The following is a 144,179-nucleotide window of genomic DNA, read 5'->3' on the forward strand; positions in this document are numbered from 1 at the left end:
GGGCAAGGTATGGCGGTGGGATAAATGTAAATGAATGTAAGCACAGTAGCATTGTTGGAAGACGGAGGAGTAGGCCTACTGTAGGTTGTCCTATCAGTGATGTAGCAGTAGGTTTAGCATGTGATGTAACCATGGAGCTGGTGAATGGTTGATCAGGGCTACAGGAGAGGAGGAACGGGCCTCAGCTCTTACAGCTGGTCTATTACCCTCACCCTGGCAACGTTGCAAATCAAATCAAATCAAAATCAAATCAAATTGTATTTGTCACATACACATGGTTAGCAGATGTTAATGCGAGTGTAGCGAAATGCTTGTGCTTCTAGTTCCGACAATGCAGTAATAACGAGCAAGTAATCTAACTAACAATTCCAAAAAAAACTACTGTCATACACAGTGTAAGGGGATAAAGAATATGTACATAAGGATATATGAATGAGTGATGGTACAGAGCAGCATAGGCAAGATACAGTAGATGATATCGAGTACAGTATATACATATGAGATAAGTATGTAAACCAAGTGGCATAGTTAAAGTGGCTAGTGATACATGTATTACATAAGGATGCAGTCGATGATATAGAGTACAGTATCAACGTATGCATATGAGATGAACAATGTAGGGTAAGTAACATTATATAAGGTAGCATTGTTTAAAGTGGCTAGTGATATATTTACATCATTTCCCATCAATTCCCATGATTAAAGTGGCTGGAGTAGAGTCAGTGTCATTGACAGTGTGTTGGCAGTAGCCACTCAATGTTAGTGGTGGCTGTTTAACAGTCTGATGGCCTTGAGATAGAAGCTGTTTTTCAGTCTCTCGGTCCCAGCTTTGATGCACCTGTACTGACCTCGCCTTCTGGATGGCAGCGGGGTGAACAGGCAGTGGCTCGGGTGGTTGATGTCCTTGATGATCTTTATGGCCTTCCTGTAGCATCGGGTGGTGTAGGTGTCCTGGAGGGCAGGTAGTTTGCCCCCAGTGATGCGTTGTGCAGACCTCACTACCCTCTGGAGAGCCTTACGGTTGAGGGCGGTGCAGTTGCCATACCAGGCGGTGATACAGCCCGCCAGGATGCTCTCGATTGTGCATCTGTAGAAGTTTGATACAGAATGTAAGAGTGTGTGTAGTGTGTTCTTGTGCATGTGCAAGTGAACTGTGAAAGACTGATCTCTAGGGCTGTGGTTTGTATTTTGAAACAGAAAGGATTGCACACTGTACTCTCCCATACCACTAATTGGAACTACAATGTGCAAAATAGTGTAAACCTCTTCAACAAGTACCTATGTGTAATATGATGTGCATATGACGTTTTTGACAACAGTTAAATATAGTTTATATTTTAACTCAACGTCTGCCATAAATCTTACCTAACTCATGTTCTTTTCTCTCATATTTTCTCAATTCTTAACCTGTTGCTAGTTTTGAAACCAATCTGAAGCCATTGCGTCCCAGCTGAGAGCCATTGCTGTGTCTGAATGCTTTGTCAGTAAGCAGATGTTCCTTTGTTCGGCTCCGCAGCGCTTCACAGTATAAAGTTGCATCAGTTGTAGTCGGGACACTTGCTGCATCTTTTGAATCTCGTCCCATTGAAGATCTCCCTCCCCCTGCATACCCTCAAGCTACTCAGAGGGGTATTAACCCCTCCCCCACCCCCTTTAATCCCCTGCAGACCCCATAGTTGTCACAGAGGCTCTGTTTGGTTCTCTCCCTGTTCTTTGTCCCTTATGAAGCGACAGCCAAACCCTCACTAATCAGTTTCTCTCTCCACCCCACCACCACCATGCAAACAATGGCTAATTACCACACGGATGGAAATAGAGAAAGAAGGGGGGGCTACAGTAGATGGACAGACTGGAGAGACAGCAATATAAACATATGTTTCCCATGCCAATACTACCCTTTGAATTGCAATTTAATTGAGAGAACAAGTGGGTGAGCCCATGTGGAATACCAGATTTTGAACATAAAGCATTTAGATCATTGTGCTCCCAGTCTCTGTCTGTCCTGCCTCCATGGACAACAGTCACCAGTCTCTGTCTGTCCTGCCTCCATGGACAACAGTCACCAGTCTCTGTCTGTCCTGCCTCCATGGACAACAGTCACCAGTCTTTTCTTCTAACAGCAGCTGAATGTGTTTGGTGCTGTAGAATCAGCCTGACCACTACAGCAGTAACATTACAGCACATCGCCTGGTTATGTAATAATCAATGCCCTCCTTTCACCTCTCTGTCTGTCAGAGAGTTGCAGACTGCATAGGTTGTGGTTCTAGCTCTGGGAAGTGGGAACAAAGAAGCAGCTCACGCTTCCTGATTTTGTATAGGGCCCCTTTCGAGGCAAAACGTGTAGGGAATGGCTGGACTGTGGTCTCTGCTTTGAGGGCCTTCTCTCTCCTGATTGTGGTGGTGTCTCTGGACTAGTCTGTGTTCCATAGAATGGCCTCTCTGAAAGTGGATTTTCAACACTTTTTGAGTCTGAGTCCACTGTTAATACATGGCTATATAAACATGGAAAAGGTGCATGTTTGTGTGTGTATGGAGGGGGCGGGGTCAATGGATGAATAGACAGACCTGGGCAGTTATTTTGGAGATTGATTACCGTTAAGATAGTAATTTGGCTCCTACCCTCAGAGATGTGTGTGTGTCTCTATTCTACCCTCTTTGTTCTTCCCCTACACTCATGCCTGCTTAGTCCCCGCCCATCTACTGCTATGACATAGCATTATCTCTCTATCCATCTCGCGCCAAAACAGGGAGGGTGTGGGGCCAGGGCTGTAAAAGCTATCTCTTTCTCTTCCCCTTCCTCCTAGGTGCTTGCTTCTGGCATGTTGCCAGGGCAACCCGGTGGAAGCAGGTAGAGTAGTAGTAGATACGCTCATTTTTAGGTTCAGCCACTGCAGTTCTCTCTCTCTCTCTCTCTCTCTCTCTCTCTCTCTCTTCAATTCAATTAAAAGGGCTTTATTGGCATGGGAAACATATGTTTACATGTCTCTGTCTCTCTCGCTCTCTCTCTCTCACACCAGCATTTCCCGCCACAACAGGGGGAGGAGCTTCCTGCTGTAGGTATTAAGAAGACTTGCTTTCAACTGCCTCCTCATCCCGTTAACCCCTACACCACCAGAGGGCTGTGAGCTTGTTTAGAGATCACAAAGACTAGGCTTGACTCTAAAATAGATACTCTCCTGTAGCCTATCGGACACAGTGGATAGGGTTTCTCACTCTCTAGCTTCAGAAAACCAGTAAAAACTATGACAGATCATCATCCCTCTGAAAATCCTAATTTTATATGGGCATAATGAATCATAAGGAATTTGTCTTGGAGCCACATTATTAAAAATGTTATAATGTTTTCAAGGTCTCAAAATTAATGTGTCATGATTCAAATTTAGGACAACAGAGCCAAAATTCTGTATTTTTCAGTTCTTACTGCTACATGATACACTAAAAGGCTGTAAATCATTTATATGGCACCGTCGTTTGCAGAAGACACCAGAAAGCATTGCATGTGATGTAATCATATGTAATTCTAAACCATAAATTCGCAGGTTAAAGTCATTTTAGATGTACTTCTTGAAAATTCCCCTATTGTTCTTTCACATCCTGTGTTTCTGGACATTTTGTAATAAATTATCCCAAACTGGGGAAAGGAATTTGACTTGTACAATGCTGCCCTCTAGCGGGGATAATAATAATAAAACGTGAATGTCTCCCCAAAAAAAGAGTCCTGTATTAAGTCTTGTTTTAAATCATTAAAGTTGCTACAGGGGCACACAAACACCATGAACTATGTCAAACAGGCTGTAAAAAAATAAGCTTTGCTAATAAAGTTCCCCCTCTCTGAAATGAAATACTCTATTGAATTTTTTGAAAGCTACAGAGGAGTTAAAAGCCCATTTATGCTTGATCCGAAAATGTGTTCGGAGGCTCCATATGGAGGGTGTGACGCCATTACGGAGCCTCTGGGGGCATGCAGAGGTCAAACTGAGCGCTGTACGGAGCTATGACCTCCCAAATTTTGTAACAATGCGGAGGGCTCTATATAGCTCTGCATTGACATGATTGGTTGATGGTAGGTAGGTGCTGGAGGTCTTGTATAAACACAAACTCATTTCCTTGACAACTTCCTTCACAACAAGTATGAATGCCCTGACTTCTGCAGAGGCAGTATCACCTTAAATGGTACACGGCCAATGCAGACGACAGATTGACCATGCAGCGCCATGGCGCCTAGCCTAACGAATGTGCTCGTATACTCCCTTAAAAGACAGTCGCTTAAAAAAAATGAGAGAACAGGGCAATAGTACTGTTTGTTCATTTTGAGACGCTGTAGCCAGTATAAACTTCCTCAAAATTGTCATAATGAATCTACACTGAACAAAAGTATTTATGCAACATGTAAAGTGTTGGTCTCATGTTTCATGAGCTGAAATAAAAACTCAAGAGTATTTCTGTATTTATTTTGAGTATTTCTGTTTTTAATAACGCCTTTTTGTGGGGAAAAACGTATTCTAATTGGCTGGGCCTGGCTCCAAGGTGGGTGGGCCTATACCCTCCAAGGCCCACCCATGGCTGCACCCCTGATCAGTCATGTGAGATCCATAGAGTAGGGCCTAATGAATTTATTTAAATGTACCGATTTCCTTATATGAACTGTAACTCAGTAAAATCTTTGAAATTGTTGCGTTTACATTTTTGTTCAGTATACGATAACTCAAGAAGTCTATAATTCACTTTTATGTTTTTTTTTGCCAAGGAGATCTTAGTCTTACATCTGACTAAGATGTTTGGTGCAGTATTTCTCAATGAAAACTAGTCATCGTTGAATGACAACAAAGATTTTATTGAAGAATCCCTAATGTGGCTCGGAACACCTGGTGTTGTTGTTATTCTGGATGGCCAGATAGCTAGCAACAATGACAAGACGCTGCCATGTGGGGAATAGTAAGTGTCTCGTTTCAGACCAGTTTATCTTGTTCTTGATACCATGTCTGTTTTGAGGTGTTTTGACTGTCACCTTATGCAAATATGGCTCAAATTCACTAGCTAGCAAACCAACAACAGTAAAAATGTATTTGAGAGACAACAAGTGCTCATTGTGCAAATGTATTTATATTTCAATAAACATTGGAGATAAATATTGTTTACATGTTGTCAACAATCTAAGCCAGCCCCATAGTTGCGCACATGTCGGTTTTGTTGCTACGCACCCAACCTGTCTATTAGTCATAATTACATTTGGTTTAATGTTATGGTAATATTCCTGAACATAATGGCTAGGATCTGTATTATGTCCATTGTCCTTATAGTAATTTATTAAATGACAAGACCAAAAACTATAATATTTAGAATTCAAAGAGCATAACATTTTTATTAAATGGTAAGCAGATACTTTTTGCAATGAAGGAATTATGTCAAGTTTCTCATTTGTTCAACACAAATTAGATCAAAAGCTCTAATTATTCTATAGTGGTCCTATCCTTTTCAATGCCACAAATGCTTTCCAACAGGATTGTAAACTCCACCCCAGCCTGTAAATGTCTGAGTTGATCAACAAAGTGCCCTCTGTGTCTATTCCCCAGACAGCCTGGAGGTGATGGTCACAGCTCACAGCAGGTCATATTATCCTGCTACTGCTCACACAGAAAGGATAGAAAATGTAACAAACGTTGCATATTGTATAGATTAGATTTGTAATTTGCCATGGGGAAATGTGTGTTTTTGGCAACCCATTTCAATGATTTATGTACCAGAGTATGTTAGGTAACCATCTCTGATACATCTCATTTAACAGAAACACATGAATAAGATGTAAATGCATCTGGTAACCCATTTATCAATTTGTGTCTTGATTAAGCCTTTTACAGGATGTCTGTGTAATATCTATTCCAGTCACAAGTAACAGATTTTACAGTAACTGCTTCTGTTAGGGTAAAACCATATAACCAAGGCGGATATGATTTTCCATGCGTGATCTTCAAAGTGAAAGCGACACCTATATCTTATTTTCCTGGGGCGTCTGCCTCTGTAACGTCGTTTATCAGGCTAAATACGGAGCATGGAACACGGCAGCCAATCAGCTTCCAACTTGAGGGGTCCCATGGTTGCTAAGCAATTGCTGCTGTACTGTAATTCTATCAGATGAGAGAGCTGCAGGGGCTCGGAAGAAAGGCAATAAGAAATCATCATAAAACCCAGAGGGGACCAATGATCCAGTGGCACCATTTCCCCGCCCATTAAAAAGTGAAAAGGACAATGCTACTAAGCACCCAAGGGGAGTAGCCCCTGTGTGAGGGCTGGGCAACCATGGGTAAATAAACTGCCTGTCTCGAACCTAACAATCACAATTAGCTACATTTAAAGTGGAGAACAAGCCTCCGCTTTGGTGATTTCTGAGGGTTGTAGCCATTTACACTCGTACCCGTATACGACTTGAAAATGGCAGATTTGGGTACTGATAAACGCATACATTGGAACGCAATGGCAATAGGCCTAAAGTAACATGTTCAGAGGCGTCATGCACATCTCAGTCTGTATTGTGGGGGAGTTTGCCAAATGTTCATCCATGTTCAAAGTTTTATATGTATCTGTTAGCCTACCTATCAATTCGTTAACTGAATGTACTGTATCTCCTGTCATGTGGCAATTATCATTGACATTTACACCAAATAAGAAACCAGTTCCTTCGTTTTTAAAACGTTTGTTATAAAATATAAGGGCTACTAGATAAGGCTTTCATAATGCATTTAGAAGAGGGTCCATCTGTTAGTTATCATGTCTGTAATGACACTAGCAGCCTACAGTCAGTCACCCATTGCGCTTAATTATCGAAGACAGACACACTCATGACTTAATATGCGCATGCCTGGGGGTGATGCGGGGAGTTGTTTTAAGCAGCCTAACCGGTCAAATCAACGACTAAAATGACCAAATATTTATCCATGTCCAATATTTTTAATTCCTAGTAGAATATAACATTACGTCATAAAAGTGTAGTCTGACAAAATGCCGTCCTGAATGGTCTGAGACAAACGCATTGTGACAACCTCAAACTGGTCGAAAAGGATCTGAATAATATTTAGTCCAACTGTTGAAATATCGCAGACAGGGACCAGCAACCCCACAGATACATCTCACCTTCCTAATTTCGGAGAGGACAATGCGTCGAAACGATACCGCTCCCACTACACGCAAGGTGCAGGGAGGGATCTTCTTAGTAAGTGAATTATTAATATTTTTATCTCGAAAGTCATCCAACACTTTAGGAGATTGTAGTAGCCTAACCAGGTTCCCATCCACAGTTTTTATGTGAGTAAAGTCAACCGAGGTAAAGACGGTTTCAAGTTGTATATTCGCGCTTTCAAACCACTTGAGCCATAGACTCGAAATTATAGTGTCATGATGTTGGAAAAATTGCGCACAACATTGCACAGGTCTTATTTTCACGATTTGGAGATGAATTCGCTTTCCAAAGCTAATAAACGTGGAAGTGTCATAGCATTTTGTATTCCTAGTTGAATTAGTTATGGAGCATAAAACAAAGTACAAACTTTTTTAAACATTTGAATTTCAATAGCTCCTTGTTCATGTGACCTACTGGACTCAAACATGGTTCAGAATGTCCACTCAGTGGGCCTACACATTGCACATCCTTTAGTTTGTCCATTTTCATTTCACTTGATTTTACATGAATTTTTCAGAATTTAGAACTTCAATAGCTCCTTGTTCATGTGACCTACTGGACTCAAACAAACTACAGAATGTCCACAGACTACCCATCTATATTGCACACGCTAGTGAGGTAGGCTGCAGTGGGTTTGCTGGTCAATACATATACTGAACAGGGATGGAGAGTGAGCTACTGAGGTAGGCTGCAGTGGGTTTGCTGGTCAATACATATACTGAACAGGGATGGAGAGTGAGCTACTGAGGTAGGCTGCAGTGGGTTTGCTGGTCAATACATATACTGAACAGGGATGGAGAGTGAGCTACTGAGGTAGGCTGCAGTGGGTTTGCTGGTCAATACATATACTGAACAGGGATGGAGAGTGAGCTACTGAGGTAGGCTGCAGTGGGTTTGCTGGTCAATACATATACTGAACATGTAACGACAGTAATGGTGGCCAGTAAATCCATGAATAAAAATGTAATTTTGACAAATTAAACAGAAATTGTAGACCTTTAATCTTTTCCAACATGTCAACAGACACTTTACTTCAAATAAGTACAAAACATTTGTGTTAATTTTCTCTCTTTATCCCTGGTTTATGTACATTTCAGAGCCTCTTCAGTGTGGATAGGGTATATTGTAGATGGAGTATAGCATACATTTTCAACAACAGACAGCACTTCCAGTTTGTGTTCATCACTCTTTTGTCTTCATTCCTAGGCACAGCACATGGAACCACCGTTGGCATGAAAAACATTCAATCTAAAACAAAACAAAGCATAACACGTTGTAAATAATATCAAATATCAATGCAGTATAACGAATTAGCCATCCCTTGTGTTATATAATAAATTGTCTTACATGCCGTCACTGTTGTCAAAAGATTATAAACATTATAAATGAAGTTACTAACCCAGTCAGTCTTTGGGCCACATCCAGGTTCTTTATCAGTGGCACACATAAAGCAGCTTTGTTGAACTCTGAAATCATAGGCATGAACTGAACATATGGCTGTCCCACACAACTACATAAACATAAAGAATTTACATTTACTTTGAATTAAAAGTCATTACATACCAGACATTTTTAGGATATCCTCAGCCATTTCTTTTCGCAGTTGCTCCATGTGTTTTTGTGATGTTTCTATATCAGTTTGGGAGGGGATGTTGGAGAAGTTCTGTTGAGCTTCCTTGGCCATCTACACCAAAAAATAAAATAGAGTTTTTGACCTGATTGTCATATAACTGCTAACCATTCATTATTGAAAATTATCAAAAACTATCAAACCTGCATTACAAAGACCGTGCAGCTGAAAGTGTCCTGCTGCATGATGGGAGTTATTTCCCCTCCTTTCCACTTTATGTCCACCCAGTCGTCTTTTCCATGGCAGGATCTTCTCATTTTGAAGTATTCTCTTTTTTATGTAAACATAATGGAATTCTGATTAGTTTTAGGCAAATGAATACACAGGCCAAAATTGAATGCTGTTTTCCTTATCACTATAATCTAGTAGAGGTCATTTCCTGCATGCCCCATTCTACACACAACCTAAATTATAGGCACTGAACCATTTACAGGAGAATAATAAAAGTAGCAGATAGGATCCAACCCTATCACAGAGTGAATAAATGTAGAGTGTTTGTAGACTTTAAGAAAAAAAATATTAAGTGACAGTTTCATCAGTACGTGCTTAAAGAAAGTCATCACAAAGATGACAGGGCCCATTAAGTCTATGTCAATAGAGAATGAATTGTAAGCACCAAAGTGTGTTGAAGTGTGTTTGTCAAAATAATATCTGAAAATGTCAGTTGTTGAACATAATACTTATATTTGCAATAGCAATTTATGATATATGCAGTTGATGAAGGCATTTTTCAGCTATGATTTTACCACTCAGAATCCAGAATAGATTTGACAATGGGGCCAGCACAGGATAGCCCTTACAACAATCTACTTTTGTTCTTCTTGACTTATTATCTGATAAACTGTTACTGTGTGTCAAGAAAAGAGCCCCAGTTAGGGGTTAGTAAAAAAAGGCTGCTTTAGATTAAACACTATTGCCCTGTGTCCCTGTTCATAGGGGCATGAGAGACTAGTCAGTGGTAGAATTGAGTTGGCACTTTATTGGCCCCAACACCCACAGACCCACAAGGTTGGGGTTAGTCATGGACAGCATTTAGTAAACAAAATGCATTGACGCATTGTGTCTTCTAACTGTCCAAGAATAGGATCCAAAGTGTTCGGAAATATTTGTTCCAATAAATACAAAGGAGGATGTCTCTCCTCATACCTCTGGCACTTTAGTCAGACTGCCAGACTGTGTAAAAACTTTATGATGGGGCCGGCAACGGAGTTCCCATTGACTAAGCCCCACAGAGCCAATCAGGAGAGAATACATACAGGTCAAGGGTGCCAATTGAAAGTCGAGGTGTGTGTCTGCCTTTTGGATTACTCTCTCTTTACAGAGAAGAACCCATGTGGTTCAAGTCAAGAGCTACCCATCCCCTTTCAGTCTGCTCTGCGCATGTCTGAAAGTGACAGAGAGCCAGCAGCAAAGAGAGTTTTTCACAGTATGTATTACAATTATGTATGTATGTAAAATGCTTTGAAAAATTAATGTAAAAACGTGTGAGATGAAAATGGACAAACTAAAGTGTGTGCAATACATAGTCGTGTAGATAATCATTATATCATCTAAACCGCTGGGAAATGTCTTTTCCATAACCAAAAATAATTCTGCTGTTTGAAGCTGGTGTAAAAATCCGAAAGTAAAAGACACAAAAAAAACTTAAGAACTGGGAAGCATAGAAGTAGCTTGCCTAGAACATATCCACAGCTTCTTAGTCTTGCTTTCAGTGAGAATGACATATCTAACACACATTTCTATGTGCATTTGGTCTGGTCGCACAAAAAGTTACATATTGCAGCTTTAAATGTGGTATTATACTCTGGTTTGAACCCTATACAGGTACTCAAGGGGTTAACAAGTGGCAGCTCTGCTTCATGTGTTATCAATCTGGCTGTGGAAATGTAGTCATGTCAAACAGTCACCTTGGCTCTTATCACACAGCTCTCTCACTGTGACTAGTCTGAAACCCGTGGTGCGCAACCGACCAGCATTTTAAAGTGGAACCTACTCATGTAATGAGTTTGTTAAGGTGCTCTTCAAGGCAGTTTTCTGCTAGCCTGGTCCCAGATCTGTTTGGACTTTTGCCTACTCCATTGTCAAGCCAAATCAATCTGTCAAAAGTTGCTTGGTCACGTCACTTAATACAAACTGCAATTTCAACCACAACACGTATACGCTTTGATTTAAACATCAAAATACAAGTGCTTGCCTAGCTAACATCTCAATATTTCATGTTGTTGTTAAAAATGTAATTCTAAATTGAGGTTCCAGATGTTGTCATGGAATTATTCAATTTTATATTCAGCAGCTGATCAGTGACCTTGCACAATATTCAGATGCATATTGAATTGTTGAGATTCACAGAAAGGCCCAACTGTTTTTGAATGTCAATTCCATAACAGACTGAAACCCAGGCTAGATTTCTGCAGTTATGTTTAAAATAAAATTGCTCTCTCCAGCCCACCACCCTAGCCTTAGCCAGTGATTAAGATACGCTTACATGATATGCAAATACAATAGGTTCTATCTTCGTAAAAATAGTTGGTTCAATCACTGAGGTAGAGCATCTCCTTTGCTGTAAAATATGATCCAATTGAAACTGAGCAAGCCAATTGACAAAGCGAACAAATGTGATTAGACTGCCAAGTACTTTTCCTCCCCCTAATTCCAAGGATGTCCCTTAGTTTATCCTCACAGGTTCCATATTGCTCATAGGAGATGCCTTTTAATCAGCTGGTGTACAGTATTTCACTTTGACACTGTAGCTATAAAACAAGTAGAACTATGGACACCAGTATACCTTCTGTCTCACTCTGGCGCCACAGTACCCTGTTCCTGTCTGGGGGCTGGGGGCCACTTAACCTATTTACGCTCCAACTCCATCATCACTACTAAAGAGTCACTGTCTCCGACTGTAGTGGACTGATCCACAGAGTTTCTGGGCGATTCCACACCAGGAAGGCCCAAAACAATTTTTGGTATCTCAGGTTGTTCTGGCATAGAAACTTAATTGGGAGGAAGGATGTTTGATATGCTTTTTACATTTGAATCACAAACCATTTCTGAGAAAATCATAATGAACATGGCCATTTTAGGCCCCTTTTAGAACTATACATGCATCCGGTAAGACCCTATGTTCCGTGAAGCGTACATGATACAGACAACATTTGGTCACTATACTCCTTATAGTGTGCTCTAAATATAGAGTATTCCTGAAAGTACCCTTTTTGATTTGGACATTTTTTGGAACCATATACTTTTCCAGAGAGGGCGCTCTGCTACTTACTTTTGAAGATGTGAACCATTTTATTCATAGAAATTGACATTATAAGTCATTAACCAATTACATTCATCAAATCACCAGCAGTTCCCTTTGAATCCATTTTCCCATTCACTATGTTGGTGGTGCTCCTAAAATGTATCATAACTTCCAAAGTAGCAGAGCACCCACTCTGGAAATGTGATGTACTTGTAGAGTATATTATTTAAAAGAGGGGTTCCCAAACTTTAAAAAAAGTTTTTGTCACAAAACGGCCTGTGGGAAGTGACAAAGAGCTCTTATAGGACCAGTGCACAAATAATAATATAATAATAATAATAAATCATTTTGCTCTTTATTTAGCCATCTTACATATAAAACTTTATTTGTTCATAAAAAATGGTGAATAACTCACCACAGGTTAATGAGAAGGGTGTGCTTGAAAGGATGGATGCACATAATTCTGCAATGTTGGGTTGTATTGGAGAGAGTCTGTCTTAAATAATTTTACAGACACAGTCTGTGCCTGTATTTAGTTTTCATACTAGTGAGGGCCGAGAATCCACTCTCACATAGGTATGTGGTTGCAAAGGGCATCAGTGTCTTAACAGCGCGATTTGCCAAGGCAAGAAACTGAACGCAGCCCTATCCAGAAATCTAGCATTGGCTTCTGACTAAATTCAATTTTCACAGAACTGCTTGTTGCAATTTCAATGAGGCTCTCTTGTTCAGATATCAGTAAGTGGACTGGAGGCAGGGCATGAAAGGGATAACGAATCCAGTTGTTTGTGTTGTCCGTTTCGGGAAAGTACCTGATAAATTGCGCACCCAGCTCACTCAGGTGCTTCACTGTATCACATAATGACATTGTCTGTAAGCTTGAGTTAATTTGCACACAAAAAATCATAATGATGGAAAGACCTGTGTGTTGTCCTTGTTAATGCAGACAGAAAAGAGTTCCAACTTCTTAAGCATAGCCTCAATTTTGTCCCGCACATTGAATATAGTTGCGGAGAGTCCCTGTAATCCTAGATTCAGGTGAGAAAAAAACATCACCCAGATAGGTCAGTCGTGTGAGAAACTCGTCATCATGCAATCGGTCAGACAAGTGAAAATTATGGTCAGTAATTTAAAAAATGTGTCAATACCTTGCCCCTTGTAAAAGCGTTACATGGTCGCTGCCCATATCATTGCATAATGCAGAAAATACACAAGAGTTCAGGGGCCATGCTTTATAACAAAGTTAACCATTTTCACTGTAGTGTCCAAAACGTCTTTCAAGCTGTCAGGCATTCCCTTGGCAGCAAGAGCCTCTCAGTGGATGTTGCAGCGTACCCAAGTGGCGTCGGGAGCAACTGCTTGCACGCGTGTTACCACTCCACTATGTCTCCCTAACGGACATATACCAGGAGCTGTGCCAGGCCCGCCACGTCTGTTGACTCATCCAGCTGTAACACATATAATTCACTGGCTTGTATGCGAAGCAGTAATTGTTTCAAAACATCTCTTGACATGTCACTGATGCATTGTGAAACAGTGTTGTTTGATGGAGGCATTGTCTGTATAGTTTTTAAGGCCTTTACCCCCAGCATTGTCCCAGCCATTTTCACGGCAGCAGGAACAAATCAAATCAAAATTATTTATAAAGCTTCTTACATCAGCTGATATCTCAAAGTGCTGTACAGAAACCCAGCCTAAAACCCCAAACAGCAAGCAATGCAGGTGTAGAAGCACGGTGGCTAGGAAAAACTCCCTAGAAAGGCCAGAACCTAGGAAGAAACCTAGAGAGGAACCAGGCTATGAGGGGTGGCCAGTCCTCTTCTGGCTGTGCCGTGTGGAGATTACAACAGAACATGGCCAAGATGTTCAAATGTTCATAGATGACCAGCAGGGTCAAATAATTATAATCACAGTAGTTGTCGAGGGTGCAACAGGTCAACACCTCAGGAGTAAATGTCAGTTGGCTTTTCATAGCCAATTTGCCAATCTTGGTGTTCTCTGGCAAATGCCAAACGTCCTGCACGGTGTTGGGCTGTAAGCACAACCCCCACCTGTGGACGTCGGGCCCTCATACCACCCTCATGGAGTCTGTTTCTTTCAAATGAGCAGACACATGCACATTTGTGGCCTGCTGGTCATTTTGCAGGGCTCTGGCAGTGCTCCTCCTGCTCCTCCTTGCACAAAAGCGGAGGTAGCGGTCCTGCTGCTGGGTTGTTGCCCTCCTACGGCCTCCTCCACGTCTCCTGATGTACTGGCCTGTCTCCTGGTAGCGCCTCCATGCTCTGGACACTACGCTGACAGACACAGCGAACCTTCTTGCCACAGCTCGCATTGATGTGCCATCCTGGATGAGCTGCACTACCTGAGCCACTTGCGTAGGTTGTAGACTCCGTCTCATGCTACCACTAGAGTGAAAGCACCATCAGCATTCAAAAGTGACCAAAACATCAGCCAGGAAGCATAGGAACTGAGAGGTTCTCTGTGGTTATCACCTGCAGAACCACTCCTTTATTGGGGGTGTCTTGCTAATTGCCTATAATTTCCACCTGTTGTCTATTCCATTTGCACAACAGCATGTGAAATGTATTGTCAATCAGTGTTGCTTCCTAAGTGGACAGTTTGATTTCACAGAAGTGTGATTGACTTGGAGTTACATTGTGTTAAGTGTTCCCTTTTTATTTTTTTGAGCAGTGTATGATAATTTTTTTAGTCAAGATTCTAGCAGCCGTGTTTAGCACTAACTGAAGTTTATTTAGTGATTTATCCAGGTAGCCGGAAAGTAGAGCATTGCAGTAGTCTAACCTAGAAGTGACAAAAGCATGGATGAATTTTTCTGCATCATTTTTGGACAGAAAGTTTCTGATTTTTGTAAAGTTACGTAGATGGAAAAAAGCTGTCATTGAAACAGTCTTGATATGTTCGTCAAAACAGAGATCAGGGTCCAGAGTAACGCCGAGGTCCTTCACAATTTTATTTGAGACGACTGTGCAACCATCAAGATGAATTGTCAGATTCAACAGAAGATCTCTTTGTTTCTTGGGACCTAGAACAAGCATCTCTTGTCTGAGTTTAAAAGTAGAAAACTTGCAGCCATCCACTTCCTTATGTCTGAAACACAGGCTTCCAGCGAGGGCAATTTTGGGGCTTCACCATGTTTCATTGAAATGTACAGCTGTGTGTCATCCGCATAGCAGTGAAAGTTAACATTATGTTTCCGAATGACATCACCAAGAGGTAAAATATATGGTGAAAACAATAGTGGTCCTAAAACAGAACCTTGAGGAACACAGAAATTTACAGTTGATTTGTCAGAGGACAAGCCATCCACGGAGACAAACTGATATCTTTCCGACAGATCAGATCTAAACCAGGCCAGAACTTGACCATGTAGACCAATTTGGGTTTCCAATCTCTCCAAAAGAATTTGGTGATCGATGGTATCAAAAGCAGCACTAATGTCTAGGAGCACGAGGACAGATGCAGAGCCTCGGTCTAAGGCCATTAATGTTAAGCCTCCCCCCTACTTTTTCGAAAATTCTGTTAAAAATCGCGCAACATTTTGGCGTCCTGCTACTCAGGCCAGGAATATAGTATATGCATATGATTAGTATGTGTGGATAGAAAACACTCAGACGTTTCCAAAACTGTTTAAATCATGGCTGTGACTATAACAGAACGTCTGTTTCATCGAAAAGCGCAGGAAAATCTGATCACTGGAGATGGAAAAAAATATCCATGCGCCACTTCAACCCATTGTTAAAGGTGAACCGTATTAAATGAGGCCGAGGTTGCAGTACCTACAGCTTCCACAGGATGTATAGAGTCTTCTCATTTGATTCTGATTTGATTCTTGGTAGATCCGACCAAAGGGAACCGATTCCCTCCGACCACCAACTTGATGCATTGTCTCTGTGTTTTTCCGGACATTTTTTCCACACGACCAGCTATCGAATTTACATCGCCTCCTGATGATTTTTATAGCTTATTAACGTGTAGTAATACCTAAAGTTGCATTAGAAAGGTATTTCGAAGTGTTTTGTGAAAGTTTATCGTCGACTTTTTAACTTTTAAAAATGACGTTACGTTATGAAACGCTATTTTTTCCGTTTATCACACAGTCTTCATAGATCGATATCTAGGCTATATATGGACCGATTTAATCCAAAAAAAAGACCCAGTATTGATTATGGGACATCAAGGTGTGCCAAGAAAGAAGATGGTCAAAGGTAATGAATGTTTTATATTTTATTGTGCGGTTTGTGTAGCGCTGACTATGCTAATTCTTTTGTTTACATCCCCTACGGGTCTTTTGGGGTGTTGCATGCTATCAGATAATAGCTTCTCATGCTTTCGCCGAAAAGCATTTTAAAAATCTGACTCGGTGCCTAGATTCACAACGAGTGTAGCTTTATTTCAATACCAAGCATGTGTATTTTAATGAACGTTTGCGTTTTAACTAATACTATTAGCGTTTAGCGTAGCGCATTTGCATTTCCAGAGCTCTAGTTGGGACGTCTGCGTCTCAAGTAGGATCAAGAGGTTAAAAGGTAATTTACCACCTTCACAAATGCAGTCTCAGTGCTATGATGGGGTCTAAAACCAGACTGAAGCATTTCGTATACATTGTTTGTCTTCAGGAAGGCAGTGAGTTGCTGCGCAACAGCTTTTTCTAAAAGTTTTGAGAGGAATGGGAGATTCGATATAGGCCGATAGTTTTTTATATTTTCTGGGTCAAGGTTTGGCTTTTTCAAGAGAGGCTTTTTTACTGCCACTTTTAGTGAGTTTGGTACACATCCGGTGGATAGAGAGACGTTTATTATGTTCAACATAGGAGGGCCAAGCACAGAAATCAGCTCTTTCAGTAGTTTAGTTGGAGTAGGGTCCAGTACACAGCTTGAAGGTTTATAGAGGCCATGATTGTTTTCATCATTGTGTCAAGAGATATAGTACTAAAACACTTGAGTGTCTCCCTTGATCCTAGGTCCTGGCAGAGTTGTGCAGACTCAGGACAACTGAGCTTTGGAGGAATACACAGATTTAAAGAGGAGTCTGTAATTTGCTTTCTAATGATCATGATCTTTTCCTCAAAGAAGTTCATGAATTTATCACTGCTGAAGTGAAAGCCATCCTCTCTTGGGGAATGCTGCTTTCTAGTTAGCTTTGCGACAGTATCAAAAAGACATTTTGGATTGTTCTTATTTTCCTCAATTAAGTTGGAAAAATAGGATGATCGAGCAAGCTTTCCAAGCTAGTCGGAAGACTTCCAGTTTGGTGTGGCGCCATTTCCGTTCCATCTTTCTGGAAGCTTGCTTCAGAGCTCGGGTATTTTCCATATTAATTCCTCCACAATAGTATTGGGCTTGCCTGTCCTAGCCACTCGGTAGTTCACCATATACATGTAAGACGTTTCTAGCCCCTTCTTATTAATGATATCTGTTGCTTTTATACATGTCTTACTACACGAAAGTCGTCTTTATTCTCGCTCAAAAAACTGCCGTGGTTTATTTTTCAAATGGTCATGTTTCATTTCTAAATGTGAATCACATTTTTGTTTTGGTGTACCCCCGACGGCATTGCGTGTACCCCTGAGGGTGTACGTACCCCAGTTTGGGAATACCTGGTTTAAATCAATGTCCCAAAAATGTACAAAATCAAGGTTACTTTTGAGATATTTATACATTTGCGAAAAATTGTATTTCAGAATCTAGACATATGTTAGAGCGCACTATAAAGGAGTATAATGACACCAATATGTTGTCTGTATCATGTACGGTTCACGGATCATATGGTCTTACAGGAGGCACGTGTTGGTCTAAAAATGTGCCTAAAATTGCCACTTTCATCATGATTAGATATGTAACCTTCTCACCAGGCTCGAACTTGACTCTCATGATATTAACTTACGTTGAGTATCTCAACAGCATGGGATGTTAGGTGAGAAGGATATCTCCAATAAGAATCCCTATTGTATACTATCTAGGGTGATGACAAATAGGGTATTACCTTCAGATGGAATGATTAAGGTTTTTGTTATTGTATACGGATATACTTTCCCATGCATTAAATTAAATTGAAACAGGAAATGACTCCACCAAGGCAACATACATAAGGTTCAAAATGTGTATTATTACATTTTCAAAGCACCACATCAAAAAAAAAAAATAATAATAAACCCCAATGAGTCATGCACAACCCATGTCCAAATTATTTCAAGCTTGCTTAACCCCAGTTGGCGCGCGTTGGAGCTAAAAAAAATGACGACACACAAAGTCCCGAAGCACCCCACCGTTGTGGTTACTCACTACTCGTAGATATTCCCTCAGTGTAGTATGGCAGTTCCTGGCAGATTCCCTCACAAGATCCACAGCAAGCACAGCTATCAATGCAGACAGTACTCTTTAGCAGTAACCGATATCCCATGGGAACATGAACTCGTTAATCTTTCCCAAGCAATTCTCTCTCGGTTTCACACGATGCTAGGCTAAGCTCAAGGCTGTCAAATACCTCCACGATGAGACGGTAGCTTCAGTCTTTACTAAGTCTTTCTTAACAAAATTATAAGAATTATAAGAATTATTATAAAAATTATAAGAACTCTCTTATAAAATAAAATAGGTATTTCCCATCAAAACTCGGTTGATGGGTTTTGTTCTATTTTCATCATCTTCTGTTTCATTTTTCTTCACCAACGGTCAGAATGTAATGTCCATCCTTTTCTCAATGTCTCTGCCTCTCTTTTTTCCCCAGGCCTCCCATTAACCAGGTCAACTTTCCCATTGGCCACAGCTTAACAACCAACCTTATTGGTCAAACTTAAAAGTAAACCAACCTATTCACTTATACATTAAAGAAATATTTATTTTAAAGAAATGCATTAACCACATTACAATTCGGGAGCAATTCAATCCCCTTTTAAATATAATGCCAATTAATTATAACAAATAAACTCAGTGCTTGGTTCTAACAAGAATAAACTCAATACTTGGTTCTAACAAGGGTATGACATATATACAAAAAAAGCATACAAAACATACTTCCTCCCAATGAAGTTTATATGTGAGAATTGCCAGAACAATCTGAGATACCAAAAATATTTTTGCACTTTCCTGGCATTGAATCGCCCTTCCTACTTGTATTTCTGTATTTCTGTGTGCTAATGTGTGTGTTGTATTGTGTGTTCAGGTATTAAGCATTGTGTCCCCTCATCCAACAGCCAAAGCCTCAGAATGCCATCACCATTGCGGTGTCATCGCGTGTCCTCTTCAACATGGATAAGGAGCAGCAAATCTACGAACAGAAAGGCATGGAGGACTACCTCAAGTACCAGATAGAGCATGAGATGGAGCCCTTCGCCCCCGGCCCTGCTTTTCCTTTCGTTAAGGTCAGGGAAATAAAGACACACAGACAGACAGAAATACACCCAGAGCTTTGACATTGCCGACCATGTTCGTCAATGTGAATGATGTATGGTGAGAGCTTCTGTTTGACATGACCTCAGGCTCTGGAGGCAGTGAATACTCGGCTGAGGGAGCTGTACCCTGAGAGTGAGGAGCTCTTTGACGTTGTGCTCATGACCAACAGCCACGCACACGCCGGTCTCCGACTCATAAACACCATCAACCACCATCGTGAGTGCCTAATCACACACAGAGACACACACACCCATAAATACGTGCACACATGTACACAACCTGGCCATTGTGCTGTGAATGAGTACATCTTTCATTCAAATGTATTGTTATGCCCTGATAGTAGGTTGGGCTTAAGTGTACCAGGAGATGAGGGCTGTTCTGGTGCACTGATGATGAAGTTTCAGTTGATTTTTTCTTGCTCACAGATAAAACTGAAGAAGTGCAGAATTTTCATGGCTAATAATTAGGGATGCACCGGTATGACATTTTTGGCCGAAAAACAATACCGATAACTGATATAAAACATTATTTTTTAAGCATTCTAGTACAGTTAAAGAGTTTAATCAAACACACACACACACACGCTGACCAAAAAGGTATTTTGTTGGCATTTGCGTATGTCCCCATTCCCAGTAAAACATAATCAAAACCTATTTATTTCACTTGCTGTGCTGTTTCGTTGTTAATTTGTCCAGTTTCAACCAGGATTTCATCATACATGTCAAGCAGTGAAGTTTCAGCTCTGTCTGTCCGTGGCCTCTCTTCCTCAGTCCGCACTGTCACGGTGTCCGTTTCCCTCTTGTCCAGCTGTGTCTGTAACATTTCACCTAAACCCTGTTTCTTGTCTGCATCGAAGTAACACTCCTGGTACCTAGCATCGAGCATGGTGGTGACACAGTAAAGAGGCTCAGAGTGAATGCCACCGAATCACTTGTTCACAGCCTCTAGTAGAGTACTTTTGTAAGTTTTAACCCCACGGTCTGTGTCGGCAGTTTTGTTGAGCAGGCGTTTCAATGCCATGACAGAGGGTATCACGGCTGCTGCAGACGCAGTTGATGATCTTATTTCTCGAGTCAGTTGTTCGAATGGCGCTAGGAGTGTGTTCATGTTTCCAAGTTTCAAACATGTTCTCAAATGCCATTGAAATGGCAGCAGCGTTATGAGAACCAGCACTTTCTTGCAGTACGGTTTTCTTCAGGAGGAAATCCTCATCGTCCCACTGTGCTGTCAGACTCAGCATGCTCATGGGGCTGACATCGCTGGTCCAAATGTCAGTCATAAAGCTAATAGCAGTGACGCCCATAGCAAGTAGCTCATGGATATGTGTTTCAACAATACTGTTTTGGGCAACATCTGAAAAATAGTGCCTACTTGGTAGTGTGTACCGGAGCTCGAGGAGCTCGACCAGTTGGCGAAAGCCAACATAATCCTCGACAGAGAACAGTTGATTGTCAAGGGCAATAAATTACATTATCTTGGCGTTAATGGATTTCACCTTTGAGTTGTCTCGCTGAAATTTTCTTACTCTTTCAAATTATTGCTAAACTTGAACTTGTTTAGTTGTTGGAAGTGTGTGCTTAGTATTCTCAGCTTTTGTTCTGTGTAGCTCTGTATTTTTTGTGGCGTCATTACGTCATCTACCTTTATAGGTATGCACGTCATCTACCTACGTTATATAGGTATGCACGTCATCTACCTACGTTATATAGGTGTGCACGTCATCTACCTACGTTATATAGGTGTGCACGTCATCTACCTACGTTATATAGGTATGCACGACATCTACCTACATTATATAGGTATGCACGACATCTACCTACGTTATATAGGTATGCACGACATCTACCTATGTTATATAGGTATGCACGACATCTACCTACGTTATATAGGTATGCACGACATCTACCTACGTTATATAGGTATGCACGACATCTACCTACGTTATATAGGTATGCACGGCAGCTTTGACATCTGTTTTGCACATCGGCGTTAAACTAGACATCGGGCCAATGCCGATGTTGGTATTTTTAGCTAATATCGGCCGATTCCGATATGCTTACCGACTATATCATGCATCTCTACTAATAATGGCAAAACACTAATTTAAAATACATAATACGTGACATAAATAGAATACAGAACACTTGAAACATCACCGGACATTTTTCATGAAATGTTCAAATGTGATTGTAAAAATAAAATAATTTTTGGGGAAAACATTTAAGAACTAGTTATTATACAGTCTGATAGCAGTGGGTAGAGTGGCGTTTCACAGGTGGTTTGTGCAGGCTGTTATACAGGACAGTTTGTGGCTGTTTCTCAGGAGCCTGTTTGTGTTTCTCAGGAGCCTGTTTGTGCAGTTACCTATTTTTGGAGGGAGCAGGTTGTTCAATGCATGGTGTGCACTGTCTTTCACTAGGTGCACTGCAGCCTGCTCTCGCTGCTCTGCAGTGAAGGGAGCTGTGGTTGGACTGCTCCACCCCTGGAGATGATCCTCAAGGCCCTCCTCTGTACCCTGTCTAGTTGGGCCTGCTGCTTTTTACTGCATCCAACTAACAGCACTCCACCGTATCCCAGACAAGGCCTAACCAGTGTAGGGTATACTGTGACCAAATCTTCAGTGGGTAGGCCATTTCTGGCAAGAACAGTCAAAGTGCAGGGGTTTTGAGGCTTTCCTCACTGACTGCTAAACATGTGCGTCACTGAGGTTAGAGTCTAGATGAAAACCAAGATACTTGGTTGTTGTTACCACTGGTATTTTCTGTCCTACTATGATTAGTGGTGCAGGTTGTGGATGATCTCTAGAAAAACATATCCACATTTCCACAGACTTTTTCCCATTCAGGAGCATGTTGTTGGATGGGATCCACTCTTCCAGCTGCTTTGCCTTCAAGCCCATAGAAGTGTCCTCTTTGATGCTGGTTAATGGTATGGCTCAGGACAGCCCTACATCGTCTGCATATCCAGTGTCCAGAGTGTCACTGAAGACAACGTTTTTGATGGACATCTGAAGGAGAAACAGATATGGTGAAACCATGCCCCCTTGTGGTACACCAGAGGTGACCTCTGACTAAGGGCTAAATGTGCCATTTGCCATCACCCTCTGCCTTATTCTGGTGGTGTAGCTGTGGAGCCAGGCTAGTAACCTTGGATACAGTTCAATGTCAGACAGATGTTGCAGGAGCTTTGCGTGATCTACTCAATCAAAGGCTTTGGACATATCAGCTATTAACACCCTCACCATTGTTGGTTTTCTGGAATCTGTAGCTGCCAGCCAGGAGTGTGTGGCTTTCTCAAGGGTGGCAGTAGTGCTGGACTTTAGGAGATAGGCATACTGATTTGTGCCCTTTTTTATGATGAAGCTCTTCTGGATTTTTCCAAGGCATGAAGTTAGAGAGATCCGCCTCCAGTCACTCTTTGGACATGGGTTTGACAATTTAGGTGTGGGGACACACATTGTCAGTTTCCCAGGCAGCAGGAACAGCCCCCTGCCAGTAGGTGGTGTTAACTATGTGTGTGATGACAGGGGCTAGATCTTCTGCATGCTCTTTTAGTAGCCAGGCTGGAATGCTATCAGGCCCACCCGCTGTACGTGGGCTGATCTGGTCAGAGCTTGCTTTATCTAACCAATAGATAAACAGCTCAACCTGCCTTGTAGGTATGCGCAGGGGGAAGATGGCAAGACGCTTTTCCACGCCTCAGCAAAGAAGCCATTTAAAACATCAGCCACGTCGTCATCTTCAGTTCCCTCAACCTGTATTCTCACTCCTGATGTTTTCTTTCATCCCAGTCCTTTGTTAATGAAGTCCCACCATTCCTTAGGGTTTCTCTTCTTTAGGTCCTGGATTTTGTAGTAGTTTTTCTTTGCTTCCTTGATAAGCATTTGCAGTGTTTCTGTATTTTCTGCATTTCAATATTTCCCCCTCCATCTGTTGAAAATCTGTTTTACTGATGGCAGCCTTTATTTTTTTAGTCATCCAGGGCTTGTCCAGTGTTGTTGTTTTCTTATTGGCATGCATACATCAAGTGCAGTTTGAATGCAGGAGTTGAACGTCTACCCCTGTGCATTGATGATCACCACCTCGTATTTGGCAGACCAGTAAGTACTGGCCATACATCGTGCCAAGGCCTCCTGTCTGTTCTGGGTTACCAGACATCCTTTTTCCCCGCTGCACCTCGCTTCTCCCTCCTGATGTTGTGTTTGGGGAGAACAGCAGACATTTGTGATCACTAGATCCGACAGGAGCAAGTACAGTGGGGGTGTTGTAGTGATTCTTCATGATTTGTAATGATCAGATCTAGGATGGAGTCTACTCTGGTCTTGTCTTTGACCACTTGTTTCATGTCTGGATGGGAGTTTGTTAGCATCTTGATGGAGAGGTGATTAAAGTCCCCACACAGGATGAGACCCATTTCAGGATAGGACATGTGTTCTGCTGAAGTGTTTTCTCATTTGCCCATGGTGGATGTTAGAGTATTCCCACTACCAGAGTTGAAACTGAGCTGGGGAGTCGTTTAGGACGAAGCTGAAGCCACACACACTCAAACTCCTCTTTCTCTAGATCAGTTCTTATCTTTTCCTGCATACTGTGATTCACATACATAGCTACGCCCCCTCCTCTCATCCCTTCTCTGGACCTGTCATTTCTTCTATGAAAAAGAGAGTCATCTGGGATATTTTCGTGGACCCATGTTTCAGTGACACATCCCATGTCTGCATTTACTGATTGAAGTAGCAGTTCAAATGCATCCACTTTGCTTATCAATGATCTTGAATTAGAAACAAGCACATTCAGAGTCTCTGGGGTATTTCTGGACGTATTTGTGACATCACATAATTCAGTTAGATTCCAAAACGTTTGGCCAATCCAATGTTATCAGAACCATGCTTAATATGTTAAAAGAGCAGGAAAAGTATGCATTGCACCAAAAACACAACTATAAAATACAAACATTTCAAACATTGTAACACATGTTACTCTTGAACAGATGATGGTGCTCTGGGTGCTCCACACAGCTGATCGTTCCCATTTCCACACAGACTGTAAGAGCCAGTGTCCCTCAGAACACACGTCAGCTTAAAACTTCACAAAAATAACTTTAGCTGTTTGGGTTTTGTCCAAATACATCATCATGATGATGTGACTGGTGACACTTCAAGGTTACTTTCTAAATGTAATCTGTTACAGTTACTAGCTACCTGTAACGTAACTTTTGGATTATCAGAATGTATATGGATTTGGATTACCCAAATCTAATTACTTTCAGTGACTTTTAGATTACTTTCCCTTTAGGAGGCGCAGATTAGTATCTGGCACATCTACACGGCCATAAAATCTGATTTTAAACCTAACCTTAACCACACTGCTAACCCTAATGCCTAACCCTATCCTTGAATTAAGACTAAAAAGCTCATTTATGTTTTCATACATTTTTACAATATAGCAAATTTAGACTTTGCAGCTGGCCCATCTATCAGAAATTGCACAGTTCTGCCTCAAGGATAAGACTCATCCCAATAAACATCAACCTGCTTAAAACTTCTTACGGCTAGGGGGTACTATTTTCACGTCCGGATGAAAAGTGTGCCCAAACTAAACTGCCTGCTACTCAGGCCCAGAAGCTAGGATATGTATATAATTGGTAGAAACACTCTAAAGTTTCTAAAACTGTTAAAATTATGTCTGTGAGTATAACAGAACTTATTTGACAGGCGAAACCCTGAGGACAAACCATCCAGGATTTATTTTTGAGGTCACTCTTTTCAATGGGTTTTCTATGTGGATCTAGATTGCTAAGGCACTTGCTTGCAGTTCCTATCGCTTCCACTAGATGTCAACAGTCTTTAGAAATTGGTTGATGTTTTTCCTTTGAGAAATGAAGAAGTAGGGCTGTTCAGAACGAGGGTCGAGTCTAGTGTACTGTTGTGGTTGGGGGCGTGCGACCTGAAAGCTCGCTCCACTTTGTCTTCGTCCGGTATTGAACACAGTTCATCCCGTCTTAAATTGTATTGATTATTTACATTTAAACATATCTAAAGTTGGATTAGGAAAGTTTTTTGAAATGTTTGGATCAAGTTTACTTTGTAGTCATGTTGCGCGAGTTGGAACCGGTGTTTATCTTGATCTATCGCGCCAAATAAATGGACATTTTGGAGATATTACGACAGAATTTATCAAACAAAAGGACCATTTGTGATGTTTAATGGACATATTGGAGTGCCAACAGAAGAAGATCTTCAAAGGTAAGGCACGAATTCTATCGTTATTTCTGACTTTTGTGTCGCGCCTGGTGGGTTGAAATGTGATTTTCATGTGTTTGTTTGATGGGGTGCTGTCCTCAGATAATAGCATGGTTTGCGTTTGCGGTAAAGCCTTTTTGAAATCTGACACTGTGGCTGGATTAACAAGAAGTTCATCTTTAAACCAATGTATAACACTTGTATGATTTATTATTATGACTATTTCTGTTTTTGAATTTGGCGCACTGCTATTTCACTGGGTGTTGTCATATTGCCGCGCAAAGGGATCACTAAGAAGTTTTAAAAGGCATTAGAATAAGACAATAATGAAAATTACCAATTGAATGACATCTATTGCAGGATAAATCTATGTTACAGTTGACATAGTTGGCCATAAATGGATGCTGCGCTTTACTTTATGGGTTGGTTAAGTAGGCTTCTTCTAACCCATTGCTTTCCACTACAGATAATAATATGATTAGGCTATATCTTTATATTTAAAAAAGGAGTCTGTCAGATTTCCAGTCTTTCCAATTAATTTAATACTCCCTGATCTTCAAGAATAGGACTTGGAAATATGAAAATATAGTTTAGCCAGATTCGTTTTTGGGTTATGCTCAGGTAAAACAAAGTCTAATTATCCTAATCCGTTGTTGTTTTTTGTCATGATGGACTGATGGACTCACTACCAAAAATTGGTACTTGCATGTGAAAAACTAGATGGTAATTTTCTATTAAGAAAATAAAAGCCCCATTCATGGTCTTCATAAATTATACTAGATTTGGACCACAATACCACAGCGGAGTTTAAGAAGGGAGAAACTAAAACACATTTTTCACTTGCTGTCCACTGGCGCGTGGCGTATTCATTACTCCAATTCTGTTGCAAAATGTTTCTTAAACGGAAGCAAGCGGAACAATGGGGAGGGATCTACCTGAATTTGTCAAAAATAACCTCTTGTTTTTCTCTGTTTCCGTAATGAATACACCCTGAGGTGTATTCACCTGAGGTTCTGGGCCCTGGGGGTGGAGGGGTGTGGGTAATGGTGGGGTCAGTCCTCTCACCCCCTACCCTCACTAAAATACCCTGGCCAAGTGGAAACATCTGCTCTGCCTGAGCCCCTATCTCAGGCTCTTTCCTTCCATCAAACCTCAATCCAATTTTTTTCTCTCCCTACTCCTCTCTAGGGATTTTCTCTCTTTGTATCTCCCTAGCCGTTGGCAACTGTTATCTCATCCCCAGAGTGTATTCAGATATACAGCTGCTCAAACACAGCTCCATTGGCTCTCCTCAGACTCTGCTGGCACTGTTGGTATTGGGCTGCAGCTCATTGATTCAGTGCAACACTGAAGTTTTTATGATCGAACAATACAATCGCCACACTCCCTTTTTCTGGGAGTATAATCCATCTGGCCACAGCATGACGAATTTCTGATTTACAGCCAGAAACCATAACATTGACTCTATGCCCTTCTCTCTTTCCTCTGCAGAGCTCTTCATTGAGCGTTTCTGTATGACGGGTGGGAACAGTCCCATTGGGTACCTGAAGGCTTACCACACTAACCTGTACCTGTCTGCTGACCCCATGAAGGTCCGAGAAGCCCTGGAGGAGGGTAAGTGGACAGAGAGCATAGTCTTGTTAGTTACACTCTTAGAAAAAAGGTGCTATCTAGAACCTAAAAGGGTTCTTCAGCTGTTCCCATAGGAGAACCTTTTGAAGAACCCGTTTTGGTTCCAGATAGACCCATTTTGGGTTCCATGTAGAACCCTTTCCTCAGAGAGTTCTACATGAAACCCAAAAGGGTTATATCTGGAACCAAATAGGGTTCTCCTATGGGGACAGCCGAATAACCTTTTTCTCTAAGAATGTACTGTCAGTCTTATCGATGGACACGTAAGACAGTTATCTAGTTGTTTAATACAGCAAAAGAAGCTTACCTTGATCAAGTGATACTGAGTAATCTCCCACTGTCTGTCTCTCTCACTCTCTCTCCCTTTATCTCTGCCTCTCTATCTCTCTCTCTCAGGAATCGCAGCAGCCACCATGTTTAATCCACCAGAGAAGAGAACAGAAGTGTCAGAGACTCAGCTGCGGGTGGCATTCGATGGGGACGCAGTGCTCTTCTCTGACGAGTCAGAGCGCATCTTTAAGGCCCACGGACTGGACAAGTTCTTTGAGCATGAGAAGACACACGAAAACACGCTTCTTGATCATGTATGTCCACGTATCATTCTATAACACAATAGTTTGTAAATTGACAAAGCAATATCCCTCTGTACTTCATATGGATGAAGGAATCTAGTGCGGGCAGAAGAGGTTTGGTGTCTCTGTCGATTTTAAGTGACACATGTTCAGTGTTTGGGCTCATCGTGCAGCAACTCCCTCTCTCTCCTTCTCTCTTCCTCTCAGGGACCACTGAAAGGGTTCCTGGAGTCTCTGGGGAAGCTGCAAAAGAAGTTCTATGCCAAGGATCAGCGTCTGGACTGCCCCATCCGTACCTACCTGGTGACGGCACGCAGCGCAGCCAGCTCAGGCACCCGGGCCCTGAAGACACTGCGATCCTGGGGCCTGGAGACAGACGAGGCCCTCTTCCTTGCTGGGGCCCCTAAGGGGCCAATGCTGGAGAAGATCCGGCCTCACATATTCTTTGACGATCAGTTGTTCCATGTGGAGGGAGCTTCGCAGCTGGGGACCGTGGCAGCTCATGTGCCATATGGTGTGGCTCAGAAACTGCCCCAGCAGAAGCCTGCTAAGGAGAACACTAAAGACTTTAGCGCTGCCACCAAGTAGTCTGGATTTCACTCTCTTCCCTAACCCAAGGGACAATAAAACAGCATTGTGTATTTGAATGAGACAGTCCTTTTCAGTGCCCTCAGTTATCTGGGGAGAGAATCACATGACAATGGGAGAAGCATAGAGGGAGGTCATGCCATTTTCACCTGTGTCATGTGTCATCACAAGAGACAGTGCCAGTAGATGTAAAACAAAACGTCAAATATCGTATGCCCAAAAAGTGCTGCACATACATACCCAGATCTTGACCTACCAAGGTAAAAGAACTGGAATTGTATCTAATTAACTCTGTCAGACCAGGAAAAATATAATTTTACAGCAATTCCTCAAATAGAATCTGCACACAATTGCAAGGTCTATCGCCAGTCCTGCATGATGTAATAATGCTGTGAAATTGTGAACATTTTAATACCATTTTAGTGTTAGAAATGTTTAAAAATACATGTCTCTTTGCTAATAAGCTAATTTTTGTTTCATTTTAATTGAATACAATCACCGTAAGGTACTTAATTGTTACCCAGAAATGATTTAATATTTAGATGGAAACAGCTCCATAGCATTAACATTCTGAAAACCATCATTTACATCCAAAAATCCACCCAAATATAGACTATACAATAGTTGTGGAGTTTACAAATCTGTGAATTGTAGCAACATCATGATGAAACTCCAGAACCCCAAAATGTATAAATGCATTATCTCAGTCTATACAGATATTTGGCAATACAGTATTTGTAACATTGAGGGGGAGGGGTGATATTAAAAACCTACAGTAGACTGTACCTGTATCATTTCAGCATATCACATTTATCTTAGGTTGAAAACGGAATATGTATTGCATGTTATTGACGTCATTGTTTGTTCTATTATTTTGTTTCTAATCTAGGAAACCTTTATTTAGTACCTTTGGTGTACTTTTGTTTGCTCCTCATGCACGTTACTATATGTGCTGTATGGCTGCGTTTACAGACATCCCAATTCTGATCTATTTCCAATAATTGGTCTTTTGACCAAGATATTAGATATTTTTCAGAGCTGAAGACCAATTAGTGATAAAAAAGATCAGAACTGGGCAGCCTGTGTAAACATTTAGTGCAATCCTAGCTCCTTTGGATGTCCCTAGCCTAAACCCTAACCTTAACCATTCTAAATGTCCATTTAAATGGTGTAGGGACGTCCTAAGAATCCTGGATACCCTGTCTAAACGCAGCCTATGCAATGTTAACCTAAAGTGCAAAAATGGACAACCTCCTCTCACTTTATAAACATGGGCACTGAGCCATTCTGTAAAAACATGGCTTCTGTGAGGAGATGGCATAATGTGTAAATTATATGGCTTTTATATTTGTTTATTGACATTTATTCCATTCAATCATCCCATATCCTGTGTTATGATACTGGTGGTTTGTACGGTTGTGGCTATCAGTACAGCTTCATTTAGTCACATCAAGAAAAACTACAGTCTGTAGCCATGAACTACTACTGGTAGGGCCAGTCATGTATAGCCATAAGGGACATTTTGGTGACCTTATTTGACCTTTTCTGCTGCTTTTGAGACATGGTTCGATCCCTCTTTCGGGCATTACTTGTTGAGTAAATAAAACACAAAAAAATCATGATACAGTAACTATTGGTCACTCTATATGTTCCGGGCCTCTTCTGATGGCATTGAGGAGTACACCACACGAGTAACTGGCTTTATCAATAAGTGCATCGAGGACATCGTCCCCACAGTGCTATGTACATACCCCAACCAGAAGCCATGAATTACAGGCAATATTCGCACTGAGCTAAAGGGTAGAGCGGCCGCTTTCAAGGAGCGGGACTCTAACCCAGTAGCTTATAAGAAATCCCGCTATTCCCTCTGACGAACCATCAAACAGGCAAAGCGTCAATAAAGGACTAAGATCGAATAGTACTACACCGGCTCTGACGCTCGTCGGATGTGGCAGGGTTTGCAAACTATTACAGACTACAAAGGGAAGCACAGACGAGAGCTGCCCAGTGACACAAGCCTACCAGACAAGCTTCCCATTGACACAAGCCTACTAGACGAGCTAAATAACTTCTGTGCTCGCTTCGAGGCAAGTAACCCAAACATGCAGTACAGCTTCATTTAGTCACATCAAGAAAAACTGCAGTCTGTAGCCATGAACTACTACTGGTAGGGCCAGTCATGTATAGCCATAAGGGACATTTTGGTGACCTGCATGAGAGCATCAGCTGTTCCGGACGACTGTGTGATCATGCTCTCCTCAGCTGATGTAAGACCTTTAAACAGGTCCACATTCACAAGGCCGCAGAGCCAGATGTATTACCAGAACGTGTACTCTGAATATGCGCTGACCAACTGGCAAGTGTCTTCACTGACATTTTCAACCTCTCCCTGTCTGAGTCTGTAATACCAGCATGTTTCAAGCAGACCACCATAGTCCCTGTGCCTAAGAACACTAAGGTAACCTGCCTAAATGACTACCGACCCGTAGCACCTTTAGTTACCTTCACAATGACTACCGACCCGTAGTTACCTTCACGTCTGTAGCCATGAAATGCTTTGAAATGCTGGTCATGGCTCACATCAACACCATTATCCCAGAAACCCTAGACCCTCTTCAATTTGCATACCACCCCAACAGATCCACAGATGATACAATCTCTATTGCACTCCACACTGCCCTTTCAGACCTGGACAAAAGGAACACCTATGTGAGAATGCTAATCATTGACTACAGCTCAGCGTTCAACACCATAGTGCCCTCAAAGCTCATCACTAAGCCAAGGATCCTGGGACTAAACACCTCCCTCTGCAACTAGATCCTGGACTTCCTGACGGGCCGTCCCCAGGTGGTGAGGGTAGGTAGCAACACATCTGCCACGCTGACCCTCAATACTGGAGCTCCTAAGGGTTGCGTGCTCAGTCCCCTCCTGTACTCCCTATTCACCCACGACTGCATGGCCAGGCATTACTCCAACACCATCATTAAGTTTGCAGATGACACAACAGTGGTAGGCCTGATCACCGACAACAACGAGACAGCCTATAGGGAGGAAGTCAGAGACCTGGCCGGGTGGTGCCAGAATAACAACCTATCCCTCCACGTAACCAAGACTAAGGAGATTATTGTGGACTACAGGAAAAGGAGGACCGAGCACGCCCCCATTCTCATCGACGGGGCTGTAGTGGAGCAGGTTGAGAGCTTCAAGTTCCTTGGTGTCCACATCAACAACAAACTAGAATGGTCCAAACACACCAAGACAGTTGTGAAGAGGGCACGACAAAGCCTATTCCCCATCAGTAAACTAAAAAGATTTGGCATGGGTCCTGAGATCCTCAAAAGGTTCTACAGCTGCAACATCGAGAGCATCACTGCCTGGTATGGCAATTGCTCGGCCTCTGACCGCAAGGCACTACAGAGGGTAGTGCGTACGGCCCAGTACATCACTGGGGCTAAGCTGCCTGCCATCCAGGACCTCTACACCAGGCGGTGTCAGAGGAAGGCCCTAAAAATGATCAAAGACACCAGCCACCTCAGTCATAAACTGTTCTCTCTACTACCACATGGCAAGCGGTACCGGAGTGCCAAGTCTAGGACATAAAGGCTTCTCAACAGTTTTTACCCCCAAGCCATAAGACTCCTGAACAGGTAACTAAATGGCTATTTGGACTATTTGCATTGTGTGCCTCCCAAACCCTCTTTTTACGCTGCTGCTACTCTTTGTTTATCATATATGCATAGTCACTTTAACTATACAAATCAAATCAAATTTTATCTGTCACATACACATGGTTAGCAGATGTTAATGCGAGTGTAGCGAAATGCTTGTGCTTCTAGTTCCGACAATGCAGTAATAACCAACGAGTAATCTAGCTAACAATTCCAAAACTACTACCTTATACACACAAGTGTAAAGGGATTAAGAATATGTACATAAAGATATATGAATGAGTGATGGTACAGAGCGGCATAGGCAAGATGCAGTAGATGGTATCGAGTACAGTATATACATATGAGATGAGTATGTAAACAAAGTGGCATAGTTTAAAGTGGCTAGTGATACATGTATTACATAAAGATGCAGTAGATGATATAGAGTACAGTATATACGTATACATACGAGATAAATAATGTAGGGTATGTAAACATTATATTAAGTAGCATTGTTTAAAGTGGCTAGTGATATATTTTACATCAATTCCCATTATTAGAGTGGCTGGAGTTGAGTCAGTGTGTTGGCAGCAGCCACTCAATGTTAGTGGTGGCTGTTTAACAGTCTGATGGCCTTGAGATAGAAGCTGTTTTTCAGTCTCTCGGTCCCAGCTTTGATGCACCTGTACTGACCTCGCCTTCTGGATGATAGCGGGGTGAACAGGCAGTGGCTCGGGTGGTTGTTGTCCTTGATGATCTTTATGGCCTTCCTGTGACATCGGGTGGTGTAGGTGTCCTGGAGGACAGGTAGTTTGCCCCCGGTGATGCGTTGTGCAGACCTCACTACCCTCTGGAGAGCTTTACGGTTGTGGGCGGAGCAGTTGCCGTACCAGGCGGTGATACAGCCCGACAGGATGCTCTCGATTGTGCATCTGTAGAAGTTTGTGAGTGCTTTTGGTGACAAGCCGAATTTCTTCAGCCTCCTGAGGTTGAAGAGGCGCTGCTGCGCCTTCTTCACGATGCTGTCTGTGTGGGTGGACCAATTCAGTTTGTCTGTGATGTGTACGCCGAGGAACTTAAAACTTACTACCCTCTCCACTACTGTTCCATCGATGTACATTCATGTACATACTACCTCAATTGGGCCGACCAACCAGTACTCCCGCACATTGGCTAACCGGGCTATCTGCATTGTGTCCCACCACCCACCATCCGCCCACCCCTCTTTTACACTACTGCTCCTCTCTGTTCATCATATATGCGTAGTCACTTTAACCATATCTACATGTACATACTACCTCAATAAGCCTGACTAATCGTTGTCTGTATGTAGCCTCGCTAGTTCTATAGCCTCGCAACTGTATATAGCCTGTTTTTTTTACTGTTGTTTTATTTCTTTACCTACCCTGTTCACCTAATACCTTTTTTGCACTATTGTTTAGAGCCTGTAAATAAGCATTTCACTGTAAGGTCTACACATGTTGTATTCAGCACACGTGACAAAAAAAACTTTGATTTGACAATCCTCAAACAAAATGGAGCATACATAAAATAAACAATGTATTTACATTGGGTCTAATGTGTGTGTGAGAGGGAGGCATGTTTTTAAAAAGCACACAGAATTTCCTCAAACTATACAAATTAAGCAAGTCTTTTACAATATCAATAACACTTTGATTTGATAGATATTTAGAGTAATTATGTAGATATTGAGAATGGATATGTAGGAATAGATATCTCAAATCCTAAAATCAAATTGAGCAAACATAAAATAAACAAGTAAATACAACTCATTTACACTGGGGATAACGTGTGTGAGTGTGTATGACAGAGAGAGAGAGTGTGTGTTGTGTTTTATTTTTCCTTGTCAGCCACCCATCTCTGCTTTCTCAGAGATGAGTCTGTCAGGCACTGGGTGGAGTGCATGGCAGATCTGAAAGAGAGATGCACAAAGTGAGAGTATGTATACAGCTCAACAACATGTTTGTGTGCACATCTGTTGGTGTGAGGGAGCATATGCAACATAATTCTTGGAAATTACCTGTATCCATCTGGGTCTCCTCAATAGTATCTCCCTTCATGGCCAGTGTAGTAGGAACTGGTGCAGCCGGTAAATGAAATACCACAGCAGAGGACTGCTGTGACTGCAGCTGAACTGCTGGGGGTGGCAGATCTAAAAGAGAGAGGCACAATCTTCTTAACTGACAATAATCATACAACTAAACAGACTGAATGAGTGTAAGGCCTAGATTCAATCAGATCAAGAGTTAACCGGAGATAGCAGACACCTGCATAGCTGATGTTTTGGTGGTGTCTGAGGTGTAAGTGTATTGATCTGTCAAATCGGTAAGCAGCAGCTCTTGATCATTGTCACGTAAATACACCGTCCTACTCGCGTTACATGTTCAGAACTAGAAAGTGTAGGTTATATAGTAGAAATAACGACACTCAAATTCAAAATCATTAAACTAAATAATGAGGATTTCTATCAGCCTAATTGAGGTGTAGATTACATCTCAAATTCCAGTGTTCTAACTTGTAAACAGGGCTGCATGAGATTCCTATTAATGCGACTCCGTGCAGGCAATGGCAATGTCCTCTTTAGGTATAATGCCAGGAGACGCTTGTGAATTTGACAGCTCTAACACAGTTCCACCTCAGACACCGCCAAAACAACCGCTATGTGGATGTCGGCTAAAGCAGATGTGATTGAATAGAGCCCCAAGTGAGGGAGAGTGTGCATGGGTGTATACATGCATGTGATGATTACCTGTATCACCTGTCGTGGCTGGTGTAGCAGGTGCAGGGGCAGACGACTTCAGCTGTGAGGACTGTGGTTGAGCTAATAGGGATGTCAGATCTAAAAGAGAGAGTAACAATTTTCTTAAGTTAAAATAATTATACAACAAAACAGAATGAGTATACGTGTGTGATAATTACCTGGATCACATCACACTGCTTCAGGTCTACAAGCCTCTGGAAGTTCCAGCGTGCCACTCCAGGCCTGGAACAGCTTGGTTGAATCATTGTTACCGGTCACCCACTGAGCCTGGTTGGCAGATTTGAAAGATAGGCACAATATTACTTTAATGACAAAGCCTTGACTTCACACTAACCTAAACAGAACAGACTATGGGAGGCACACAGTAGTACATAGAGCCTTGACTACATGGAACTCTATTCCACATCAAGAAACTCATGCAAGCAGTAAAATTAGATTTTAAAAAATCAGATAAAAATACACCTTAAGGAACAGCGGGGACTGTGAAGGGAAACACAGGCATACACACAATATCATATGCACTGTACACACACGTACACATGGATTTTGTGTTGTAGATATGTGGTAGTAGTGTAGAGGCTTGAGGGCACACAATGTGTTGTGAATGTATTGTAATATTTTTCAAATTGTATAACTGACTTAATTTAGCTGGACCCGAGGAAGAGTAAGCTAATGGGGATCCATAATAAATACAATACAAAAAATGTGTTAAGTTTGTGTTTATCTGGCAACCACACAGCAGACTTCATTTTATTAATTTTTGTACCTTTATTTAATCTAAGCAAGTCAGTTCAGAACAAATTCTTATTTACAATGACGGCCTACACCGGCCAAACCCAGACAATGCTGGGTCAATTGCGCACCGCCCTATGGGACTCCCAATCCCAGCCAGTTGTGATACAGCCTAGAATTGAACCAGGGTGTCTGTAGTGACGCCTCAAGCACCGAGATACAGTACCTTAGACCGCTGCGCCACTCGGTGTTATTATGACTTAAAGTGTCAACCTGACCACATCCTTGAAGTAGGACATTCAGTGATTAGCTTCAGAAAAAATTACTATCAACAGTGTATAATAAAAAGGATATCAAATATTCAGATCTGGATTGACAAGTAGGCTAAATCATGTGAAGCTACAAACCTCTAGGGCTTAGTCTACACTCAAGTTAAATAAAGGATGCAAGGCATGAGCTCTAGGACCATGCCTCAGGACTACCTGGCCTGACGACTTCTGGCTTTCCAGTCCACCTGGTCGTGCTGCTGATCCAGTCTCTGCTGTTTCTGTCTGCAGCTATGGAACCCTTACCTGCTCTGGACTCACCGAAGGAATTACCTTGTCCCAGACATGCCGGTTGATCCTGTCTCTCTACGGGACCTACTGTCTCAACCTCTAAATGCTCAGCTATGAAGAGCCAACTGGCATTTACTCCTGAGGTGCTGAACTATTGCACCCTCTTTAACCACTGTGATTATTATTTGACACTGCTGGTCATCTATGAACGTTAAACGTCTTGAAGAACGATCTGGTCTAAATGGCTGTACTCTTTTATAATCTCAACCAGCACAACCAGAGGAGGTCTGGCCACCCATCAGAGCCTGGTTCCTCTCTAAGTTTCTTTATAGGTTCCTGCCTTTCTAGGGAGTTTTTCCTAGCCACTGTGCTTCTATGTCTGCATTGCTTGCGCTTTGGCGTTTTAGGCTGGGTGTCAGTATAAGAACTTTGTGGCAACTGCTGATGTAAAAGGGGCTTTATAAAATACATTTGATAGATTGCTTGTATATGCTGCTATTCATGTCAGTAACTAAATATGACATTGAGTTATCTTACATGTACCTTAAGCCAACACTTTTTCCTGGTCTTTCCTGGGCTTCAGGTTTTGGAATGAAGGGCCTAGAGAATTGTAATATTAACAATAATTAGTGTCCACATTTATGAATGAATGAAATTCAATTTGGGTTAGCTATGTATCTCATCTGATTGAGATGTGCTGATGATATACTGTATATTTCTATTTTCTTTAAAAAATCTGCCACCAAACCACACAATTCTATCTAGCGAGAGTGCACACAACCGTTACATTATTTTACCAAGTCAAAAAATAACCTCATTTTGTCAAGGGAGACCTGGAAAAGACAGAGCTCTCAAGTAAAAGGCATATCCATAGCAGCAGCTATGGTATGGATAAGGACAATAGCTGTGTTTGAATACTCATACTAACCGCAATATAGTATGCTAATTGGTCATAGTATGGATATAGTTAGTATGCCAAAAGTTCCCGGATGTCATACTAAATTTGCAAAAATATGAAATATACACTCATATACATTTCCGTACTTTAGGGACCATAATGCAATTCTTCAGAAGATGGGCGTGGCTTCACATTGCTTTCAGATTTGAAGAAAATGGCGGAAAATATGCAGCCGATGTACAAGAGCAGATACAAATGCATTGCTAATTATGACAAATGTTAAGAAAATGTTGAACAATGTAATGACTTTTCAAATAAATGACCTTAAATGACACGTTATGTAGCCTGACAATTTTTTAGCTATGCTGTCCTTACGAATCACATAGCATATCATTACAGCAGTAACATTATGTACCCGTATGTTAGTTGGCTACTTATACATCAAACTTGCCAGTATATTAACTATAGGCTAACCAACATTTATTGACTTGATTATTCCCGTCACTCTTAGCTAAATGGTATTGTCGTTGTGCGTTCTCAATGGACATTCGGGTACTTTCGTAAATTCACTCTGGCTATCTACTCCGATTTCAGAGCACTCTCCTCTGAGTGTACAAGAGCGCAGAATAATGAATTTATGAGCGCTAACACCCATTGAATATGGCATTTGTCAGCAAAAATACGTAATTAAATTGTTGCCAGCAGCAGTTATAGTCACCAACGCTCTAGATTACATGAAAACTGCCTGACCAGCTTTGCTATGGTGAGTAAAATGGTCAGAGTGGTTTCATTTGTGTCTGGAAGTAGCTAGCCAACGTTAGCTTGGGTACTGCTGTTGTATAGTCAGTGCGCTCAAATCGACCCTATTCCTCCGCCCAAGCATCCAGTGTGCGCTCTGAATTTACAAACGGATAATCTGACAACAGCACTCCTGCACTCCAGATTGAATTTAAGAACACACCCGAAGTCGTAAAAATGTCTATGTAACGAATGTGAAATGGCTAGCTAGTTAGCTAGCGGTGTTCGCGCTAAATAGCATTTCAATTGGTGACGTCACTTGCTCTGAGACCTTCAAGTAGTAGTTCCCCTTGCTCTGCAAGGGCTGTGGTTTTTGTGGAGGGATGGGTAACGATGCTTCGAGGGTGACTGTTGATGATGTGTGCAGAGGGTCCCTGGTTCACGCCCGGGTATGGGCGAGGGGACGGTCTAAAGTTATACTGTTATATTGGTGCCGTGACCCGGATCACAGTCACTAAAGTTATACGGTAACAGTCGGTGACAAAAGCCGCGGCCGGGAACTACTACTTCAAGGTCTCAGAGCAAGTGACGTCACCGATTGAAACGCTATTTAGTGCGAACACCGCTAACTAGCTAGCCATTTCACATCCGTTACATCTATCTAGTAATTTGTTATGCTAACTAGATAGCAAGAGGTTGCATAACAACAGCATCAACTTACAGTAGACAGGCGAACAGCTATAGTACGCTCAACTGAAAGGATACTGTTAGTTTACAGTATTCTAAAATGAACTAATAGTATGTAAACGGTAATGGAGCCTACAGTACACCACAACCACCTAACGGTGACGAACCCCAATCCGGACACATTTTAGGCAACCGCGGCATTCAAACTCCCGAGTGGCGCAGCGGTCTAATAAGGCACTGCATATCAGTGCAAGACGCGTCACAACAGTCCCCGGTTCGAATCCAGGCTGTATCACATCCGGCCGTGATTGGGAGTCCCATTGGGTCGTGCACAATTGTCCCAGTGTCGTCCGGGGTAGGCCATCATTGTAAATAAGAGTTTGTTCATAACTGACTTGCCTAGTTAAATAAAGGTTAAATACATTAATTTTAACGAGGCTGCAATGAAAACTAATGAGACTAACGTCTGTGTTGGCATCAAAATCCGAGGTGTGAACTAACTTTCTGTTTAGCGTTGATTGACATGGTAATCGACCAATAGTATTGGAGAAAAGTTGAAGGAAACTGACCCCTCTGAAGCTGTATTTTAACGTGTGACGTGTCACGGCGCGACTCATTCTGTGCGGTACAGCCTTTTTCCACCAGGAGCAGCGCGCCTCTCGCAGATTAAAAACAAAAAATTGTCAATGGTGAGTGTGAAGATAATTACTTGCGCCACCTTAACACTTGGAATTCGATATAAACCTTTAAATAGGTATGTAATGAGACATTAACTCTTTATAGTGTTTAAAAAACAAACATTTTAGAGGTTATAAAATGGACAAATCGGGTGAAAAAAGGCTGTTTCCCCGCATGTTAACCCACTGTCCCTAGGCCGTCATTGAAAATAGGAATGTGTTCTTAACTGACTTGCCTAGTTAAAGGTAAAATGACATCTCTCACTTTCACGCAGTAGCTTTCCGCTTCCCCACCCGACATTTTAAAAAAGACATTGCAGAGTTCCATTGCTATCTTCAATCATGTCGAGGCGGGCAGCATGAAGGTCTCGTCATTGATTTTGCTGGAAAGGGGAGAAATTGTGCTTTATAATGGTATTCATATTACAGTTGATCTGGAAGTATTAAAGCGCTAAAATAAGGTAAAGTGTACGGAATATAGCGATGTACAAAAGTTCGATGTTTAGTTAGCTTAGCTAGCTGCAAAGAAACAACCAATGAACTGATAACTAATTCATTGCCTCCCGACGTGGAGCCCAGTTTCGTAATATGACCATATTCCCGAGCAGCTTGCAGTAGTTTTGAAGTAATCACGAAAAAGCAGGCCTTATTTGAGTTTATTTCCCACCCTGCCAGCTCCTATTAGTTCCATAGATATTTTGTACAACGTCGACTTCCTACCTAATACATAGCGTCCTGTCAGCCTGACTAGTCACACTAGCCTCGAAGTCACTCGTTTTATCATTATCTCAGTATATTAATCATATTCCTATAGCTTTTTTATCATTCTTGTTGAAAATTCAGTTTATCCGTTCAGTTAGTGATTTTTGCAATTCGATTGTGTTCTGTGTCTTTTGTCTCTTAGCTAGCTATTAACGACCTAACTAGTAAGGTGGCTACCAATTAGCCAACGCCCTCCCTTACCAACCATGGCAGTGTTATACTTAGCGCGTCCAAGAGCTGCCAAATATAAGTGAGGGATGTACATCGTCTGGCCAAGACAAGTAGCAAAGCACTGAACTTCAAGTTGGAAAAAGGACTCAAACTTTGTCTCCAGTTACCTTTCCAACTATGAAGGTAAGTTGCCTATCAGACAAGGACGTTTATTCAAAGCTGTGATGTAGTTTAAGAAATGCCTTTTACAGTAGCTAGCTAACATTATGATTGCTCATTATTTTTATTCCAGTTTTGAACAGGGACAGAGTGACAGGAGAGGTCAGCATAAGGGCTTGCTGCGACAGGTCCATGAGGGAAAATGAGAAACCACACAGTTTGTGTAGGGTGACACAGTTCACCATAAGGAGACCCCACCATTCCCTTCACTGCCCCCGAATAGCTACAGACTGGAGAGCAACTTTTAAGGCTGCACATTTGTGTTCAGTGAAGACCATCTTCACATAGACTATTCAGGTGAGAGAATACATAGAGACCCAGTGGTGTTCTCACTAATTAGAGAGAAGGGTGACTGGTACTACTTGTGTACATGCAAAAGTTCTTAGGCAGGAAAGACTAAATAACAAGGGACAGGCTCCTTTATCTTTCAATGAATGAAAGAGAAACAAACCAACATCTGTCTGTGCAATTAATTAATCATTGAAAATAATTCAGTTAAATGTTTCTGTTCTCTTGTCACTGTAAATAAAAAAACTCTCTAACATTTTGTTTGGAGTATAACAGAGGTGTTTATTACCAATAAATGGACTACAGGGTGTTAGACAAAGTGGATGGTCAAAGCAAAAAAAGGAAAGATTCATTGCAATAGTAACTCCTTGGCCCATGCCTTCACAAGAGTCTCACACTGGTAGTTTTGTGAGAAGTCAAGCCACAACCCAGATTCAGTTGATGCTTCCCATCAGTGACACGAGGATCTCTTGGACATGGTTGTTATTCCACTGGAATAGCAAAGGTACTGCTCCCTTCAGATGTCGAAGCCCACTAGAAGGTATAATGAAATCTTAATTTCCTAACTTTCAATAAAGATGCCGCACCAACTAACGTTAACGTCGTTAGCACTAACGTTAACTAGGTACTGGTAGCTAACGTTTGCTAGCTAAAGAGACAAAAAGATAGAACACAATCAAATTACAAAAATCACTAACTGAATGGATAAACAGAATTTAACGAGTGATTAAAATAAGGTTATAGAAATTATGTTAATATACAGAGGTAATGATAAAACGAGTGACTTCGAGGTTAGTATGGCTACAATCAGGCTGACAACGCGATTGGGACAGGAAGCTATGTATCGGGTAGGAAGCTGAGCTGAAGTGGGCTTTGTTTCGTTGTGCAAAAGGTCAATTGAGCACCGTGGCACCAACTCGCCTTCCATTCTATAATTTTAGTTATTGCAGAAAAAACAGTATTACATACAAGAAGTATACAAACAGACAATGACAGCATATGCTAGGGGGTACAACAAATTACAGATTATACAAAGACCTTGAGGCACACATTGTTTTAACAACTTTCATATTAGAAGAATGTAGAATGGTCTTAATGTACTGCGTGAATTCCTTATAGAAAACAGAGTTTTTATAATGTTTACTGAATTTGTTGATGAATGACATTTTTCCATTAGCACAATTAGATTTGAGGTAAAATAGTTTTTCTTTATCCTTTTTATAGTTATGGAAACTGAACAGCACATTCTCCCATAAACAAAAGTCATCAACTATTAACAAGTATAAAACTATGAATATCTTTCCATAATGTATTTACATGTAGACAATGCCAAAATAAATGCAAAACTGTTTCTGAATGCTCAACACCAAAAGGTCAATTAATGTTTTTAGTTTCTTCAAATCAAATTTTATTTGTCACATGCGCTGAATACAATAGGTGTAGACCTTGCAATGAAATGCTTACTTACAAGCCCTTAACCAACAATGTACTTAAGAAAATACCCCAAAAAATAGAACAAATAATTAAAGAGCAGCAGGAAATGACATGGGCTACCAGTACAGAGTCAATGTGTGGGGGCACTGGTGTCGAGGCAATTGAGGTAATATGTACATATAGCTAGAGTTATTAAAGTGACTATGCATAGATAAGAGTAGCAGCAGCTTTCCAGATTGGGGAGGGGCATTTGATTAGGTGTTTTATGGCTTGCGGGTAGAAGCTTTTTAGGAGCCTCTTGGACCTGCAATAATGACCCAGTGGGTCAGAAGTTTACAAACACTCAATTAGTATTTGATAGCATTGCCTTTAAATTGTTTAACTTGGGTCAAATGTTTTGGCCTTCCACAAGCTTCCCACAATAAGTTGGGTGAATTTTGGCCCATTCCTCCTGACAGAGCCTGTGTAACGGAGTCAGGTTTGTAGGTCTCCTTGCTTTCACACGCTTTTTCAGTTCTGCCCACCCATTTTCTATGGGATTGAGGTCAGGGTTTTGATGGCCACTCCAATACCTTGACTTTGTTGTCCTTAAGCCATTTCACACCAACTTTGGAAGTATGCTTGGGGTCATTGTCCTTTTTGAAGACACATTTGCGACCCAGCTTTAACTTCCTGACGGATGTCTTGATGATGCTTCAATATATCCACATAATTTTCCTCCCTCATGATGCCATTATTTTGTGAGGTGCACCAGTCCCTCCTGCAGCAAAGCAACCCCACAACATGATGCTGCCACCCCCGTGCTTCGCGGTTGGGATGGTGTTCTTCGGCTTGCAAGCCTCTCCCTTTTTCCTCCAAACATAACAGTGGTCATTATGGCCAAACAGTTGGATTTTTGATTGATCAGACCAGAGGACATTTCTCCAAAAGTACGATCTTTGTCCCCATGTGCAGTTGCAAACTGTAGTCTGGCTTTTTTTATGGTGGTTTTAGAGCAGTTGCTTCTTCCTTGCTGAGCCGCCTTTCAGGTTATGTCGATATAGGACTCGTTTTACTGTGGATATAGATACCTTTGTACCTGTTTCCGCCAGCATCTTCACAAGGTCCTTTGCTGCTGTTCTGGGATTGATTTGCACTTTTCGCACCAAAGTACGTTCATCTCTAGGAGACAGAACGCGCCTCCTTCCTGAGCGGTATGACTGCTGTGTGGTCCCGTGGTTTATACTTGCGTACTATTGTTTGTACAGATTAACGTAGTACCTTTTAGGCTTTTGGAAATTGCTCCGAAGGATGAACCAGAATTGTGGATGTCTACAATTTTTTTTCTTAGGTCTTGGCTGATTTCTTTTGATTTTCCCATGATGTCAAGCAAAGAGGCACTGAGTTTGAAGGTAGGCCTTGAAATACATCCACAGGTACACCTCCAATTGACTCATGATGTCAATTAGCCTATCAGAAACTTCTATAGCCATCTTCTCAAGTCTTTACTTGGAACTCCATCCATACACACACTATAGCATCTTGCTTACATTTCTCACATTTTAGGTATCCAGCTGAGTCCTTGGATGGATCATGTTACACTGAGATGGGCACGGGTAAATGTACAGTCATTTTTAGTGGTGGCAAAGTAGTTCAACTGGAGAAGAGGATGTGGCTACTTGTGGAGGGAGAACATTGAGGGTGGTGGGTTGAGCACCTGCATTGAAGCTGATTGGTTTCTCTGGCTCATCACATCTAGACTAAAGAAAGATATTTAGAAATTAGTTTGACATTGCCATAGTTCAAAGGCTGAAAAGCCATCATTAACATGCACCTAGAGTATGTTCAGTATACACTGAATGAAGTAGCCTACCCCTGCCAATTTACAATTGTATTAATCAATGAAATAAATGATACACATTCAATTACATTATTATTGTAGACTATGGACTACTCCTGTATCTACCTTGTATAATAACGTAATCATTGAATGAAATAGCGTCCCATCCACATTTTACAATTCAATTGATCAATTAGATAAATAATATCAGCACATAGTTACATTGTTGTAGAATAGGCTACTACTGTATCCACACTATATTAAGATACCGTTGTGATATTGTCAGGCATGATTTTAGGTCTTTGATCGAAGTTGCATGTTGTACCTCGTTTCCCTTTTTTCAGTGAAAAAGTAGTTATTTCATTTAGTTTAATTAATCCGTTAAATAAATAATACTAGCACATCAAATTACGTTATTGTACACTAGCCTACTCCGCTATCGACACAGTAAATAATATTGCCTACGTGCTTTTGACAATATGTTATCAACAAAGAATTATTTTCAAATAAACCACATTTGCCTTAACACAGTAGACCTAAATATTTCCAAATGATCACAACTTAAATATAGCCTACTTGCTCTTCAATTGGATCAAGGACATCGTGGTAATTATTTTCCATTGTCTCTAATAAGGAAACTATCTGGGGCAGACACTCAAAAATTGCTTGTCCAAGTCTGTGTTGCTGCCTAGCTCTCAAATACTGTGCCAGTCTCTGAAAGGCCACTGCTATCCAGATTCCTTGGGACGTCCTTACCCTTATCTAACACTAAACTTAACCAATTTAAATGTATACTTTATAGACGTATGGACATCCCAAGGATCCAAATAGCACTCACCCTCTGAGAAAATCTATGACCTGCTCTATTCGACTGAAGCGACATCTCGAAAAGCATCTCTAAACTCCTCTGAAAGCCGTGGACACAACTCTTGTTGGTTGTCTGATGTGGAACTGGTAATAACAGCCTATGATTGGCGAACAGCATTTAGATCTGTATACAGCGAGAAAATATCATACCATCCCATGAGGTGTTGAGGTAAAGACTATCTATAGATTGGGCATCATCGGGGAGAATTGTATGCTTCTAACGATAATGGCCCGAAACTAAAACATGCGGACTCTCCTTCACTGCAGCCGACGTGAGTAAAACATTTAAACGTGTTAACCCTCGCAAGTCTGCCGGCCTAGACGGCATCCCCAGCCGCGTCCTCGGAGCATGCGTAGACCAGCTTGCTGGTGTATTTACGGACATATTCAATCAATCCTTATCCCAGTCTGCTGTTCCCGCATGCTTCACGAGGGCCACCATTGTTCCTGTTCCCAAGAAAGTGAAGGTAACTGAGCTAAATGACTATTGCCCTGTAGCACTCACTTCCATCATCATGTAGTGCTTTGAGAGACTAGTCAAGGACCAAATCACCTCCACCCTACCTGACACCCTAGACCCACTCCAATTTGCTTACCGCCCCAATAGGTCCACAGATGACTCAATCACACTGCACACTGCCCTAACCCATCTGGACAAGAGGAATACCTAATGTAAGAATGCTGTTCATCGACTACGGCTCAGCATTTAACACCATAGTACCCTCCAAACTTGTCATTAAGCTTTAGACCCTTGGTCTCGACCGCGCCCTGTGCAACTGGGTCCTGGACTTCCTGACAGGCTGCCCCCCAGGTGGTGAGGGTAGGTAGCAACATCTCCACTCCGCTGATCCTCAACACTGGGGCCCCACAAGGGTGCGTTCTCAGCCCTCTCCTGTACTCCCTGTTCACCCATGGCCATGCAGGCCTCCAACTCAATCATCAAGTTGGCAGACAACACTTCAGTGGTAGGCTTGATTACCAACAACGACGAGACGGCCTACAGGGAGGAGGTGAGGGCCCTCGGAGTGTGGTGTCAGGAAAATAACCTCTAACTCAATGTCACTAAAACAAAGGAGATGATCGTGGACTTCAAGAAACAGCAGAGGGTGCAGCCCCCTATCCACATCAACGGGACAGGAGTGGAGAAGGTGGAAAGTTTTAAGTTCCTCGGCGTACACATCACGGACAAACTGAAATGGTCCACCCACACAGACAGCGTGGTGAAGAAGACTCAGCAGCGCCTCTTCAACCTCAGGAGGCTGAAGCAATTCGGCTTGTCACCAAAAACACTCAAACTGCACAATCGAAAGCATCCTGTCAGGCTGTATCCACCGCCTGGTACGGCAACTGCTCCGCCCACAACCGTAAGGCTCTCCAGAGGGTAGTGAGGTCTGCACAACGCATCATCGGGGGCAAACTACCTGCCCTCCAGGACACCTACACCACCTGATGTCACAGGAAGGCCAAAAAGATCATCAAGGACAACAACCACCTGAGCCACTGCCTGTTCACCCTGCTATAATTCAGAAGTCGAGGTCAGTACAGGTGCATCAAAGCTGGGACCGAGAGACTGAATATCAGCTTCTATCTCAAGGCCATCAGACTGTTAAACAGCTGTTACTAACATTGAGTGGCTGCTGCCAACATACTGACTCATCTCTAGCCACTTTAATAATGAAAAAACGATGCTATTTTCTGAGGATAGCACCTCCGTAAACAAGAGAACATATTTCAACCCTGCAGGCGCGACACACAACGCAGAAATAAAAATATAAATCATGCCTTACCTTTGACGAGCTTCTTCTGTTCACACTCCAATATGTCCCATAAACATCACAAATGGTCCTTTTTGTTCGATTAATTCCGTCCATATGTATCCAAAATGTCCATTTATTTTGCGCGTTTGATCCAGAAAAACACCGGTTCCAACTTGCGCAACGCGACTACAAAATATCTCAAAAGGTACCCATAAACTTTGCCAAAACATTTCAAACTACTTTTGTAATACAACTTTAGGTATTTTTTCAAGTAAAAAATCGGTAAAATTGAAGACTGGATGATCTGTGTTCAATACAGGAAGAAAGCAAACTGACACTAGCTTTCTGGTCATGTGCCTCTATCAAACAGTACACATGAAGTGACCCTTGTTTTGAACAGGGCTACTTCTTCATTACACAAAGGAAAACCTCAACCAATTTCTAAAGACAGGTGACATCCAGTGGAAGCGGTAGGAACTGCAAGCAAGTCCCTTAGAAATCTGGATTCCCAATGAAAACCCATTGAAAAGAGTGACCTCAAAAAAAAAAAAATCTGAATGGTTTGTCCTTGGGGTTTCGCCTGCTACATAAGTTCTGTTATACTCGCAGATGTGATTCAAACCGTTTTAGAAACCTCAGTGTTTTCTATGCAATAATAATAATATTCTACTAATAAACTAATTCTACTAATAATATGCATATCTTATCTTCTGGGGATGAGTAGCAGGCAGTTGAATTTGGGAATGCTTTTCATCAAATTCCAAATGCTGCCCCCTATCCTATAGAAGTTAAACAATGCCACTTTATATAATGTTTACATACACTACATTACTCATTTCATATGTGTATATACTGTACTCTACCATCTACTGCATCTTGCCTATGCCGTTCGGCCATCGCTCATTCATAATTGTAGTTTTTAGTTGTGAAAATTTTAGGTTAGATTCCTTGTTAGATATTACTGCATGGTCAGAACTAGAAGCACAAGCATTTCGCTACACTCGCATTAACATCTGCTAACCATTATCCCAAGGGCATAAGATGGGTGTGTCTTTTAAGTGTTTGGACCGCAAGCAACATGTGGCCAGAATAATATGCACCTATACCTGTTTATAGTGTTTTTTTTAATGGGGAAATCAGAGTAGCGCCACAAAACCAACCAGTGGCCGGAATTCTATTCCATCCGGGTTAGTTTAGAAACCTTATTTACAATGCATGAGAAACTGTTTAGCGAAAGAATCCCCCGCACGAGAGCATGAAGTAATGCAAGAGTTGTGGATTTGCTTCCCACGGGACCAGTATGAATAAAGTATGCACAGATAAGGGCATCTGCTAAATGACTAAAGTGTAATGTAGCATCTTAGCTAAGCCTAACAGTAACCCTTTTCCTAACCCAAACCTCATTCTTGTAACCTGCCACATTAATTATCCTAACCTGTTGTATTAGTAGACTTCTTGCCATCCAGGACCTGTATACCAGGCGGTGTTGGAGGAAGGCCCAAAAAATGGTCAAATACTCCAGCCACCCTAGTCATAGACTGTTCTCTCTGCTACCGCACGGCAAGTGGTACTGGAGCGCCAAGTCTCTTGAACAGCTAATGAAATGGCTACCCGGACTATTTACATTGTCCCCCTCACCCACATTTTTACACTGCTGATACTCTTGTTTATTATCCATGCATAGTCGCGTCACCTCTACCTACATGTACATATTACCTCGACTAACGGGTGTAAGTAAGCGTTTCACAGTAAGGTCTACACAGTATTCAGCGCGTGTGACAAATACAATGTGATTTAGTTCTCCTAACCTGCTACGTTAATTCTCCTAACCTGCTATGTTACTTCTAACCTGCTATGTTTAAAATAAAATAAAAAATGTAAACATCAATCCCAACAAACCATCAGTATCACCACACCTACACTGATTACCAATTGCACACAATAACTGCTTATTGTCATTTGGTAGTGTTTCACTCTAGCAGTCTGACTCAGGTGCACATGATTTTAACTAATCAAGGAGAACATTTGAACCTGCGAAGTTGGTTGCCAAACACCAAATAAGCCAAGACTGCTGTGTTGACACAGGCAACCTAATTATTTTTTTCTACTAATTGGTATTTTGATCAATTACATCAGGTTTTTTTGTATCAGATATTTTTCAGATCTGATTGGTCAAAAGACCAAGTGAAAAAAAAAATCAGAATTGGGCCATCCTAGCAGCAGCATTTGGGAGTCCACCAAGGTGACTTTATTTTCAGTTGTTTGAGGTAGAGTAATGGGCCTCACTTACACCCTATCTGACTAAATAATGCCATAGAGAAAGAGGTAGGTGAAGGGGAGTTAACTTGGTTAATTGGAAATGGTAGATATTAATATTGTGTGGTAGCCAGGCTCCGCAAGGGTAGATTCTGAAAATGGAAAAGGTTCATGGGAAGAAGATTAAAAGCCATGTCCCTGGTGCTTATGCTAGATTGAGGGGAGTCATCACTGGGGTCCCGATATCTACGTTCACAGATGATGTTAAAGATAATGTGGAAGGAAGGCAGAGTGATTGAGCCAAAAGGTTGATCAGTAGAAAAGAGGGTCAACGAAGTAAAAGGTTATCAGTGATGCTGAGGTTTGAGAAAGTCTTGTTGGGAAAAGTACAGATAGGGTTCCTTAATTTCAAAATGAGAGAATTTGTCTCATGCACTGCTGTGTTTCAAATGCCAAAGAGTGGGACATGTAGCTGTTCAATGTAAAGGAAAGAAAAGATGTGCCAAGTGTGGAGGGGCACATGATTACGGTGAATGTGGAAGCAATGTGAAGATCAAGTGCAGTAATTGTGGGAGAGAACACTGTAACATTTGGATGTCAGGTACAGAGAGGCTCAGAGATAAAGGATCAGTCAAGATGTATCATTTGCAGAGGCCGTAGAACAGATTGTTAGAACTACAGTGTGGCCCATTGGCGCTTAAATGGATGCACCTGTAGTAAGTGGACCTACTTTCAGACTGATGGATCTGACATGGATGTACCTGTAGTAAGTGGACCTACTTTCAGACTGATGGATCTGACATGGATGTACCTGTAGTAAGTGGACCTACTTTGACTGATGGATCTGACATGGATGCACCTGTAGTAAGTGGACCTACTTTCGGGGCTGGTGCTTCTGATGGTCCTGGCAGGGTTTTGAGGCCTGTTCAGAAATCTTATGCTCATGAATGTGTGGTGTCAAAGGCCACTTTGATAATGAATTTTTTTTTTAATGGATTTTATTGGTAAGACTATAAATACGACTCTGGTTGTGCAAATCAGAAATGCCAGGTTGAAGGTTGTTGAGAAGATGTCAAAAGAGATATTGGGGTAACAGATGTTACTGTTGAAATTGTGGTTGATATGCTGAACAAGGGTGGAGTGTTTCAGCATGATATAGATCAAGTTTAATGGGGTTGGGAAGAGTTTTGGGGGGATGGTGTGGTAGAAGTTGAGGATTTATTTGGTTTAGTGTTATTTTCATTGTAGTTCAGAATTGGGCGTATGATCATTGATCGTACATTCCAACACAGTAGGTGGCAGCATGCACTTTAAATGTTGGTTTGTGGACCACTATGATATCATAGAGGTGGAGTAATCCCACAGAACAATGACAGATATTTCACCAGAGGTATAAATGTGGATCATCTGCTTGGTGTTTCCACCCACTACCAAATATGAGAGAAGGTGGAACGAGATGGATTTTGGCTGACATTCTGCACAATTTCTCATCAATGAAATATTTGATCTCAATACAATTTTTCTGTTCTCAAAACTAGAATGTTATGAACAGAGTGGACAAAGTTTTGTAGCATTTACCCTTTTGTAAAAGTTGTTAAATTGCGTTGTTTAGGAGTGCAAAGGCGTATTGAGTTATTGCACATGTGCGTTTCAGAGCAGTCTTTCCCTAACGGAAATGAGCAGATAGGATCTCGCTAGCTCGTGCTTGGCTCTGCCCACCCCCTTTCTTGTTCTGCCTACTGACTCATGTGTTCCCATTTTAAATGACAGGCTGTGGTTTCTTGGTTTAGTTGTAGTACATCTTTGGTAATCCTTTTCCCTTTTTGTATCAGTGTAATGGGTTGATATTGTAGTCCAGTTGGGGGCGGTAATGCAACATATTGGATGCCAATGCTGTTAAACTCCGAAACTTTCCATAAATGTATTTGTCCAGTAGATTAGTTACAGCTCTGAATTACTGTAGGCAAGCACAGAGTTATTGACTGTACTCTGGACTTGATCATAATAAACATTTTGAAACCGAATGTGATCTTACAAGAAGTGGTCTTATTTTGATTTGTCTGCTTTTTTGTCATTTATTATAGCCTACCACTGAACAACGCCTAAAACGGGAAGGTAAAATGTCCATATTTGATTTATTCTGTTATAATGCTGTATGCCATGTTTTAGCGTTGTCCCGGCAGTGTCCTTCTGATATAGCCTAAGTGAGAATGCTGGCAGATCTTTTGTCACTAACAACAACATTAACTGAATCTTTTTCACACTTTTAGCTATTTGAATCCAAGAAAATGGTGTCTGGTGAGTATATTTCATTGTTTGATATAAGTTTTGGCAATGAAACTGCTTTGTCTAAGAAAAATATTGCATTAGTTAACCATAATGATGATGACCCATGTATGTTTGTTCCTCTATTTAGTATCTGTGATTGCCATGGCAGTTGGAACTGGTAAAGTATCCTTCAATCAATTATTCTAAGAATGAACAGTTGCAGATACGACTGTAAAAACGGCTAGCTGGAGCCATCTGTGCGATTGGCTGTACATGCCCTCACCCATTAGTGACTTAATGCTACTTTGGCCTGACACCACCACATAATGCTGACTCTACTTTGGTCTGACCCCACTACAGGCGGTCCGGCAAGAACCAGGCAGATATGTTCATATCCACAGTTTTAACACATACACACACACACACACACACACACACACTCTTCAGTTATTTAGGAATAGACTTGTTCTAAAATGAAAGAAATGTATAGATATGACAGTATTAATATATATTTGTACGTAGATATAAACTCAGCAAAAAAATAAACGTCCCTTTTTCAGGACCCTGTCTTTCATAGATAATTTGTAAAAATCCAAATAACTTCACAGATCTTCATTGTAAAGGGTTACAACACATGCTTGTTCAAAGAACCATAAACAATTAATGAACATGCACCTTTGGAACGGTCGTTAAGACACTTACAGTGCCTTGCGAAAGTATTCGCCCCCCCTTGAGCTTTGTGACCTTTTGCCACATTTCCGGCTTCAAACATAAAGATATAAAACTGTATTTTTTTGTGAAGAATCAACAAGTGGGACACAATCATGAAGTGGAACAACATTTATTGGATATTTCAAACTTTTTTAATAAATCAAAAACTGAAAAATTGGGTGTGAAATTATTCAGCCCCTTTACTTTCAGTGCAGCAAACTCTCTCCAGAAGTTCAGTGAGGATCTCTGAATGATCCAATGTTGACCTAAATGACTAATGATGATAAATACAATCCACCTGTGTGTAATCAAGTCTCCGTATAAATGCACCTGCACTGTGATAGTCACATCTGATCATCCTCACAGTGGCAGACCACGTACAACTACACAGGATCGGTACAGGATGGCAACAACAACTACCTGAGTTACACCAGGAACGCACAATCACTCCATCAGTGATCAAACTGTCCGCAATAGGCTGAGAGGCTGGACTGAGGGCTTGTAGGCCTGTTGTAAGGCAGGTCCTCACTGGCAATAACGTCGCTGGACCAGACAGGACTGGCAAAAACTGCTCTTCACTGACATCACGGTTTTGTCTCACCGGGGGGATGGTTGGATTCACGTTTATGGTCGACGGAATGAGCGTTACACGGAACCCAAACCGGCTGCGTGCGTGCCATACATTTATTCTGTCCCCCCACAACAAACGTGATCATGACACGCAGGTTAGATTATCAAAACAAACTCTGAACCAATTACAGTAATTTGGGGACATGTTGAAAAACATGAAACCTTTATGGCAATTTAGCTAGCTTGCACTTGCTATCTAATTTGTCCTATTTAGCTAGCTTGCTGTTGCTAATTTGTCCTGGGATATAAACATTGAGTTGTTATTTTACTTGAAATGCACAAGGTCCTCTACTCCGACAATTAATCCACACAAACGGTCAACTGAATCGTTTCTAGTCATCTCTCCTCCTAGGCTTTTTCTTCTCTTGACTTTATATTGCGATTGGAAACTTTCATAAATTAGGTGCTACCGCCACCAACCTTGTTTGTATTTCAGTCACCCACGTGGGTATAACCAATGAGAGAGGCAGGACTTGCTGTGTGATCTGCGTCAGAAATAGAATTGACTTCTATTTTAGCCCTTGGCAATGTAGACGCTTGTTGGCACGCGCGCGAGCAGTGTGGGTGCAATAATTGAATAATATAGATTTCTAAATTAATTTTGCAACGCATGTGACGCGAGCGGTGTAGTCAGCCTTTTACACTGAGTGAGATCGATTTGGAGGTGGAGGGTCCGTCATGGTCTGTGGCGGTGTGTCACAGCATTATCGGACTGAGCTTGTTGTCATTGCAGGCAATCTCAATGCTGTGTGTTACAGGGAAGACATCCTCCTCCTTCATGTGGTACTCTTCCTGCAGGCTCATCCATCCTGACATGACCCTCCAGCATGACAATGCCACCATGCACAGAATGAGCAGTATGGCTGATCTCCTGCAAGACAGGAATGTCAGTTTTCTGCCATGGCCATCGAAGAGCCCGAATCTCAATCCCATTGAGGACGTCTGTGACCTGTTGGATCGGCGGGTGAGGGCTAGGGCCATTCTCCTTCAGATATGTCTGGGAACTTGCAGGTACTTTGGCGGAAGAGTGGGGTAACATCTCACAGCAAGAACTGGCAAGTATGGTGCAGTCCATGAGGAGGAGATGCCCTGCAGCACTTAATGCAGCTGGTGGCCACACCAGATACTGACTGTTACTTTTGATTTTGACCCACCTTTTGTTCAGGGACACATTCCGTTTCTGTTAGTCACTTCTGTGAAACTTGATCAGTTTGTCTCAGTTGTTGACTCATGTTCATACAAATATTTACACATGTTAAGTTTGCTGAAAATAAACGCAGGTGACCGTGAGAGGACGTTTCTTTTTTTTGCTGAGTTTATAGATCTCATCTCTCTCTCAGGAACAAAGGATATTCACATAGCAGCATATACAAATCAACAAACATATGAACTTTTCTCTGGGAGAGATAGAGAGAGAAACTTACTCTGGCAGGCTAGATTTATGTCCCTTTCTCTGGTCTGGTGGAGACCTGATCTGTCTGGTGCAGCAGTCAAGTCTTACTCCTCAGAGGACCGTCTATGAGTCTTCTAGCAGGTTCTAGAACTTCCCATGGTTTAACTAACAGTAGTGTGAACTATGAAAGCGCAGCGGTTGTGTGGACTATATAACTACTCCATTGTCAAAACAAATGTTTGTTAAAATTTAAACAACCGTGTGGAAAGACCCGTGTGCATTCTGCACTGTAATTTTACCCTCTTGCACATGACAGTAGTGACATATCTCCTTATGGGAGGTGTGACCCAGAACTCCTGTGTTTTGGTCTGCAAGTTAAAAGGTTTGTTTGGACCTGACAGGTACGGCGGCAGTGCTCATTGCCCCTGTTGCTTTGGGAGCGATGGGATTCGGTGCTGCTGGGGTTGCAGCTGGATCAACCGCAGCAGGCATGATGTCTTCTGCAGCCGTGGCCAATGGAGGTGGGGTAGCAGCAGGGAGTCTTGTTGCTGCTCTACAGTCAGCAGGTAAAGATGATACATTTTATTTTTCAATGTAATGTAAATAGTTGGAAACTGAATTTATCAGGACTGTCTTGTGGTCATGATTTTAACTAGTGGTTTGGACATAAATTGGACTTATCTCGTTGTTCCTCTAGGAGCTGCAGGACTCACCGGTGTGGCCACAGCTGTTGTGGGAAGTGTTGGCGCGGCAGCCGGTGGAGTGGTGGGATGGGTGTCCTCTAAGTTCAGGGGGTGACCTCAATATTCAGCCGTATTGACGTTCGGGTCTCATCCTCGCTATGATTACATTGATATTAAAATTGATTATACTTCAAATGTGTCTTTGTCCCATACTGTGTGTGCTGAGCTTTAGGATAGAGAAGTTGACTATAGCATAGTGTTGAAGCTACTGAATGTTTCCATTGATTTCTGACTGATAAAGAGGATGTGTTGATTAGTGAATGTGAAAGATCAGTGAGTATTGCAATGCCTTGCTGAAGTAAATATATTTTACATTTGTCAAGGAGGTTGTAGTTATTGGCCAATTCAATTTCTGTATTAAAGTACATTTGTGATTGCAGATTTATAGGCTAAAAAATAATGGTAGGCCAACTAATGTGGATGGGGGCCCATTCCTAAGTGGTGCAGTGGTCTAAGGCACTGCATCTCATTGCAAGAGGTGCCACTACAGTCCCTGGTTCGAATCCAGGCTGTATCACATTTGGCCATGATTGGGAGTTCCATAGTGCGGCGCAAAATTGGCCCAGCGTTGGCTGGGGTAGGCTGTCATTATAAATAAGAATTTGTTCTTAACTGACTTGCCTCGTTAAATAAATGAATCAGTTCATTGTCTTGATTTGACATTTCTTTGAGATCACTGATTTGGGCATTTACATGTAAAATATCATTCACTTCCAGTCTTTTTAATAGAAAATGCATGATCTTTGACAGTGGCTAGGTAAACCAACCCAAAGTGTGGAATGTACTATTTCTGCAAACAGGCCTGCATTTTGTGCATTGTTGTACCCTTTTAAGTAAGCGGGAACCCAGTGGGCAAAATCTGGTTGAAAAGATGTCTATGATTTATTTTTGTGACTTCTTATTCTGGTCACAAACTGATAAATTCCCTTTAAAATGTTGGGGTCTTTCTAACAACCAGAATATTACATTTTTCTGACCGTATGACCAGCTGGCCATGAATCTGACTACTATATTGTGTAATCTCACGTTCTAAATGAGATGCCCAACCTGGTCATTTGGAAATGTATAATTTTCATTACAAGGATGACCTGAAGTCCCTGAGATCCTTTCACCAATTTGTGAATTCCTTTACAATGCACCTGCGGCTGTTCCAGATGACTGTATGATCATGCTCTCCATAACCTGTTTAAAGGTCTTACATCGGCTAACATTCACAAGGCCACAGACGGATTACCAGGATGCGTACTCGGAGCATGCACTGACCAGCTGGCAAGTGTCTTCACTGACATTTTCAACCTCTACCTGTCCCAGTCTGTAATACCTACATGTTTTGAGTAAACCACCTTAGTCCCTGTGCCCAAGAATGCCACGGTAATCTGTTTAAATGACTACCGCCCCGTAGCACTCATCTGTAGCCATTAAATGTTTTAAAAGGGTGGTCATGGCTCACATCAACACCATCATCCCAAAGACCCTGGACCCACTCCAATTCACATACTGCCGCCACAGATGACATAATCGCTGTCCTTTCCCAACTGGACAAAAGGAACACCTACGTGAGAATGCTGTTCATTGACTACTCAAATTTGCTTTGTTAAAATCCCCAGCTTCAATAAATGCGGACTCAGGAAATGTGGTGTCGTGTCTTTGGCATCATTAAGAGTTATTTTTTCAAATAAATTCTCGATTAAACTAGTCATGTAAATATGATTAACTAGGAAGTCGGGGCACCATGGAAAATCTTCAGATTACAAAGTTTGAATTTTCCGAATACAACTCTAAGGATACTTTATTATCTGATCAATTAGTCTTCTATTAATGAATTATTCTTTACCTCACGTCAGTCTCATTCCAAACGTCGTAAATTGTTGGTTATCTACACACGAACCCATCCTTTAATATAAATCATCCATACACCAATTGGCTTAATCATTTATTTACTAACTAAATAATCACAGAGGTGCATAAACAAACCAACAGTCAATATTGGTTACTAACAAAGGATAGGGAAGAATCCCTAGTGGGCTAAGTCGATATGACGGCTTGGTGGACGAATGGAAGTGGGTGTGGACTGAGAATGAAGTGGGAAAGACAAAAGGGATCACAACACACAGTTGTTAAATATATTGAAATTCGAATCCTTTGCACATGAACGCTCACTCATTCAGGAATAATTGCAATCAATATACATTTACGCCCATGTGTCGTTGTGATCTTTCTGTTGGAATCAGGTCCGTCTGCTGAAGAGTTCATCCGAGTCTCTCTCTTTCTGTTTCCCTGAAGTCTTTTGTGGTTAGAATGGATACTTCAGAGTACCATTCAGAAATGTTCTCATAGAATAGATGTTTCGGCGGGTGTCGATTATTCTCATCCCAGGTTTATATAATTTCTAGCTGCAGACTAGTAATTAGTATCTAAGATTTGCTCTTATTCTGTAGGGATCGATAGTCTCAGAGTTTAACCATTAACCATTTTTAGTTTTGGTACTCAAACCTGTGCCTCCTCAGCTTACACCAAGGTATGCGTGGTGTAAACTATTCGCAATCACAGCTCACGCTGTGGGTTTGCTCAGTCTAAAGAAGATTTTCTTAGAAGGAGCTTTTATTCGTAACAGTAGAAAAGGCTCTATGACGCCTGATCATATTTGTGCTCACGGGGGCAGACCAATGACTTAGTTAAACTTTAAAGGGAATACAATTCTCTCACATTAAAGGTTTAACATCAGATTACATCATTTCAAAAATAGTTTCATCTTTACTCATTAATTTTATACAAGAATTAGATGCAAACACCATAATTGAGATGTACACATTCAGATATATAGTTATGTATGTTTCCTGCCCTTCGTGAGGTCACCAAATGAAACACACTCTTCATACCAGTCCCTTAAGTGTCCACAGACATTTCCCACATTCTCACAAGTGGACATATAGTTTCGTTTTCCCATTCTGGGGATTTAGGAGTTCTGCCACGTGAACTCCTTTGTTCACTCTGTGGTCTCTCTTTCTGCATGGCCAGGGGGAGTCTCCGACAGGAATTTACAACCTGAGATAACAGAACCTGGGTTTAGGAGAGTGTGAGAGAGGGGGAAGCCACGATCTATACCCAGAAAGGGCCACGTCTTGACAGTAGTTTCCAGTTTGCATAAAGTCCAGTGAAGTTCTTTGAGGGCCGCCATGGTATCTGCTTGTGACTATAACTGAAGAAAATTCTCTTGGGAGATAATACGGTCTGCATTTGATTGTGAGGTATTCTAGGTCAGGTGAACAAAAAGGACTTGAGTTCCTGTATGTCATCACAATTACATCATGAGTCATTAATCATGAAGCATACACCCCTGCCCTTCTTCTTCCCGGAGAGATACTTATTACTGTCTGCTCGATGAACTGAGAACCCAGCTGACTGGACCGACTCAGACAATATATCCCAGGAGAGCCATGTTTCTGTGAAACAGAGTATGTTTCAATCCCTGATGTTGCTCTGGAAAGAAACCCTCACCCTGAGCTCACCAATTTTATTATCCAGGTACTGGACATTAGCGAGTAATATATTCGGAAGCGGTGGGTGGTGTGTGTGCCTCCTAAGTCGGACTATAAGACCACTCCGAGTACCTTTCCATCGCCGGCTTTGTTTTGGGTCGGCCTCTGGAATCAGTTCAATTCAAGTCCCATTCCTGGTCGTAATGCTGGTAGTGGTGGTGAGTTACCGCCGCTCTGATATCCAATAGTTCTTGCCGGCTGTATCTAATAGCATAAAACATTTTCTGGGATAATAATGTAATAAATAATAAAGAAATAACAAAATGCTGCAAAGTTTCCTAAGAGCTAGAAGCAAGGCCCTGTCTGTGCAATTTTAGAAATTTTTGCACCAGTTTTGACATTTCTTAGAATGTTTTTGTTGTTGTTGACAATATGCAGAAATTGGGCCGACATTCCCTGGTTGCTAAACTTCTTCTAAAAGTTTGCCTAATTTCAGTTTGGTACAAAACAAGCAGTCATTGTGTAGAGAATTATTGTACAATCTAAACCGCTGTGAAATATATTTTCCATAACCAAAATTATTGTATTTTCTTTCAGCTGTTTGAAGCTGGTGTACAAAACCGAAAGTAAAAGATGCAAAAACTAAAACTTAAGAACGGGAAGCAAAAAAATAGCACACATAGAACAGATCTACCACTTCTTAGACTTGCTTTCAATGAGTATTTACAGATCTATAACTTACATTTCTATGTAAATTTGGTCGGTCGCCCACAAAGTTGCATATTGCAGCTTTAAGTACATTTTGGGAGGAACTAGTACTTTTCTAGTTACTCTCTGTGGGCTGTACTTGTGCTCTTACTCTAGTCATTTCTGAAGGAAGTAACTTGCTTTTTACTTGGTTACATTTTACAAAATCAATTCAGTTACATAGATTTATATTATTATATCATCGCTGTCAGATGACAACCTTGTCACTCCAAATGTTGTGATTTATATATTTTTACTATTGATTCTCCTTTAAGTCTGCAAGAAACTTTCACGACCAATTGACCAATTAAATGTATTCAAATGAGCTTGTCATCAAAACTCTAAAGTCCTTTGGCTCTCAAAGTTGTCCATCAAACCCTGAATCTTTGGGCTCCCAAGTGGTGCAGCACTCTAAGGCACTGCATCTCAGTGATAGAGGTGTCACTACACACACCCTGGTTCAATTCCAGGTTGTATCACAACCGGCCATGATTGGGAGTCCCATAGGGCGGTGCACAATTGGCCCAGCATTGCCGGTGTAGGCCGTCATTGTAAATAAGAATTTGTTCTTAACTGACTTGCATAGTTAATAAAGGTTAAATCAAAATCTCCACTGTGGCTCTTGAATAGAAGTGCATGACTTCACTCCTAAGGAGAGGGTTCTTAGCCAAATGTGATCAGAGGTTAAGTTGAACATTAATTAATTGACATTTGTATTATTATATACTTCTGGAGTCAGAGGGGGGCAAATTAAATGGCTAGGTAGCTAGATTGGTTTGGCTAACCGAGAATCTGACAATGTTTAGTCTCTTGTTTTTATTTCCCCATGTGATCTCTACTTGATAGATGAGTTAACCTTGTCATTGGCATGACGAGTGAACAGATTAATCAGATGTGTTTGGCAATAGCTAACTAGTTAGGTCACACATTTGATTGCCACTAGATAAGCTGGCTAAGGGACTGTACATTATTTATAATGAGTGATACCTGTAGAAAATCGGATCTCTCTGAAATGAAAATGGATGGCCCTCCCTTCAATAATATATATTTTTTACCCGACCTACCCTGAATGCTTGAAAAAAAAGAAGTGACCCTTCCCTATACCCAAAATAAGAACTAAAACAAAGTGAATAGCAGAGAACATGCCTACCATTTACCCTCACTCCTAGGAAAGACCAGAGCCATAAATGTGCAGTTTTAGAAACTGTTCTTCATTTGTAAGCATTACATGGCAAAGTAGCCAGAAGGTTGTGGATTCGCAGACTACCGGCAGACAAGTGGGGGGGTGAAAATATATCCATTATAATAAAAGGACTGCATCAATCATCTTATATTCAGTCTGAGAAAAAATGGCCTTTTATAAAACACATATCATGCAATTCTATGTCATTTTACATGACTGGAGACAAACTGAATATTTTTTTAAACCACAACAGAGCATGAATGAGTGCATGCTGCAGCACCGGAGAGGTTTTGATTCCTATACTGCGAGCATGCGCTGACCAACTAGCAAGTGTCTTCACTGACATTTTCAACCTCTCCCTGTCTGAGTCTGTAATACCAACATGTTTTAAGCTGACCACCATAGTGCCTGTGCTCAAGAACACTAAGGTAACCTGTCTGAATGACCACTGACCCATAGCACTCACGTCTGTAGCCATGAAGTGCTTTGAAAAGCTGGTCATGGCTCACATCAACATCATCATCCTAGAAATCCTAGACCCACTCCAATTTGCATACCACCCCAACAGATCCACAGATGATGCAGTCTCTATTGCATTCCATACTGCCCTTTCCCACCTGGGCAAAAGGAACACCGATGTGAGAATGCTATTCATTGACTACAGCTCAGCGTTCAACACCATAGTGCCCTCAAAGCTCATCAATAAGCTAAGGACCCTGGGACTAAACACCTTCTGCAACTGGATCCTAGACTTCCTGACGGGCCGCCCCCAGGTGGTAAGGGTAGGTAACAACACATCTGCCATGCTGATCCTCAACACAGGTGCCCCTCAGGGGTGCGTGCTCAGCCCCATCCTGTACTCTATGTTCACTCATGACTGCACGGCCAGGCACGACTCCAACACCATCATTAAATTTGCCAATGACACAACAGTGGTAGGCCTGATCATCAACAACAACGAGACAGCCTATAGGGAGGAGGTCAGAGACCTGGCCGTGTGGTACCAGGACAACAACCTCTCCCTCAACGTGATCAAGACAAAGGAGGTGATTGTGGACTACAGAAAAAGAGGACCGAGCACGGCCCCATTCTCATCTACGGGGCTGCAGTGGAGCAGGTTGAGAGTATCAAGTTCCTTGGTGTCCACATCACCAACAAACTAACATGTGCCAAGCACAACTTGACCGTAGTGAAGCAGGCACAACAAAACCTATTCCCCCTCAGGGAATAGGCATGGGTCCTGAGATCCTCAAAAGGTTCTACAGCTGCACCATCGAGAGCATTCTGACATTTTGCATCACTGCCTGGTATGGCAACTTCTCAGCCTCCGACCGCAAGGCACCACAGAGGGTAGTGCGTACGGCCCAGTTCATCACTGGGGCCCATCTTCCTGCCATCCAGGACCTCTATACCAGCCGGTGTCAGAGGAAGCCCCCCTCTCTCTCTCCACACCACTGCCACTCTCTGTTGTCATCTATGCGTAGTCACTTTTATTAACTCTACCTACATGTACATACTACCTCAACTAACCGGTGCCCCCAAACATTGACTCTGTACCGGCATCCTCCTGTATATATTGTTATTTTATTTTTTACTCCTGCTCTTTTATTCTAATCCATATTTTTTTAAACTGTGCTATTGGTTAGGGGCTCGTAAGTAAGCATTTCACTGTAAGGTCTACACCTGTTTAATCAAATTAGATTTGATTGTCTAAGTTTGGAACAGTGCTAAAATTGTATATCAACTGAAAAAATGTAGCGCAACAGAACCAGTTACAAGTGAAATAGCTGATCCTCAATGAATTCTAGATCTAACAGTCCTAATCATCACTTATTACTATTATTATTACAAATAGAAGATTATCATTTCTCACAATGATGCTGGTTTAGTAAAGTAAAAGCTTAATCAATGTCTTGCAAGAAAAAGCTGAATCAATGTCCTGCAAGATCACACAATGATTCATTAGTATTTTACAAAGCAGATCCGAATGTAATAGCATATAGGCCTAAGCCTACTGTAATATAGTAGGCCTATAATATGTTACACCAAAACACATTCTCAGTCATTTCTTATCTGAAGCTGCATAGTCAAACATTTTGCCTCATGCAGCCAAAACTCAACAATGCAGGCTATGCTTTGTGTTACAGGTTTTGGTAGTACCATTTATGTTTTGAGGTTGGACTTTTAGCACGTTAGCATGTATGGCGCACGGCTTGTTGTCACCTCGTTAGTCAGTATGTGTTACACTGTTGCTGGCATCTCATTAGTCAGGTGTTTCACCTGTGATGGCCCAGTGCTCCAGTTGTTTTGAGAGATGTGGATGGTGAACACCTTTTATTGTCTCTCCCTATTTGATTTCTAGAAAAATTTTCCTTTGTCTAATTTTCCCTGTTTTTGTTTTGCATATTTTTTGGGGTTTGCTTCCTGTCTTTAAGTTTGGTGTGGATTTCTCTTTTGTTTGCCTCTTAGTGGACAAATGTATTGGCTGTTCATGGTGGGTGTCTTTTACGTCCCAGTTGTTGCTATGTAACTTTCAGTGGACACCCCCATGAGTGTCTTTCAGAACCCCTCCTAATACCCCACCTGTTTAGTTTTGGTTGTTGTCAGTGACTCTTTTGTTAATTTAAAAAAATTGTACTTTAATTTAACTTGGCAAGTCAGATTCTTAAGAACAAATTCTTATTTACAATGACGGCCTACACCAGCCCAACCCGGACAATTGTGCACCCAATCACAGCCAGTTGTGATGCAGCCTGGAATCGTACCAGAAGTGACACCTCTAGCACTGAGACACAGTGCCTTAGACGCTGCGCCACTCGGAAGCCCACTTGGGACACTTAAAAAATTGCAGTAAATCCACTGCTCTTCGGCTATAGAAGTTTGTTGCACAGCCTCTGAATGTCATAGAGACAAACCAAAGATATTGCAAATGCATCGGAGTCACGTCTTAGTCATATCAGCTTGTTTCTAGCATAAAGCATTGCGGACTAAAGCGTGGTTTTATATAATCATGTACATTTAAATTGAATTAAAATCAATTAAATCAGTAGCAAACTTTGGACCCCAGGAGGATTAACTGCTGCCTTGGCAGCAGCTAATGTGGAATAAAATAAAACATTTAAATACCTCTGGTCCTCCTCATCTTCACGCTCTCCCTCTCAAACTGAATAGACATCAGTAAGCCTAGTCAGCGCACAGATATAGCATTGTTTCTTTGATTTTTTACAAATTGACTCCCCTACTTAAGTGCCGCTGTACACAGCACAGTCATTGGTTAGGCAGCAAACAAAAAGTGTTTATCTGTGCCTCGACACAATCCTGTCTCTGAGGTCGATGGACAATTCCTTTGACCTCGGCTTGGTTTTTGCTCTGACATATACTGTCAACTGTGGGACCTTATATATAGACAAATAATTTCCAATCAATTGAATTTACCACAGGTGGACTCCAATCATATCTCAAGGAAGATCAATGGAAACAGGATGCACCTGAGCTCAATTTCTAGTATCATAGCAAAGTGTCTGAATACTCTTGTAAATAAGGTATTTTTAATTTAATTTGTAATAAATTAGCAACATTTTCTAAACCTGTTTTCGCTTTGTTATTATCGGGCATTGTGTGTAGATTGAGGAAAAGCATGTATTTAATCGATTTTAGAATAAGGCTGTAAAGTAAAACATTTTGGAAAAAGGGAAGGGGTCTGAATACTTCCCAAATACACTGTAGCTACTGGACAATGTGGTGAAGAAGGCGCAATAGCGCCTCTTCAACCTCAGGAGGCTGAAGAAATTTGGCTTGGCCACTAAGACCCCCACAAACTTCTACAGATGCACCATTGAGAGCATCATGTCGGGCTGTATCACAGCCTGGTACGTCAATTACACCGTCCACTAGCGCAGGGTTATCCAGAGGGTGGTGTGTTCAGCCCAAATCATCGGGAAGGCCAAGAAGATCATCAAGGACCTAGCCACCCAAACTATGGTCTGTTCACCCTACTGGAGACAAAATAAACAACACCTGTTTACGCAAGTTGATGGCTAGCGGAGTAGAACACTTGAAAAAGAGAGCCTCACACTCTAGGAGGTCAGATGCAATCATTTTATAACCAATGTTTTGACAGACAAGCTGTATTCATCAGGTTATAATGACAAACACTGCAGGCCACTAATTTATAACCTTTGAAAGGAGACACACAGGTGTCTGTAATCATGGTGGCTTGATTTGAACCAAGCTTGATTTCATTGGTTGATTTACAGACATAAATAGAACATATAAAAAAGCATGAATGGATAACATTCGATCATAGATACAAGTTGGCTACATAGGCCAACAAACATTTACAATGAATAGCAAAATCACAATAATCCCAAGAATGGCTTCAGAGCAATGTCTACGTTGAGACCGAAGGGAGAAAGGGTCTTTAAATTAAAAATCCAGGCGGCCTCTCGTTTTTAACAATAAATTGTCAAGGTCACCCCCTCTCATAGGGAGGGTGACGTGTTCAATGCCGATATAGCGAAGGGACGAAATAGTGGTTAATTCCACTACCATCTAAAATGCATCAACAGTACAGGTGCATCAAAGCTGGGACCGACAGACTGAAAAACTGCTTAAAAAATGTATAAACTGCTTTAAATAGTCACCACTAGCCGGCTTCCGCCCAGTACCCTGCCCTGAACTTAGTCAGTTACTTGCCGGCTACCACCCGGTACTCTACCCTGCACCTTGAAAGACTGCTACCCTATGTACAGGTAGGTAGGTCCAGCCGGCCAGGTAGGTAGGACGGTGAAAAGGAGAAGACATTGTCTGTCCTGCTGAGTTTTGATGCAGAGTCTTTGTCCGACAAGGTCACGTTAAGATGTATCAGTTATCTCGTGAGAGCTTTTGTTCCAAAAATACTACAGTGTGTGAAGTTTATGGTCATGTTGCAGCAGTGTGTAGGAGGGAGATTGCTAGATATGAGAAGTGTGCAGGAGGGCATGAGATGAAGGAATGTGTAGTATCGGTGGAGAAAGTTGCGTTATCTGTGGGGGTGCCCATGGGGCTGGAGATCTGAGGTGTCTGGTGAGAGAAAGGCAGGTGGAGGTTAGCAGGGTCAGAGTAGTACAGAAAGTGTCATACTGAAGCAGTTAAGAGAGTGGTAGAGGAAGATGGGTACAGGATGAGGGTTCCTGAGAAGATTCCTGTGAGTAGGCAGAGACCAATAGAGAGTGATGAGAATAATATTTGCTTCAGTAAGGTGAGTTTCTTAGTGTTCATTGCCATGGTCATAAACTGTACTGCAGAAATAGAACGTAAGTCACAGAAAATAGAGGTTGTGGTGGAAGCTGCAGAGAAGTACTTGGGATTGCGAGGTTTTACTGCAGAAGAATAGCAGGGGGTGTTGAGTGTAAGTGTTCTGTCCCCCCGACAGTTGGCCTGGAGTAGGATTAGATAGGGTTAAATGGTGGAAAGGGGTGTTGGGTTTTTTAGTGAGGGCTAATAGTTGGCAGTGTAAATTTCCTTTTCCCTAATTTTGTATTACTGTATCACAAAGTACAATGAATTGTACAGTAGGTGACTGCAATACAGCAATTGGTTTGGTCTGCCATTAAAACTTAAAGAAGAAGGACAAACCAATGAAAAAAGACATTGTACCAGTAGAGGAAAAAGTCCTAAATTGTCTTACTTGAGCAAAAGTAAAGATACCTGAAAAGAACATGACTCAAGTGAAAGTCAACAAGTAAAATACTACCTGATTAAAAGTCTAAAAGTATATGGTTTTAAATATACTTAAGTATCAAAAGTAAATGGAATTGCTCAAATGTTACTTAAGTATCAAAGGTAAAAGTACAAACCATTTCAAATTCCTTATATTAAGCAAACCAGACGGCACAATTTATTTTTTTGTTTTTTTATTGACTGATAGCCAGAGGCACACTCCAACACTCCAACACAATACATCATTTACTGACTAAGCATTTGTTTAGTGAGCCCGCCAGATCAGAGGCAGTAGGGAGTACCAGGGAGGTTCTCTTGATAAGTGTGTGAATTGGACCATTTTCCTGTCAAAATGTAATGAGCACTTTTGGTGTCAAGGAATATGTAAGGAGTAAAAAGTAAATTATTTTCTTTAGGAATGTAGTGAAGTAAAAGTACAAGTTGGCAAATAGTAAAATAAAGTACAGATACCCCAAAAAACTTCTTAAGTAGTATTTAAAGTATTTTTTACTTAAGTACTTTACACCACTGTACAACATACCAGTGAGGTACAGATTTGAAGAAAGCCGCCTACTAATACCCCCAGGATACCTGTATCCGTAACAAGGAACGTAGTAAAGTAATAGTACTAGTTGGCAAAAATATAAATAGTAAATGACAGATACTCCAAAAAACTTCTTAAGTACTATTTAAAGTATTTTTTACTTAAGTACTTTACACCACTGCACTGTACAACAGACCAGTGAGGTGCAGATTTGAAGAAAGCCGCCTAATCAACTCAATTGGAAAACCTCATGTTGCGAAGACTAAACTAATTTCCATCCCTAGCTGACACATACTGTATGTAGAGACAAAGACGACAGACAAATGTTTACATTATATCTGGCAACACTTGACTTTTGATTGAGATAAAGAATGTATTAAACTGAAATATGAAAAAGTAAAAAGTACGGTATAAAAAAGCCCTGGGCTTGAAAGTGCAGCTGACCAAGATGTCCAAACAGAACAAGTCAGTTATAATTTGCCTTCATTGCACACAATATTGAGGATATGAACTTCAATAATATTTTTTTTTAAACACTAAGCATTCCTTCACCGTCTTATCAAGTGTTTATATGTATCCCTAAATAAAGGATAAAATATATATATATATTTAAAGAGGTGATCTTTGTGATTAAAATTGTCTTAGACGAGAGCTGTCCCAAGACAGCTATCAATCATCAATATTTGGATCATGAGATGAGTGCAGCTGCTGTAGCGGTGAGCCATCCCACTGCTCCGCCAACACCAGCCACCACTGCGATTGTAGACCCAGCTAACCCTGCTGCACCTAGAGGGAAACAACACAACATACTTTGGTCACTGTGGCATTCACAACAGAATGTACCTCAGGCATCAGGGTATCATAGCCTTGTCTTGTCTGAAAATAAGAGGTCTTCAATGTTCTAATATGCAAAATCAAGGTGGAAGAAATAAATCTTAAAGAGAGATGATCAAGGTATAGTTGGGGATTATCACAAGATCATATTCCTATTGATTCTGTGACTAATAGCAATTAATTGACAATATGGTTCTCTGTAAAGTTGCCACTGTATTGGACACAACACAATTATGTAAACTGATTTTTAAATATGATATTTAAACACATGACAATGTGACTGTAATTACCTGCCGACTGCAGAACGGCAACGGTGCTTCCAGCCAACACACCACCGCCACTTGCAGTGGCTGCGGATGCCATCATGCCGGCTGCTACAGACTTTGCGGCGATGCCAGCGGCGGTAAACCCTGCAGCGCCTATGGCAAATGGAGCCAAGACCACCGCTGCCCCTTAAAAGTTCAAATAAACATTTCAATTGTAGCCTACTACAGTTGGCCAAGTAGCAAATGGAAGTTATTGGGTAAAATGTTAACAAAAAATGGAATCTCTCAAAATTAGCTGTGAAAACGGCTAAATGATTTAACATGTGTAGTTAGCTATGCTTTTTATTGTGCACTTGTAACATTAACCATGAGTTGAATTGGCATTTTGCTGGTAGTTTAGCCTACTTAAACTAGGATATCCACAATATTGGTATTTCCATGGAATTTCATATTGTCTTATCAGTTTTTAGTTTGAAATGAAACTGACACAGGGTAATCTGATAATATATATTACCGTTTTAATTATGTCACAGTCGATTTTTAAATAACATGGCAAATGTCTCACCTGCTCCTACTGTGACCGCAATAACGGTAACTGTTTAAAAAAAAAGCAAGGATGTACAATGAACAAATATAATTACATGAAAATTGTATGCCACATTTATGCATTGGTTACTGTAGCCTAGCCTACTTCACACAATTTATATTTAGCCAGATACATTAGGGGTTTAGGTTACTCACGAGGTTCCATGGTTCCTCAGTTGACTGTATCAGTGACTGCAGGAGAAAAGACTGGGTCCGGTTAAATAATGCAGTGCCTAGATTTTTTGGGGAAACGAAACTTAGGTGCGCCAATTTAGGGTGTGTCTGTAACCATCTCGGTGCGCATATTGGACATTTCAACCATTCCGCATTGGAAAATTGATCGACAGGGTGCTGGTTGTCACAACTTACCGGAACAAGTTCCGTGTCGGTTGTCGTCGAGCAGGCAAACAGAAACGAAAGTCAACCGTTTCTTGTTCCTGTGAAAAGGATATTAGATAAGGATCTACGATAGCTCGGCCATCACGTGAAAGGAACATGAAACAGGACAATCTGTGTAGGCGAGTATACTTTTGGTTATGTTCAAAGGTAGTAAAGAAAAGCACAATCCTTTATTCGTTTTCCAGCCGAACGGAATCCCCGCCGCTTGGCTTTTTATAAAACTGAGGGATGGGGTTAGAGAAATGTAACCACTTTCAAATTCATAGATGGATCTACAGATTCAAAACGCAGCTATAGTGCGTTGCAATGCAATGACTGCCGTGATATTAAAATTGTAGTTTTGAAGTAATGTTTGTCCACGAATACATTGTTTACAAACAGTGGAGTAAAACAAACTTAATTTTTGGCATAAGACAGTTGTACTAAGCTTATATGACACTTTAAGTAATATTCTTCTATGGGGCTTTACAGTAAAGACTGTAAGTGACATGACAGTATTTAGATTGTTTTGGCCCATCCCTTGACACTAGGTGGCGCCAAAGGCTTGCATTTGACAATACTGCAACTACAACTATGAGTGAATAGTTACTCTGCAGGTGGTACTGTGGTTTCTTTAACCGTTATTACTGTAAAACAAAAACTATCTTCTCTTCAGTAAGGGCATTACAATACAAAGCACCACTGTCAAATGAGAGCACTGTAACAAATGTCTGTTTTGGTAAACTGACTGTAACCAGGCCATGGGATTTTGCAGAACAAAGGGACACATTGACCAGAAAGTAAAACATTTACAGGAACCCATTTGAGTGAGTCTTTGAAAATATACAGTTAGCTACAAAAGTATTGGGACAGTGACACATGTTTTGTTGCTGTACTCCAGCACTTGATTCAATGACTATGAGGTTAAAGTGCAGACTGTCAGCTTTAATTTGAATGTATTTTCATACATATCAGGTGAATCGTTTAGAAATGACAGTACTTTTGTACATCGTCCTATTTTAGGGGACCAAAAGTATTGGGAAAAATTCCCTGATATGTGTAATAAAGTAGTCAAAAGTTTAGTATTTGGTGTCATATTCCTAGATCACAATGATTACATCAATCTTGTGACTCTACAAACTTGTTGGATGTATTTGCTGTTTGAATTTGGTTGTGTTTCACATTATTTTGTGCCCTATAGAAATGAATGGTAAATCATGTAATTGTGTCATTTGGAGTCACATTTATTGTAAATAAGAATAGAATATGTTTCCAAACACTTCTACGTGAATGTGGATGCTACAATGATTACGGATAGTCCTGAATGAATTGTGAGTAATGACTAGTGAGAAAGTTACAGACACACAAATACCAGGGGGTGTTGAATGGTAGTGTTCTGTCCTCCCAGACAGCTGGTCTGGGGTAGTATAAGATAGGGTTAAATGGTGGAATGGGGTGGTGAGTTTTTTAGTGAGGGCTAATAGTTGGCAGGTAAATTTCCTTTTCCCTAATTTTGTATTACTGTATCACAAAGTACAATGAATTGTACAGTAGGTGACTGCAATACAGCAATTGGTTTGGTCTGCCATTAAAACTTAAAGAAGAAGGACAAACCAATGCAAAAAGACATTGTACCAGTGGAGGAAAAAGTCCTAAATTGTCTTACTTGAGCAAAAGTAAAGATACCTGAAAAGAACATGACTCAAGTGAAAGTCAACAAGTAAAATACTACCTGATTAAAAGTCTAAAAGTACATGGTTTTAAATATACTTAAGTATCAAAAGTAAATGGAATTGCTCAAATGTTACTTAAGTATCAAAGGTAAAAGTACAAACCATTTCAAATTCCTTATATTAAGCAAACCAGACGGCACAATTTATTTTTTTGTTTTTTTATTTACTGATAGCCAGAGGCACACTCCAACACTCCAACACAATACATCATTTACTGACTAAGCATTTGTTTAGTGAGCCCGCCAGATCAGAGGCAGTAGGGAGTACCAGGGAGGTTCTCTTGATAAGTGTGTGAATTGGACCATTTTCCTGTCAAAATGTAATGAGCACTTTTGGTGTCAAGGAATATGTAAGGAGTAAAAAGTAAATTATTTTCTTTAGGAATGTAGTGAAGTAAAAGTACAAGTTGGCAAATAGTAAAATAAAGTACAGATACCCCCAAAAACTTCTTAAGTAGTATTTAAAGTATTTTTTACTTAAGTACTTTACACCACTGTACAACATACCAGTGAGGTACAGATTTGAAGAAAGCCGCCTACTAATACCCCCAGGATACCTGTATCCGTAACAAGGAACGTAGTGAAGTAAAAGTACAAGTTGGCAAAAATATAAATAGTAAATGACAGATACTCCAAAAAACCTCTTAAGTACTATTTAAAGTATTTTTACTTAAGTACTTTACACCACTGCACTGTACAACAGACCAGTGAGGTGCAGATTTGAAGACATCAGCCTAATCAACTCAATTGGAAAACATCATGTTGCGAAGACTAAACTAATTTCCATCCCTAGCTGACACATACTGTATGTAGAGACAAAGACGACAGACAAATGTTTACATTATATCTGGCAACACTTGACCTTTGATTGAGATAAAGAATGTATTAAACTGAAATATGAAAAAGTAAAAAGTACAGTATAAAAAAGCCCTGGGCTTGAAAGTGCAGCTGACCAAGATGTCCAAACAGAACAAGTCAGTCATAATTTGCCTTCATTGCACACAATATTGAGGATATGAACTTCAATAATATATATTTTTTAACACTAAGCATTCCTTCACCGTCTTATCAAGTGTTTATATGTATCCCTAAATAAAGGATAAAATATATATATATATTTAAAGAGGTGATCTTTGTGATTAAAATTGTCTTAGACGAGAATCAATCATCAATATTTGGATCATGAGATGAGTCCAGCTGCTGTAGCGGTGAGCCATCCCACTGCTCCGCCAACACCAGCCACCACTGCGGTTGTAGACCCAGCTAACCCTGCTGCACCTAGAGGGAAACAACACAACATACTTTGGTCACTGTGGCATTCACAACAGAATGTACCTCAGGCATCAGGGTATCATAGCCTTGTCTTGTCTGAAAATAAGAGGTCTTCAATGTTCTAATATGCAAAATCAAGGTGGAAGAAATAAATCTTAAAGAGAGATGATCAAGGTATAGTTGGGGATTATCACAAGATCATATTCCTATTGATTCTGTGACTAATAGCAATTAATTGACAATATGGTTCTCTGTAAAGTTGCCACTGTATTGGACACAACACAATTATGTAAACTGATTTTTAAATATGATATTTAAACACATGACAATGTGACTGTAATTACCTGCCGACTGCAGAACGGCAACGGTGCTTCCAGCCAACACACCACCGCCACTTGCAGTGGCTGCGGATGCCATCATGCCGGCTGCTACAGACCCTGCAGCGCCTAGGGTAGCTGGAGCAAAGACCACCGCTACCCCTTAAAAGTTCAAATAAACATTTCAATTGTAGCCTACTACAGTTGGCCAAGTAGCAAATGGAAGTTATTGGGTAAAATGTTAACTTTTTTTTTTTTTTAAATAGCATGGCAAATGTCTCACCTGCTCCTACTGTGACCGCAATAAAGGTAACTGTTTAAAAAAAAAGCAAGGATGTACAATGAGCAAATATAATTACATGAAAATTGTATGCCACATTTATGCATTGGTTACTGTAGCCTAGCCTACTTCACACAATTTATATTTAGCCAGATACATTAGGGGTTTAGGTTACTCACGAAGTTCCATGGTTCCTCAGTGACTGTATCAGTGACTGCAGGGGAAAAGACTGGGTCCGGGTTAAATAATGCAGTGCCTAGATTTTTTGGGGAAACGAAACTTAGGTGCGCCAATTTAGGGTGTGTCTGTAACCATCTCGGTGCGCATATTGGACATTTCAACCATTCCGCATTGGAAAATTGATTGACAGGGTGCTGGTTGTCACAACTTGCTGGAACTTCGAGCAGGCAAACAGAAACGAAAGTCAACCGTTTCTTGTTCCTGTGAAAAGGATATTAGATAAGGATCTAAGATCAAATCAAATCAAATTTTATTTGTCACATACACATCGTTAGCAGATGTTAATGCGAGTGTAGCGAAATGCTTGTGCTTCTAGTTCCGACAATGCAGTAATAACCAACAAGTAATCTAGCTAACAATTCCAAAACTCCTACCTTATAGACACAAGTGTAAGGGGATAAAGAATATGTACATAAAGATATATGAATGAGTGATGATCCAGAGCGGCATAGGCAAGATACAGTAGATGGTATCGAGTACAGTATATACATATGAGATGAGTATGTAAACAAAGTGGCATAGTTAAAGTGGCTAGTGATACATGTATTACATAAGGATGCAGTAGATGATATAGAGTACAGTATATACGTATACATATGAGATGAATAATGTAGGTTATGTAAACATTATATTAGGTAGCATTGTTTAAAGTGGCTAGTGATATATTTTACATCATTTCCCATCAATTCCCATTATTAAAGTGGCTGGAGTTGAGTCAGTGTGTTGGCAGCAGCCACTCAATGTTAGTGGTGGCTGTTTAACAGTCTGATGGCCTTGAGATAGAAGCTGTTTTTCAGTCTCTCGGTCCCAGCTTTGATGCACCTGTACTGACCTCGCCTTCTGGATGATAGCAGGGTGAACAGGCAGTGGCTCGGGTGGTTGTTGTCCTTGATGATTTTATGGCCTTCCTGTGACATCGGGTGGTGTAGGTGTCCTGGAGGGCAGGTAGTTTGCCCCCGGTGATGCGTTGTGCAGACCTCACTACCCTCTGGAGAGCCTTACGGTTGTGGGCGGAGCAGTTGCCGTACCAGGCGGTGATACAGCCCGACAGGATGCTCTAGATTGTACATCTGTAGAAGTTTGTGAGTGCTTTTGGTGACAAGCTGAATTTCTTCAGCCTCCTGAGGTTGAAGAGGCGCTGCTGCGCCTTCTTCACGATGCTGTCTGTGTGGCTGGACCAATTCAGTTTGTCTGTGATGTGTACGCCGAGGAACTTAAAACTTACTACCCTCTCCACTACTGTTCCATCGATGTGGATAGGGGGGTGTTCCCTCTGCTGTTTCCTGAAGTCCACAATCATCTCCTTAGTTTTGTTGACGTTGAGTGTGAGGTTATTTTCCTGACACCACACTCCGAGGGCCCTCACCTCCTCCCTGTAGGCCGTCTCGTCGTTGTTGGTAATCAAGCCTACCACTGTTGTGTCGTCCGCAAACTTGATGATTGAGTTGGAGGCGTGCGTGGCCAAGGCAGTCGTGGGTGAACAGGGAGTACAGGAGAGGGCTCAGAACGCACCCTTGTGGGGCCCCAGTGTTGAGGATCAGCGGGGTGGAGATGTTGTTGCCTACCCTCACCACCTGGGGGCGGCCCGTCAGGAAGTCCAGTACCCAGTTGCACAGGGCGGGGTCGAGACCCAGGGTCTCGAGCTTGATGACGAGCTTGGAGGGCACTATGGTGTTAAATGACGAGCTGTAGTCGATGAACAGCATTCTCACATAGGTATTCCTCTTGTCCAGATGGGTTAGGGCAGTGTGTAGTGTGGTTGAGATTGCATCGTCTGTGGACCTATTTGGGCGGTAAGCAAATTGGAGTGGGTCTAGGGTGTCAGGTAGGGTGGAGGTGATATGGTCCTTGACTAGTCTCTCAAAGCACTTCATGATGACGGAAGTGAGTGCTACGGGGCGGTAGTCGTTTAGCTCAGTTACCTTAGCTTTCTTGGGAACAGGAACAATGGTGGCCCTCTTGAAGCATGTGGGAACAACCGACTGGGATAGGGATTGATTGAATATGTCCGTAAACACACCAGCCAGCTGGTCTGCGCATGCTCTGAGGGCGCGGCTGGGGATGCCGTCTGGGCCTGCAGCCTTGCGAGGGTTGACACGTTTAAATGTCGGCTGCGGTGAAGGAGAGTCCGCATGTTTTAGTTGCTGGCCGTGTCAGTGGCACTGTATTGTCCTCAAAGCGGGCAAAAAAGTTATTTAGTCTGCCTGGGAGCAAGACATCCTGGTCCGTGACGGGGCTGGTTTTCTTTTTGTAATCTGTGATTGACTGTAGACCCTGCCACATACCTCTTGTGTCTGAGCCGTTGAATTGAGATTCTACTTTGTCTCTATACTGATGCTTAGCTTGTTTGATTGCCTTGCGGAGGGAATAGTTACATTGTTTGTATTCGGTCATGTTTCCAGTCACCTTGCCCTGATTAAAAGCAGTGGTTCGCGCTTTCAGTTTTACACGAATGCTGCCATCAATCCACGGTTTCTGGTTTGGGAATGTTTTAATCGTTGCTATGGGAACGTCATCTTCAACGCACGCACGTTCTAATGAACTCGCTCACCGAATCAGCGTATTCGTCAATGTTGTTGTCTGACGCAATACGGAACATATCCCAGTCCACGTGATGGAAGCAGTCTTGGAGTGTGGAATCAGATTGGTCGGACCAGCGTTGAACAGACCTCAGCGCGGGAGCTTCTTGTTTTAGTTTCTGTCTATATAGCTCGGCCATCACGTGAAAGGAACATGAAACAGGACAATCGAGCCAATGGTGTCGGCGAGTAGGCTTTTGGTTATGTTCAAAGGTAGTAAAGAAAGGCACAATCCTTTATTCGTTTTCCAGCCGAACGGAATCCCCGCCGCTTGGCTTTTTATAAAACTGAGGGATGGGGTTAGAGAAATGTAACCACTTTCAAATTCATAGATGGATCTACAGATGCAAAACGCAGCTATAGTGCGTTGCAATGCAATGACTGCCGTGATATTAAAATTAATACATTGTTTACAAACAGTGGAGTAAAAAAAACGTATTTTTTGGCATAAGACAGTTGTACTAAGCTTATATGACACTTTAAGTAATATTCTTCTATGGGGCTTTACAGTAAATACTGTAAGTGACATGACAGTATTTAGATTGTTTTGGCCCATCCCTTGACACTAGGTGGCGCCAAAGGCTTTGAAAATATACAGTTCACTACAAAAGTATTGGAACAGTGACACATGTTTTGTTGCTGTACTCCAGCACTTGATTCAATGACTATGAGGTTAAAGTGCAGACTGTCAGCTTTAATTTGAATGTATTTTCATACATATCAGGTGAATCGTTTAGAAATGACAGTACTTTTGTACATCGTCCTATTTTAGGGGACCAAAAGTATTGGGAAAAATTCCCTGATATGTGTAATAAAGTAGTCAAAAGTTTAGTATTTGGTGTCATATTCCTAGATCACAATGATTACATCAATCTTGTGACTCTACAAACTTATTTGATGTATTTGCTGTTTGAATTTGGTTGTGTTTCACATTATTTTGTGCCCTATAGAAATGAATGGTAAATCATGTAATTGTGTCATTTGGAGTCACATTTATTGTAAATAAGAATAGAATATGTTTCCAAACACTTCTACGTGAATGTGGATGCTACAATGATTACGGATAGTCCTGAATGAATTGTGAGTAATGACTAGTGAGAAAGTTACAGACACACAAATACCAGGGGGTGTTGAATGGTAGTGTTCTGTCCTCCCAGACAGCTGGTCTGGGGTAGTATAAGATAGGGTTAAATGGTGGAATGGGGTGGTGAGTTTTTTAGTGAGGGCTAATAGTTGGCAGGTAAATTTCCTTTTCCCTAATTTTGTATTACTGTATCACAAAGTACAATGAATTGTACAGTAGGTGACTGCAATACAGCAATTGGTTTGGTCTGCCATTAAAACTTAAAGAAGAAGGACAAACCAATGCAAAAAGATATTGTACCAGTGGAGGAAAAAGTCCTAAATTGTCTTACTTGAACAAAAGTAAAGATACCTTAATAGAAAATGACTCAAGTGAAAGTCAACAAGTAAAATACTACCTGATTAAAAGTCTAAAAGTACATGGTTTTAAATATACTTAAGTATCAAAAGTAAATGGAATTGCTCAAATGTTACTTAAGTATCAAAGGTAAAAGTACAAACCATTTCAAATTCCTTATATTAAGCAAACCAGACGGCACAATTTATTTTTTCGTTTTTTTATTGACTGATAGCCAGAGGCACACTCCAACACTCCAACACAATACATCATTTACTGACTAAGCATTTGTTTAGTGAGCCAGCCAGATCAGAGGCAGTAGGGAGTACCAGGGAGGTTCTCTTGATAAGTGTGTGAATTGGACCATTTTCCTGTCAAAATGTAATGAGCACTTTTGGTGTCAAGGAATATGTAAGGAGTAAAAAGTAAATTATTTTCTTTAGGAATGTAGTGAAGTAAAAGTACAAGTTGGCAAATAGTAAAATAAAGTACAGATACCCCCAAAAACTTCTTAAGTAGTATTTAAAGTATTTTTTACTTAAGTACTTTACATCACTGTACAACATACCAGTGAGGTACAGATTTGAAGAAAGCCGCCTACTAATACCCCCAGGATACCTGTATCCGTAACAAGGAACGTAGTGAAGTAAAAGTACAAGTTGGCAAAAATATAAATAGTAAATGACAGATACTCCAAAAAACTTCTTAAGTACTTTTTAAAGTATTTTTTACTTAAGTACTTTACACCACTGCACTGTACAACAGACCAGTGAGGTGCAGATTTGAAGAAAGCCGCCTAATCAACTCAATTGGAAAACATGTTGCGAAGACTAAACTAATTTCCATCCCTATCTGACACATACTGTATGTAGAGATAAAGACACCAGACAATATTTACATTATATCTGGCTAGGCGATATGGGCAAAATATCATATCATGGTATATGTCAAATTTTTGACAGTATTACTGTATTTTGTTTTTGATTAATACAAATTCTACATTTGCTTTATGTGCTTGACCCTAGGTGTAACGGATTTGCTCCTCTTCTTCCGAAGAGGAGAGGCGAGAAGGATCGGAGGACCAATATGCAGCGTGGGTAAAGTTCATGGTTCTTTAAATCAGAGAAACTATACATGAACAGAAATACAAAACAATAAACGTGAAAACCCGAGGACACGCACCTCAGGGCGAGGTGGTACTGGATAGACCGGACCGTGCAGGCGCACTGGAGCTCTTGAGCACCGAGCCTGCCCAACCTTACCTGCTTGAATGCTCCCGGTCTCCCTGCCAGTGCAGCGAGGTGGAATAGCCTGCACACTGGGCTGTGCAGGCGAACCGGGGACACCATGCGTAAGGCTGGTGCCATGTACGCCGGCCCAAGGAGACGCACTGGAGACCAGATGCGTAGAGCCGGCTTCATGACACCTGGCTCGATGCCCACTCTAGCCCGGCCGATACGAGGAGCTGGTATGTACCGCACCGGGCTATGCACCCGCACTGGGGACACCGTGCGCTCCACAGCATAACACGGTGCCTGCCCGGTCTCTCTCGCCCCCTGGTAAGCACAGGAAGTTGGCGTAGGTCTCCTGCCTGGCTTCGCCATACTCCCCGTGTGCAACCCCCCAAGACATTTTTGGGGCTGACTCTCGGGCCTCCATCCACGCCGCCGTGCTGCCTCCTCATACCAGCGCCTCTCCGCCTTCGCTGCCTCCAGCTCTTCTTTGGGGCGGCGATACTCCCCTGGCTGTGCCCAGGGTCCTCTCCCGTCGAGGATTTCCTCCCATGTCCAAGAGTCTTGATTCTTCGGCCGCTGTTGCTGCTGCCCGTTACCACGCCGCTTGGTCCTGTTTTGGTGGGTGGTTCTTTAACGGCTTTCCTCCTGGGAAGGAGAGAAATAAAAAACAATAAACGTGAAAACCCGAAAACAGTCCCATGTGGGCTGGCTGAAACACAATAAATCACCCATGTCACACCCTGGCCTAACCAAAATAATAAAGAAAACACAGATAACTAAGACCAGGGCGTGACATTAGGGTGGCAACACATATTCTAAATGATTTCAATGGGTCTTTCTCCATCCTGATTGTTATATACAGTTCAATTCAACTTCAACCTAATTTTCTGCATTTCCTGCACTCATTTGAGATAGTATTTGGTCCCATATTCCTAGCATGCAATGATTACATCAATCTTGGGACTCTACAAACTTGTTGGATGCATTTGCTGTTTGTTTTGTTGTGCTTCACATTATTTTATGTTTCAGATCATTTTCGGCCCTTTAGAAATGAATGGTAAATAATGTATTTTATCATTTGAGTCACTTTTATTGTAAATAAGAGTAGAATTTGAATACTTCTGCATATACGTGGATGCTACCATGATTACAGATAGTCCTGAATGAATTGTGAATAACGATTAGGGGGTAAGTTACAGACGCACAAATATCATCCCCCCCCCTCCCCCCTAAAATGCTAACCACCCGTTATTGTAATGGTGAGAGGTTAGTATGTCTTGGGGGTATGATATTTGTGCGTATAACTTTCTCACTCCTCTTTATTCACGATTCATTCAGGACTATCCGTAATCAAGGTAGCACTATGTACAAAAAAAGTTATTTAATTGGTAAGAGGTTCACCCGGTATGGAGGAAAATACCTTTAACATCAGTCATTGTATAATTTCAAATCCGAAGTGCTGGAGTACAGAGCCAAAACAACAAAGAATTGTGTCACTGTCCCAATGCTTTTGTAGCTCATTGTATACAGTGCATTCAGAAAGTATTCAGATCGCTTTTTCCTCATTTTGTTACACTACAACCTTATTCTAAAATGTATACAATTATTTTTTCCTTCAATCTACACACAATACCCATAATAACATAGCGAAAACAGGTTTTTAGAAATGTTTGAAAATGGTATTAAAAATAAAAACAGAAATACCTTATTTACATAAGTATTCAGACCCTTTGGTTTGAAACTCAAAATTGAGCTCAGGTGCATCCTGTTTCCATTGATCATCCTTAAGATTTTATACAACTTGAATGGAGTCCACCTGTGGTAAATTCAATTGATTGGAAATTATTTGGAAAGGCACACACCGGTCTATATAAGGTCCCACAGTTGACAGTGCATGTCAGAGCAAAAACCAAGCCATGAGGTCGACAGAATTGTCCGTAGAGCGCCGAGACAGGATTGTGTCGAGGCACAGATCTGGGGAAAGGTACCAAAACATTTCTGTAGCATTAAAGGTCCCCAAAAACACAGTGGCCTCCATCATTCTTAAATTGAAGAAGTTTGGAACCGCCCGGCCAACTGAGCAATCGGGGTAGAAGGGCCTTGGTCAGGGAGGAGACCAAGAACCCAATGGTCACTCTGACAGAGCTCCAGAGTTCTTCTGGGGAGAAACTTCCAGAAGGACAACCATCTCTGCAGCACTCCACCAATCCAGCCTTTATGGTAGAGTGGTCTCTGGTCTGATGAAACCAAGATTGAACTCTTTGGCCTGAATGCCAAGCGTCACTCTCTGGAGGAAACCGGTCACCATCCCTACAGTGAAGCGTGGTCGTGGCAGCATCATGCTGTGGGGATGTTTTTCAGGGACTGGGAGACTAGTCAGGATTGAGGGAAAGCAAAACAGAGCAAAGTACAGAGAAATCCTTGATGAAAACCTGCTCCAGAGCGCTCAGGGCTTCAGAGTGGGGTGAAGGTTCATTTTCCAGCAGGACAACGACCCTAAGCACAGAGCCAAGACAACACAGGAGTGACTTCGGGACAAGTCTCTGAATGTCCTTGATTGGCCCAGCCAGAGCGCGGACTTGAACCCGATCAAACATTTCTGGAGACCAAAAAATAGCTGTGCAGCGACACTCCCATCCAACCTGACACAGCTTGAGAGGATCTGCAGAGAAGAAAAGGAAAAACTCCCCAAATACAGGTGTGCCAAGCTTGTAGCATCATACCCAAGAAGACTTGAGGCTGTAATCACTGCCAAAGGTGCTTCAACAAAGTACTGAGTAAAGGGTCTGAATACTTCTGAAATATCCCATTTACATTTCTTTGTTTTTAATACATTTGCTAACATTTCTAAAACCTGTTTTTGCTTTTCATTATGTGTAGATTGATGGGGGGGGAGACAATTGAATCAAGTTTAGAATAAGGCTACAACGTAACAAAATCCTTTCCGAATGCACCGTGTATTTTAATATGTAGCATCTAGTAGTGCAACCCCGTTGAGGTTTGGACTTCTTTTGAGTGTAATTGCTAAGGTCATAAGACTGTCAGATGCAGGGACCCAGATTCCAGTCCCAGTAGTGTTATCACTCTCATTTTCTGCCATATCATCGCTGAGATATATTGGGTTTACACGTACTGTCGTATTTCTTAAAACTTGCACCTTGTGGTAGAACTGTGTCTCTGAAAGACCTTCAGTCCTTTAATCCACTGGGAGTTTATAGGGGTCACCACCTGTAACAAATAGGTAGGACATGGTATCATTGGGTTTTTGTGCAGAAGTCTTCCACAAAATATAAATGCTGTTTCTTTATTCATGCGTGTGCTTTCCCTCTTTTTGAAGATTATACTTGGATATTTCTAAGCAGTATGGTAAATATGACACACCTATGAGAGGGCAAGTTGGAGCTTCTGTCATATTGTTATAGCATTCCATTCACCGAGGGACCTACCTGAATTTGTACTATAGAACGCCTTGTTTTCGTTGGTGTGCAATAATGAATACACCCCAGATCACCCAGTCTTCCACACAACCTAGGGAGATTCTCAATTGAATTGGATACTGTCCACCTTTCCTCCATGACCCAGAAAACAAGTGGTCAAGGAGTCAATTTGTTAGTAGGCGAACAAAGGAGTCTGCTCCACTCACTTACCTACTTTGGCAGGAGGCACAAGAGTATCCTCATGTTTTAAAATCCACCACACCTCTTGAATCAGGTGTTTTATCAAAAGGGAAAAGCATGCTCAAATGTAAAAATATGCTACTTCACCTTTTATCTAGAAAATTTATTGCACAACTAAGCCACATTTGATTTTGAATCACATTTTGTGATTCCACCCCTGCAAACGCAATTTGTCTGATGCTGACTGGAGTAATTTCACAGACGCGTATGTTTCTTCTCCTCACTGCCTCTATAACCTTTGACCTTAAAAACAATAGATGAGCAAAACCAATTGAGATTCTCTCCTAATTTCCAACCAAGGCTACTTCATATAGAAAAACCACCAATCTTCTGCATAGGCTTCTACCTCACCGGTTACCACTGTTGCTGTTTGGAGGTTTAGGCTCAGTCCTTATGTACTGTGACACATACTTGAAAATAAATGTCAAATATGAAATTGATTGGTGCCAATTAGTGAAACATCAAAACATTTTTGCCAAGCTTTCCCTCACATACAGCTTTTGTTAGAAAGCTGGAAAGTCATACCGCTGTAATGATTGAAAGTGTAGTCTGCTCTAGTTGAGTGTTTAAGTCAAAAAATTGTGAGAAGAGAACGATCATAGCCAAGTGTGATGTGATATACTGACCTGCTGTGGCTCAGCTTCATAAGCACAGTACCTTGTCAGTCATTGATTTGTCAGTTTACCTCAAGCATCCTCCTGGAGTTCTGTAAAGGTGAAGATGTACTGGTCGAAAGGTCACAGAGGAAACGAATGTGGTGCATTCAGCCATTTAAGATCTGTGCGTGTAAAAAAAAAACAGCCCACTGATAATCCTATCCCAAGACTAACCGGTCTCCCACAGCCACGTGGCATAGGATGACAGAGGCAAAACACAGAGGGGATCAAACATTTATTTACCCTTGTTAAAAGTTACAATAAAACAATTAGCATTTTTAAACGATAGCAAAATAAAGAGAACCAAAAATATTGGCCAAAACATATTTAGAGACAAATTGCAGATAAAAAGCTCACATTTTTGCACACGACCCCAACATCTGCATCATAAACTCTGAAATGTGAACACTGCAAGACTCAGAAGCTCAAATGTGTTTTAGCCAGAAAATAACCAGAATGCACGAACGAAGACATTTCCTTTTCCCCTCCTTGAATGTTGTTTTTCTATACAGCACAAAACACTTAATTTGGGGGTAAAACATAGTAATGTAGAATATATATTTTTTAGATGATGATTTGAAAGGTTTGTGTCCATATAACAGTCATTTCGAGTGAAGGAGGTGGTATGCCCTGCTCCATAACCGTTGTCGATTTTTAAATCCCAAGAGATGAGAAAGAAAAATAAAATGTTATAGGACTGCCACGCGTTTAAAAGTATACTTCTCCATGAATTGGGAAAATAAGTCAGTATTCCTGATTCATTCTACATCCAATCCAATACCATCCCCACACGCCAGTCCCAGTGTGTACCATGAGGGGGCGCTGTAAGCCAACACTTTCGTGAGAGGGCCGTCAGTAGAGAAATGATAAAGGCAGTGAACTGGTGGCTGAATCAGCAAACGTGATATAGCCTTCTTCATTTGTATTCGTTTGTAGTTTTGTTTATAAGTTTAAGAACGTGGCACGAGTCTCATATATTTATATACTTTAATCTTGGAAAAACAGTTCAAGTAGCTGCGACAAGTCACGGTCACTCTGTCTTGGGCTCGGTCTCAGATGCTGCAGGTGTCGTGACCTCTGCAGGGGCTACGGCCTCCTCGGTAGGGGCTTCCTCTGCGGGAGGGGCTTCCTCTGCAGGAGCGGCTTCCTCTGCTGCTGCAGCCTCACCCTGTGGGGCCGGGGTGGCCTCCTCCTTGGCCTCTGCCACAGGCTCGGCGGCTGACGTCTCCTTTGCTGCGTGGCCATTCTCCTCTGGCTTGTCCTCCGCCGTGGGGGAGGCGGCCTCCTCCTCGCTGCTCTTCTTGGTCTTCTTCAGCGAGATGCCCTTGAACTTGAAGGAGTTCTTCAGGGAGAACTTCTTCTTCTTCTTGGCATCCTTGGCAGCCTCTCCCTCGACCTTGGCCACCTCTCCTTCGGCAGCAGGGGCAGCCTCGATGGAGTCTGTCTCGCCCTCTTTGGCTGGCTCGGCTGTGCCATTCCCGTCTACGGGAGCTGTGTCCCCATCGGGCTTGGCAGAGACATCTCCATTGGTTTTAACATGGCCATTCTCCTGTGGACAACAGTGAGAGAACAATTTACAGATGTGGAGAGCAATAATGAGAATTTTCTAAATAAACTGGAAAATTAAGTTAACCATTATAAGCAGCCCATACCAAATTGACTCAATCTACAAGTCACTGTTGATCAAGAAAGTAGCTCAGGAGATAAAAATCAAGACTATTTTAATTCTGTGATAAGGCAGTGTGATATGTCCAACCGACGTATCAGAGGGTTGTCATTATGGACGATTACTGGACTCGGTCAAATGCATAGCAAAAAGCTTCATATGCACAGCAGGTTTGCATTACTCGCATCGACCACGTGGGGGCAGTCGTACTCCACCACAACCAGTCGAACAGCAAGATGAATTTTGGAACAAAGGAATCCCCATGGAATCTAGGAGATTGCTACATTTGCAGTTCATTGCAAAATGTCAATATCGTTCTCTTCTAGCCTTTCGAATAATCCAAACGAACTTCTCAATTTGTCATATTAAATTGAAATGATGATGACATGTTCTAGCCTTTTGGCCAAGGATAAATGAGGAAATTAACCATCTCTGCTAACGTTAGCTAAAGAATGCACCAACTGGTAGACGAGCCGCCTCAATGAGATGGTTGACTGGCAATTGCACCCATTCTAAAACCGTCAGCTAAAGTTAACATAGCGATTTATTGTCCAGGTAACGTGCATACGGGCATGTACAATAAAACACGGTTTGAGTAGATCATTTAATGTTTCCAGCGCTACAAATTACATCGAAAATTGCACAAGTCTGCTTGCTTGCTTTTTTCAACAGAACGCTTTGCTGCCCTGCCCGTGCGCTTTGTTTGCAACGAGCCGTCCTCATTTGCATCCTTTGTCGCCCATCAGAGAGGGCGACCGCTGACGGCTTCCAGCACCAACTCATGAGAGAAAGCTAGTTAAAATAAATCCGCTTTCCATTCAGATGATAACTATGTAACTTAGTCCTGGTGTTATAATACGGACAATTAGCTACTGTCCTTGATTAGAGACTAAAAACTAGAGACGAATTTAACAAAAAGGTGGTGGTTGTGGCGCATGGCACCATCAATTAGCCACTCAACCAAGCACATTATTAGCTAAACAATTTAATTACAAAATGTAATCACTGCAATCAAAACAGGTGGTTCGACAGCGAATAGTCATATTTTTATCCTAATAAGATTTTGCTAATTAGTCAAATGTACTGTAACTGTTAGTCGTGAGGTATCGCTAGCCTGGTATCACGTTGCCCATCCAACTCACGCTGGAGGTGGGCATTGGGTGCCAATGTGGACGCATACAACTGTTTCTCTTACCTGGCCATTAGTTTTAGCGACAGCTGGGTCGTCGACGGCTTTTCCATCAACAGATACTCCACCCTTGGAAAACTGAGCTCCCATCTTTTATGCTTCCTAAACAAAAAGAAAATCTAAAAGAAAAACCGAGACGATTTACGGTTTTAAATCCAGCCAGAGATAGGTAGATCTTGCCAGATTTTGAAATCCGTGTTGATCCCTTTTACGTTTGGGAAGCAACAAAAGTTTCCCCACTCTGGTCTACTAACCTCACTGCTGCTGAGCACAAATTAAAGAAGGCTAGGGCTACAAGTGTGAGTATTTCAACCGTGCCTCAAAATTGTGGAAGACTCCACCTATGGGCGTGACTACACGGAGACACACAATCTGCAACCGTGGATTGGGGTTGGAATCCCCTCCTCACCCCCTATCAGCTTCAACGAGAGTGTTTATTACAGATGTTATGAATATGGCGACGGAGCAAGTAAGAATTGTATCTTTATTATCAGATATTTTTATTGAACATAAATAGTAAATAACACTAGTATCATATCTTAAGGTTTCCAAGCACTTTACTCCAAATTAATATAATTAGTAAATCCTCCATACAGTGCACTGCAATTCTACACTTTAAAAATAAAAGGTTCCTGGAGGCATCTTAAGGGGGTTTACTCAGATTGCAACACCAACATAACCCCTAAAGGTGCTTCCAGCCAGGAACCTTTTCCCTGAGGAACCTTTTATAAAGGATCCTCAAAGAACCGTTTAGGGTGTTAAGGTTCCTGTAGGACTCTTTTATGTCCCATGTATTATATTATGAATAATAATATTGAGTGGCAAACTTGTAAAGTCACAAATTAATTTTATTCACTTAGAAAAATGCAAATTGTCCAGTATTCACAAATCATCTCAGAGTGCTGATCTAGGATCAGGTCCCCACCTGTCCATACAATCTTATTTTTTTTATCTTAAAAACTGATTCGGGTTCAGTGGTTCGACTTTGACACACTGAATATGGGCCATTATTTATATGCAGTTACTTTAACTATTTTGATCGGGTCTTCACTTTTGGTGTCATCTGGGATCATTTTTTCCCCCCAAGCCAGCACATTATGGTCTGGGTAAGCACAATGTGAGAAGAACATATCCAAGCCAGCACATTATGGTCTGGGTAAGCACAATGTGAGAAGAACATATCCAAGCCAGCACATTATGGTCTGGGTAAGCACAATGTGAGAAGAACATATCCAAGCCAGCACATTATGGTCTGGGTAAGCACAATGTGAGAAAAACATATCCAAGCCAGCACATTATGGTCTGGGTAAGCACAATGTGAGAAGAACATATCCAAGCCAGCACATTATGGTCTGGGTAAGCACAATGTGAGAAAAACATATCCAAGCCAGCACATTATGGTCTGGGTAAGCACAATGTGAGAAGAACATATCCAAGCCAGCACATTATGGTCTGGGTAAGCACAATGTGAGAAGAACATATCCAAGCCAGCACATTATGGTCTGGGTAAGCACAATGTGAGAAGAACATATCCAAGCCAGCACATTATGGTCTGGGTAAGCACAATGTGAGAAGAACATATCCAAGCCAGCACATTATGGTCTGGGTAAGCACAATGTGAGAAGAACATATCCAAGCCAGCACATTATGGTCTGGGTAAGCACAATGTGAGAAGAACATATCCAAGCCAGCACATTATGGTCTGGGTAAGCACAATGTGAGAAGAACATATCCAAGCCAGCACATTATGGTCTGGGTAAGCACAATGTGAGAAGAACATATCCAAGCCAGCACATTATGGTCTGGGTAAGCACAATGTGAGAAGAACATGTCCAAGCCAGCACATTATGGTCTGGGTAAGCACAATGTGAGAAGAACATATCCAAGCCAGCACATTATGGTCTGGGTAAGCACAATGTGAGAAGAACATATCCAAGCCAGTACATTATGGTCTGGGTAAGCACAATGTGAGAAGAACATATCCAAGCCAGCACATTATGGTCTGGGTAAGCACAATGTGAGAAGAACATATCCAAGCCAGCACATTATGGTCTGGGTAAGCACAATGTGAGAAGAACATATCCAAGCCAGCACATTATGGTCTGGGTAAGCACAATGTGAGAAGAACATATCCAAGCCAGCACATTATGGTCTGGGTAAGCACAATGGTGTATTAAGGTTATTAGTGTGAATTAATGTGAGTAGGAAATGTAAAGAATTCTTACATACAGTTGAAGTCGGATTTTTACATACACTTATGATGGAGTCATTAAAACTCGTTTTTCAACCACCACAAATTTCTTGGTAACAAACTATAGTTTTGGCAACAAGTAATTTTTCAAACAATTGTTCACAGACATATTATTTCACTTATAATTCACCTTATCACAATTCCAGTGGTTCAGAAGTTGCTTGGAAAATTCCAGAAAATGATGTCATGGCTTTAGAAGCTTCTGATAGGCTAATTGATATCAAAGCCTACCTTCAAACTCAGTGCCTCTTTGCTTGACATCATGGGGAAAATCAAAAGAAATCAGCCAAGACCTCAGAAAAAAAATTGTAGACCTCCACAATTCTGGTTCATCCTTGGGAGCTATTTCCAAATGCCTGAAGGTACCACGTTCATCTGTACAAACAATAGTACACAAGTATAAACACCATGGGACCACGCAGCCGTCATGTTGCTCAGGAAGGAGACACATTCTGTCTCCTAGAGATGAACGTACTTTGGAGAGAATAGTGAAAATCAATCCCAGAACAACAGCAAAGGACCTTGTGAAGATGCTGGAGGAAACAGGTACAAAAGTATCTATATCCACAGTAAAACGAGTCCTATATTGACATAACTTGAAAGGCCGCTCAGCAAGGAAGAAGCCACTGCTCCAAAACCGCCATAAAAAAGCCAGACTACGGTTTGTAACTGCACATGGGGACCAAGATTGTACTTTTTGGAGAAATGTCCTCTGGTCTGATGAAGCAAAAATATAACTGTTTGGCCATAATGACCATCGTTATGTTTGGAGGAAAAAGGGGGAGGCTTGCAAGCCGAAGAACACCATCCCAACCGTGAAGCATGGGGGTGGAAGCATCATGATGTGGAGGTGCTTTGCTGCAGGAGGGACTGGTGCACTTCACAAAATAGATGGCAACATGAGGTAGGAAAATTATGTATATATATTGAAGTAACATCTCAAGGACATCAGTCAGGAAGTTAAAGCTTGGTCGCAAATGGGTCTTCCAAATGGACAATGACCCCAAGCATACTTCCAAAGTTATTGGCAAAATGGCTTAAGAACAAAGTCAAAGTATTGGAGTGGCTATCAGAAAGCCCTGACCTCAATCCTATAGAAAATTTGCTGGCAGAACTGAAAAAGCGTGTGCGAGCAAGGAGGCCTACACACCTGACTCAGTTACACCAGCTTTGTCAGGAGGAATGGGCCAAAATTCACCCAACTTATTGGCAATGCTACCAAATACTAATTGAGTGTTTGTCAACTTCTGACCCACTGGGAATGTGATGAAAGAAATAAAAGTTGAAATAAATCATTATTTCAACTATTATTCTGACATTTCACATTCTTAAAATAAAGTGGTGATCCTAACCAACCTAAAACGGGCAATTTTTACTTGGATTAAATGTCAGGAATTGTGAAAAACTGAGTTTAAATGTATTTGGCTAAGGTGTATGTAAACTTCTGACTTCAACTGTATCCCTTCCCTGTCTGTTCTCTCAACGAGGGGTACTTTTGAATGAGCGCTGTGCACACATCCATGTATTGCTGGGTAGTGGAGTACCTAAAGCAAATGAGAAACATACAACATTGCATTTGACTAACAATTCTGTTTGTAATACAAATTACATTGATTGAGCCTCTTGAAATATTGGTGTTTCACTTCAAATCAGATGGTGGACTGGTGGATCAAAGGTCCATAGGCAAGTAGCAGGCTAGGGTAGTGGACGAGGAAGTGTGTCTTTGTAACTGTCTTCCCTAGAAACAGCTCCTGGAAGAGAGCTTGAAATTCAGTGATTTGTTCTGCCTGATATGGGTTCCAGGATCTTTTTTAAAACTGAGGCCAAGATGTCGGATATCTCTCCAAGCAGGAGGTACAGATCAGGAGCACTGCCATTTTGTTTTTGACTACCAATCATTTGGGGGAGTAAACGGAAAAAGTGTACATTTTTCTGCTGCACTTCTGAATAGATGGCCATTCTTCATTAGGATTCTCTCGGGTAGTGGCACAGGTTTAGAAAACACATCTCGTTTGCCATAAAACAAGTTCTCAATTTCATAGTTAATCTGGGAAAGAGTAAGTTGCCTCTCTTGAACTAGTTGTTGCAGCACTAGTCTGAGCACTGTGGGTATGATGCCCTCATGAAGGTCATGCATGACATCTGGTGGAAACAGATAGGTAATTGGAGATGGCGCATGATTCCGCTGAGAAGCAACAGGCTTTTGTGATGCCATACATCGATGCATTGTCTAGATTTTCTTCCACGGCCTGCAGATGGTACTTGTAGTTGTTTGGGTCATGCATAGTGAATTCCTCTTCAGTGATTTCTGAGCAAATGTCCCCCTTGGTAGCCAAGCAGAAGCAACACATTTTTTGCTCAACCCTATAACTGCATGTGCAGAGAGATTATCTGCTGAGATTGTTGTGATTGTGACTCAGAAGGTTTTGTTTTCACCATTGCATGATAACTTCATAGCCCATATTTCCAATTCCTGGATGTCATGTATCAAAGGATTGAATACTTCTTCATAGGTGTTGACTTGTTTTTGAATGACGCAGTGATGAACCAGTGTGGAGAGGTATATATTTTGGAGTCGGGAAGTATCCTTGTGGTCAAAATTTCCTCATCTTAAGTACACTGTGGTCATTTTGTAAGTGCCTTTTTTAGAACCCAGTGGATTGACTACTTCAAATTCATCAACATAGAACTGCAGACATTGGCTCTGCTTTGTTAGCTTGGGATTTGATTTGAACAATTCACCATCAGTCAAGTCTTCCGGAATTTCATCATTATGTGGGTTTTGGTCTTGATTCAAGGTGGCCCAGTCCTCTTTATTACTTACTATTTTTGTAGTGTGCTGACAAGGGAGTAAACGGAAAAGTGTACATTTTTCTGATGTACGTCCGGATAGATGGCCATACTTCAATTGGCCTGACCATATTTCACACAGTAATGCTCCAGCATCCTCTCAGAGCTTATGCATCTAATGCATTCCTCAAATACTGCAGCGTTGTTGAGCAAGTCCCTGAGATTGTCATCTTCATCCACATTTATTTGCTTATTTGTAAGGTGAAACCTGAGGGCATCACTGTAGTGTGTCTTAAATGCACCAAAAATGGTTCTGAGGTCCTTAACAATGCTACTCTGTACCGTAGCTGGGATGCAGTGTTCTTCCCTGATTTTCAAAGTAAAAAGACAGATATTATTTTTGAGTACTTCAATTAGCTGCTCAGTGTTGATCTCTGTGGCCTGAACATGTTCAGCCTCTGGTAGACTCTCTACATCGCTCACGTCATCTTCAATGGAATCAGTCCCAGTCTCAAATTCATCATGAGGGCAATTCTCTTCTATGTTGGCGTTTAAAAGCTCTCTGTGGTTTCGATAGATGTGTGACTGATAGGCGCTGAAACATCTATTTGTTTTCCAACACCCATTAAGTCCACAGATAATTAGAAAACATGGTTCATGCTGGTGATAGAGGCCAATATGTGTGAGTAGTCTTGACACAGATAAAGTATGTTTGTTGCAAAGTGGACAATTGAATAGAGTTGGCATTCTTCAGACAGATTGTGAACCTTGGAATGATGGAATGGAATCATGGAGATTATTAGTACTCAGCCACTTGCAGACATCATCAAGGGACCAGTCTTTCACAGCTACTCTGAAATTGAAGTTGACACTAATAGCAAAGGTTATTGTTGAGGCTAAAACAAAACATATACCACTCTTTCGAGACAACCACCTGTCCTCCTAATTTGTATTTATGGTTGTTCCATAACGAAGCAGAGCTTGTCAGGAAAGGTAAAGATGTCTCTCTCTTATTTATCTGACTCCATATTTCTTAGTATGGAACATTATGGGATTCTGCAGTCCCACAAGTGTTGACTCAGATAATATGATGCTCCAAATGGGGCAATAAGTTCTTCTTCCATGTCAACCCAAATTGGCCTATTAGAGTTGTCAATAAAGAGAGCCTATTTGGGCAGTTATAAAGGCTTCTTGATATAATGACATGTTAGGGAGCTTTAATCCTCCCTTCCAAGTTTTTCCTGTAATCTAGGTGAATCCTTGCCATTTTAATAGTCCAAATAAACTGAGTAATCAAATCAAATGTATTTATATAGCCCTTCGTACATCAGCTGATATCTCAAAGTGCTGTACAGAAACCCAGCCTAAAACAGCCAAACAGCAAGCAATGCAGGTGTAGAAGCACAGTGCCTAGGACAAACTCTCTAGAAAGGCCAAAACCTAGGAAGAAACCGAGAGAGGAACCAGGCTATGAGGGGTGGCCAGTCCTCTTCTGGCTGTGCCGGGTGGAGACTATAACAGAAACTGGCCAAGATGTTCAAATGTTCATAAATGACCAGCATGGTCAAATAATAATAATCACCGTAGTCGTCGAGGGTGCAACACGTCAGCACCTCAGGAGTAAATGTCAGTTGGCTTTTCATAGCCGATCATTGAGAGTATCTCTACCTCTCCTGCTGTCTCTAGAGAGTTGAAAATAGCAGGTCTGGGACAGGTAGCACGTCCGGTGAACAGGTCAGGGTTCCATAGCCGCAGGCAGAACAGTTGAAACTGGAGCAGCAGCACGGCCAGGTGGACTGGGAACAGCAAGGAGTCATCATGCCAGGTAGTCCTGAGGCATGGTCCTAGGGCTCAGGTCCTCCGAGAGAGAGAAAGAGAATTAGAGAGAGCATACTTAAATTCACACAGGACACTGGATAAGACAGGAGTAATACTCCAGATATAACAGACTGACCCAAGCTCCCCGACACATAAACTACTGCAGCATAAATACTGGAGGCTGAGACAGGAGGGGCCAGGAGACACTGTGGCCCCATCCGATGATACCCCCGGACAGGGCCAAACAGGCAGGATATAACCCCATCCACTTTGCCAAAGCACAGCCCCACACCACTAGAGGGATATCTTCAACCACCAACTTACCATCCTGAGACAAGGCCGAGTATAGCCCACAAAGATCTCCGCCACGGCACAACCCAAGGGGGGTTGGCATGGACGGCATGGAAGAGCACCTGTAAGCCAGTGACTCAGCCCCTGTAATAGGGTTAGAGGCAGAGAATCCCAGTGGAGAGAGGAACTGTCCAGAAAGAGACAGCAAGGGCGGTTCGTTGCTCCAGAGCCTTTCCGTTCACTTTCACACTCCTGGGCCAGACTACACTCAATCATAGGACCTACTGAAGAGATGAGTCTTCAATAAAGACTTAAAGATTGAGACCGAGTCTGCATCTCTCACATGGGTAGGCAGACTATTCCATAAAAATGGAGCTCTATAGGAGAAAGCCCTGCCTCCAGCTGTTTGCTTAGAAATTCTAGGGACAGTAACGAGGCCTGCGTCTTGTGACCATTGCGTACGTGTAGGTATGTACAGCAGGACCAAATCAGAAAGATAGGTTGGAGCAGGTCCATGTAATGCTTTGTAGGTTAGCAGTAAAACCTTGAAATCAGCCCTTGCCTTAACAGGAAGCCAGTGTAGAGGCTAGCACTGGAGTACTATGATCAAATATTTTGGATTTAGTCAGGATTCTAGCAGCCGTATTTAGCACTAACTGAAGTTTATTTAGTGCTTTATCCAGGTAGCCGGAAAGTAGAGCATTGCAGTAGTCTAACCTAGAAGTTACAAAAGCATGGATTAATTTTTCTGCATAATTTCTGGACAGAAAATTTCAGATTTTTGCAATGTTACGTAGATGGAAAACAGCTGTCCTTGAAACAGTCTTGATATGTTCGTCAAAAGAGAGATCAGGGTCCAGAGTAATGCCGAGGTCCTTCACAATTTTATTTGAGACGACTGTACAACCATCAAGATTAATTGTCAGATTCAACAGAATATCTCTTTGTTTCTTGGGACCGAGTTTAAAAGTAGAACATTTGCAGCCATCCACTTCCTTATGTCTGAAACAGGCTTCCAGGGAGGGCAATTTTGGGGCTTCACCATGTTTCATCGAAATGTACAGCTGTGTGTCATCTGCATAGCAGTGAAAGTTAACATTATGTTTTCGAATGACATCCCCAAGAGGTCAAATATATAGTAAAAACAATAGTGTCCTAAAACGGAACCTTGAGGAACACTGAAATTTACAGTTGATTTGTCAGAGGACAAACCATCCACAGAGACAAACAGATAAGATTTAAACCAGGCCAGAACTTGTCCATGTAGACCAATTTGGGTTTCCAATCTCTCCAAAAGAATGTGGTGATCGATGGTATCAAAAGCAGCACTAAGGTCTAGGTGCACGAGAACAGATGCAGAGCCTTGGTCTGATGCCACTAAAGGGTCATTTACCACCTTCACAAGTGCAGTCTCAGTGCTATGATGGGGTCTAAAACCAGACTGAAGCATTTCGCATACATTGTTTGTCCTCAGGAAGGCAGTGAGTTGCCGTGCAACAGCTTTTTCAAAAGTTTTGAGAGGAATGGGAGATTCGATATAGGCCGATAGTTTTTAAAATATTTTCTGGGTCAAGGTTTGGCTTCTTCAAGAGAGGCTTTATTACTGCCACTTTTAGTGAGTTTGGTACACATCCGGTGGATAGAGAGCCGTTTATTATGTTCAACATAGGAGGGCCAAGCACAGGAAGCAGCTCTTTCAGTAGTTTAGTTGGAATAGGGTCCAGTATGCAGCTTGAAGGTTTAGAGGCCATGATCATTTTCATCATTGTGTCAAGAGACATAGTACTAAAACACTTGAGTGTCTCCCTTGATCCTAGGTCCTGGCAGAGTTGTGCAGACTCAGGACAGATTTAAAGAGTAATCATTTTGTCTATGTTTGTCACGTTCTGACCTCAGTTCCTTTGTTATGTCTTTGTTTTAGTATGTTCAGGGTGTGAGTTGGGTGGGTTGTCTATGTTCCATTTTCAATGTTGTGTTTTTGTGTTTGGCCTGGTATGGTTCTCAATCAGAGGCAGGTGTCGTTAGTTGTCTCTGATTGAGAATCATACTTAGGTAGCCTTTTCCCACTTGTGTTTCGTGGGTGTTTATTTTCTGTCTTTGTGTATGTCACCATCACTGTTTTGTTTCGTATCATTCTCGTTGTTATTTTTGTTTTAGTGTTCTGAGTTGAATAAATATCGTCATGAACACGTACCACGCTGCGCTTTGGTCCGATCCTTGCGACTCCTCGTCAGAAGAAGAGGACGAGCGCTACAATGGTGTTAAAGGTGTAGGCAGATAAGGACTGTGGAAACATGCTGATGACGTAATCTTTGTAACATGAGGACTACCCCACAATGAGATTTGTAGCTTATCCCAGTTCTTAAATTGGTGTTGAATTTTGTTGAATTTACAGAATGGAAAATAAACATTTCCCTTCCCCTAAGAAACAACTTCTCTTCTCACGTACAGAAAGAAGACAAAATGACACCAGACATTCACCATTCAGTTAGGATTAGAAAATACAAAGGAATTACACAGAACACACAATAGTCACACTGTATTGATTGATTGACTGTAAATACATTCATTCACCATTCAGTTGGTATTTAAAAAGACAAAGACATCAGACTACCAGAACAAACAATAATACATTCATTCACCATTTAGTTAGTATTGGAAAAGGCAAAGAAATAACACAGAACACACTGCAAATACATCCAAAGACTTTACAGAGGCAAACCTGTTTGTAGATCGATAGTGAGCTATTGAAAATATACATATACATATTTTACTCCCCTTTTTTCAATCTTGTCTCATCACTGCAACAGGCTCGGGAAGGGCAACCCGCTTAACTGCGCTCCTTAACACCTGCCAGCCATCCTCACCAATGTGTCAGAAGAAACACCATTCAACTGGTGACCTGCAGGTACCTGGCCCACCACAAGGAGTCACTAGAGCACGATGAGCCCCCCTCGGCCAATCCCTCCCCTAACCCGGACGACATTGGGCCAATTGTGCTCCGTTCTACGGGACTCCCTGACACAGCTGGTTGTGGCACAGCCCGGGAATGAACCCGGGTCTGTAGTAACTCCTCTAGCGGTGTGATGCAGTGCCTTAGACTGCTGCGCCACTCTGAAGGCCCCAATGGTGAGCTTTAAACTTCATCTTGCTTTGGTCTGAAATACAGAGGACAGAACAGGCCGCCCCAATACACCAACCTGAAAGACATTAATTAGACACAAACACAACATAACCAACATGAGTATTCGATATCAAATGCATCTAACTAATCTGATCAGTCTTATGTATTCTTCTTTTTGTCAAGTTTAATAGCCTACATTGGGTCGTGTGTGTGTGTGTCTTACCTGTTCGTGGAGGTTTATACATTTCTCTATCAGAGCTCACAGCTCCCAAACACTAAACCAACTGGACAGGGGCAGGATAATCCAGGTACTAAAGGGAGGAGATGGTGAGAGAGTGTATCATGGGTTTAAATGAGGACAAAAATGTGTCAATATTGAATCTAGCTCGCTAAAGTTAGCTGATGTTACAGCAACTAACTAGCTAGCTAAGTTCGCTAAAACACTTCTCCAACAATTACCAGCTAACAATACAGGCTATGCAGCTTGGCTAGCTGATGAAAAATGAAAAGTACAGTACATTATGTATTGTTTTTTTGTTATTTGATAGTAGTTTGATTAATTATTATCTTAGCTAGCGAAGTTAACGAAGGTTCACTCACCTTTTAGGTTGATCCGTTTCAAGTCATCTCTTATCTGTCGCGTCTCTCCAACCATCTGCGAGCTTCCCGCTTCCAGTTGTCTTTTGACCAACGTTCTCCATTTGAATTATATGTATGATTCTTTAACGCGCCCCTTAAGTCTACAAAAGTTCAAAACGAATTGATGGCAGAATATAGGTTCTTAAATTAACCTTAAGGTTCTTTTTTTTAAACCTTGTATTATCCTGAAGGATCCTCCACAGACCTTTTCTTGTGAGAGTGTAGATTTCAGAAGCCATCGTGAATATATCCCCTTAGTAAGGTGCAGCTTTCTCAGCTCCCCTAATAGTCACCTCCTTCATGGAAATATGCCACACAAGACACCACACCCAGTATATTCACTACAGGGCTTAGGCCTACTACTTGAAAAGCACATTCATGAATGCTGTTTTGTATTCTAGGCCATTGCATTTAAATCTATTATCTTCACATCAATCCTTCTTTACTTTAAATATAACGCCTGGAGAAACATTAATATAGTGTGTGGCCCTCCCACCCCTAAGGGAGGGCAGCTCCCTCTCAGCCCAGTCAAAGCTCTTCTCTCTCCTGGCACACCAATGATGGAACAAGCTTCCCCCTAATGTCAGGAGAGTGGAGTACTTTCTATGATTGTGATGTGTTGTTGTCTCATCTATCTGTTTTAAGATGAATGCACTAATGTAAGTCTCTCTGGATAAGAGTGTCTGCTAAATAACTAAAATCTACATGTAAAATGTCATTCTAATTTTCAGCTGTGGATCTGCTCTTTATAGGCAAGTGCAAACTTTGAAAGAGTGGTGGAGAATCTGAACATAGCCCCTGACAGACAGATACACGAAAAAACAAATCCAATCATGGCCAGATTATGACAACACGTCTCAGCTAGGCCTTTACCTACCTACTAGGCCTGCTGTTCAGCCTGGACGCTAGGAGACCAGTTTTACCTCCATGTCACCTCACTTTTTGTCACATTCACTCTGCCGTTATCTAGTAGCAAAGCTACAAGGTGAGTATGGTCAGTCACCATTGTCAATACTAGGCTAGGCCAGACTCATTTGGGTCCAACAACCATGAATTCACGAATTCTTATTTTGTTGGGACTTCAAATGAGATGAGAGCATAACGTCTTGTTACTGCTGAGGGTGTCAACGGTCATGTATCAGGTCAAGATGTATGGGAAGTTATTCTACTGGTCATGGGATAGGTGTATGTGTGTAAATGCCTGTGTGTGGGTTTACACATGAACAAATTGTCTCTTATCCTAATCGAGACAATTCTTGACCCCCCAAATACTGCCTGTGCCCTTTCTTTCCTCTCTGTTATCTACAAGCATGTCTAAGAGATGAATCCTTGTGTGTGTAAAACAAAGGGCTTTCTGTGTACTGCTGCCATGTTTCTAGGACTTTATTAAGTGGAATGTATGATTTCCTTCCAGGGTCAGCTTTTCTGAAGCTCCCTATTTGGGCTTCCAGGTAACCTAGTGGTTAGAGCGTTGGGCCAGTAACCAAAAGTTTGGTAGATCAACTCCCTGAGCTGACAAGGTAAAAATCTGTCGTTCTGCCCCTGAACAATGCAGTTAACCCACTGTTCCTAGGCAGTCATTGTAAATAAGAATTTGTTCTTAGTTGACTTGCCTAGTTAAATAAAACAATTCTAATGGAAGCCCTTTTTTTGGTTCCATAATCTTCCCCTTTTTCCCCACCCCACTTGGGTCAGCTGATGATACATAGACCACCCTCCTCCAGTTCGCTGCAGTGGAATGACTGGCATGCATACGCCACCCAGAGAACGATCTGCCCCCTTTGAGTGGGCTAAGCCTCCCAGAGCGGAATAGACCCTTAGGGGTAAAACATTCTCCACACCAAAGAAAGAAAGAGAACAAATGCTTGAAAGTTGTTAAAAAATGGCCTGTCCTCATTTAACCCTCTCCTTCCTCACCCAGCATAACACAATCATCCCATTGGAATTCCTCACTGCTTTCTGATGTTGGGGGATGTGAATCATGGCTTTATTATGAAGAGTAATACATTTTCTCCAATGTCAGATATTGAAGGTGCCTTATTTGCTCGCTTAGCACAGATGTCCCTACTGTACATGTCCTCACACGGAAGTGGACAACACACTGGATCCATCCTTAAGGATCCTTTTTGAAGATGTCTCTGTCTGTTTGGCACAATTAGAGATATAGGGTAGTGAGGAAAGATAGAGTAGGTGGAAGGTTGGAGGGAGATAAAGTCGGAAGGTGTAGTTGAGAGATACGGAGAGAAGGAGATGACTGGTTGGAGAGCGGACCTGTCAAATATGCTGACCACACATTGCTACTTTTGCAAAGCATGTGCACAGATCATGCCATTAAAGCCCTTTGAATTGAGTTTAATTCTGGTGATAGCATTTCCTTAGTTGACAGGTTGAACAGAATGCCTTAAATGACAGTACACAGACTCATGCAGTAGGTTGGGCTGTAAACTGTAGATAAACATTTGGATTGGCGGTTCTGCACTGTCACCACCACCACAATGTGACACAGTGGCCCAACGTAAAATATGTTTGAATTACTTTATTGATCAGTGTTTATACAGTTACTTTCATTCAACATGGCATTGTGTCAGAAGAAATATAATTACAATGTCCTTTACGTTTTCTGACACACACACACACACACACACACACACACACACACACACACACACACACACACACACACACACACGGTGCTCCTTTTCCTTCTCTTCCTGGAGTTCTGTTTTTTACACAGTCAATGCATCTGTTTGTGTGGATGCCCATATTTCATCCCCTGACACATGATGAGCTCTCCTTGCAAAAAGACTCCATTGTTCCTCTCTCAGCCAGCCAACTGATGAGCATCACAAGTAGAGGGGGAGCGGGAGGAGAGGGCGGGGCGGGGCGGTGGGAGAGACGGGGGGGGGATGAGAGAGTAATCATAAATACTTTTTCTGGGGTTCTTCTTGCAAGAGGGAGGAGAAAAGAGTCACCTTGAATAGATCGGTTGAGCATATCTGTTCAATGAATATGTAATTTCCCACAATTCTCTATTTTGTCCACTATTCCCGCATACAGAATCACAAAAACAACACACCCCAGACTGCTTCGTGTCTTTTTTCCCCATAGTTTAATAGAGAGAAGATGACTAAAGATTTAACTGCACAGTTAATGACCAAATACTTGAAATATGTGCTATGAGGCATATACTGTACATATCTTTTTTTATTATAGCAAATGACTGTATATGAGAAACAAGAAGTTGACAGAGCACTATACCGTAGTCCCTGTCAAACGTAGTGTTATTTAGTATAGTACAATGCACCCCACACACTACACTTTTATGTCAATGAAGACAGAAGGTATATAGCAATATAAATTAATTGAGACTACTGTGCTAAATGTGATGTGCAATAAAAATGAATGCTGAGCTGTGATTCTAGATAGACTGTGTTTCTCAAACATCCACCTATTTTATTGGTGTCTATCCAGTTAGGAGAATATTAATGTGGTTGACATGAATACAAGTCAACACTTAGACAAGAATGACCTTTGTATTGCTAATATAATTTATCAAGTGACTCATTGACTGACAAAAGTACTAAACACCAAGCTAAACATGTCAACAGTCCTGACAGGGTTGGTAGAAATGCAGCCTCTCTTTCTGAGAATGATGATGGGATGCTAGTTGTATGTCCGATGTTCATCCAGGCAAGGCTCCATCCCAGAGAGGCCTGTGCTGACATGTTTCTTGCATCATTGATAAAAATGCTTTTGCAAGGGGGCTGCAAGCACAACAGGAACCCTAAAGAGATGGGAACGTGCAGAGACCTTGAGCAGCAATCAGTCTAGTACGTGCAGAATGGCCTGCTCTCTCCTCTCTCCATGTCTCTCTCTCTCTCTCCTGTAGCTAGCCGTCTTTTTACATGTGCTAAGTAAAAGGCTCAACTCGCGCATGAGGCCGACATTGTAAATAAGAATTTGTTTTTAACGGACTTGCCTAGTTAAATAAAGGTTAAAATATATATATATATATATTTAAATTAACCTTTTACTTTTGGTTTTGGTCCACCAGCTTCAAACAGCTGTAAAAACATTTTTTGTTTGTTATTGAAAATATATTTCACAGCGATTTAGATGGTGCAGTGATTCCTTACACTATTCAGTGCTTGTTTTCTTACATTAACTGAAATTGAGCCAACAGTGCAGATTTTTTGCAACCAGGAGATGACAGAGTGATTTCTACTAGGATATAACACAGCCACAAAGTCAGAACAGCTTTCCCATTTTGACAACAGATGCCGCTCTGGCAGGAGAAATCAATAGGCGAATATCCTTTATCTCTCTCTCTCTCTGGCTGCCTCTGTATCTCCCTCTCCGTCTGTCTACCTCTGTCTCAGCCCCAGGTATGGTGGCTTGGTTTATTGAATGCAAATTAAACCAATTGTCCCTCATTTGAATCTGTTGTCATAACATTGCATTTGAGGCCAATCAGTTGATGTCCAAGGACATATAACACTCCATCTCCATACACACACAAATCTCACCTCTTATTTGCACTGTGAGGGAGCAAAATTATAATACAGATGGTGAGAGAAATGGAGAGAGTTGGAGTAGAGAAAGACAGAGGTAGAGAGGTAGAGATAGGTACATAGAGAGACAGGGAGAGAGGAAATAGAGATCGATAGAGAAGTAGAAATCCATACAGTCAGGGAGGGAGAGGAGGTGGTGTTTCTGTGTAAACGGTGTACGTACAGTGGTAGGGCAGCTCATCCCCACTGGCAGTGGAGCTGCAGCGTTAGTGGGTCAGTGTGCCATCATCTCATTCATCAACACCACAGCCAGCTCTGCTTGCTATTCTCTCGCTCCATCTCTCTCCATCTCTCTCTTTCCATTACTCACCATGGACTAGCAGAATCCTTTTTTCCCTTTCATAACGATGACGAGCCAGACGAGAAGGATATACTGATTCCTCGGGAACAGGCCCTGATCCCCGTGATCTGCGTGAAGAGGAAGCGGATAAAGAGAGGCCGGAGAGCGGGCTGCCTTCTGAGAATTTGGAGGCGATCGATTAAACCCCCACTTCCCTTCATTCTGCTAGAAAACGTGCAATCCTTGGAGAATAAAATTGCCAAGTTACGCGGAAGATTAAACTACCAACGGGACATTAAAAACTGTAACATCTTATGCTTCACAGAGTTGTGTTTGAACGATGACAATATCAACATACAGCTGGTTGGTTATACGATGTACCGACAGGATAGAACAGTGGCGTCTGGTAAGACAAGGGGCGGCAGACGATGTATTTTTGAAAATAACAGCTGGTGCACGATATTTAAGGAAGTTTCGAGCTATTGCTCGCCAGAGGTAGAGTATCTCATGTTATTAAGCTATAGACCACACTACATACTGAGAGTGTTTTCATCTGTATTCTCCGTAGCTGTTTACAGAACACCACAGTCAGAGGCTGGCACTAAGACAGCATTGAATGATCTGTATTCCGCAATAAGCAAACAAGAAAATGCTCACCCAGAGGCAGCACTCTTAGTAGCCACAGAATTTAATGCAGGAAACTTAAATCCGTTTTACCAATTGCTATCGGAATGTTAAATGTGCAACCAGAGGAAAAAGAACTCTGGACCACCTATACTCCACACACAGAGAAGCATACAAAGCTCTCCCTCGTCCTCCATTTGGTAAATCTGACCATAATTCTATCCTCCTGATTCCTGCTTAGAAGCAAAAATTAAAGCAGGAAGCATCAGTGACAAGATCAATAAAAAAGTGGTCAGATGAAGCAGATGCTAAACTACAGGACTGTTTTTCTAGCACAGACTGGAATATGTTCCTGGATTATTCCAATGGCATTGAGGACTACACCACATCTGTCATTGGCTTCATCAATAAGTGCATCATCCCCACAGTGACCGTATATAGATACCCCAACCAGAATCCATGGATTACAGGCAGCATCGCACTGAGCTAAAGGCTAGAGCTGCCACTTTCAAGGAGCAGGACTAACCCAGAAGTTTATAAGATATCCCGCGATGCCCTCTGACGAACCATCGTTCTACACCAGCTCTGATGCTTGTCGGATGTGGCAGGGCTTGCAAACCATTACAGACTACAGAGGGAAGCACAGCCGAGAGCTGCCCAGTGACACGAGCCTACCAGACAAGCTAAACTACTTCTATGCTCGCTTCGAGGCAAATAACACTGAAACATGCATGAGAGCACCAGCTGTTCTGGATGACTGTGTGCTCACGCTCTGTCAACATTCACAAGGCCGCAGGGCCAGACGAATTACCAGGACGTGTACTGCAAGCATGCGCTGACCAACTGGCAAGGGTCTTCACTGACATTTTCAACCTCTCCCTGTCCAAGTCTGTAATACCAACATGTTTTAAGCAGACCACCATAGTGCTTGTGCCCAAGAACACTAAGGTAACCTGCCTAAATGACTACTGACCCATAGCACTCACGTCTGTAGCCTTTGAATGTCCGGTCATGGCTCATATCAACACCATCATCCCAGAAACCCTAGACCCACTCCAATTTACATACAGCTCCAACAGACAAAAGGAACACCTATGTGATTGACTACAGCTCAGCGTTCAACACCATAGTGCCCTCATAGCTCATCAATAAGCTTTGGACCCTGGGACTAAACACCTCCCTCTGCAACTGGATTCTGGACTTCCTAACGGGCCGCCCCCAGGTGGTAAGGATAGGTAACAACACATCCGCTTTGCTGATCCTCAACACCGGGACCCCTCAGGGGTGTGTGCCCAGTCCACTCATGACTACACGGGCCAGGCACGAATCCAACACCATCATTAAATTTGCCGATGACCTAAATTTGCAGATGACCCAACAGTGGTAGGCCTGATCACCGACAATGACGAGACAGCCTATAGGGTGCCAGGACAACAACCTCTCCCTCAACATGATCAAGACAAAGGAGATGATTGAGGACTACAGGAAAAAGAGGACTGAGTACGCCCCCATTCTCATCGACGTGGCTGTAGTGGAGCAGGTTGAGAGATTCAAGTTCCTTGGTGTCCACATCCCCAACAAACTAACATGGTCCAAGCACACCAAGACATTGGAGAAGAGGGCACGATAAAACCTATTCCCCCTCAGGAGACTGAAAAGATTTGGCATGGGTCCTCTCAAAAGTTTCTACAGCTGCACCATCACTTTCATCACTGCCTGGTATGGCAACTGCTCGGCCTCCGACCGCAAGGCACTACAGAGGGTAATGTGAACGGCCCAGTACATCACTGGGGCCAAGCTTCCTGCCATCCAGGACCTCTATATCAGGCGGTGTCAGAGGAATGGAAAATTGTCAACAACTCCAGCCACCCTAGTCATAACCTGTTCTCTCTGCTACCGCATGGCAAGCGGTATCGGAGCACCAAGTCTAGGTCCAAGAGGCTTCTAAACAGCTTCTACCCCCAAGCCATAAGACTCCTGAACATCTAGTCAAATGGCTCCCCCCCTTGGGTTGTGCCGTGGCGGAGATCTTTGTGGGCTATACTCAGCCTTGTCTCAGGATGGTAAGTTGGTGGTTGAAGATATCCCTCTAGTGGTGTGGGGGCTGTGCTTTGGCAAAGTGGGTGGGGTTATATCGTTCCTGTTTGGCCCTGGCTGGGGGATAGCATCGGATGGGGCCACAGTGTCTCCTGACCTCTCCTGTCTCAGCCTCCAGTATTTATGCTGCAGTAGTTTATGTGTCGGGGGGCTAGGGTCAGTTTGTTATATCTGGAGTACTTCTCCTGTCTTATCCGGTGTCCTGTGTGAATTTAAGTATGCTCTCTCTAATTCTCTCTTTTTTTTTTTTTTCTCTCTTTCTTTCTCTCTCTCTCGAAGGACCTGAGCCCTAGGACCATGCCTCAGGACTACCTGGCATGATGACTCCTTGCTGTCCCCAGTCCACCTGGCCGTGCTGCTGCTCCAGTTTCAACTGTTCTGCCAGCGGCTATGGAATCCTGACCTGGTCACCCGACGTGCTCACTGTCCCAGACCTATTATTTGACCATGCTGGTCATTTATGAACATTTGAACATCTTGGCCATGTTCTGTTATAATCTCCACCCGGCACAGCCAGAAGAGGACTGGCCACCCCTCATAGGCCAAAACCTAGGAAGAGGAACCAGGCTATGTAGGGACTTTTTCCTAGCCAATGTGCTTCAACACCTGCATTGCTTGCTGTTTGGGGTTTTAGGCTGGGTTTCTGTACAGCACTTTGAGATATCAGGGCTATATAAATAAATTTGATTTGATTTATTCTTATCCGTATATTTTTCGAAATTGCATTGTCGGTTAGGGGCTCGTAAGTAAGCATTCCACTGTAAGGTCTACACCTTTTGTGTTCGGAGCATGTAACTAATACAATTTGATTTGATTTGACATACTGACTGCACTCTAATTTGGCTATCCACAGAGACACAGAGAGTTGCAGAGGAGGATGGTGACATGGTAAACAGAGGTATAGTGATGGTTGTTAATGTAGTAATGATAACTAACGAGGGTTGAATGTGCTCACCTGTATTTTCTGCAAGAAAAACAAGAGTGGAAATATTGTAACGGTTCTCTTGGAGTCGGACCAAAATGCAGCGTGTAGATTTCGATCCATGTTTAATAAACAAACGTAAAACACGAATCAATTATAAACACTACAAAACAAAGAACGTAATGAAAACCGAAACAGCCTATACTTGTGTAAACTAACACAGAGACAGGAACAAGGACACTAAGGACAATCACCCTCGAAACACTCAAAGAATATGGCTGCCTAAATATGGTTCCCAATCAGAGACAACGATAAACACCTGCCTCTGATTGAGAACCACTTCAGACAGCCATAGACTTAACTAGAACACCCCACTAAGCTACAATCCCAATACATACACACCACATACAAAAACCCATGCCACACCCTGGCCTGACCAAATAAATGAAGATAAACACAAAATACCTCGAACAGGGCGTGACAGAACCCCCCCCCCCTAAGGTGCGGACTCCCGGACGCACCTCAAAACAATAGGGAGGGTCCGGGTGGGCGTCTGTCCATGGTGGCGGCTCTGGCGCGGGACGTGGACCCCACTCAATCAATGTCTTAGTCCCTCCTCCTCGCATCCCTGGATAGTCCACCCTCGCCGCCGACCATGGCCTAGTAGTCCTCACCCAGAACCCCACTGGACTGAGGAGCAGATCGGGACTGAGGGGCAGCTCGGGACTGACGGGAAGCTCGGGAGTGAGGGGAAGCTCGGGAGTGAGAGGAAGCTCGGGAGTGAGAGGAAGCTCAGACAGGTTGATGGATCTACCAGATCCTGGCTGGCTGGCAGATCCCGGCTGACTGGCGGATCCTGGCTGACTGGCGGATCCTGGCTGACTGGCGGATCTGGCAGATCCTGGCTGACTGGCGGATCCTGGCCGACTGGCAGTTCTGGCAGATCCCGGCTGACTGGCGGATCTGGAAGAGTCTGGTTGACTGATCTGGAAGAGTCTGGTTGACTGGCGGATCTGGAAGAGTCTGGTTGACTGGCGGATCTGGAAGAGTCTGGTTGACTGGCGGATCTGGAAGAGTCTGGTTGACTGGCAGATCTGGAAGAGTCTGGTTGACTGGCGGACCTGGAAGAGTCTGGTTGACTGGCAGATCTGGAAGAGTCTGGTTGACTGGCAGATCTGGAAGAGTCTGGCTGACTGGCAGATCCTGGCAGATCTGGAAGAGTCTGGCTGACTGGCAGATCCTGGCGGATCTGGCAGATCCTGGCTGACTAGCGGATCCTGGCCGACTGGCGGATCCTGGCCGACTGGCAGTTCTGGCAGATCCCGGCTGACTGGCGGATCTGGAAGAGTCTGGTTGACTGGCGGATCTGGAAGAGTCTGGTTGACTGGCGGATCTGGAAGAGTCTGGTTGACTGGCGGATCTGGAAGAGTCTGGCAGACTGACGGATCTGGCTGCTCCATGCTGACTGGCGGCTCTGGCTGCTCCACGCTGACTGGCGGCTCTGGCTGCTCCATATAGGCTGACAGCTCTGGCGGCTTCTTACAAACTGGCAGCTCTGGCGGCTCAGTGCAGACTGGCAGCTCCTTGCAGACTGGCAGCTCCTTACAGACTGGCAGCTCCGTGCAGACTGGCAGCTCCGTGCAGACTGGCAGCTCCGTGCAGACTGGCAGCTCCGTGCAGACTGGCAGCTCCTTGCAGACTGGCAGCTCCTTGCAGACTGGCAGCTCTTGCTGCTTCATGCAGACTGACAGCTCTGGCTGCTCCATGCAGGCTGGCAGCTCTGGCTGCGCTGAACAGGCAGGAGACTCCAGCAGCGCTGTAGAGGCGGAAGGCTCTGGCAGCGCTGAACAGGCGGGAGACTACGGCTGCGCTGGAGATGAGGAAAGCTCTGACAGCGCTAGATAGGCGGGCGACACAGCGCTGGAGGCACTGTAGGCCTGATGCGTGGTGCTGGCACTGGTGGTACTGGACCGAGAACACGCACAGGAAGCCTGGTGCGGGGAGCTGCCACCGGAGGGCTGGGGTGTGGAGGTGGTACTGGATAGACCGGACCGTGCAGGCGTACTGGAGTTCTTGAGCACCGAGCCTGCCCAACCTTACCCGGTTGAATGGTCCCGGTCGCCCTGCCAGTGCGGCGAGGTGGAATAGCCCGCACTGGGCTATGCAGGCGAACCGGGGACACCGTGCGCAAGGCTGGTGCCATGTAAGCCGGCCCAAGGAGACGCACTGGGGACCAGATGCGTAGAGCCGGCTTCATGGCATTTGGCTCGACGCTCAATCTAGCCCGGCCGATACGCGGAGCTAGAATATACCGCACCGGGCTATGCACCCGCACTGGGGACACCGTGCGCACCACTGCATAACACGGTGCCTGCCCGGTCTCTCTAGCCCCCGGTGAGCCCCCCCCAATACATTTTTGGGGCTGACTCTCGGGCTTCTGTCCGCGCCGCCGTGCTTGCTTTGCCAACCTCATTCTCCGATAACCTTCCGCGCACTGCTCCATCGAATCCCAGGCGGGCTCCGGCACTCTCCCTGGGTCGACCGCCCATCTCCTCCCAAGAAGTATAGTCCATACTGTACTCCTCTTTGGGCTGCTCCTGTTGCCTCCTCTCCTGCTGCACCTGTTGCTTCTCCTGCTGCTCCTGCCTGTTGACACGCTGCTTGGTCCTGTTGTGGTGGGTGATTCTGTAACGGTTCTCTTGTGGTGAAGGAGAGTCGGACCAAAATGCAGCGTGTAGATTTAGATCCATGTTTAATAAACAAACGTAAAACACAAATCAATTATAAACACTACAAAACAAAGAACGTAATGAACGTAACGAAAACCGAAATAGCCTATACTTGTGTAAACTAACACAGAGACAGGAACAAGGACACTAAGGACAATCACCCGCGAAACACTCAAAGAATATGGCTGCCTAAATATGGTTCCCAATCAGAGACAACGATAAACACCTGCCTCTGATTGAGAACCACTTCAGACAGCCATAGACTTAACTAGAACACCCTGCTAAGCTACAATCCCAATACATACACACCACATACAAAAACCCATGCCACACCCTGGCCTGACCAAATAAATGAAGATAAACACAAAATACTTCGACCAGGGCGTGACAAATATTGCCTTTAAAAGGTGTATAGACGATAAAGTGTGATTGGATTGAATCCTGGCCTTTATAAGTGCTATAACAGCAGACATACAATACATGTTGGTTCTTTCTGGGCATATAATCAGGAGAGATTAAGATATGGAGCCATATGGTGATGAGAGGACATTTGATTAGACATACAGTAACCTTTTGTTATCCCTTGCTATTTTTTCCCCTCTTGGCCCACTGGGTGTTTTTTGTATTTCTGTGTTGAAGTGACACCGGTTCATGGATCCTGGTACAAAGATACCCTGACAAATATCTCACTGTTGGAGAAGGGCAATACATCACTGTGTGTTAAATTGCAAAACAGATTTTGTGGAATGGAAGAGAGACTGATATTAGACCACACACCCATTTGTCCGCTAGTAACAGAGAAACAGCCTGCAGATCAAGGGCTGCACAGCTGCTTCTAAAACATATAAAACACACACACACACACAGCTATGTCTTACTATACTTGAGAGGACTTTTTGGGGATCAACAAATGATTCCCATTCAAAATGCTATTTTCCCTAAACCCTAACCCTTAACTTTAACCCATTAACCCTAACTCATAACCTTAACTTTAACCTGCAAAACCTAACTCCTAACCCTAACCACTGACCCTAACCCTAAATCTTACTTAAAACTTCTTATGGCAGAGGGCAGTATTGAGTAGCTTGGATGAATAAGGTGCCCAGAGTAAACTGCCTGCTACTCTGGCCCAGTTGCTAATATATGCATATTATTAGTAGATTTGGATAGAATACACTCAGAAGTTTCTAAAACTGTTTGAATGATGTCTGTGAATATAACAGAACTCATATGGCAGCCAAAAACCTGAGAAAAAATCTGAGGTTTGTTGTTTTTCAAGTCATTGCCTATTGAATACACAGTGTCTATGGGGTCATATTGCACTTCCTAAGACTTCCACTAGATGTCAACAGTCTTTAGAACCTTGTTTGAGGCTTCTACTGTGAAGGAGGGGGGAATGAGAGCTGATTGAGTCAGGGGTCTGCCAGAGTGGCATGAGCTGATCACGCACGCTCACTTGAGAGCGACCTGCGTTCCATTGGAATTCTAAAGACAAAGGAATTCTCCGGTTGGAACATTATTGAAGATTAATGTTAAAAACATCATAAAGATTGATTCTATACATCGTTTGACATGTTTCTACGAACTGTACTATAATTTTTTAAACTTTCTGTCTGGACTTGCCCGTGCCTAGTGAGTTTGGATTTGTTTACTAAACGCGCTAACAAAAGGGGGTATTTGGACATAAATTATGGAATTTATCGAACAAAACATTCCAGAGGGACATCAGAGACTGTAACGTTCTTTGCTTCACGGAAACATGGCTAACTGGAGAAACGCAATCCGAAGCGGTGCAGCCAACGGGTTTCTCCACGCATCGCGCCGACAGAAACAAACATCTTTCTGGTAAGAAGAGGGGCGGGGGCGTATGCCTTATGACTAACGTGACATGGTGTGATGAAAGAAACATACAGGAACTCAAATCCTTCTGTTCACCTGATTTAGAATTCCTCACAATCAAATGTAGACCGCATTATCTACCAAGAGAATTCTCTTCGATTATAATCACAGCCGTATATATCCCCCAAGCAGACACATCGATGGCTCTGAACGAACTTTATTTAACTCTCTGCAAACTGGAAACGATTTATCCGGAGGCTGCATTCATTGTAGCTGGGGATTTTAACAAGGCTAATCTGAAAACAAGACTCCCTAAATTTTATCAGCATATCGATTGCGCAACCAGGGGTGGAAAAACCCTGGATCATTGTTACTCTAACTTCCGCAACGCATATAAGGCCCTGCCCCGCCCCCTTTCGGAAAAGCTGACCACGACTCCATTTTGTTGATCCCTGCCTACAGACAGAAACTAAAACAAGAAGCTCCCACGCTGAGGTCTGTCCAACGCTGGTCCGACCAAGCTGACTCCACACTCCAAGACTGCTTCCATCACGTGGACTGGGAGATGTTTCAGTGTGCTTGACGAATATGCTGATACGGTGTGCGAGTTCATTAGAACGTGCGTTGAAGATGTCGTTCCCATAGCAACGATTAAAACATTCCCTAACCAGAAACCGTGGATTGATGGCAGCATTCGTGTGAAACTGAAGGCACGAACCACTGCTTTTAATCAGGGCAAGGTGTCTGGTAACATGACTGAATACAAACAGTGCAGCTATTCCTCCGCAAGGCTATCAAACAAGCTAAGCGCCTGTACAGAGACAAAGTAGAATCTCAATTCAACGGCTCAGACACAAGAGGTATGTGGCAGGGTCTACAGTCAATCACGGACTACAGGAAGAAACCCAGCCCAGTCACGGACCAGGATGTCTTGCTCCCAGGCAGACTAAATAACTTTTTGCCCGCTTTGAGGACAATACAGTGCCACTGACACGGCCTGCAACGGAAACATGCGGTCTCTCCTTCACTGCAGCCGAAGTGAGTAAGACATTTAAACGTGTTAACCCTCGCAAGGCTGCAGGCCCAGACGGCATCCCCAGCCGCGCCCTCAGAGCATGCGCAGACCAGCTGGCCGGTGTGTTTACGGACATATTCAATCAATCCCTATACCAGTCTGCTGTTCCCACATGCTTCAAGAGGGCCACCATTGTTCCTGTTCCCAAGAAAGCTAAGGTAACTGAGCTAAACGACTACCGCCCCGTAGCACTCACATCCGTCATCATGAAGTGCTTTGAGAGACTAGTCAAGGACCATATCACCTCCACCCTACCTGACACCCTTGACCCACTCCAATTTGCTTACCGCCCAAATAGGTCCACAGACGATGCAATCTCAACCACACTGCACACTGCCCTAACCCATCTGGACAAGAGGAATACCTATGTGAGAATGCTGTTCATCGACTACAGCTCGGCATTCAACACCATAGTACCCTCCAAGCTCGTCATCAAGCTCGAGACCCTGGGTCTCGACCCCGCCCTGTGCAACTGGGTACTGGACTTCCTGACGGGCCGCCCCCAGGTGGTGAGGGTAGGCAACAACATCTCCTCCCCGCTGATCCTCAACACTGGGGCCCCACAAGGGTGCGTTCTGAGCCCTCTCCTGTACTCCCTGTTCACCCACGACTGCGTGGCCATGCACGCCTCCAACTCAATCATCAAGTTTGCGGACGACACAACAGTGGTAGGCTTGATTACCAACAACGACGAGACGGCCTACAGGGAGGAGGTGAGGGCCCTTGGAGTGTGGTGTCAGGAAAATAACCTCACACTCAACGTCAACAAAACTAAGGAGATGATTGTGGACTTCAGGAAACAGCAGAGGGAACACCCCCATTCACATCGATGGAACAGTAGTGGAGAGGGTAGCAAGTTTTAAGTTCCTCGGCATACACATCACAGACAAACTGAATTGGTCCACTCACACAGACAGCATCGTGAGGAAGGCGCAGCAGCGCCTCTTCAACCTCAGGAGGCTGAAGAAATTCGGCTTGTCACCAAAAGCACTCACAAACTTCTACAGATGCACAATCGAGAGCATCCTGGCGGGCTGTATCACCGCCTGGTATGGCAACTGCACCGCCCTCAACCGTAAGGCTCTCCAGAGGGTAGTGAGGTCTGCACAACGCATCACCGGGGGCAAACTACCTGCCCTCCAGGACACCTACACCACCCGATGCTACAGGAAGGCCATAAAGATCATCAAGGACATCAACCACCCGAGCCACTGCCTGTTCACCCCGCTGCCATCCAGAAGGCGAGGTCAGTACAGGTGCATCAAAGCTGGGACCGAGAGACTGAAAAACAGCTTCTATCTCAAGGCCATCAGACTGTTAAACAGCCACCACTAACATTGAGTGGCTACTGCCAACACACTGTCAATGACACTGACTCTACTCCAGCCACTTTAATCATGGGAATTGATGGGAAATGTTGTAAATATATCACTAGCCACTTTAAACAATGCTACCTTATATAATGTTACTTACCCTACATTGTTCATCACATGCATACGTTGATACTGTACTCTACATCATCGACTGCATCCTTATGTAATACATGTATCACTAGCCACTTTAACTATGCCACTTGGTTTACATACTTATCTCATATGTATATACTGTACTCGATATCATCTACTGTATCTTGCCTATGCTGCTCTGTACCATCATTCATTCATATATCCTTATGTACATATTCTTTATCCCCTTACACTGTGTATGACAGTAGTTTTTTTTGGAATTGTTAGTTAGATTACTTGCTCGTTATTACTGCATTGTCGGAACTAGAAGCACAAGCATTTCGCTACACTCGCATTAACATCTGCTAACCATGTGTATGTGACAAATAAAAATTTGATTTGATTTGATTTATTGTGGAACTGGGATTCCTGGGAGTGCATTCTGATGAAGATCATCAAAGGTAAGTGAATATTTATAAGGCTATTTCTGACTTCTGTTGACTCCACAACATGGCGGGTATCTGTTTGGCTTGTTTTGTTGTCTGAGCGCTGTACTCAGATTATTAGCATGGTGTGCTTTTTCCGTAAAGTTTTTAAAAATCTGACACAGCGGTTGCATTAAGGAGAAGTGGATCTAAAATTCCATGCATAACAGTTGTATCTTTTATCAATGCTTGTTATGAGTATTTCTGTAAATTGATGTGGCTCTCTGCAAAATCACCGGATGTTTTGGAAGCAAAACATTACTGAACGTAACGCACCAATGTAAACTGAGATTTTTTGATATAAATATGAACTTTATCGAACAAAACATACATGTATTGTGTAACATGAAGTCCCATGAGTGTCATCTGATGAAGATCATCAAAGGTTAGTGATTCATTTTATCTCTATTTCTGATTTTTTTTAGAACTCCTCTCTTTGGCTGGAAAAATGGCTGTGTTTTTCTGTGACTAGGCGGTGACCTAACATAATCGTTTGGTGTGCTTTCCCAGTAAAGCCTTTTTGAAATCGAACACTGTGGTGGGATTAACACCAAGTTTATCTTTAAAACGGTGTAAAATACTTGTATGTTTGAGGAATTTTAATTATGAGATTTCTGTTGTTTGAATTTGGCGCCCTGCACTTTCACTGGCTGTTGTCATATCGATCCCGGTAGCGTGATTTCAGCCATAAGAAGTTAAAGCTAACCCCTATGCCTAAAATAGCCTTTTTACAAGTGAGGACTGGAAAAATGTCCCCACTTCTATGAATTTTAGTTGGTTTACTATTCTTTTGAGCACTTTTGGTACTCACAAGTATAGTAACCCTAACCCATACCCTAAACCTAACCACTTACCCTAACCCTAATTGTAACCATAACCCTAAAGCTAACCCCTAAGCTTAAAATAGCCTTTGTCCTTATGGGGACGTGGGAAATGTCCCCAGGAGGGAGACTTTTCCTTGTTTTATCAGGATTTTAGGTCCCCCCAAGGATATAAGTACAACTCCCCTCACACACACACAGTATGAGTGGGGTGTGTTCAGTGCTGGGAGTGTGTTTTTGGCTGGGTAGCTGGCTGTGACCTCTGCTGCAGCATGCATGCCAGAGTTTTGTGTGTCTGTGTTCTGTGAGATCATCACTCTGAGCCCCCTTCAGTTGTCCCCTCTTCATTCCCTGCTTTCTGGTTGGCTGAGCTCCTCCGCTCTAGCCCTGCCACTGAGACTCCATTGTGATGCAGATTTGGGGGATTGGGATGGAGGGATAGAGATATGGGGGATGGTAGGACAGGGGGTGGGTAGAGGCGCTCTCTGTGAGTGTTTTCGGGTGGTGTTACTGTTAAGTGTGACCTGGCAGCCCTGCTTGGCTGGGTGTCTGGTGTGGCCTGGGGGAGGGGAGAGACGGAGAGGGATATCTAGAATTCTCCTCCTCTCAGCAATCCTTCACTCTGTATGCATGACTCAAACATCAAGCATCTCTCTCAGTCCCTCACCATCACCTCCCCATCTTGGAAATGAGAACAATGTCTTGTTTTTCAATGCATCATACAAGTATTGGTGTAGAAATGGTCTCAAAAGGAGAATAAATTGCATCTTAATAGTAGAATTCAATTCTCAAATAATAATCTCAATTCCAGCTCAAAGGTTGTGTTGTTGTTGTTGACTTAAAGTGTAATATCTAATAAAACAGGATTAAAGCCATACGTAGGAGAGAGGGTTCTCGCAATGTGATTTCCGTGTAGTTTGAAAGGCTAGAAAAGACTATTGAGAATTTTTTGATCCACTGAGACAGAATTGTTATAAATTCTGGTTGTTTGTGTGTGTGTGTGTGTGTGTGTGTGTGTGTATGTATGCTTTCTGTCTGTCTAGGTACATGTATGTGTCTGTATATGCATGTGTATGTGTGTGTGTGTTGTGTTGGGGGGTGGGGGGCTGTCTGGTTCTTATAACGTCTGCAGCTTAAACGCTGCCCAAGCTCTTCCCAGCTGTCGGAGAGTAATCCAGGCCCCCCCCCCTCTCTACCCCTCTTTCCTTCTCTCTGACTATCTCTCTCTCTCTCTTCTCTTTCTTCTCTCTTCTCTTTCTTCTCTCTCTCTCAGATTCAGATTTAGATACACTTCATTAGCATGAATGAAAAAGCCACTATTGCTAAAGCAAAGTGAGATAATGGCATCAACAATAACAGTAAAAATTATAAGTTTCAAGTTTTATTAGTCGTATGTACGGGATACATATGGTATACGTTGTCCAATAACATGCTTACTTTCAGGTTCCTTCTCGACAATACGAACATAAAGTAAATAACAGTAAATAGCAGTAGAGTAGAATAAACATGATGCCGCGTGCCTGCCCCAGGTACAGTTTTTAGATAGAGGATAGATAAATGAGTTTATTAGTCACATGCACAAGGTCACAGATATAATCGCAGGGTACAGTGGAATTGTTATCCTCTGAGCTCCAACAGTACAGGTTAAAAAAAGAAAAGTGAATGACAAGTCCAGGGGACAGGAGGGGGGCAGAAGAGAGGGGCAGGATGGGGACAGGAGGGCAGGAGGGTGGGCAGTAGGGTGGCAGGAGGAGCAGGAGGGGGACAGGAGGACAGGAGGGGTCAGGAGGAGGGAGGGGTCAGGAGGAGCAGGGGGGGACAGGAGGGGGCAGGAGAGGGGCAGGATGGGGACAGGAGGGCAGGAGGGTGGGCAGTAGGGTGGCAGGCAGAGCAGGAGGGGTCAGGAGTAGCAGGATGGGGACAGGATGGGGACAGGAGGGTGGGCAGTAGGGTGGCAGGCGGAGCAGGAGGGGTCAGGAGGAGCAGGAGGGGGACAGGAGGAGCAGGAGGGGGACAGGAGCACGGACCACGGAGTCCGTGCGCCATGCCTTCTTCACCACCTGTGTGGTTTGACCATTTCAAACCACACAGAGGATGGCTGACAAATGTATGGAATCGATACATTGCTATTGTGTTTCAATGATGCGTGTGGGGTATGCACACACCCCCTTTTCTCACTGAAAAAGACACTGATATATTATTGTCAGCCCAGCTCTCTTGTCCCTCCCTCATTCATTGTTTCATTGGATCCATTCGATCAACACACAATGCTAGTGTTGGGGTAACTACTCTGAAAATATATTTTACCCATCTACGAATTACTTCACACTACAAGAAATTAAGCTATACTAAAGCTAACCTTATGACAAAAATGGTTTACTTAACTAAAGTAAAAAAGTAAGTAATTCACTACATTCAAACCACTTTGTGACTAATTATCATACACAAATCAGAAATTTCATAGACAAAAAATTGCAAGAACAGATCACTTTGATGTAATTTAGCCTATAAAACAAAAACCATCTTTCAAGTGAGAATTAGGCAGGTCTGCTGCCCCCAAAATTAAATTATTGCCTTCTTCACCCATATTTTATTTTTGCAAAAAAAAATTGTGTGTAGTTCCAGGAGTTAGGTACCTGGCAAAAAGGTCATTAACAGCTGAAAACACTGCTAAGATTCGAATTTAGTTCAATACTACCAAACTACTGCAAAATGAAGTAAACAAATCCTTTAGAGTCTTTTGACTCACCCTTGCGTCAATCTAAGTAACATAATATAAAAATCCCTATCAACATCCGTCAGTTTAATATCAGTTTTTTTATGGGCTGCATCTTTATCCATTGCTTATCAGCCTTCCACATCTGCGGTGGAAGGTGGCCGAGCTACAGCGGCCTTCTTCTCACAGGACTCATCTGATGTCGGTATCATCCGAACCGTTTGGCCTACAAATTAATATGAGCCCTCCTTTGAAAGAATAGACTCATGATCCCCACAAGTGTCACTGGACTCGTCGGAAGGTAACCCATACAAATAAATGGAAGTATGGAGGTAGTTTTGTTCCAACACAAATAAGGGGTTAAATATGTGTCCAAAAAAACAAACATTTCCTGAGCTTTCTTATATCTCCTAGATATAGGACAGAAACTTCAAAACCTTATTCCTTATGAATTATTTTTTGACCTACGTTTAGAGGTTAAACTATGACCTACATTTAGAGGTTAAACTACTCCCCAACACTATGCAATGAACACGCTTGACTTCCAGGAGCAATAATCGTCCCTAGAACAGATCACACTTATTGGGGCCATCAGTGGTCTTCACTGTCCCAAAAAATAAAGCATCTTACACAAATAGGATTACAGGGACGGACGGACGGACGGGACTGTGATGTTGATGGTATCCTAAATGAAATGATAAAATATACAGACCACAAATTGGCTATACTTAAACTCTTTAACATCATCCTTAGCTCTGGCACCAAGGACTGATCACCCCAATCTCCAAAAGTGTGGACAAATTTGACCCCAATAACTACCGTGGGATATGAGTCGACAGCAACCTTGGGAAAATCCTCTGCATTATCATTAACAGCAGACCCGTACATTTCCTCAGTGAAAATAATGTACTGAGCAAATGTGAAATTGGCTTTTTACCAGATGACCTCCTTGCAGTTTGCTCCTTGCAGTTTGCCTCCTTGGTTCACACAGATGACCAGGGACCCAGGGCATCTTTCTTTTGGTATATCTCAGAGTCAGTAGAAAGGCCTCTTTAGTGTCCTAAGTTTTCATAGCTGTGACCTTAATTGGCTACCATCTGTAAGCTTTTAGTGTCTTAACGACCATTCCACAGGTGCATGTTCATTAATTGTTTATGGTTCATTGAACAAACATGGGAAACAGTGTTAAAACCCTTTACAATGAAGATCTGTGATGTTATTTGGATTTTTAGGAATTATCTTTGAAAGACAGGGTCCTGAAAAAGGGACATTTCTTTTTTTGCTGAGTTTATGTATAAGCTGGAAGTAGAAGCCTAAGCGTTGTTGTTCACTGGTTTACTCCAATTAGGGGAAGGGTGGTAGGGAAGGTAACAAAGGAAAATATATTTAAACAATTAAATGTGTATATATATATATATATATATATATATATTTATATGAATGTATGTATATGTATGTATTTATAATGTATATATATGTTTGCGAGAGTGAGAGAGAGAAGACAGAGTATACAGACAGTGAGAGAGTGAGAGAGTGAGAGAGAGAGAGAGAGAGTGAGAGAGAGAGAGAGAGAGAGTGAGAGAGAGAGAGAGAGAGAGAGAGAGAGAGAGAGAGAGAGAGAGAGAATGACTTTAATATTTTGGAGCTTTTGTAAGTGTAATGTTTACTGTTAATTCTTTATTGTTAAATTTAACTTTTGTTTATTATCTATTTCACTTGCTTTGACAATGTTAACATATGTTTCCCATTCCAATAAAGCACTTTGAATTTAATTGAGAGAAAGAGAGAGAGAGAGCAATAGCGCAGAGAGATAGAGACAAATAGAGATCGAGAGAGAAGATGAGGTCTACTATACCTCGACCAGCTTTGCTCTCATTCATTATTTGGTTGTCGTTTTGTTCCAATTTAAATGTTTTACCTATCTGCCATTGCAGCTGGGTTTGGAGCATCATGGCAGTGTGTTGAGCTCAATTGACAGTGACCTATTTTTAACCCTCTATCTTTTGCCCCCAATTCTCTCTCTTCCTCCTCCAGTTTGTCAAAACATGGTTGCATTTAAAAAGCAGCCCTAGAATGTAATTACTCTGCAAAGGACCCAGCATTGGGTTACTCTAAAAGCGATTAAACATTTTCAGTAATTTTCTAAGGAATACAGGACAATGGGTTTGTGATAGTAACTTGAAGCTAACCATATTTTATACTGTATATAAACATGGCCAAAATGTGCATCAAAGGTTTGTGGAGTGTCTTGTTCTTTAGCTCTTAATATGAGAGACATGCATTTGTTGATAATGAATGTGTCTATTCATGGATTGCACATTGCGTCACAATGTTGTTTTGAATGTTCGGTTTAGGACTGATGCCAAACTAAGCATTCTACTCAATGCATCCTCATTGGAGGCGGAAGAAGACTTGGTATAACGTTTATTACTGTGGCTTGAAAACACAATGGCATTTCTAAAGAAGGCAAATAATAAGTAGGAAAACCTTTTGTCATCCTTTGGATTTTGCCAGATTAACTTTAGATGCAGTATAATGTTATCTAGCTAGCTAAGATTGAGGGGAGACCTCCCAATTTGAGCAAGCTAACATTAGCATTGCTAGCTATTTTTGACAAACTTTGCTAGCCAATGACAACATTGCCACCTGTCTAAAGTAAATTTGACATGATGATGATGGCAAAAATGTTTCCTACTAAATATGTGCTTACTTTAGCAATGTCATCATATTCCCAAGTATAGTGTAATTTAGACGACACAGTCATTAGCCCTGGTTCAAAGTCATTAGCCTCCATTCTACTAATATGGCTGCGGCGTCATTAGAACATTGATAACAATAGCAACGACAAGACCGAGTGATGGAGGTGCAAACCATGAATTCCATAACACCCAGATACATACTGACAACCTAAAGGCATGGAATATTCATTTTTTGTTAGGTATCAATCCCACCTCCCTCCTGTGAGCGTCTTCTCTCCACTCACAGGCGGTTGCTTGGGTAACTCAGATGTCACTCGTGTAAATGAGGTTAGGAGGAGTCTCCAGCCTGGAGGGCTGCTGGGTGCCCTCAACTCTTCTCTCCTCTCCTCTCCTTTCCTCGTTAGATTAATAACACCACGAGTGGCAGCCTGCGAGCTGGGGCTTGTTCAACGCTCACACATAGTCGGCTAGCATTGACCTCCACTAGCCTGGCATGGCTAGCCATAGCTAGCTAGCTCTGTCTGTCCGCCTCCTGGTGGACTGATTTGAGGTGATTGATTATCCATTGTTGTAGTAAAGGGGCAGGCTGGAGGTGGTGATGGGGGGACAGGGGTATATTTACAGGTATGACTCATCAGGGAATAGGTGCAGTCAGACCCCAGAGGATTTACTGTTTCTGCCCATACATTCACTCCTTGTCAGAGCTTGAGGAACAGCCCTGACACACAGACACATAAAAACACAGCCTGTTGAGTATATCTCTGGCTGACAGGTACAATATGAAAGGCACTAGCTAATATAACAGGAGGAGAGACATACAGTACCTCTTATGGTTCCAAAGGAACAAAGTGTCACTTTCTTTGCCAATGTATTCCTTCCTCCAGGGCTGACTTAACAAGGTCATTATGGGTTAGATATGATGTGATTGTGCGACTGTGACAGGAGATCAATGGGAGAGAAATTAGGGGACTCCCCATGTGACCAATGGAGGGGGATCAGGATCAAGGGGGGACCTGTCACCTGAGGCCTTGTATTAGGTATGGGGGCGGGGGGTGTAGGAGTCAACTACTCTCTGGGGGTGGTGGGGTGGGATTTGGGGTTGTGTAACAGCTGGAACATGTGATCTGGTGGTCCTTGAGGACATGCGTAACCCCGGCACCCCTGGGCTGGGCTGGGCTGGGCCAGACAGCAGTAAGCCGATCAGCCTGAGGACCAAGGGTCTGTGGTGGGGCAGATAATCTGATTGAATCCAATGACATTGAATGTGATAAATATAGACGGCCATAATATAATGTGATCTCCTTCCCCATATTGATGCGATGGGAGGATTTAGGTCTATAGATGTGTATGTGTAACAAACATGGCCATGTGACATGCACAAAGTGGAGATGATCAGCTTGGTGCATGTATATGACTGGAGCAATTGGATTTCTTGGCCTGATTTCTGTGACTTGATGCATGAGTTATGAAGTGGTGTATGAAGAGTGGTATAATATCTTGGTTACTAAAATCTGGAATGCAAAGTTAGGTGATCTATGGACGCTATAAGGTCCACCGTGATGTGGAGGTGTTCTGGATGAAAGGGATCTGTCATCTCTGTGTATGATTGATGTTGATGTGGCAGGTTTTGGGGAGAGCTCCGTTTTGCTCCACTGACCCAACAGGAGCTTGTTCCTAAACATTCCAGTGTATCCCTAAACTTACAAATGCGGATGTCACCAGATCCACCTTTCTCTTACATGGAGCTACCTTCCACTTCCCTGAGAGAGAAGGAGGTATAGGAGAAATAACACAAGCTGATGATTATTTTTTTCTTCATTCCACATTTCATTCTCCAAGAGAAGCAGCATCATATGTAGTCACTCAGCTCTGCTCAACACAACCTGCAACACACACACATGCACACATGCTCCGACAAACTAACGGGATAATAAATGTATCACTGGTGGAGAGGTATGTAATAAAGAGAAGGAAAGGGCGTAGCGTCTTATTTAACTAGCCTGTCTGGTTTTATGTTGTGTTTAGAATGCTCAGGAGATTTGTTTACACAGATTGATGGGGCTGTCAGGGAAAGTTGGTTAGGAGGAGTAGGTGAGTTTTCCCTCCTAATGGGCTGGGCGACCCCTGGCTCCTTAAGGCCAGGCTGATCTGTAGTAATTAATGATCAGCCCAGAGGTGCAGCTAGAGGAGCCTTATCTCACATTGTGAGGCTCTCCATTAAACACACTGCTCTCTGAAGGGGAGGGGCATGCTCCAAGATAACACAACTACCTGTCACAGCGGTTTGTGTTTGTTTTCATGCATGCTCATGCACACACTCATATACACACACACATACTCACATACACACATACACAAGAAAGGTTGTCTCGGGGCATCAGCTGGATATAAGTTGAGCCGAGGAATGAAAATGTCACATCAAGGTAAAGATTTGTCAAGGTAACAGTGCTGACTAGGTATCCCCTTTCCCTTTACCTCTCACAATGGTGTGTGTACATTCTCTCAGAGCAGTGTCACACCATACTCCCAGGGTATCTTGGGGCACAACAAGTTGGCTTTACATTGAGTAAAGAGAGTTTATGGGCTGTGTGCCTTAGCACTCAGAGCTGTCAACAAACAAAAACAGGACAGAGAAAGGAGGGGATTCTTACTGCTGGAAACTCAGGATCAAACCCTGTTAGCGGAGCCATCTGACCTGACCAGCAAAAACTCCCCATTTGAGCATAGCCATTCTCTCTGCTGGTATGGTCAATCTGAAGATAGCGAAACCTTATAAAGGCTTAAAGTGGTTGGTGCCAGCCTCACAGTAATTGGCCGGTGTGTGGGACAGTGAGGTTGTGACTGTTTCTGTGATGTATTGCCTTGCTATTCCAAGCAGAGCAAAGGGAAATGTCTCATTGTTAATATGTGCTGAGTGTCAGGGATGGGTAATACAGCGGTCCAACCTGCAGCAGCTGTATGGGAACCATGCTTTGGGTGGCCAGTGGAAATCAATATGAATATGCACCTATCAGATGGGGGAAACAGATGGGTGGAGGGCAGTGGCGAGTAAGACAACTACCTACCGCTCCTTACTGCTGATGTGTTACTGAAAAAGTATTGAGCCCAATCTCCCATATTTTATTTTTAATTCAACATTTATTAACATATTCTATCTAACTAGATATTCCAGCTATCCATAAAAATACCTTTGTTAACCGACTAGAATTTATTGACACACCGGTACGTCAATCTAAGTAACATAGTTTAAAAAATCTCCATCAAAATCCGTCAGTTTAAGCTAGAGACCTCTGTTTGAGCGGCCTGGCTCTGCCAATGAAAATCGGTCTTCTTACGTCTGTAGTGTCCGAATGGTTTGACCTACAAACTCTATGGAAAGGGGAAATTCTCACGAACACAATGGTGTTCTACGTTTTGCTCTACAACCCCCATAAGTGTCATGGGACTTGTCTGAAGGTAACCATTTTTTTTAAATTAAAGAAGTATAGGTAGTTTTGTGCATACCCTAAAAAGGGGTTAAATATGTGTAAAATATATATATATTTCCTGAGCTTTTTATTATTATTTATATATCCTATATATAGGACAAACACTTCAAAACCTATTTTTTTTATTGTCATTTTTGCCATTTATGAATTTTATTCAATGCATTTCTCTGGGCTATAGTAGTAAAGGCCAAATTCAAAAAAAATATATACATTTTTTATACCTAAAGGGGCTCTAAAGTTGTAAATCAAATAGCTAAATGTCCATAGTATGACCATCTTAAAACAAAAACGCTTTGAAACCACTCCCTAGCGGCTTAGACTTTTAATAATGAATAAACAAACAAAAACAACCCATGTAAATTGAGCCAAAATGTTTTCCCCTCCCACCAGCCAGATAAAACGTACCTGCCCAGCCCCAAGCATGCACCCTTGGCAGAGTAGAGCAAACCACATCCCTTGCTGAATCTTCATAACTTTTTCATCAGCTTGCATCATCACATCATCCAGAGATAGATCTGACAGGCACTACTGTCATGTTACAGCTGAGATGGAGAATACAGAATACAACTTACTCTAGACCACTCCACTGCAACATATATTCTGCATTGGTTGTATGTTAGCTAGGTACAGCATGTAAACCAAGGCTAGATTGCTGACCCAGACTATCATTTTCACTGTTTTGTCCATGAATAAAGGCAAGATATTCTCCATGAATAACATGTCTGAGGATGTTGGTTCACTTTAGGCCTGCAGGTCATATAAGCGCACAGTTCATATTCCTAGAGTGTCTCAGTCTCACAAGAGAGAGAAGAGAGAGAGAGAAAGAGAGAGAGATAGAGAGGTCATGATCAGATGAGCTCCTGCATTTTTCAGCATGTTCTTAAAAAAGGTAGATTTAGAGTTAGATAAACTTGGATTTTTTTTCAGGAACATATACAGGAGGCTACCCTCTACAACAGTATTCAATATGTGCAATGGCTTAGTATGTGTATGAGAGAGAGAGAAAGTTAAAATTGTGAGAGGAATGTTTGTGTGCTCTGTAGATTTTTGCCTGCTCATGCGAAAACATAAGCGCTTCATATGGAGTCTCAAAATAGAGAGATGTCCATTAATAAAACATGGACCTGCTGTACAACCTCCCTTTCCAACATCCCTGCAGGAGAGAGAGACAAAGGGAGGGAGGGAAAGGGAGGGAGAGCAGCCATGATGGTGTATTCACTGCCTGAGAGAGGTTTTCATTTCATATAAAAGAGGATCATGTAAGGCACTGGGTCACTACAAGCCAGTCTATATTTCAGCATGTTTGTAGTGTGTCCTGTTTATTCTACAAAATGTTTGGTCAAATCACATCCCACCGTCTCTTCCTTCTATCCCTGTGTTTGCAACCCCACCCCACGCTATCTCTCTCACTCCCTCACCTAGATCACTACCCCCCTCTATCTCTCTCACTCCCTCACCTAGATCACTACCCCCCTCAATGAAAACACCTGAGCAATGGAATGTTGGACTGAGGAGGTGGAAAAACAAGAATACCCCCACCCCTCCTTCCTCAACTCCACCTCTCTCTGACTTGCCAACATTGTGCATTAAAGTCTGAGAGAGAAGCAGCCGGGGAAAGGCCAGTGGCGTGCCCTCCCCTAAGGCAAGACTGAATGAGAAAGAAAGAGACACAGTGACAGAGAGAGAGATACAAGATGAGAGCGAGAAATGAGAGAGAAGGGATAGAGAGAGAGAGTTCAAGCAAAAATATTGTGAGTGGCTTGATTTGTATATTTTTAAAAATGCCTTCCTAACCATCTTAAATAAACATGCCCCATTCAAGAAATTTAGAACCAGGAACAGATATAGCCCTTGGTTCTCCCCAGACCTGACTGCCCTTAACCAACACAAAAACATCCTATGGCGTTCTGCATTAGCATCGAACAGCCCCCGTGATATGCAGCTGTTCAGGGAAGCTAGAAACCATTATACACAGGCAGTTAGAAAAGCCAAGGCTAGCTTTTTCAAGCAGAAATTTGCTTCCTGCAACACTAACTCAAAAAAGTTCTGGGACACTGTAAAGTCCATGGAGAATAAGAACACCTCTTCCCAGCTGCCCACTGCACTGAAGATAGGAAACACTGTCACCAATGATAAATCCACCATAATTGAGAATTTCAATAAGCATTTTTCTACGGCTGGCCATGCTTTCCACCTGGCTACTCCTACCCCGGACAACAGCACTGCACCCCCAACAGCAACTCGCCCAAGCCTTCCCCATTTCTCCTTCTCCCAAGTCCATTCAGCTGATGTTCTGAAAGAGCTGCAAAATCTGGACCCCTACAAATCAGCCGGGCTAGACAATCTGGACCCTTTCTTTCTAAAATTATCTGCCGAAATTGTTGCCACCCCTATTACTAGCCTGTTCAACCTCTCTTTCGTGTCGTCTGAGATTCCCAAAGATTGGAAAGCAGCTGCGGTCATCCCCCTCTTCAAAGGGGGGACACTCTTGACCCAAACTGCTACAGACCTATATCTATCCTACCGTGCCTTTCTAAGGTCTTCGAAAGCCAAGTCAACAAACAGATTACCGACCATTTCGAATCTCACCATACCTTCTCTGCTATGCAATCTGGTTTCAGAGCTTGTCATGGGTGCACCTCAGCCACGCTCAAGGTCCTAAACGATATCTTAACCGCCATCGATAAGAAACATTACTGTGCAGCCGTATTCATTGATCTGGCCAAGGCTTTCGACTCTGTCAATCACCACATCCTCATCGGCAGACTCGACAGCCTTGGTTTCTCAAATAATTGCCTCGCCTGGTTCACCAACTACTTCTCTGATAGAGTTCAGTGTGTCAAATCGGAGGGTCTGCTGTCCGGACCTCTGGCAGTCTCTATGGGGGTGCCACAGGGTTCAATTCTTGGACCGACTCTCTTCTCTGTATACATCAATGAGGTCGCTCTTGCTGCTGGTGAGTCCCTGATCCACCTCTACGCAGACGACACCATTCTGTATACTTCCGGCCCTTCTTTGGACACTGTGTTAACAACCCTCCAGGCAAGCTTCAATGCCATACAACTCTCCTTCCGTGGCCTCCAATTGCTCTTAAATACAAGTAAAACTAAATGCATGCTCTTCAACCGATCGCTACCTGCACCTACCAGCCTGTCCAACATCACTACTCTGGACGGCTCTGACTTAGAATACGTGGACAACTACAAATACTTAGGTGTTTGGTTAGACTGTAAACTCTCCTTCCAGACCCATATCAAACATCTCCAATCCAAAGTTAAATCTAGAATTGGTTTCCTATTTCGCAACAAAGCATCCTTCACTCATGCTGCCAAACATACCCTTGTAAAACTGACCATCCTACCAGTCCTCGACTTTGGCGATGTCATTTACAAAATAGCCTCCAATACCCTACTCAACAAATTGGATGCAGTCTATCACAGTGCAATCCGTTTTATCACCAAAGCCCCATATACTACCCACCATTGCTACCTGTACGCTCTCGTTGGCTGGCCCTCGCTTCATACTCGTCGCCAACCCACTGGCTCCATGTCATCTACAAGACCCTGCTAGGTAAAGTCCCCCTTATCTCAGCTCAAACCCCCACCTGTAGCACACGCTCCAGCAGGTATATCTCTCTAGTCACCCCCAAAACCAATTCTTTCTTTGGCCGCCTCTCCTTCCAGTTCTCTGCTGCCAATGACTGGAACGAACTACAAAAATCTCTGAAACTGGAAACACTTATCTCCCTCACTAGCTTTAAGCACCAACTGTCAGAGCAGCTCACAGATTACTGCACCTGTACATAGCCCACCTATAATTTAGCCCAAACAACTACCTCTTTCCCAACTGTATTTAATTTTAATTTATTTATTTATTTTGCTCCTTTGCACCCCATTATTTTTATTTCTACTTTGCACATTCTTCCATTGCAAAACTACCATTCCAGTGTTTTACTTGCTATATTGTATTTACTTTGCCACCATGGCCTTTTTTGCCTTTACCTCCCTTCTCACCTCATTTGCTCACATTGTATATAGACTTGTTTATACTGTATTATTGACTGTATGTTTGTTTTACTCCATGTGTAACTCTGTGTCGTTGTATCTGTCGAACTGCTTTGCTTTATCTTGGCCAGGTCGCAATTGTAAATGAGAACTTGTTCTCAACTTGCCTACCTGGTTAAATAAAGGTAAAATAAATAAATAAAAATAAATGCCAGAAACAGTGTCAACTGAAAAGGATAACTGCATCACAACAACTCAACTTCTCCACAACTACAAACTACTCACCACACACACCACAAACTGGCAATACACATGGGCCTTGTAGAGCAGCTGAGGAGTCATGGGAGGTCATAGTGGGCAAGGCTACATTGCATCGTCATATCCACCATGGCGGCCATGGCCCAAGCTGGCACCAGCTGTTGGACATTAAGCAAAGTGCAGGCAGATTTGGCTGAGCCAGTTATGGGGTAACTCAATAACATTACTGTGTTAGGTCGGCCTGAGCTGTTTATTTTATAATGCACCGTGGTTTTACCGTGGCCTGCTATCTAATTCCCAGGCGCGGCCACACATTTCTATGCTGATTATTTCCCTTAGGCTAAGTTTTTGGGCCATTACAATAGACCTGGACCTATCCTCTCAATCTACCTCTTTCTAAACCTACAGTATGTTGATATGTTGTGATTGTCTTCATTCATTTCTCTAAGTGCTCATCATTAAACTATTCTCAACTTGACCTTCAATAGATTTCTCTAGGACTTCTATTCCTGGCCTGTGAAGTAGAGAATACAGGTGCCTTGCCTCTTTTAACATAAACTGATGTAATGTTCTAGGGAAGCAGTTTAAGTGCCAATCAGAGAATGAATACCACAGTGTACCCATCTCAAACTGCTGCTGGGCAAGTGTTTCTCAGTAAATCCTCAGACCACACAAGACCTCCCTCTCAAATAAGGAGTCAGAGAGTTGATCTAAATGGGTACGTTTGTAATAAGATGTGTGGTTATTTTTGTGGATTTGTTTTTATTTTTATGACCTGTCAAGGCCTGAACCAACATCTTTCAGCCCCCGTTGGTGTACGGCAGCTCTGACAGTGTGTGTGTGTGTGTGTGTGTATGTGTGTGTGTGTGTGTGTGTGTAGGAGTGTGTGTGGCTGGCGCAGAGCCATTTTGACAGTAATTGGTAGGGATGGAGGTGGCAGCTGTGTGAGAATTCAGGGGCAGAAAGGTTATAGCCTAACCCCCCCACCCGCTGTTCTCTTCACTGTGAGCCTGTGGGGTTAGGACCTCCATTTACCACTCCCTCAACCCCACCTCTACTCTTTCAACCCCTCCTTCCAAGATCTAATCTTCCCAACCTGGTCTCCCCAGCAAACGTCTGACATGGAGTCAGTTGTTAGGGAGATATATCCATTTACATCTTGACATTTTAGAATAGTCATTTTAGTCATTTTCAATCCTGGTCCTGGATTGTCTAAACCCAGTGTTAACATACCTTGGGGTCGAGGGTCCCCGTGGACTAGGATTAAAGTACACCATTTTAGAGTAATGTTCTTCACCTTCCCATGATGATTCAACATGAACATGGAAGTTAGACCTACGGTGTGCATATCTGTATACTGCCGTTTCTATACTTCATTCACGACACCCTGCTGAGAACCACCTATAAATACCTTCTACAATATATCCCTCTGTACTTCTTCCTGTTCTTCATATCCTTCCCTCGGCTTGATTCTTCTTTCGTCTCTCTTCCTTCCTTTTAAGTTGTTTTTAAGCTAAGGAAGGAGCCTAGGAGCTAACACAAAAGACCATTAAAAGTCAGAGCCAAGAGAAGTGAGATAGTCTGATTATAAACAAACAACATAAATACATATACAGTATATGAGTACAGACAATACACCAAATACATATACAGTATATGAGTACAGACAATACACCAAATACATATACAGTATATGAGTACAGACAATACACCAAATACATATACAGTATATGAGTACAGACAATACACCAAATACATATACAGTATATGAGTACAGACAATACACCAAACACATATACAGTATATGAGTACAGACAATACACCAAATACATATACAGTATATGAGTACAGACAATACACCAAATACATATACAGTATATGAGTACAGACAATACACCAAATACATATACAGTATATGAGTACAGACAATACACCAAATACATATACAGTATATGAGTACAGACAATACACCAAATACATATACAGTATATGAGTACAGACCATACACCAAACATATATACAGTATATGAGTACAGACCATACACCAAATACATATACAGTATATGAGTACAGACCATACACCAAACATATATACAGTATATGAGTACAGACCATACACCAAATACATATACAGTATATGAGTACAGACAATACACCAAACATATATACAGTATATGAGTACAGACCATACACCAAATACATATACACTATATGAGCACTGATAATACACCAAACAGACATAGTGACTGTAGATGCATAGACACAAAGGAAGCAAACATACGTGAGCACTGACAATACACCAAACAGACATAGTGACTGTAGACGCATAGACACAAAGGAAGCAAACATACGTGAGCACTGACAATACACCAAACAGACATAGTGACTGACACAAAGGAAGCAAACATAGAGCACTGACAATAGACATAGTGACTGTAAAGACACAAAGGAAGCAAACATACGTGAGCACTGACAATACACCAAACAGACATACTGACTGTAGATGCATAGACACAAAGGAAGCAAACATACGTGAGCACTGACAATACACCAAACAGACATACTGACTGTAGACGCATAGACACAAAGGAAGCAAACATACGTGAGCACTGACAATACACCAAACAGACATACTGACTGTAGACGCATAGACACAAAGGAAGCAAACATACGTGAGAACATGTGCAAACGTCATCCTGTGTTATAGTAACTGGTGGTCAGTAGAATAGCAGAGTGTGACAGTTTCACAATGAAAACCACAGTAGGCATGAATGAATGTGTGCACTATGCAAGGGTTCTGTGTGTGTGTGTGTGTATGTGTATGTGTGTGTGTGTGTGAGCATGTGTGTAAGCATGTGTGTGTGTGTGTGCAGCTGGGGCTCAGGCCCCACACAGGCCTCTGGGCCACTCTGTCAGCTCAGTGGGGGATGGGGGTCTGCTCTGGCCATTACTGCTATCTGGGTCAGTGGATGAGTGGGGAAGCTGGGCCCTGTGACCTCATTGCCCTCACATTATCATTATTTTCCCAGTCACTCACTCCACAGAGATTCAGAGGAACACCCCCCCCACAAACACACACACACACACCCCGCACACACACACACGCACGCACAGTGGAAAGAAGCTTGGTCACAACAGCCCTGCACAGAGAAGTCAGAGGTCAACATTAAGAGTGGCTCACTCTCACATTGGAGCATCAGCTTCACTAGTCTCACACACATATGCCCCAGCCCAGACAGACTAACCCTCTCCTACAATACGTTCAGCGGTAATAACTTTGGGAGGTTTGGCCTCCTGACTAACTCATTCTCACTAGTGGATCTTAAGCTCTCTCCCTTGCAATGCTGGGTAGTATGCTACCAAATAAACTGCAGACGGAAGCCCTAATCTATTAACAGCATGTCCTTTTAGATGCCTAGTGTGAATCATTAACCCCCCACCCCACCCCTCTCTCTACTAATCCCCCTGCCAACGGCCCCCCCTGAACACCTTAACCTCTGTCATTGGCTGTTGGAGGAATCTGATCTCTATTATTACATTAACATTCTCCAGATGTTCTGTGGGAGATATTTGACACCTCTGGTACTAGAACTGCCCATGAGACCACAGAGACACACATTGAAGAAGGGAACATTAGCTTGTAGAGAAAGAGTGAAAATCTGAAGGGGTGTACAGTATGTTCTGGGAAAATGGAGAGGGGAATGAACCTATGAGCTCTGGAAAAAAGAGGTGAGACTTAAAGGACATACAGTAAAGAAGGCATTAAATCAGACTGGAGGGAGAGGACAGAGAGCGAATCTTGGTTAACAGAGAGAGAAATGTGAAAGCAAAAATTAAAGCAGGAAGTACCAGTGACTCAGTTTATAAAAAAGTGTTCAGATGAAGCAGATGCTAAACTACAGGACTGTTTTGCTGTCACAGACTGGAATATGTTCCAGGACTCTTCCGATGGCATTGAGGAGTACACCACATCAGTCACTGGCTTTATCAATAAGTGCATCGAGGACATCGTCCCCACTGTGACTGTACTTACATATCCCAACCAGAAGCCATGGACTACAGGCAGCATCCACACTGAGCTAAAGGCTAGAGCTGCCTCTTTCAAGGACTCAAACCCGGAAGCTTATAAGAAATACCGCTATGCCCTCAGACGAACAATCAAACAGGCAAAGCATCAATACAGGACCAAGATCGAGTTGTACTACACCAGCTCTGACGCTCGTCGGATGTGGCAGAGCCTGCAAACTATTAAAGACGAAGGGAAGCATAGTCGAGCCTACCAAAAAAGCTAAATAACTTCTATGCTCACTTCGAGGCAAGTAACACTGAAACATGCAGGAGAGCATCAGCTGTTCCGGACGACTGTGTGATCACGCTCTCCGCAGCCGATGTGAGTATGACCTTTAAACAGGTCAACATTCACAAGGCCGCAGGGTCAGACAGATTACCAGGACGTGGACTCCGAGCATGCGCTGACCAACTGGCAAGTGTCTTCACTGACATTTTCAACCTCTGTCTGAATCTGAAATACCAGCATGTTTCAAGCAGAGCACCATAGTCCCTGTGCCTAAGAACACTAAGGTAACCTGCCTAAATGACTACCGACCCGTAGCACTCACGTCTGTAGCCATGAAATACTTTGAAATGCTGGTCATGGCTCACATCAACACTATTATCCCAGAAACCCTAGACCCACTCCAATTTGCATACCTCCCCAACAGATCCACAGATGATACAATCTCTATTGCACTCCACACTGCCCTTTCACACCTGGACAAAAGGAACACCTATGTGAGAATGCTATTCATTGACTACAGTTCAGCATTCAACACCATAGTTTCATCAAATCTCATCACTAAGCTAAGGACACTGGGACTAAACACCTCTGCAACGGGATCCTGGACTTCCTGATGGGCCACCCCCAGGTGGCAAGGGTAGGTAACAACACATCCGCCATGCTGTTCCTCAACACGGGGGCCCCTCAGGGATGCATGCTCAGTCCCCTCCTGTACTCCCTGTTCACTCATGACTGTACGGCCAGGCACAACTCCAACACCATCATTAAGTTTGCTGATGACACAACAGTGGTAGGCCTGATCACCGACAATGAGGAGACATCCTATAGGGAGGAGGTCAGAAACCTGGCCGTGTGGTACCAGGACAACAACCTCTCCCTCAACGTGATCAAGAGAAAGGAGATGATTGTGGACTACAGGAAAAGGAAGGCCGAACATGCCCCCATTCTCATTGACGGGGCTGTAGTGGAGCAGGTTGAGAGCTTCAAGTTCCATGGCGTCCACGTCACCAACAAACTAACATGGTCCAAGCAAACCAAGACAGTCGTGAATAGGGCACGACAAAACCTATTCCCCCTCAGGAGACTGCAAAGATTTGTCATGGATCCTCAGATCCTCAAAAAGCTTTACAGCAGCACCATCGAGAGCATCCTGACGGGTTGCATCACTGCCTGGTATGGCAACTGCCCGACCTCCGACCGCAAGGCTCTACAGAGGCTAGTGGAAACGGCCCAGTATATCACCGGGGCCAAGCTTCCTGCCATCCAAGACCTCCATACCAGGCGGTGTCAGAGAAAGGCCCTAAAAATTGTTAAAGAATCCAGCCACCCTAGTCATTGACTGTTCTCTCTGCTCCCGCACGGCAAGCTGTACCGGAGTGCCAAGTCTAGATTAAAGATGCTCCTAAAAACCCACAAAACTCCCGAACAGCTAGTCAAATGGCTACCCAGACTATTTGCATTGTTAGATTACTTGTTAGATATTACTGCACTGTCAGAACCAAAGGCACAAGCATTTTGCTACACTTGCATTAACATCTGACAAATACAATTTGATTTGATTTGATTACCTCAATTACCTCGACACTGGTGCCCCCGCACATTGACATTGACTCTATGCCTGTACCACCTATATATAGCCCCGCTATTGTTATTTGCTGCTGATCTTTAATCATTTGTTATACTTCTCTATTACTTTTTTCAGGTATCTTCTTAAAACTGCATTGTTGGTTAAGGGCTTGTAAGTAAGCATTTCACTGTGAAGTCTATGCATGTGACAAATAGAATTTGATTTGATTTGAAAGAAGGTTCAGAGAAAACAGACAGAGGAGGAGAGTGTGTGTGTGTGTTTTGTGTGTGCGTGTGATAGGAGCAGTGGAAGTGGCTGGGCCTGGGTGGATGCAAGGTAAGCTATGACCAGCGGAAGGGCTTCACATGTGGGGCTCCAGAGGACCCATCTGTTTGGCCTTGTCTTTATGGCCTGGCCACTAGCTGGCCACAGGAAGCAGCAAAGCCCCCTGGGTCTTCAGACGGGAACATGATCCTTTTAATAAGTCCTGTCAAAACCCCAGCCCCACTTAGGCCCTCTGCCAGGGGTGAGAGGGCTGATACCCAACACCACACTATCCCTCTTTGCAGTCACGCTAGAGAGACTACACTCAGAGCCCCAGGAGCTGGGCCTCAGTAGCACCATGCTACACACAGACCTCAGCCTCGTAAACAGGAGCAGGGCCTCAGTAGCACCACGCTACACACGGACCTCAGTCTCGTAAACAGGAGCTGGGTCTCAGTAGCACCACGCTACACACGGACCTCAGCCTCGTAAACAGGAGCTGGGCCTCAGTAGCACCACGCTACACACGGACCTCAGTCTCGTGAACAGGAGCTGGGCCTCCGTAGCACCACGCTACACACGGACCTCAGCCTCGTAAACAGACACTACATTTAGGAGAACATGCAGTTATTAGGTTCATAAATATGGTGGCTATTGCAGGTTAAGACTGGCGGTTGTGTAGTCAAACTGTGATGTCATCCGAAGCGGGTCCTATATAGTCTACACTGATTTGAATGATCAACAGTGAATGCTGAAGACAAATATTGTGTGGTAACATTTTACATTTTGATAATTTAGTAGACAAATCAAATCAAATTTAATTTGTCACATACACATGGTTAGCAATGTTAATGCGAGTGTAGTGAAATGCTTGTGCTTCTAGTTCCGACAATGCAGTAATAACCAACGAGTAATCTAACCTAACAATTTCATAACAACTACCTTATTCACACAAGTGTAAAGGAATTAATAAAAATATGTACATACCAATATATGAATGAGTGATGGTACAGAACGGCATAGGCAAGATGCAGTAGATGGTATCGAGTACAGTATATACATATGAGATGAGTAATGTAGGGTATGTAAACATATAAAAGTGACATTGTTTAAAGTGGCTAGTGATACATGTATTACATAAAGATGGCAAGATGCAGTAGATGGTATGGAGTACAGTATATACATATGCAATGAGTAATGTAGGGTATGTAAACATTATTTGAAGTGGCATTGTTTAAAGTGGCTAGTGTTACATTTTTCATCAATTTGTACATTATTAAAGTGGCTGGACTTGAGTCAGTTTGGTGGCAGCAGCCACTCAATGTTAGTGGTGGCTGTTTAACAATCTGATGGCCTTGCTTTGATGCACCTGTACTGACCTCGCCTTCTGGATGATAGCGGGGTGAACAGGCAGTGGCTCAGGTGGTTGTTGTCCTTGATGATCTTTTTGGCCTTCCTGTGACATCAGGTGGTGTAGGTGTCCTGGAGGACAGGTAGTTTGCCCCCGGTGATGTGTTGTGCAGACCTTACCACCCTCTGGAGAGCCTTATGGTTGTGGGTGGAGCAGTTGCCGTACCAGGCGGTGATGCAGCCCGACAGAATGCTCTCGATTGTGCATCTGTAAAAGTTTGTGAGTACTTTTGGTGACAAGCCGAATTTCTTCAACCTCCTTTCTTCAACCTTTCTTCAACCTACTGTCCTGTCAATGTGGATAGGGGGGTGTTTCCTCTGCTGTTTCCTGAAGTCCACAATCATCTCTTTTGTTTTGTTGATGTTGAGTGTGAGGTTATTTTCCTGACACCACACTCTGAGGGCCCTCACATCCTCCTTGTAGGCCGTCTCGTCGTTGTTGGTAATCAAGCCTACATCTGTAGTGTCATCTGCAAACTTGCATGGCCACGCAGTCGTCGGTGAACAGGGAGTACAGGAGAGGGCTCAGAACGCACCCTTGTGGAGCCCCAGTGTTGAGGATCAGCGGGGTGGAGATGTTGTTACCTACCCTCACCACCTGGGGGTGAACCGTCAGGAAGTCCAGTGCCCAGTTGCACAGGGCGGGGTCGAGACCCAGGGTCTCAAGCTTGATGATGAGTTTGGTGGGTACTATGGTATTAAATGCTGAGCTGTAGTCGGTGAACAGCATTCTCACATAGGTATTCCTCTTGTCCAGATGGGTTAGGGCAGTGTGCAGTGTGGTTGCGATTGCGTCGTCTGTGGACCTATTGGGGTGGTAAGCAAATTGGAGTGGGTCTAGGGTGTCAGGTAGGGTGGAGGTGATATGGTCCTTGACTCTCAAAGCACTTCATGATGACGGAAGTGAGTGCTACAGGGTGGTAGTCGTTTAGCTCAGTTCCCTTAGCTTTCTTGGGAATAGGAACAATGGTGGCCTTCTTGAAGCATGTGGGAACAGCAGTCTGGGATAAGGATTGATTGAATATGTCCGTAAATACACCAGCCAGCTGGTCTGCGCATGCTCTGAGGGCGCGGCTGGGGATGCCATCTGGGCCTGCAGCCTTGCGAGGTGTAACACATTTAAATGTTTTACTCACGTCGCCTGCAGTGAAGGAGAGTCCGCACGTTTTGGTAGCGGGCCGTGTCAGTGGCACTGTATTGTCCTCAAAGCGAGCAAAGAAGTTGTTTAGTCTGTCTGGGAGCAAGACATCCTGGTCAGCGACGGGGCTAGTTTTCTTTTTGTAATCCGTGATTGACTGTAGACCCTGCCACATACCTCTTGTGTTTGAGCCGTTGAATTGCGACTCTGCTTTGTCTCTATACTGACGCTTAGCTTGTTTGATTGCCTTGCGGAGGGAATAGCTACACTCTTTGTATTCGGTCATGTTTCCGGTCACCTTGCCCTGATTAAAAGCAGTGGTTCGCGCTTTCAGTTTTGTGCGAATGCTGCCATCAATCCACGGTTTCTGGTTTGGGAATGTTTTAATAGTTGCTGTGGGTATGACATCGCCGATGCACTTGCTAATGAACTCGCTCACCGAAACACCGTATTCGTGAATGTTGTTGTTTGACGCAATGCGGAAACATATCCCAATCCACGTGATCGAAGCAATCTTGAAGCATGGAATCAGATTGGTCGGACCAGCGTTGAACAGACCTGAGCGTGGTAGTTTTCTGTTTTAGTCTCTGTCTATCAACAAAATGGAGTCGTGGTCAGCTTTTCCAAAAGGATGGCAGGGGAGGGCCTTATATGCATCGTGGAAGTTAGAATAACAGTGATCCAGGGTTTTTACCAGCCCTGGTAGCACAATCGATATGCTGATAGAATTTAGGGAGTCTTGTTTTCAGATTAGCCTTGTTAAAATCCTGAGCTACAATGAATGCAGCCTCAGGATATGTGGTTTCTAGTTTACATAGAGTCAAATAAAGTTTATTCAGGGCCATCGATGTGTCTGCTTGGGGGGGGAATATATGCGGCTGTGATTATAACCGAAGGAAATTCTCTTGGTAGATAATGCGGTCGACATTTGATTGTGAGGAATTCTAAGTCAGGTGAACAGAAGGAATTGAGTTCCTGTATGTTGTTATGATCACACCACGTCTCGTTAATCATAAGGCATACCCCCCCGCCCTTCTTCTTACCAAAAATATGCTTGTTTCTATCGGCGCGATGCGTGATGAAACCAGATGGATGTACCGACTCCGATAGCGTCTCGATTGAGCCATGTTTCCGTGAAGCAATGAACATTACAGTCTCTTATGTCTCTCTGGAATGCTACCCTTGCTCGGATTTCATCTACCTTGTTGTCAAGAGACTGGACATTGGTAGTAGTATGCTCAGGAGCGGTGCACGATGTGCCCGTCTACAGAGCCTGACCAGAAGACCTTTTCGTCTACCCCTTTTACGGCATCGTTGTTTTTGTTCGCCGGCTGGGATCCGATCCATTGTCCTGGGTGGTGGGCAAAATAGAGGACCTGCTTCAGGAAAGTCATATTCCTGGTCGTAATGATGGTGAGTTGATGTTGCTCTTATATGCAATAGTTCCTCCCGAATGTATGTATTAACTTCTTGGATATAGGGGGTGCTCTTTTAATTTATGGATAAAAAAACGTTCCCATTTTAAACAAGATATTTTGTCACGGAAAGATGCTCGACTATGCATATAATTGACAGCTTTGGAAAGAAAACACTCTGACGTTTCCAAATCTGCAAAGATATTGTCTGTGAGTGCCACAGAACTAATGCTACAGGCGAAACCAAGATGAAACTTCAACTTCGAAGAGGTTTGCGGAGGATGGGGCTGCCAAAACTTGAAAATAAAGTGTGATGAACAGAAGCTGTTACATAATCTCAATATGTTTCCTTTCCAACATTGGGAACCATTGGAAGATTGTTATGCCAACCACACATGCTATACTCACATGCTATAGACGTGTGAGTTTGCAACACATGAGGGAGAACACGTGTGTTTAAATGTGTGTGTGTGTGTGTGGGTTGGACACACGTTTGTAGCTCTTTCTCTGGTCTGAGAAGTAGGCTCTGAATATTTGAAGATGTAGTATGCCTTTGCTTATGTTGATACAGGGGTTGCTTGCACCTATATGTATACATTATCTGTGTCATGGGAGGTCAAATTAAAATATTATTACCTTTCTTAAAAAAAGAGAAAATAAGAGTATGATAGGAGAGATTGGGGAGAGTGAGTGGGCAGACAGCCAGAGGGAGAGGGGGAAAGAGAGGGTGGGAGAGACAGTTTCGGTCCAATCTGAGCCATCCTGTCCAAACGTGAGCTTCCTCAGAGACATTCCGTCTCCTGGGTATTAGGCTGCATGATAACATTCAGGACCATTCAAGACCATTAGTCAACTGATAACACACGAAACAATGACAAAGGAGAACTAGGTTTGTATTTTAGCCGAGGATGGAATTGGGTTGACACAGTGTTGACCAGCGTAAACCGGCGTTGACCCTCAGAGTTCCACATCTAAACACCAACATTCCTTCAGGCTTGTCAAGTAGACGGATGGAGAGGAACTCTTATGTCTGCTGTTTGTAAACATCAACAGCGAAAGGAATCTGAGCTATGACAGCTATGGTTTAGGTACTGTTAACCTAACATAGCAGGCGTAAGAGAAACGCCTGAGCAGAGTTCCAACAGCCGAGTTTCAGTGGAAAAGGAAGCTAGGTTGAAAATAGCTGTATTCCTGACAACTGGAACATCAGGTTGGCAACTCTGCTAAGGCACTGTTGACACACAAATTCACATTCACACACACACACACACACACACACACACACACACACACACACACACACACACACACACACACACACACACACACACACACACACACACACACACACACACACACACACACACACACACACACACACACACACACACACACACACACACACACACACACACACACACACACTAATATCCATGACTTACATTCTCGCTAACACTTCTGGAGTGCCAATTTTGGGAGTGAACATGTATGTACCTGACCACATTCTTCTTCATGTTTGTGTCGCAATTCCAATCGGCGTCATCTGTGTAAACCTCCTCACTCCATTCTAATCTGTAACCGTACCACACTTCGTAATGGTTTTATTTCACAATGAGAACATAGAACGCCTGCCCTCTCTAGTAGTTATTACACAGAAGCTCTACAGTCTTTGTGGTCGTTGTGACCAGACACTGGTCACGTGTTAAAAGTCCTCTTTATACCCAGAACTTGACTACAGCTGTAAAAAGGGCCAGGAAGCCTTTATTGTCCAATCACTAGTATACACAGAGCACGTTGCTAAATTTCTCAGAATAAAGCTGAAGTACTGACACGTCTGACTGCCAGCGGAACATTTTCATAGTATAACTATTTACCTAATGAATAATTGGAATCAGTAAACAGTCATGTAATTCGTTAGTTCTGATTGAGGACTCTTGAGCTCTTGAGTCACTCTGACTGTTTACACTATCACAATCTCTATCTTATCACAGCTACGACAACCCACATTCAGGAATGCACAGGATCTAATTCCACTCATTCTTAAGATGTTGTTCATGTCTTTACCCCTACTCCACCACCCCCGAGGACTCACTCTCCCTTCCCTGTCTCCCACCCCCACCTGCCCCCCAGGCTACAGGAAGTTACATTATCCTGCAGGGTAACTGAGTGTGTGCAGGACGCTGACCACTCTTCCAACAGGAAGTGCCTTCACATGTTTGCTCCATGTCTCAGCTTCCGATGCCCTGGAGATATGAGCGGCTGACACGCATGTGAAAAAGAGAGCGAGACAGCTGATAAACTCTCCAGGAATTTACAACAGTATGTCTAGAGCAGCTCTGGGAGTCTTGGGAAGAGGATATTGGGTAATAGGGCTGATGTTTAGTCCCTGACTAATGAGACCCTCTAGACCAACCACACCAAATCAAATCACTTAATTTCCAATGACATAGCAAGTTAATTGTCCAGATAAGTCCAGAACATTAAGTGACAGAAATAACTGGGCAGTTCTTACTTGTGGATAAACAGCTTCCCATCCTGAGTCCTGAGAGGAAAAAGGAAATCCTTTCATGGATAATGAGCCCAGCTCAGTGAGTTAGCCACCAGTCCACCTTAACTACAGACTCATCAGCTCAGGACTTCCCGACCCTCAACAATTGTTTTATTTTTATTGTCACATACACCAGATAGGTACAGTGAAATGTGTTGTTTTATAGGAACAGCCATAGTAGTATAGCACCCCTGGAGTGCCTTGCTCAAGGACATATCTTTCACCTTGTTGACTCGGGTTCTAGAAGCAGCGACCTTTCAGTTACTTGCCCAGCGCTCTAACAGCTAGACTACCTGCCACCCTTAGGATCTAACTAGCCCTTAGGATTCTATCACAACGCCCTGTAACGATGCCAAGCCTAGTTCTAACCATAGGGCCCTGAGCAGAGAGATCCTAATTCTATTGCCTTGAGTTTATTTTGAGCATTTTACCTGACCAAGGAACACTTTGGGAGTTTTCCTGGGTCTGGTCACATGATCAGGAAAATCAGAGCACTTTCATTCCCTTTCACTCTTTTTGTCCTTATCAAGGCACAAGACGAGACCCAGATGCAGACACAGGAGGCAGATGGTTGGAGTCGTACAATGTTTATTAATCCATAAAGGGTAAGGCAAGAGAATGGTCATGTGCAGGCAAAAGGTCAAAACCAGTTCAGAGTCCAATAGGTACCGAAGGGCAGGCAGATTCAAGGTCAGGGCAGGCAGGATGATCAGGCAGGCAGGAAGGTAAGTCCAGAGTCAGGCAGGGGTCAGAACTGAGAAGACTATCAAAAGAGAATAGAAAAGGAGTAAGGGGAAAAACACACTGGTTGACTTGACTGATATACAAGACAAACTTGCACAGAGAGACAGGAAACACAGGGATAAATACACTGGGGAAAATAAGTGACACCTGGAGGGGGTGGAGACAATCACAGGTGAAACAGATAAGCGCGTGACAGACCTCCTCTTCCATTTTTGAGGTTGTTGTCTCTTTTACGACACCGTCTCTGTATCGTCCCCACTTGGCGCAACACCTCTTACAAAGCCGCCCTTTCTGCAGTGTTTTAATAGTGCTGTGACATGCTGTCCTCTCAGCTCTGACTGGCCCTACTCATGTTCTGTCTGGTGGCCAGACCCTGGCCTGTTAACCTATCCCCAGGAGCGTTCTGAGTAGCCATCTCACATCGGTTCCATGCGGGCCCATCCCTGCTGACCCCAGAGGCTGGCTCGCAACAATTAGAAGCCCATAAGTAAGATAGAGGAGGAGGGTAAAGCTGGAGGGGTGAGGGGTCAGGGTTGGGCTGGCACCCTGGATACTGGACTGATGGGAATGTTAGATAGGGAGTACAATGGGGGGGAGCTCCAGGGAGGGGTGGGTATAGACTGGTGGAGTGGGATTCCACAGTTCTGGATCTGGGAAGCACTGATTGAGATCTACCTAAAGCCATGCCCATAGAAAACAGTTGCTTGGTTTTGTTTGAGGAATGTGATGAATTTACCCTGCACAAACATATCTGCGTGTGTGAGTTACAGAATACTGAATGACTAGAGAGCCTGAATTTACAGCCATTCAAAAGTCCCCTCCACATTATTGCACAACGCATGTTACACTTCAAGTGTTCAAATAAAGTAAAAAATGTGTCTATCACTTAAGCCATCTTACACACACACACTGACCTGATGAAACATCAAGATGTATTGTATCTGATGCTTAACAACATTTTCCATGAGTCAGGAGTCATGGGGTTCTCTGAGGGCAGAACTTTAAAGGTAAGGGTCAGGGGTCAGCATCATGACTGGGCCAACAGTGATGTTGTGTGGTTGGAACAAAACAACAACATCCACTTAATGTAGCTACCTGTAAAACAAGACAATAACAGCTAACCTAATTAAGCTTAAGGTATTGTGAGAGTGGACACAATACTAAAACACATGATTTCATTACTGTTTCCCTGATTGACTTTTTGGGTTGTTACCATCTCTCTCTCACCCCTTCTCTCTCTTTCTTCATGAATTCTAATGGCATGCCTGTAGATCAAATCAAATCCAGCTTTATTTATATAGCACATTTCAGATGGAATGCAATGCAATGTGCTTTAACAGGAAAAAACACATGACAAAGAATGTTTACTACACAACACACATAAGATAAAAAAACAAAAGAATGACACAAACTGAACTAAAAAGCACCCTAAGGAAAGCAAAGCTAAAAATATGTGTTTCAGCCCCCCTCAGGTTCTCTGGCATGGTATTCCAGAGGCTGGGGGCATAATAACTAAATGCTGCCTCTCTATGCCTCTTGGTTCTAGGCTTTTGGATAGTGAAAAGGCCAGTGCCAGAGGACCTGTGTGGATTGATTTAAAAACCAATAGAAGAATCTTCAAATTAATTCTAAAACTCACAGGCAGCCAGTGCAGGGGCCTTAAAACTGGTGTAATGTGTGCTCTTGGTCTAGTCTTGGTCAGTACCCGTGCTGCAGTATTCTGTATGTTTTGCAGTTAACCAATGGCTTTCTTGGGTAGACCAAACAGGAGAGCATTGCAGTAATCAAGCCTGCTTGTGTCATGGTTGTTGAAGGAAGAGGACCAAGGTGCAGCGTGGTGAGCGTACATATTCTTTTATTTGAGAATGGCGTCAACAAAAAACAATACAAAACGACCATGAAGCGAAAGGCTATGTGTCATGAACAAAGACCACTTCCCACAAAGAAAGGAGGGGAAGTATGGTTCCCAATCAGAGACAACGATAGACAGCTGTCCCTGATTGAGAACCATACCCGGCCAAAACATAGAAATACAAAATCCTAGAAAAGCAAAACATAGAATGCCCACCCCAAATCACACCCTGACCAAACCAAATGGACATTAAAAGGTTCTCTAAGGTCAGGGCATGACAGCTTGTAATAAAAGCATGTAGTATTTTCTCTGTACCAGCCTGAGAGAGAAAGAGGTTGATGACATGTGCTGATAGGAATGTGTGCTAAGTGAGTTAAAGGACTCCTGTGTGTCTCTCACCTTCTTCACCTCCTGGCCTTTTTCCAGCCAAGAGGATGTCAGGATTTTTGGAAGTTGGGAAACTTCATGTCTTAAACACCTAAGCTCTAGGGCAGTGTTTCGGATACATGGAACGTGAAATGTTCCAGTCCCATCTTTCCCCCTCATTTCCCAATGACTGTTATCAAAAACTATGCCACATTGATCGCTGATAGAGAGAAGAGTAGAAGGATGTACTGTGGTACACTATGTGACTGTACTGTATGTAGGGTGTGTAGTTAGCAGCTGGACAGCCAACCATTCCTCATTTCCAGGGGTGATTTCCCATGCCCTGCTGCACCAGCTGCGAGAAGACGGGAAGTCAAACATCTTCTGACAGGAAGCTCCAACGACGCACACGCCAGCAGAGTCAGGAAGTGCTGCCATTCAACCCATTGAGTTCATTCATAAATCTTGTACACACACAAACATGCACACACAAAGAAATCCGCCAGTAAAGCAGATGAATGTATGTTCGCCACAATTCCATGTTTAAAACCCTTACACACACGCTTATGCGCATAAACTGTGGACAGGATATGGAGAGGTCAGAAATCAGCTGTGTGTTGAGTTTAAATCGGGACTCTGTGGGTGGTTGTGCTGCTCAGAGACAGACAGGGAATGGGCTAGTCGTTGGCTTTGCGACTGATCCATGTTCTGATAACCAGAGACCAGAAAGGAGAGAGTTCTTACTGAGGAATGCTTTTCCCATCATACTGCTGAGTAGTGTGACAGAATGGGTGTTGGTGTGAGCAACACAGACCAGACAGAATTATTGAGGAGAAAAAAGAATCCTGTCATACATACAGTGTTCTAAAAGTCATGTTGGGGACTGGGCAGGCTTTACACTGCTGAACTGAGGTAGGTGACCCTACTGATGGGCATTTAAAAAACGAATTCCACTGAGTAAACATGGCAGAGGAATATAGTGACAAACAAAAAGCTGTAATGGGTACACAGTCAAAAAGATGTCGCATAAAGCTTACTTCATTATAAGAATTTTGTAAATTATTTTCACCGCATCAGGGTGAATGTCACCTAACCAATGGTGGCATTCACTACTTTACTTCAGTGAGACGCTTTACGGTCTTTTTCCGTGTGTAGATATAGTTTTAATTGAATTCAAATCAGCATTTGTAGGGAACAACCGATGAGCAGCAGGTGCTTCTATTCAGGCTTGCCACTTATCTGCCAATCAGGGATGTGGCTTTTCTGGTCTACCTGTATAGAAGTTAGTCACAAAGAAATCCAGAATTGTACGGTATGGGAGCGTACACAAAGAGAAATTCATGAATCAATTGCCTTAGGTGTCTGCTCACTTGAATACATTATATAAATTCATGAGCTAGTTTACCACATAGGAAACGGCTCAGCCGTTCATAGATATGTGGGGCTAACTCCTGAACAATATGAAAAATCTGATATGGACATTGTTCTTGTATAACAGTCTAAATTTGGCCTGTAGGAAGGAGAAGGAATATACTGAACAAGTGCGTCCTTTCAATTTCCAATTGTATTTTGTGCAGACCACTTAAGACAGATATAACTGAAAGGCTCATATGCCGTATGTTGAATGTCATTGTTTCAGTAAAAACTGTAAGCAACTACATGCTCACATTGAACCTCACTGAAGTAAAATAGTATATGGCATCATTGGTTAGATGACATGTTTTCCACAGGAGCAGAAGGAGACAGACCAAGCGGAAGTATCCAGACAAGTACCTGCCTGTGCACGCCCGTCACCTGGCCCAGGGTCTTGGGCAATGGATGAGTCTGTGTGAGAGAGTTTATGTGTGTGTGAGTGTGTTGTCTTTTCACTATGAACAGCACGGAGGCTGTCCTGACATGACGTGTTGATGTGAAGGGGAAGTTTCTCATCAGTTAAGAGGAAAAATGACAGAGTAGGGGACAGGAAATGGCTGATACATCATTGTTCATGACCTATGACATGTGCTCATACTGAAAGGGTGACACACACCACACCAATCCACCTCCACTCCTATGAGCCTGGTGGGCAGGGCTTGTCACCTGGGGAGAGAGTGGGCAAGGAAGCTGAGCAGACGATGGGAGGATGGTTTGACTTTGATGATTGACGAGAGGAAGGGATGAATAGGGAATGTTGAGAGGGGAGCATTGAATCTATAGTCTATGACAACACTTCTGAAGTGACCATGATAAAGAGCTTGAACATTGCCCCATAGTAGACACTAGTTTGGCCCTCAATAATACAACTCCTGGTAGTTCATCATACTGCTTGGCCCTCTCTCTCGCTCTCTCCATGTCCAGGGTCACACCCTCCTACCTCTACTGGTCCACCCCATCCTGACCCTGCCTGTGACCCTGCCTGCCCGGGATGCTCATCCTGTTTCCTCTCTCTCCCCATGGACAGGAAACCACTGGCGCTGGAGACCACGTACGGATGGACGGATACACCCAGGGAGCAGGACGTGATCTTACTGCACCTGCAACCAGGAAGCTGGAGCCAGTAGAGACAGACAGAAACAGGGCCCTGAAACCCCCCTAGCCCTCTTGTCGCTCCCCCTCCACCACTCTGAAACCCCCATGTCTACTCTGACTTCCCCCCCAGCTGTGGGCACTGGGCCTAAAACACAGGAAACTGGAAAGACGATCTCCTACACACCAGCTCTCCTCACAGATATCACACTTAATTCTCTCTTTATCCAGCCTACTGTTTCATCTATACTGTACTGGGATTGAATAGGTCGTAGCAAGCCCATATCCACCGGCAACAAACTGGTTGACGGATCAGCACTTTTCCCACCTTATTACGATACAAAAACATCCTTGAACTGGGGTCTGTACCAAGCAGACCTGGATATGTGATACAGGTTTATATGTGATACAGGTTTGAGTGCTCTCTCTCTCTCTACCCTCTCACTCTGGTTTATAGGAGAGGAAAAGTTGGGCTAAACAGGCCCCCATTAACATCGATGAGACTGTGTGTAGCTAACTGACCCTCTCTGCCCATTTATCGCCATTTACCCGTTGTTGTTTTCTTAGCTGTTTAGCCGTTGTTGTCTCACAAGGTG

The 144,179-nt window shown here is 42.7% G+C and overlaps 6 protein-coding genes and 1 long non-coding RNA gene across 9 annotated transcripts; 2 read left to right on the forward strand and 5 right to left on the reverse strand.

Annotated features, from left to right (window-relative positions):
• The first annotated feature begins 6,938 nt into the window (after positions 1 to 6,938).
• LOC112261872 (cytosolic 5'-nucleotidase 1A-like) lies at positions 6,939 to 29,273 on the forward strand. Its single transcript, XM_024437501.2, has 6 exons — positions 6,939 to 7,207; positions 19,262 to 19,429; positions 19,547 to 19,676; positions 27,193 to 27,315; positions 27,730 to 27,917; positions 28,113 to 29,273. The coding sequence occupies exons 1-6, from the start codon at positions 7,151 to 7,153 to the stop codon at positions 28,491 to 28,493; spliced, it is 1,047 nt and encodes a 348-aa protein (XP_024293269.1). The 5' UTR covers positions 6,939 to 7,150; the 3' UTR covers positions 28,494 to 29,273.
• Positions 8,177 to 9,136, reverse strand: wu:fc27b11. The gene is made up of 4 exons (XM_042330061.1): positions 8,948 to 9,136; positions 8,738 to 8,858; positions 8,574 to 8,640; positions 8,177 to 8,422 (listed from the first exon to the last, which is right to left on the reverse strand). Exons 1-4 carry the CDS (start codon positions 9,059 to 9,061, stop codon positions 8,377 to 8,379), a joined length of 348 nt encoding a protein of 115 aa, XP_042185995.1. The 5' UTR covers positions 9,062 to 9,136; the 3' UTR covers positions 8,177 to 8,376.
• A 4,347-nt stretch (positions 29,274 to 33,620) lies between the features above and the next one.
• Positions 33,621 to 37,607, reverse strand: LOC112262322. The gene is made up of 5 exons (XR_002955333.2): positions 36,758 to 37,607; positions 35,084 to 35,192; positions 34,914 to 35,003; positions 34,185 to 34,316; positions 33,621 to 34,076 (listed from the first exon to the last, which is right to left on the reverse strand). It is a non-coding gene; the product is annotated as an uncharacterized LOC112262322 (long non-coding RNA).
• A 1,513-nt stretch (positions 37,608 to 39,120) lies between these two features.
• LOC112261874 (interferon alpha-inducible protein 27-like protein 2A) lies at positions 39,121 to 54,667 on the forward strand. 3 transcript variants are annotated; one of them, XM_024437502.2, is made up of 6 exons: positions 39,121 to 39,226; positions 50,872 to 50,902; positions 51,058 to 51,085; positions 51,204 to 51,233; positions 54,191 to 54,355; positions 54,487 to 54,667. In XM_024437502.2, the coding sequence occupies exons 3-6, from the start codon at positions 51,076 to 51,078 to the stop codon at positions 54,585 to 54,587; spliced, it is 306 nt and encodes a 101-aa protein (XP_024293270.1). In that variant the 5' UTR covers positions 39,121 to 39,226; positions 50,872 to 50,902; positions 51,058 to 51,075; the 3' UTR covers positions 54,588 to 54,667. The 3 variants fall into 3 exon arrangements, with proteins under 3 accessions (XP_024293270.1, XP_024293271.1, XP_042185996.1); XM_024437503.2 differs by having other exon boundaries at positions 39,163 to 39,291; XM_042330062.1 differs by lacking the exon at positions 39,121 to 39,226 and adding an exon at positions 40,639 to 40,663.
• Positions 54,668 to 65,985: 11,318 nt separating this feature from the next.
• LOC121847734 (interferon alpha-inducible protein 27-like protein 2A) lies at positions 65,986 to 68,188 on the reverse strand. Its single transcript, XM_042330064.1, has 4 exons — positions 68,027 to 68,188; positions 67,851 to 67,880; positions 67,310 to 67,471; positions 65,986 to 66,971 (listed from the first exon to the last, which is right to left on the reverse strand). Exons 1-4 carry the CDS (start codon positions 68,034 to 68,036, stop codon positions 66,874 to 66,876), a joined length of 300 nt encoding a protein of 99 aa, XP_042185998.1. The 5' UTR covers positions 68,037 to 68,188; the 3' UTR covers positions 65,986 to 66,873.
• Positions 68,189 to 70,123: 1,935 nt separating this feature from the next.
• On the reverse strand, positions 70,124 to 72,226 carry LOC112261875 (interferon alpha-inducible protein 27-like protein 2B). Its single transcript, XM_024437504.2, has 4 exons — positions 72,029 to 72,226; positions 71,853 to 71,882; positions 71,597 to 71,731; positions 70,124 to 71,258 (listed from the first exon to the last, which is right to left on the reverse strand). The coding sequence occupies exons 1-4, from the start codon at positions 72,036 to 72,038 to the stop codon at positions 71,161 to 71,163; spliced, it is 273 nt and encodes a 90-aa protein (XP_024293272.2). The 5' UTR covers positions 72,039 to 72,226; the 3' UTR covers positions 70,124 to 71,160.
• Positions 72,227 to 81,878: 9,652 nt separating this feature from the next.
• LOC112261876 (MARCKS-related protein 1-A) lies at positions 81,879 to 84,798 on the reverse strand. Its single transcript, XM_024437505.2, has 2 exons — positions 84,518 to 84,798; positions 81,879 to 83,205 (listed from the first exon to the last, which is right to left on the reverse strand). The coding sequence occupies exons 1-2, from the start codon at positions 84,599 to 84,601 to the stop codon at positions 82,687 to 82,689; spliced, it is 603 nt and encodes a 200-aa protein (XP_024293273.1). The 5' UTR covers positions 84,602 to 84,798; the 3' UTR covers positions 81,879 to 82,686.
• Positions 84,799 to 144,179: the final 59,381 nt, after the last annotated feature.

Source organism: Oncorhynchus tshawytscha, linkage group LG11, assembly GCF_018296145.1.
Source record: "Oncorhynchus tshawytscha isolate Ot180627B linkage group LG11, Otsh_v2.0, whole genome shotgun sequence".
NCBI lineage: Eukaryota > Metazoa > Chordata > Actinopteri > Salmoniformes > Salmonidae > Oncorhynchus > Oncorhynchus tshawytscha.

Excerpts from the sequence above, each read along its gene's own strand:
- LOC112261872 (XM_024437501.2), top strand. The coding sequence starts at position 7,151 with ATGCGTCGAAACGATACCGCTCCCACTACACGCAAGGTGCAGGGAGGG. Across the intron at positions 7,208-19,261 it reads TGCAGGGAGGGATCTTCTTA|CCAAAGCCTCAGAATGCCAT; the intron begins GTAAGTGAATTA and ends CTCATCCAACAG. Across the intron at positions 27,316-27,729 it reads CCGAGAAGCCCTGGAGGAGG|GAATCGCAGCAGCCACCATG; the intron begins GTAAGTGGACAG and ends TCTCTCTCTCAG.
- wu:fc27b11 (XM_042330061.1), bottom strand. The coding sequence starts at position 9,061 with ATGAGAAGATCCTGCCATGGAAAAGACGACTGGGTGGACATAAAGTGG. Across the intron at positions 8,859-8,947 it reads GCACGGTCTTTGTAATGCAG|ATGGCCAAGGAAGCTCAACA; the intron begins GTTTGATAGTTT and ends TTTTTGGTGTAG. Across the intron at positions 8,423-8,573 it reads GTGGCCCAAAGACTGACTGG|ATTGAATGTTTTTCATGCCA; the intron begins GTTAGTAACTTC and ends GTTTTGTTTTAG.
- LOC112261874 (XM_024437502.2), top strand. Across the intron at positions 51,234-54,190 it reads TGCCATGGCAGTTGGAACTG|GTACGGCGGCAGTGCTCATT; the intron begins GTAAAGTATCCT and ends TGGACCTGACAG. Across the intron at positions 54,356-54,486 it reads TGCTGCTCTACAGTCAGCAG|GAGCTGCAGGACTCACCGGT; the intron begins GTAAAGATGATA and ends TTGTTCCTCTAG.
- LOC121847734 (XM_042330064.1), bottom strand. Across the intron at positions 67,472-67,850 it reads TGCGGTCACAGTAGGAGCAG|GGGCAGCGGTGGTCTTGGCT; the intron begins GTGAGACATTTG and ends TGAACTTTTAAG. Across the intron at positions 66,972-67,309 it reads TGCCGTTCTGCAGTCGGCAG|GTGCAGCAGGGTTAGCTGGG; the intron begins GTAATTACAGTC and ends GTTTCCCTCTAG.
- LOC112261875 (XM_024437504.2), bottom strand. Across the intron at positions 71,732-71,852 it reads TGCGGTCACAGTAGGAGCAG|GGGTAGCGGTGGTCTTTGCT; the intron begins GTGAGACATTTG and ends TGAACTTTTAAG. Across the intron at positions 71,259-71,596 it reads TGCCGTTCTGCAGTCGGCAG|GTGCAGCAGGGTTAGCTGGG; the intron begins GTAATTACAGTC and ends GTTTCCCTCTAG.
- LOC112261876 (XM_024437505.2), bottom strand. The coding sequence starts at position 84,601 with ATGGGAGCTCAGTTTTCCAAGGGTGGAGTATCTGTTGATGGAAAAGCC. Across the intron at positions 83,206-84,517 it reads TCGCTAAAACTAATGGCCAG|GAGAATGGCCATGTTAAAAC; the intron begins GTAAGAGAAACA and ends TGTTGTCCACAG.